A 125,252-nucleotide genomic window follows, 5' to 3' on the forward strand; every position below is an offset into this window, starting at 1 on the left:
ATTGGAGGCTCTGGGTGACAGAGAGTGCGTGTGTGCATCAGCCCAGCTGTACAACTGGGAGTTTGGGGGGCCCCACGGGATCGGGAGTAGGGCGCCCCGGTTCCGTAGCTCTCCCATGAAGTGCCACGGGACCATGGGAGGGTAACACCTGAGCCCGGCGCTCGGCCTCCGTAACCAGGGCCTCAGGAGCTCCGGGCTCTGCTCCTGCTTAGGATCCGCCCGTGTGTGCCCCCGGCCTCTGCCCGGGAAGTGCCCCCACCCCCGCAGAGACATCGTGCACCCTCACACCTTGTGTGCCCTCACGCAACAGACTCCATATAGAAAACAAGTCAGACTGTGACGAATGCAGAAATAGATGTGTGAAATTGTTCCGGGAGCAAAGAAGAGAGAGAGCTGACGACTCTGGGGGGAGAGTGGGTGGAGGGTTGGGGGGAGGCTCCACCGTGGAAGGGATGCAGGGCCTCCGGGATGAGTAATACTTCAGCTGGTGGAGAAGAAGCTAAAGAAGCTCTCGGGCAGATGGAGTGACGCGGGAAGGCTGGGAGGCGCGTCTGAGCGACACGGGCTCTCGGGGCGGGAGCGGAGTTGGGGCTACGGGGCCGCAGAGGGGCCGTGGTGACAGGGTCGGCCGTGCTGGGTCGGGCGGTGTCCTGGGGCAGCGGGGAGGGCGGCGCCACGGAGCACCTGGGGCAGCAGAGCCCCCAGCGGGGAACAGAAGGGGTCCTGGGGGGCTCTCCCGGCTTCCCCGCCCACGGGGGGCAGACAAGGCTGTATTCAGGGCCCCGGCAGGCTCAGCGGGTTGGGGAGGATGGGCAGCCCGGGAATCCGCCCCTTAAACAGGAGCCTCTGAGATAAACGGGAACCACCAGAGGAAGCAAGAGGGCGGCAGGTCAGCTCATCGGGGTCACGGCGTCGGAGGCTGACCGAGCCTCAAGGCCCCGTCTCCTCTTCCCTCCCAGACGTGGGGCTGCAGCGAAACCCGGAAGGCTGGGAATCATCCAGAGCTGAGTTCAAATCCCGCTCTGCCGCTGACTAGTTATACGACCTCGGGCCAGGGACTGAACCTCTGCCGGTTGCTCCTTTTGTAAAACGAGGACAGTAACGTCTACCTTCCGAGGTTGCTGTGGACGTGACATATTCACGGTGAGCACCCATCGAGGCTCAGCCCGACCACGGCGCTTCCTGCACGCCCCTAACTCCTCGTCTCTTACAGATGAGGACGGTGAAGCGCAGGGGGGTCAGCTGAGTCCCCCCGGGGCACACAGCCAGCAAGTGCCAGAGCCGGGGTGTGAACACAGGCTCCAGGACGCCCGCTCAGAACCCACACGTTCCATACAAGATGACGCGAGCGACTCACACGTCACACGCGACACGCAGAGAAACGCCAGCTGTGACCGTCCTGCCTGAATCTTACCAACTAGATACTTGGGAGAACGATTCTGGGGGATGAGCACCGGGGGGGCCGCCCCGGACGAGAGGGAGCGTGTCCTCTGATTCTCCTGACCCATCGTGAGAGGGAGAAGGCCCCGGTCCGCGGGCTGCGTGGCGCACAGCTACGTGCACTGCCTTGTTGTTGCTCTCGGCCGCGCCTCCAGCTGAGCCCCGTCTCCGGTGTGCGGGGAGGAGGCCGAGACTCCGAGAACTCGGGCAGCGTGCCCCCCTCACCTGGCACGGCTGTGAGCGGACTCAGGACTCTGCCCGCAGCCCCCACGCTCCGCAGGCCCTAGGTGTCCGCGGATCGAAATGGCCGGGGTCACGGGCACCTGGGCGGCTCAGCAGGGGAAGCGTCTGACTTTCGATCTCAGCTCAGGTCATGACCTCGAGGTGGTGGGATCGAGCTCCACGCTGGGCTCACACGCTGGGCGTGGGGGCTGCTTGGGGTTCTCTCTCTCTCTCTCTCTCAAAAAAAAAAAAAAAAAAAAAGCTTTGGAATGACCGTGATCACAGACCCAGCAGAACGAAGGACGGGAGAGGGTGAGCCTTGCGTCCTGACGTCCCTGAGCCACGTTGTCCTTATCTGTAGCAGAGAGAGGGTTATTCTCCAAGGGCCTGTGGCGAAGATTGAAGAGGAGGGTGCAGAAGAAATGGCTGGTACGGGGCTTGTCACACAGCGAGTGCTCAGCAAACATCGACTGTGCTCATTATCAGGGGACGAGTAAGTGTAAAGGAGGGATGATGAGGAGGTGGAGTGGTGGGCGGGGGGTGGGGGAGAGACGGGAGGGAAGAAACGTGGGGGAGGAGGAGCAGTGGGGGGCCGGCAGGGCGGAGGGGGACAGGCGCAGCCCAGCTCCCCAGGCTCAGCCCGCCAGGCTACCCGTCCAGGCTGCGCCCCCAGGGCGGTCGGGCGGTTCACTCCGTCCTGCTGCAGCCTGAGGCACCCCCGCCCCACGGGGCCCTGGGTGCCGGCGAGAACTGCTGTCCCCGACGCGCCCAGCTGCAGAACGAGGACTCAGGGGGACCGGGAAGGACACGGAAGCCTCAGAGCCACGGCCCCAGCGACTGTGCTGTCGGGAGGCAGCCACCGCTGTGGTCGCCGGCCCCGTGCCTTAACCTCCTCCCTGGTGAGAGCGCGGAGTCGGTCGCGTCGGGTGTCGGGGGATGGCAGTCGTGCAGCGAGCGGCCCCTGTGTCCAGGCCTGGGGGCCAGGGGTGACCCCGCCCCCCGGGGCCCGGGGACTGTCCTGCCATGTCGCAGGATGGCCCTGCTCGTCTCGCGGGGGAATGGCATCAGACACGGCCACTCTCAGATTGGAACGGGGACCGCCTTGGCCTGCGCCCTTGGAGGGTGGGGGGCTCCGAGGGAGGCGGTGACTCCCCCAGGGGAGAGCACGGAGCTTCGCTTGGTTGTGTTTGCGACCCGGGAAGAGACCCAGGCGGCACCGTGGAGGGCTCTGGGTGGGCGCCCCACGGGGACCTAGCTCGTGCCGGGCAGCAGAGTGCGACACATTAATGTGCCACCTCTGACGCCAGGCACATCTCCGTCACGGACTCTTCTGTGACCTCAACCATGTCCCTCACCTCTCCGACCCTCAGTTTCTCCGTCTGAAAAATGGGAACGATTAACGTGGTAACGAATCCCACTGCCGGGAGCCGAGCCTCAATCTCCCCACCTGGGAATGAGGGTGGTACAGGCCCGTCCCCCGGGCGGGTGTGAGTTTAGAGGAAGTAACGCGTCCGCGGGGCCTGGCACCCTACACACGGCAGCCATACATTATTACTGACGCTAATGCCGCCGGTAGCCTCCCTCGCTGCCTGCAAGGTGCCCTAACGCCCGAGCGCTGCTGGTCTCTCCGCAGCCCCTCGTTCCAGCCCAAGGCCCCGACCACAGAGCCCTCTGGACGGGCCTCGCCCCCGCCCACGCCGGGTGCCCGGAGCAGGGGCTGGCGCTGGGGCCGCCCCGCAGGGCCGTGCACTTCTCCAGCTGGGGGGAAGCCAGAGGAGCTCCTTCCTGCCGTCACGGCTGCGGCCCACATGGGGGCTGGCGGGCAGGGTTAACGCTGGCTCGGCTCCCGGCGCCAGTGGGCCAGCCAGGCCGACCGAGGCAAAGGAGGCGCCGGCCAACTCGTGCCAGGAAGCTGAGGCCAGAGGGACATGGGGTCAGCGTGGGGCAGCGGGTGGGGGACCTGGCGCTGGAATGCCACGCCGCGTCATGAACGCTGTCGCGGGGACAGGTGCAGCGGGAGCCGTACGTGCTCCCAGGAGAGGCTCGAGGCAGGCCCTCGGCGTGACTTCTCTCCGACTCTCCCGCGGGCCCGCTGCGCAGAGCCCCCCGCCTCCACCCCCGGGGGTGACGGAGCTTCTCTTGAAGGTCAGCATCGTCGCACCGTCTCTGAGGACCCAGAGGCCACGTCCGTGTCCCCCCTCCCTCTGCCCTCACCTCCGCCACGGCCCAGGAGCTCGGAGGCTGGCATCTGCCGCCGTTCGTGGTCCTGAGACGCCCCACAGGGGAGGGCCGAGCTGGGGCCTTCCGTCTGCCCCAGGGGACGACCTTCATGCCCCGTCCTGATAAAAGCGAACTGCTTTCTTTTACTGATGCGGAACCAACAGATGTGCACGTCCAGGCTTAACTATTTATGTAACCGGCTTCCCGTTCTCCTGGCAGTTCCAGTACATTCACCGCGGCTGCCGTGCGCCCCTGAGTAATCGCGGAGTCTCCCCACGACCCCTACCCATCCTGCACCCAGGCCCTCTGCTCACACTCTCCTAAAAGATGGGTTAGAGGGGCCCTCGGGCTCAGCAGCCCCGTGCCCCTAGGGTCAGAGCAAGAGGCCGGAGCTCCAGGGGCACCGGGACCGCGGTGTGAGGCACAGCAAGGCTCGCTCAGCACCCAGGTCCCCCGAGTCCCCGTGTGCCTCATTCCCGTTGCCTCCCACTTCTCGCCTGCCGGGAGACGGGCGCCTGCGGGCAGCACGGAACCTGCGGCCAGGCTCTGTCCATATAGAACAAAACAGCTGCCGTTTACTTGCAGCTCACCCCGTGCCAGTCCCCCCTCCCCCCGCACGGGTCGCCTCGTGCCCCTGCACGGCCTTTCCCTGAACCTCCCTCCACGGACGCGTGCGACCACCGCACCCCGTCTGCAGATAAGGACATGAGCTCAGAGTCATGAAAGGGTTTTCCCAGAGCCACGGAGCTAGTCTGTGACTGAACAGATTCAAACCGGGACTTGGGGGACGGTCCCCAGTTCCCCATCTCTCCCTTGCGGGTACTGACAGCAGGACCCTCGGGGAGCCTATTTAAAACCTTCAGCCTGGCGGGTGAGCGCTCTCCTGCGTGGGGGGGCGGGGGGCTAGTCTTTGGCCAAGGCCACCCCATCCAGACCTTGGGGAGGTCTTGCTCTTCCCTGGCAGGGTCCAGCCCTTGAGTGATTTCCGCTCTTGAAGACCCCAGGAAAACCTGGTCCCCTCCAGACACTGGAGCCAGAGCAAAGGCCCCCGGAAACACGAACGGGGAGCAGGGTGGCCTGTGCTGCTGGGGGAGGATCACGCAGCAAAGCGAATATTGATAAAACTGTAATTGGCTTTTTTTTTTTCTTTTTTTCTTCCGAGCCTGGGTGTCTGCAGGCCAGGCACTGGGGCTAACTGTTGCAGGCAATTAATAACTTGGATTGTATTCACTCTGGCGCAGGCTGCTTGCTTCCTTGGAGGAGGCAGGCAAGGCTGGGCGAGGACGCTAGGTCTGGCTGCTTGCAGAATTCTGGAGGCAAGAGGAAGGTTTGCCATCTGCCCAGCCTCCCCCGGGCCCTGTCTTGCAGCGCCCTTTCCCCAGTCTGGCCCTATCGCCCTTCTCCAGACCTTTTTCTCTTCTCTTGAATTACTGGCCCTTCCACCCTGTGCCCCCCACCTCCTGAGCGGAGCTCCAGGGAGAACAAGGCAAGATGGTGCCTTGGGAGAAGTTCAGGGCTGGGTCCAACCCAACTCTTCCACGGACTTCCTACGTGACCTTCAGCCGGAAATCCATTCGCCATGAACCCGGGCAAGTTTCCTGAGCTCAAATGAAGCGCAGTCAACCCTGAGAGTCACGGAAAGAGGGATTGATCATTCGACCTATCTCTATGATCATCCGATTGTTGCCTATAAATCTGTGCTCCGCCTCAGCCGGAAAGATCACCGCAGGCATCTTACAGGCACAGTTCATTATACTCTCATTTTGCAGATGAGGAAACGGAGTCTCGGAGAAATTGCGACTTACCCCAGGTCACGCAGTTGGTAAAAGACGCCTGCATCTAGAGCACCAGGGGTTTCCTGGAGACGTGGGGGCCAAGAGTCCCGAAGCCAGTGTGCTAGCAGATTGAAGACACGGTCACCTTTAAATGTAATTATTCTGTTCCCCGAGGCTGGAACAATGGAGCAACTGTCTTAATCTACCGTGTTTTTCAGGAAAAACACCTCCAAGCCTCCCCACGTGCCCTTCGCCTGAGCTGCTCAACCATCTGGCGGGAGGACTTGGTTTGCACACAGTTCATCTCAGCAGGGGTGGGGCAAAGAAGTGAGAGGTGTCACGGTGGCCTCCAGCAACACACCTCCAGGCCACCTCTTGCTCAGCAGCTCGTCCTCATCCTCATCACCATCACCATCATCTTCACTACCACCTGGTGTTTATTTAGAGCTTCGTTTATGCCGTCCGCTGTGCTGAATGCTGTTTGTGCACCGAGATTTGCTCACTTGACAAACTCATTTATAGCCGCCCCTCTGAGAGACGCACTTCTTCCATCCCCATTTTATAGACCAAATAACCGAGCTCAGCAAGGTGAAGTGACTTCCCCAAGGTCACACAGTCAGTAAGGGGTGGAACAGAAATACGGCCTTACAGCGAGTGATGGGCTCAGAGGCCCTGCCTCAGACACGGTTGAAGGGAAATCAAAACAGAAATAAAGGGATGGGAATGAAGGACAAAGCGGCCTTTATAGCTCAAACCCCTTACAAGAGAAGCTTTTCAATTAGTCGTGAAGACAGAGTATAAGGGAAGCCGCGTATCGTCGCCAAGAGGCATTTAAATCAGACCCAGGAAGAACTTCCAGCAGACAGCGCTGGAGCAGGGGCTGCGGGGGGGGGGGGGGGGCAGCATCCGTTCGCCGCCGCCTTCCTGTTGGGCAGATCTGGGGGCTAAGGAGGCTTCGGGAGGTGCCCCGAGGTTGGGCAGGGATCTCTGAGCCCAGCATCCCCGGGCCCGTAAACGCACATCCTGCAGGCGGAGTGGGGGCTGGAGGGAAGGAAGCCTGAGGATGAGGCCCTGCCAGGAGGCTGCCCGTGACTTTCCGCACCCGCACCCGCGCCGGCTGGCTCCGCCGCCATCACCAGCCCCACTTGATGGCAGGCATATTTCAAAGGCCCAGTTCCATTTGCATTTTTAAAACTCTGCTGATGGCCTGGGAAGATTGCATCCTTTCAGTGCTCTTGGGCACCACGCTGCCTACCTCCTCCCCCACTCTGCGGGCCTCTGCCTCTGCGTCCCCGGTACCCAGAGGTACCCAGAAGTCCCCCGACAGGGGCACGGCAAGCCCATCCCCCACTAGGGATCATCTGGAGACCCCACGGCAGGGAGGCCTTGGAGAGCTGTGGCTAGCTACGCGACATGGGGCTAGGACCCCAATCCGCTAATAATAGTTCCCGGGGGAGTGGGGGCCGCGTCCTCAGGATGGCCCAGCACCATGGCAGGTGCCAACGGCATCCCCTGCGGATCGGTCAGACTGAAAGGAACAGTGCGGGAAGCTTGTGGGACTTTGAGGAGGCTTCTGGAAGCAGCCATCGCACCAGCTGAGAAGAGGAAGCCGTTCACCCAGCAAAGGAAACCCTTTGCTCTCAGCTGGGCCTGGGAACGCATTTTGTATCTTCTCCCCTATTGCTCCCTTAAAAGCAATCTTTTCCCTGTTCCCTAACCCTACCCCCCCCACACCCTCCTCTGCCCCGCCGTGGCTCCACGTTTTCTGGCTTCCCTCTGGGATGTGGCAGGAGAGACCGGATGCGTGCAGGGTGGTGCTAGGTCTGTCCCTTTGCACTCCTCTGTCAGATTCAGCCACTGCTGTTGGGGACAGCAATGCACATACCCCCCTGCCAAGTCTCAGGAGAGGCCTCTGGTCTCTGTCTGTCTCCCCTTGCAGCTCAGGGTGGCGTCCTTCTAGTTAGGAGCTGCCTCCAGCCCTAAAGGTTGTCAAGGCCCCATGAAGCCACTAGGAGTCTCCTAACAGGCTTGACCGGCCTGCCAACGGCTCTGCTGAGGGTCCTGAGCACACGGGGCGCAGGTGCCTGGGCAGGGACACTGGTTCTTCTGCATAGATGAGCCCTCAAGGCATCCTGGGTGACACACACGGATGTGTCCGGTGGGCAGCGGGTGGGCGGCTACAGCTTCCAGGGACCGCCGGCCGCAGAGCAGGAACAGTAGGTGGACCACTGAGCGGGAGCTCCACTTAGAGGTGCCCTTGCCTCAGTTTCCCTGTGTTAAAGGGAAGGACTGGGAAGCTGGCCTGGCTGTGTAGCCCCTGGCGCTTCATCCGAGCCCTCTGGGGCTGGGTCCCTGCGTAGGCCGGGAACCTGCTGCAGGCCACCTGTGGGCCCCTTCCCCCTTCCCTGCTCTCCCCTGCATGCGCTCCAGGTGCCGGAAGCTCTTGCCACCCAGCAGCGGCCTGGGCTCCACCTTGTGCCTGGCCTGGTCCCTGGGGCGACTCCCGGGCCCTCCCCCCGCTGCGGCTGTGGAGGCCAGTGTGCCCCAGCCCCGGTGGGGAGGAGTGGCCTGGGCCTGGGCTCCACGTCCTTGTGGCCTTGGGGGCCGGGATCCGGCAGGCGGCCTGTGTGGATGGAGGGATGGAGGGCTGGAGGGCTGGAGGGTGGAGGGATGGAGGGATGGAGGGGTGGAGGGGTGGAGGGATGGAGGGCTGGGGGGTGGAGGGCGAGGGTGGAGGGATGGAGGGCTGGGGGGGTGGAGGGGTGGAGGGATGGAGGGATGGAGGGGTGGAGGGGTGGAGGGATGGAGGGCTGGGGGGTGGAGGGCGAGGGTGGAGGGATGGAGGGCTGGAGGGCTGGAGGGCTGGGGGGTGGAGGGATGGAGGGATGGAGGGGTGGAGGGGTGGAGGGTTGGAGGGCTGGGGGGTGGAGGGCGAGGGTGGAGGGATGGAGGGCTGGGGGGGTGGAGGGGTGGAGGGATGGAGGGCTGGAGGGTGGAGGGGTGGAGGGCTGGAGGGCTGGGGGGTGGAGGGCTGGAGGGTGGAGAGATGGAGGGATGGAAGGCTGGGGGGCTGGAGGGATGGGGGGATGGGGGGATGGGGAGATGGAGGGGTGGAGGGCTGGGGGGTGGAGGGATGGAGGGTGGAGGGATGGAGGGCTGGAGGGGTGGAGGGCTGGGGGGTCTGGGGGGATGGAGGGGTGGAGGGCTGGAGGGTGGAGGGATGGAGGGATGGAGGGTGGAGGGGTGGAGGGGTGGAGGGATGGAGGGCTGGAGGGTGGAGGGATGGAGGGCTGGGGGGTGGAGGGCTGGAGGGTGGAGGGATGGAGGGATGGAAGGCTGGGGGGCTGGAGGGATGGGGGGATGGGGGGATGGGGGTGGAGGGCTGGGGCGAGGACGCGGCGGGGCAGGAGCGCGGGCGGCGGACCCGGGCTCGGGGCTCCGGGCTCCCGGGCGCGGCGGGGCCGGCGGGTGCAGGGCGCGCGTCCGCTCGCAGGGGGGCGCTGGTTCCCGCCGGCTCCGGGCCGGGCTGTACCACTGCGGCTCCGCGGGGGGGGCGGCGGCGGCGGCGGCGGCGGGCGGGGCGGCGGGCCCCGGGGGCGGCGGGGCGCGGGCGGGGCGCGGGCGTCGTCGGCCTGGGGCGGGCGTCGCGGCGGCGCGGGGGCGGGGGCGGCCGGCGCGGGGGGCGGCGGCGCGGCTCGGAGGCCTGCCCGGGCCCCCCCGCCCCCGTGGTAGCGCCGGGACCCAAACAAAGGCGGCGGCGGATAAAAGGCGGCGGCGGCGGCGCTCGGGCTGCGCTGGGACCCGGACCGCTCGGGCCGCGCCGTGCTCGTGCTCGGGGTCGGCGGCCCCGCCTCCTGCCGCCGCGGGTGCCAGGGCGCGGGGTGCGCGGGGTCCGCGGGGCGCTGTGCTCCGGGCGCCGCCCCCGCCGGCCGAGGTGAGTGCGCGGGGCCCCGGGGCTGGGAGCGGGGCTGCGGGGCTCGGGGCTCGGGGCTCGGGGCTCGGGCTCGGGGCTGCGGCTGCGGGCGAGCCCCCGGGGCCTGCGGGCGAGCCCACCCCGCGCCCCTGCTCGGCGCCGACTGCCCGGGCGGCCCCGGGGTCTCGGGTCAGCGCGGTCCACGCCGGGCGGCGCTCGGGGCCCGGGGAGGCTCGACCTGCGGCGCCCGCCCGAGCTCGCGGGGCACAGCGGGTCCCGCGGAACTGGAGCGTCGGTCCCGGAGGCGCGGGGCACTCGGCGGGCACAGGCCGGCGGCCTCCTCCCCTCGGAGCCCCGGAGGGCGGCCACGGGGCGGCGGCGGCGGGGCGGGTCCGGCGCACACGCGGGGACAGCCCGGGGCGAGGGGCGCGGGGCCCGGGAGAACTTTTCCCAACTCCCCGGGGAGACCCGCGGCGGCGGGACGGGCCTGGAGACTCCTCTCGGGCTCCCGCGGCCCCGCAGACCCCACCCCGCGCACACCCGCGCACCCGCGCACCCGTGCACCCCGCGCACCCCGTGCACACCCGCGCACACCCCGTGCACACCCCGTGCACACCCGCACACCCCGTGCACACCCGCGCACACCCCGTGCACACCCCGTGCACACCCGCGCACACCCGCGCACCCCGTGCACACCCCGTGCACACCCGCGCACACCCGCGCACCCCGTGCACACCCCGTGCACACCCGCGCACACCCCGTGCACACCCCGTGCACACCCGCGCACCCCGTGCACACCCCGTGCACACCCGCGCACACCCCGTGCACCCCACGCACACCCCGTGCACACACCCGCGCACCGTGCACACCCCGTGCACACCCGCACACCCCGTGCACACCCCGTGCACACCCGCGCACACCCGCGCACCCCGTGCACACCCGCGCACCCTGCGCACCCCGTGCACACCCGCGGCACAGCCCCCAGGCCCCGCACCGTCCGCCGGTGCACGTGGGCCGGCCCGGGGCTCCCGGGCGCACCAGCGTCTGCGGGCAGCTCCCTCCAGGTCCTGGCGCCTCCGGGCATCTCACCCGGCCAGAGGCCCGAGCCCCTCCCTGGGCGCCCACGGGGCTGCCCCTGGACCCAGAGCCGCTCAGCTCCCCGCACCGCGCGCTCCCCCTTGGGGACCGGGACACGGAGACGCAGGTCTCCCCCCCCCCATGCAGACCTGAGCTGGCATCTGCCCAATGGAGGAGGAGGCTGTGGCCCCTGGAAGCCGCGGGCAGAAGCCCGGCCCTGGGGACCCTGGATTCCAGGCGCAGAGTCCATTCGGCTCAGCTCACCACCGAGCGGCTCCCGTCCTCAGTCCTCACTCCAGACAGATCTCCCGCAACCAGGCCACAGGCTACCCGCCCCTCCCTCTGCACCATTCTGTGCTTGCTCTCTCTCTCTTTGTTCCCCGCTTGTTCTTCTCCCCCATGTGTATCTCCCTCCCTCCCCCCTTTTTTGGTCTTTCCCAGTTCGTCCTTCCCAGCTACCTTCAGTCTCTCTCACCAACTTTCCTTCAGCCTGGATGTGACCCAGCGGGTCTTTGCTCCAACATGGACACAGTGGCCCTTAGGGGGAGCGACCCCATCCTCCAGGCGGCTTCCTTGCCCCTCCTCCCCTCTCTCTGAGAGTCTGACCCCACCCCTCCCTGCCCAGGGCTGCAGCAGCTTCCAGCCCCTCCCAGGGCACCTGTCTAAGGCCAGGTGCCCTAGAGCCCAGCAGCCCCTCCAAGGGGCCCAGATTCCTGTGTTCTGGGATCACAGCGAGCCCCCCACCCCATGGGGATTTTGAACGACCTGGTACCTAGGTTCTTGCATCCCCTTTGAAACCTCTTCTGCTTTTGCCCTTAAAAATCCAAAACTGTGATGGAAGCAGAGGCGTCCCAGTGTGATGTGGTGCAAGGAGCCCTGGAGCAGAAGTAGGGACACCTGCGTTCCAGTCTCGACTTGGCCACAGCCTCCCAGTGTGTCCTCGGTCAAGTTACCTCCCTTCCCTGAGCTTCAGGCTCCCCATCTGTGCAAGGACAGGGCTGGCTGACTGACCTTCAAGGGTGTCTGTTTGGCCCTAATAATGTGGAACATTAACCCATTCTAGAGTGTGGATAGGATTGAAAAATCAGGGTTGCAACCTCAGAGGTTATAGCACCTTCCCCGCCTGCTCAAAGCACCCCCCACCGGTGAATTCACCCCGTCCCCCAAACAAGGGATGTTCAGGCCATTTCCTTCATAGGACCAGAGATGTCGAGTAGTTTTCTTGAGGTCACGTTGCTGAAGCGCATTCCCCAGTGAGGCAGACGCTGATCCTACTGTGGGTACATCTGCGTGAACCACTGATTCCGCCGGTGGGTGCTCGGTGGATGAATGAATGAGTGAGTGGATCCAGTGAACCTGGATCTCCTGACCCTCAGAGCCTTGGAATGATGGGTTAAGCACATTCCTCTGGTCTCCCCAGCTCCCCGTCACTCGTCCGGTCACGTGAAGGCAGCTGGAGTTGTCTGAGGGAAGGTCCCTCCTCCTGAGTTGAGGTCACTCTGGGCGGCTTGTACATGGCCACAGAGACGGGACTAGCTGAGAGCAGCCTGAGAGGCCTGCCCGGTGGGTAGGGTCTTGGCAAGCAGCCCAAATCCCAAAGACTGGACCAAGTCAGCTGTCCGTGGGCAGCTGGCCAAGATCCGAGGCCAGGAGGGAAGACAGTCGCCGCTGCCATCTGACTGAGTGGCCACTTCTTACAGCCCCACGAGCTGAGTTCTGCAGAATCGCCTTTACGGACGAGCACAGTGAGATGCCGAAAGAGGAGGGGGCCTTCCTAAGGGCAGCCTTCGGGCCACGGTCAGTCATAAAAATAGGCACCCCAGGACGGCGGTGGTGGTTGAGGCTGACATTATCGTGTTGCCAAGGATGCCAGCATTATTAGGGTTGGAAGCTCAGTGATTAGCCTCTTTGTTTTGTTTTTTCATTTTATTTTCCTCTTCTTTGAAATTATTGCCCCACCTGAACCTGTTGTGCTCCTCCCCCCACCCAGATATGGAGGGACCGAGGGCTGGACCGGGGAGGCAAGGGTGTCTGATTGTTAGTGGGTCCCAGCTGAGAGAGAGCTTGTCATTTTAAATCCTCCTCCCCCTGTCCACCCGCCCTCACCAGAGCCCGTCTTCTGCCAGAGGAGCCGGGAGCGGTGTCAAAGTCTGTCAAAACACCCTTCCAAGCTGGGTTCCAATTGCAAAGCCCAGGGAAAATAAATAAAGAGGGCAGTGTCGGCCCGAAATAGAAACATGCACCAACTCACAAATATGCATGTTTTCTCAAAGTCGCGTTTCACGGGCAGACGGCGCAGCTCACACTCCAGCTGCTCGACAAAGGCCAGAGGCGTGGATGCTGCGGGACGGCCCGGGAAGGTGGCCCTGCCTGGCCACGGGGACGCCGGCGCCCACTGCTGCTCCGCAGCAGCCGGAAGGCAGGCCCAGGGCGGGAGGGCTGCCGCTGGCCGGCGTCCGTGTGGTCGCCGAAGCTCCTTGGAAACGGGCACCGTCCAAGGCTCCGGGCCTCAGGTCCCCTGCCTCCCGACGGGAGCAGCTGGCACCAGCGGTGCTGACCCTGAGGCCGCCAGGGCTTGAGTCCCCACCGGGTATTTACAGACGCGATTTCGCTCAGCCCTGCGACCACCTCACGGAGCAGGGATCGTTATTCCCGTTTAATATACGGGAAACCAAGGTTCAGAGAAGCGACGAGGCTTGACCAAGGCCACACACCCAGAGGAGACCAAGTTGGGGACAGACTGTGATCAAATAAACCGGAAGCCCCTGTTCCGCCCGGTACTGTTTCGAGTGTCCACTCCCTCATCCGTCCATTCGTGGAGTGAATAGTCTTAGTCAAGAAACCGTTTACACCACCGTTTGCAAAAGCGTGTGGACTCGTCTGCTGGCCCCACCCAGGGTGACGGGTGACGGGTGACGGGCGCTGCTGTGGCCTGGGTTCAACCCTCGCCGTCCCTCAGGGCCCGGAGCTGGGCACCTGAGGTCGCTGGGCTGGGCTGCGGCTGGGGGTTTGGCCTCCGCGTCTTGCACTGTGTCCCCGACCACGGGAGCCCACAGCTGTCGCCTGTGCACGAGCTCGGGTGGGAGCCCCTGCAGAAGCATGGATAGGAGAGGTCGGGGCTTCAGGGGGCGGATGGGGAGTTACTTGGAGGGGCCGAGCTGCCCAGCGTCGCCGGGAGCCAGGCCACTGAGTGTGCAGGCGGCGTCCGGGGGCCCCGTGGGGGAGCTGAGCCCCCTGCGAGGGGGTGCAATGCCACTGGCTCTCGGGGCGCCGCATCCCGTGCCCCCACCGCGAGCCTGGCCCTGCTGACCTGCCCACGGCCCTGCCTACGCATCATCACACAAACCACAAGTCGAGCAAATACAGAACATGGGTCATGTGCCGGGCACCGCTAGATGCTTTACGCCCATTAATTGACGTGAACCCCACAACAACCCAGAGGCGGGTGTTCTTATTCCACCCCGCGGCTGAAGGGACCGAGGCGGGAGAGGTTGGCTCACCTCCCCAGGGTCGCACAGCTGGCTAGGAGGTGGGTGGAGCCCACACAGCCCCGTTGGCAGCTTTGTTCTGGGGGCAAGGAAGGAGAAAATCTGGAACCAAAGCCAGAGGGAGGAGGAGCTGCTGGGCAGCAGCAGGCTGCTTCTGGTAAACCTCCGGGCCTTGTCACGCTCGCGGGCATCGGCGCCAGCAGGAGCTGCCACTCTGCCAAAGCCTGGAAGGAAGAAGCCGGGTGCGGGATCCCGGGACTGTCCCCCGGGGCCTTGGCCACAGCGTCAGGTCTCCCTGGACTCGGGGGAGAACCCACTGGGCATGTGGAACCCTGGAGCACGCCTTTGATCCTGGCATCCTGCTTCCCTCCTTTGTTCCTCCCCCTGAGGGAACCGGACCCGGAACCTGGGAAAATCAGAAAAAGCCGTTGTCGCATGGCGGATCTAGGGTCTTGCCGTGTGCTTCGAACTTGACCCCTGGGAATGAGGAAGGGGTGGGGGCCGAGGGGGAAGGAGGGGCTTGGGTTCAGATGCCAGTGGCTGGATCTAGGTCTCTTATAGGGGATGCTCCTTGGAACCAGGGATGGGGTCCTGGGAGACAGTGTCCAGAGGCCTAAGCCTCCTCTGCCGGAAGAAGTCTTCTCCTCAATCCCCCACCCCACAGTCGGCCTAGGCAGCCCCATTGCGTGCCAGGCACCGGCTGCAGAAGCAGAGAAGCCTGTGTGTGTCCCTGTATTGCTCACCAGAGTCTCCCATCCCCTCCCGGCATCTCCTGCCTGGAGCAGAGGTGACAGACAAAGTGACGGACAAAAGTGACGGCTTCTCTAGGTCCCCTGACAGTAGAAGGGAGACCCAGGTGTCCTCTGGGGCTCAGAGCACATGGTCAGGCAAGCAGGCCTTCTAAGGGTCAGGGGAGCACACTTGGGTGCTCTTCCCAGTTTGAGGTCTCGGCAGGGGGTGGGGGGTGGTAGGGAAGGCTCATCCCCGCCCGACCATCTGCCCAAGGCACCCCACACACGTGCTGGCACCTGGACAACGCGTCCTTTGCCAAACCTTGCTGATGGAGGAGACGTGAATGCCAGCTGGAAGCCGCTCCTACCTTGGAGGAGAGCGTGGTGATCTTGTCTCTGGGGGAGGCTGCTTCAGTGGGGCTGAGATGGGCAAAGCGTTTGGCAGACGGGTGCTCCTGGGATGTTTTGGGGGGGGGGCTGCGTCCCTGTCTTGCCTCCTTCTGGCCTTGGCACCGTCCCGAAGGATCTCTCGTGTTCTCAGTTGGAGAGCTCTGCAGGGCGACCACCCCGATGGCGACGATTCTACTAACAGCCGACGTATTCGGAATGTTTACTCCCTGCCAGGCACTAGGCTTGGAGCCTTACGGGGCATTACGAGGGCGTCGCTATCATTATTCCATTTTAAGGATCAGCTGTGTGAAAGGCAGAGAGGAGAAGCAGCTTGCTGGTGAGCCGTGGAACGTGGGCCAGCTGGCCTCAGGGGCCGTAATCACGGCCCCCATATGACGACCGGGTTGATTCGAGTCTCTGAGGATTGCAGCCGGAGTCCCTTTGGATCCTTCGGTAATCTGAGTAACGTGTCGTATGGGGCTGTGTCCCGGTTGGCAGGCAACACGGCTTGACCACTTGCTTCTTGACTGCCAGGCAGCCAAGTGGATCGTGTTGGGGTGTCCAGATGTGAGCAACATCTGGCAGGCTGGCAGGACTTGTCTGGCTTTCCTCCAGATGTTTCCCCTTTTCATCCCGTGTAGACACAGCTGGGACTTGGGTCCCCCTGGACATGCCTGCGTGCGTGAAATCCCTGGTTGAAAGGCGTTTGCTGGTTTTAGAGCATCATCCTGTGACTTCCCAAAGGCAGGGTGGTGGTTTCAGTCCCCGTCCGCCCTCCGGGCCCGAGACACATTAGGCTAACCTGGAAAGAAGCCAGGCTTTGGGACAGCAGCCGGAGAAGAGCCCCCTGGCCCGTCTTCAACCGGGGGAGCAGGCAGGAAGCTGCCTGGTGAGGGTTCCAGAGCCTCCTGGAGGAGAGGAGTTCAGGGTGCCGGCCACGTCACAGCACGTCTTTATGGCATCTAGCAAGCGCCGAGGAGCGAGTGCGCTAAGACGATGACTGAATGGATTCGCGGGCGAGTGAGTGAATGGCGAATGCAGCGCTGCTAAGTGGACGTCGATGGCCAGGGCCTTGATTGGACAGAGCCTGGCCCCAAGTACTGGCAAAGGGAAGGGACCTGACCGTGCCCCCTGGGCGCCCTTGACCCTTGCCCTCCCGCTGCACACCCCACCCTCTGGTCACTGAGCTCCTCTGGCCCCTGGCCATCGGGACCGGGGGCTGCAAAGCTGCTGGAGGTGGCCGCCCCAGCACCTGGGACGTGCAGAGCTCCCCACCTTCCCAGTTGCTCCCCGAGCCCTAGGCCGCCCTGCTTTCTTGCTTCTGTGTCCTGGCCCTTTGGGGATTCTCCCAAACGACAGCTGAGAGGTGTGTCTGAAAGCTCCCCGAGTCCAGCCCTCCCATTTGACAAAGTGCAAACTGAGACCCAGGAAGGAGGGCTTAGCCCGAGATCACAGGCAAATAGGAGCCAGAGCCCCGTTATCATGGAAGGATTTGCGGGGCGCTGCCCCACTGAGCAGGGCAGGGGTGCGCAGAAAGGGGCTGAGGTTCTTGAGCCCCGGAAACTTCACTGGGGTCTCTCCTGGCCTCCGGGGCTGGGAGCAGCGGTGAGTTCCTGGGGCGCCGACTCTCCCAAGCCTCCTAGGGGAAAGGCAGCAGAGCGGAGGGGTGAGATCCGCTCCTCGCTGGGCCCTGGCTCCCACCCTCAAGTCCTGTGTCTCTGGGCAGGTGCGTCGTTGTGGAGCGTGGGCTGAGCCCGTGTGCCCGCCTGTGTGTGCAGGGGTGCAGCCCCCCCCACAGGCCGGTGCCCCCCTGGACGCCCCAGCTGATGTGCGCTCGTCCAGCCGTAGCGCCCCCATCCCCCTTCCCTGCACGGCAGCCGCAAGCCCCGAGGGAGATGGGGAGGCCTCGGGTCAGGAAGGCGGAGCTTGCAGCTCGCAGCGTTTCAGACACGGGGGACTCAGGAAATGTGCGGTGACGAGGGTGGCAAGCTGATCAGAACTCTGGTTCAAATAATCCCTTCGCTTCTTTTAGCCTCCGTTTTCTTGTTTGCAAATTAGAAATAATCCCTAAGACTTGAAAACCCCCATGGAAATGACGGACAGGCTGTAAGTTGCTGCAGAGACGCGAGATTGTTCGGTCTCCCTGGAGGGCAGGGGCAGGGGGTGGCTCTGGCCTGGGACGCGGGGGCCTGGGGACGCGAGGGCATCTCCTTGCTGGGTGCTCTCATCCATCTGTCACCCTTGGCCCCTGGCGAGCCCCGCAGCAGGGGCTGCGGCAGCCCCAAGGGCTCAGAGGGGACAGTGGCCCTGAGCTTTCTCCCTTTTTTCCAGGCAGTCAGGCTGGGGCACAACCTTCCCAGTCACGGTGGCCTCTCTGGCCTTGAGCCCTTTGCATTATGTGCTTTGTGTCGTTCGGCTTCCAGTTTACCTCCAAGCTTATCTGCTGTGCCGTCCGTGAGGTCAAGAAGCAGCCTTATCTGCTTTTACTATGTCCCTGCACCCACAGATGTGGTCTGGGTGTGCTGCGGGGAGGGTTAGGGCCTCCAAAGCCACCCCCAGACCTAAGGACCCTTGGCCACCTGCTATGTCCCAGCGAAGCTGCTGGCACCCAGCACATTGCTTAGCTGGTGTCATTGCAGGCCCCTCCCTGCATGTCCCCGAGCCCCCAGTTACACAACAGCTCCCAAATGGGGTGAAAGGGAGCCCTATCCCCGTCCTTTGTCTCCTTGTGTCGGGCAGAGGCTGAGAATCCGAAGGGAGAGGGTTTGAGGGCGTCTCGCCCCAGAGAGGGGAGCACCGTTCAGGGGTATTAAGTGACTTGCTCTGAGTCACACAGCAGGTTGGCGGTGGCCGTGGGGGGGGGCATCCCTACGCCCAGCCCCTGGGGCCGCTGTTTCTGCCCCAGATGAGGACCCCCTGCTTCCGCCTCCTTCCTCGTCCCTGAGCTCTGAGCCGCGGGGACAGCCGGCTGCAGCCAGGGATGGCAGGGGAATTGTTTTACATTTTTGTTAATCAGGCCTCAGAGGAAGAGAAGGACCCCAAGCTCATCATCCACGAAGGAATCCAATTTGGCTTTTATGGCCTTGGTTATTGGTCGTATTTTGTGGGGATCTTTTTATTTTTCATTAACCCAGTGGTCTGGGGGCTGAGGAGCCGACTGGCTGCGGGGCCCAGGGGGTCCTCCGGGCTCACGCTGAAGTCCAGACAGCGGCCAGGACTTGGGAGACGGTGGGAGGGGGACAGGTTGGCCAAGGCATGTAGTGAGGGATTTCAGGAACCTTCCGGCCCTTCAGGCAAGGGGCGCCTGGGGCCTGGCTGTATTTTATGGGCTTTGTGTTACCGGTTTTATTAAGCTTTCGTTGCCTTTTCTTTAGAGATGCCGAGGCTGCTTGGGGGGCTCGGGGAGCAGGACTCGTAGGTCTGGGCCAGGGGGCCTGAGCTCCAAGGTGGTGAGGGGGGTGGGGGGAGGGCAAGAGGGGGCCACCCAGGGGGGCTTTCCTCCGGCCAGTGGAGCACAGAGGCTCTGGGCTCTGACATCGGCTGCAGGGGCCCAACCCCAGCCCCTCCCTCCCAGAGCTGAGGCTGGATCCGCGGTGGCCTAGTGCCCGGTGCCTGGTGCCACAAAGCACCCCCCCCCCCCCCGCAGCTTCTCCCGCACGGCAGGCCCTAGGCCTTCAGGCCTCTTTCGCTGCTCGTTGAAGAGCAGATTGGCCGATGTGGGCAGCCCGCGTCCCTCTCTTTGACTGACGTCCCTTGCCGGGCCCGGATGCCATCACACCTTCCCTCCCGGCGGCTGGAGGAGTGAGCCCTGGCCAGAGATCCGGGAGGCCGAGTCCATCCCGGGACCGGGGAGGGGTGCGGCAAGCCTGCAGGGGGGCAGATGTGCGCCCCAGGGTGGGGGAGGCCGCAGCCTAGAGCCCCCGCTGGGAGAAGTCACTGGGGACTGGGGAGGGTGACCGGGTGGCAGGGTCTTTCAGAGAGTGATCCTGGGCCGCTTGCAACAGAATCAGCTGCGGAGCAAGTGTGACCGCAGATTCCTGGGCCTCCCCCTTGCCCCCCGCCCCCCGCCACCCCCCCAGAGTCTGATTGACCGGATCTGGTGGTTTTAACGAGTGCAACTGCCGACGGACCCATCGTGGAGGTGAAGGCCAAGGTGGTAGAGAATACGAGTGGGCTGTGGCCAGCCTGGGGCCCTGCCCGTGTCAGGGGCAGGTTTGGGGGTCTCCGGGCCTCTGAAGTTCATCGTGATCGTACCTGCAGCCGTGACTCAGCAAGCATGGTGTCACCATTGCCATTTTACAGAGGAAGACACCGCAACTCCAGGCCCCCCCGCCGGTGGCAGAGCCGCGGTTTGAAGCCAGGTTTCTCCGACTGCAAAGTCCGTGCTTAGCCCCCCAGCCCCCGGGCCCGGCCCTGTGTCTCGGTACCCCACATCCTTCAGCGCGGGGCACGAGAACACACGGGGTGGGGGGGAGCCGGCCGGGCCCTGGCGCGCGCCGGTACTGGAGTCCCCGGGTGATACATTGACCAGAGCAAAGCTTGTTTGCCGGATATATATTGCGCCGCTGGGCTGCCGAGCCGGGGCCTAGTTTCCCCACCAGCTGTCAGCCCGGGGAGGCCAGCTGTCCTTCACGCGCTCCGTGCCCGCAGCCCGCCCCGCTCTGCAAAGCCAGGACTCCCCGGGGCTGGGGCAGGGAGGATGGGAGAGTTGGGGTCTCGGGGCCAAGGGAGGGGCTCGGACGAGCCCCAGGAGCCACCTAACCACACCCCTCCCTCCGCGGATTTGGAGGGCATTCCTCATCTCATTTGAGATGCTGGGTAAGACTCCGGGGTTTTGGAGAGAAGACTGTAGGAAGCCCCTGCGTCCCTAATACGGCTCTTGGGCTGAGAGGGGGTGACTGGTGTCAGAGGGGCCTGGGCGCCGGCGGGGCAGGCACCTAGCCGGGGCACCTGAGCGGGGGCGGTCTCTCAGATGATGGGACATTGGGGAGGGCCCTCCCCTCCCTTCCCCACCGCGGATGAGCTGCCTTCGCCAATGACCAGACCCAGGGTCAGGGAGCAGACGACACGGTCCCCTCCTCGGCGCCGGGGGAAGCGGGACTGGATCTCGTTTCCAACTTGCACCCAAATCTCCCAGCCGAAGGGTAGGAGAACCCGAGCCCCCGAGACGCCCCCAAGGACCGGCTGCCCCGGGGAGGCAAGACGCCCCGAGCCGGGAAGAAAAAGCTGATTAGCTCCTAATTGCCATTAAGTTATATATACATATACGTATTTTAAGTTGAATCTGCATGTCTAATGTGATCTTTTTTATTACATTTTAATAGTCTGGCTGGGATAAGGGGATGAAGAAGGAAGGCTTCTGTCGCCCGCGATGGGGAGGAGGGACACGGTCACCGGGGCTGCAGGCTGAGCCGTCGGCCGGAGGGCAGCGGGGGGGCTTGGGGGGGAGATCTTGGCGGCGCCGTCGCCTCCCATCGAAGCCCCACTCCGTCCGCCTGGCCTGGACTTGAAGAACGCTTCTTTCCCTAGACCTTAAAAATTGCTTCCCTGTTTGGCTTTTTTGGGGGCACGTGTGTAGTTGGTCCTGGGGACTGCCACCCGCCCCCCGAATTGGGCAATGGAGTGGATGGAGCCGCAGTCCTGGCTCTGCCCCTGAAATAAGAGCTGCGGAACGTCCCCTCCCTTGGCCGGGCCTCGGTTTCCCTAGCTGGAGGATGAAATAGTGGGGCTGGCTGTGCCCTGGGGTCCCCCCTCTGTTCGTCTCGGGGGACCCGGGGGTTTCCACAGCCAGTCACTCACTGGGCGTTTGCCGGTCCTTCTGCTGTCTCGCCAGGGTCTGTCCTGCTGTGGCTCGGCCTCCCCCTCCTCGTGTTCTGTCCTTAGTGGACGCAGCCCTCCTCCCAGGCCCGCGATAGGAACTCCTCCTCAAAGAGTTGAAGGCTGTTGGCAAAATCCCGTCCACACGCATACGTACACATTCTATTTTTAAACAACAATTCTCGTTCTAAAAGTAAGGCTGCACCTAGGTGATCGCGGAAAAATTGGAAATCACGAAGTATAAAAAAGAAAATAGAAATCACCCGTAATCCTCCCAGATGGAGATAAACCAGTGTAAACGGTTGTTTGTTTTTTAATACATATACATGTGGATTTGTTGTTGTTGTTGTTGTTATAGGATTTGAGATCATGCTTCAAATGTGGCTTTGGGTTGCCCGCGCGCCGTCCTTCAAGCTGAGTCAGGCTCCTCCTTCCCAGGCCCCGAGGGGCTGCTGTTCCGCGGCAGGCGGCTGCCCGCTGGCTTTTCCCAGGAGAAGGGAGAGCTTGTTTCGTGGACGGGTGTCCAGCTTGGCTCCTGGGCTCCCGGAGGCCCAGAGTGGAATTGAACTCTGGCCACGTCTGCGAGTGTGAGTGCGTGTGCGTGTGCGTGTGACAGGCAGAGCGGGGCAGGCGGACGGCGTAGTCGTGAGAAGCACCCCCGGGCCCACCCTAACGGGAGGCCGGGGACCCCGATGGAAGTCGGCTCATGACGGGCGCCGTGGACGTGTCCGTAGCGCCTTTCCACGGAGCAGCTGGAGCTCCTCGCGAAGATAATCAATTCCTGTGGCTTGAGAAAGGAGAATCCATGTGCAGTTTGCTGCCCCCGCTGGGGAGGGCCCGGGGAGGTGGGTGGTCGCCCACTGAGGCATCGCTGTCAGCCCCCACCCCGGGGGCCGGCCTCCCTGGGCGCCGGAGGGCCTCAGACCTCGCCCACCCTCGTCGGCCCGTGGACCAGGGCTCCTGTCTGCTCTCTGGGGGGGATGGCCCCACCGGGAGGACCCGGGTCTTCACCACCTCAATCCTGGAGGGCGGAGACAGGGCCCGGGACGGGAGGGACATGCCCAGGGCCACACAGGACGTTGGGGGGCTGAGCCAGGCCAAGCCCTTTGCCCACCGGTCTGGTGTCACTTCTCACGTGGCAGCTTCTCTTTTCAGGGGGGACTGAGAAGGTGGGGTGGGGCCGGGAGGGGGCATGATAGACACGGAATGCACCCCATCCACTTCCTGCATGTCCATTTCGTGCCCTTTAAGGTCCTCCCCGTCCCCACCCTGGGCACAAATAGCCCGACTCCCGGCCATGTGGTCGTATTGTTTGGCGACTCTCCTCCGTCCAGGAGGAAGTTCTCTCCAACATCTAGCTCAGATTCTCCCGAGATTCCTTTGCCTTCCTCCATGCGACAACATGTGCTAAGCACCCGTCACCCTGCCCCCACCAGGTACTTTAGGCCACAGGAACCCAGCAGCGAACCTAACAGCGAAGTCCCTGCTCTCGCGGAGCCCAGGCCCACCTAGCTGGGGGGCTCTCACCGGGAGGCAGAATGGCTGTGCCCAATTTTCTGGTCGCTTAAATCCAGCAAATGTCGTCTGCGGGGCCTGGGGTCACAGGTAGGGGACAGGGCTCCATTGCAAGTGTTTCAGGGACCGTTCCTGTGTAAGCAGTCACCCCCAAACTTCGTGAGGAATGGCAACCAGTGTGTTATGCTCATGGAGCTGTGGGCCAGGACGGGGTCCAGGAGGGGGTGGCTTGGCTCTCCTGGCACCTGGGTCTCAGCTGGGAAGGCCTGAGGGCTCGGGTGACTCCTCGACCGGAGGGGTCTTTGCTCACACGTCCGGTGGTTGCCATTGTCGGCAGGAGCTCCTGCCGTGGTCTCTCGGCTTCCTCCCAGCACAGCAGCTGGGTTCCAAGGACAAAGTGTCGGGGGGGGGGGGGGGAAGCTGCCTTCTGTCCCTTGGCCTCGTCTCGGAGCGCCCTTGCTGCTGCGGTCACGACGCCCCACCCCGGCCCCCAGACACAAGGGGACGGAGTGCAGACGTCACCGCTGGATGGGGAAGCCCAGTCATCCCGTGAGAAGAGCACACGAGATGAGGGATGCTGCTGTGATCACGGCAGCAAGTGCAATGGGCCACGTGGGTCTCGCAGGAGGTGGCCGGGGGCTGGGGTCACCCCCTGTGGACGTCATCCAGCCCCCTCTGTGAGGGGTACCGTGAGCCCCATTCTGCAGGTGGGACAGCTGAGGCTCATAAGCCTGCTGTAAGCCACACAGCTGGGGTCGGCAGCCAGCTCTGCCTCCATGGCCACAGACCACAGACCCGGACGCCTGGGGAAGAGTGGCTGAGAGGATCCCACACCACTCCGAGAGTGCGGCTGTGACCCAGAATCCTGGCCTCATACCCCCCCCACTCATACATCAACACATTGTAAACTGTACACCCCGAAAAGCTGGAGACAGGGCACATGGACCCCAGAAAAAAGGCGAAAGTGGCGTCCGCATCCTCCTCCCCAGGCTGGGAGTGGGGCCGCGGTTCCCACCTGCCCCACCTGCACAGGACCCCCTCGTGCCGCCCTCTGGATGTGGGATGAGGCCGAGCTCAGGAGTTTCTGCGGGTGCAGACTGGGCCCCGCGGCAGGTAGCATCCCCGTGGCAGGTGTGCTTGGGGCAGGCAAGTGCACTTCGGCTGTCCCAGCTGTCCCATCACAGGCATCTTCCATATTTGGGGAGCAGTCCCCGCCCCCTCGCCCCCTCGGGGCCTCTCTCCCTTTCACGTCTTCTGCTTTGCTCTCCTTGTTCCCCCACCCACCCACCCACCCGCCTGCCCCACTCTGTCTCTGTCCCTTTGGTGTCTGCCCACCGCCACCCAATTCCACGGTCCCCGCTGGCTCCTCTTTCCAACGGTCTCTGTCTCTCCTCTCTCCCCTTTCCTGTGTCTCTGTCTCTGCTTCCCTCCTTCCCCTCACCCTCTCTTCCTCACTTTCTTTGGGCTGTCGGCAGCCCCCTCTCTTCCTGGACAGACCGTCTAATTGAAATGGAGCACTCTAGAGAATGTTAATAGGAAAGGCAGCATTAATTAGCCAGCTCTGGCATAATTAGCTTCCTCTTCTCAATGCCTGGCGTCTAACTGGATAATGAGTCTCTCTCCGTCCAAACAGAGGACAGGAGGGACAAGGGGGACAGGCCATGCCCGGGGATGCTGGAAGGCCTCCTGCCTTCGGGCCACCCTGCTGGAGTCCTCAGGCTGCCCAGCCTGCCCTCTCCTGCCAGGCCCTCCTGCTGCTTGTGCCCAAGTCTTGGGGAGACAGATGCCCGGCCCCTGCTCATGCCCAAAGGTCTGACGTTGCTGGAGCTGCATGTTAAGTGGCCTGAGCCTGACAAACAGTGGCTGCAGCTGCGGCGTCCCAAAGAGGGGGTGGGGAGCCATCGAGAGTTCTTGAGGAGAGCTGTGACAGGCAGCCAGCGCGGGCACAGCCCCGTGGGCCCTGGCTGAGCACGTTACAGCTCCCAGAGGGGAGCAAAGAAATCTGCGTAAGTGACAGATAATAACATGCTACACAGACTGCAGAGCGCTTCCCCTCTGACCCCCGCCGTCGTGGGAGGCGGGAAGGGCCCCCTCTATTTTATTCACAAAGACTCTGAGGTTCGGAGAACATGCCGGCGTCCACACTACCGAGACCCAAACTCGGGTCCATCTGACTCCAAAGATCCCGTTCTTTCCCCCTCTACCCTGGTAACTTCCGCAAGGTACTTCGGCGTTGATTAAATAAGAGAGGTCATGGTGGAGAGACAGACGCCTCACGTTGGCCCGGAGTTCTAAAATCCGAGCGTGAAGCCAGAGTTGGGACGTCCTGCGTGGTCCACGATTTCCGTCATACATGACGTCCCCTTCCGTGGGGAGGACGTGTGTCCTCCGTTTGCACCTGGGCTGTGATTGCTCCCTTTTCTGTGACCTGGAAAGCCAAGACCTAGCTGCGGGAGGTGATGGGCAAATAAACATTTTTTTTTCTTTGTCTCGTGCCCGAGAGATTAAGTGCAGTGGAGGTGAATGTGTGCTGGATGCAATTCCGTGGTAGTGTTTGTGGACGGTGGGTACCGGGGCGGGCACCGTCCGCTCCCTCCCTGCAGCCTGCTGACCCTCTCCCTCTCCTGTAGGCTATGGACTCGGAGGATGACCCCTTGCTGCAAGACGTGTGGCTAGAAGAGGAGCAGGAGGAGGAGGAGGCGGCGGGCGAGGCCTCCGGGAGGGCCCCGCGGGCAGGGCCGCGCGCCGAGCCCGCGGGGCAGTGTTGCTGGCGGCGCTGGGCCTGGCCTTCTGGGCCGCGGGCCTCGGGCTTCTGGAGCACCCTGGGCTGGGCCTTCACCAACCCGTGCTGCGCGGGGCTGGTGCTCTTCCTGGGCTGCAGCATCCCCATGGCGCTGTCGGCCTTCATGTTCCTCTACTACCCGCCGCTGGACATCGACATCTCCTACAACGCCTTCGAGATCCGCAACCACGAGGCCTCCCAGCGCTTCGACGCCCTGGCGCTGGCGCTCAAGTCCCAGTTCGGGTCCTGGGGGCGCAACCGGCGCGACCTGGCCGACTTCACCTCCGAGACGCTGCAGCGCCTCATCTCGGAGCAGCTGCAGCTGCTGCACCTGGGCAACCGCTCTCGGCCGGTGGCCCGGTCCCCGCGCGCTGCCCCCGGGGGCGACCCCGGCCACGAGCCACCTGCCAGGCGCGGGGGGCGTGTTCGGCGCGAGGCCCCGCCCCCGCGGGACCAGGCAGCCAACCAGGGCCAAGGCCCGCTGAATGGGCGGCCCGAGGGGGGGCGGTGCCGACGCAGCGCCCCGCCCCCCGCCGCGGCCGCGGCCAATCAGAGCCGGGCCCGCCGAGGGGCCTCGCGCTGGGACTACTCGCGCTCGTACGTGAGCGCCAACACGCAGACGCATGCGCACTGGCGCATCGAGCTCATCTTCCTGGCGCGCGGCGACGCGGAGCGCAACATCTTCACGAGCGAGCGGCTGGTCACGATCCACGAGATTGAGCGCAAGATCATGGACCACCCGGGCTTCCGCGAGTTCTGCTGGAAGCCCCACGAGGTGCTCAAGGACCTGCCGCTGGGCTCCTACTCCTACTGCTCCCCGCCCAGCTCGCTCATGACCTACTTCTTCCCCACCGAGAGAGGCGGCAAGATCTACTACGACGGCATGGGCCAGGACCTGGCGGACATCCGCGGTGAGCGGGGGCGGGGCCTGCGGGGGGCGGGGCCTGCGGGGGCGGGGCCTGGGTGGAGCCTCCTGGAGGCTGGGAGGAGGGCCAGGACCTGGCGGACATCCGCGGTGAGCGGGGGCGGAGCCTGCGGGGGGCGGGGCCTGGGTGGAGCCTCCTGGAGGCTGGGAGGAGGGCCAGGACCTGGCGGACATCCGCGGTGAGCGGGGGCGGGGCCTGCGGGGGGCGGGGCCTGCGGGGGGCGGGGCCTGGGTGGAGCCTCCTGGAGGCTGGGAGGAGGGCCAGGACCTGGCGGACATGAGCGGGGGCGGGGCCTGCGGGGGGCGGGGCCTGGGTGGAGCCTCCTGGAGGCTGGGAGGAGGGCCAGGACCTGGCGGACATCCGCGGTGAGCGGGGGCGGGGCCTGCGGGGGGCGGGGCCTGCGGGGGGCGGGGCCTGGGTGGAGCCTCCTGGAGGCTGGGAGGAGGGCCAGGACCTGGCGGACATGAGCGGGGGCGGGGCCTGCGGGGGGCGGGGCCTGGGTGGAGCCTCCTGGAGGCTGGGAGGAGGGCCAGGACCTGGCGGACATCCGCGGTGAGCGGGGGCGGGGCCTGCGGGGGGCGGGGCCTGGGTGGAGCCTCCTGGAGGCTGGGAGGAGGGCCAGGACCTGGCGGACATGAGCGGGGGCGGGGCCTGCGGGGGGCGGGGCCTGGGTGGAGCCTCCTGGAGGCTGGGAGGAGGGCCAGGACCTGGCGGACATCCGCGGTGAGCGGGGGCGGGGCCTGCGGGGGGCGGGGCCTGCGGGGGGCGGGGCCTGGGTGGAGCCTCCTGGAGGCTGGGAGGAGGGCCAGGACCTGGCGGACATCCGCGGTGAGCGGGGGCGGGGCCTGGGTGGGCGGGGCCTGGGTGGGCGGGACCTCCTGGAGGCTGGGAGGAAGGCCAGGACCTGGCGGACATCCGCGGTGAGCGGGGGCGGAGTCTGGGGGGCGGGGCCTAGGTGGGCGGGGCCTGGGTGGGGCTTCCTGGAGGCTGGGAGGAGGGTCAGGACCTGGCGGACATCCGCGGTGAGCGGGGCCTGCGGGGGCGGGGCCTGCGGGGGCGGGGCCTGGGTGGGGCCTTCTGGAGGTTGGGAGGGCCAGGACCTGGTGAGCAGGGGGCGGGGCCTGCGGGGGGCGGGCCCTCCTGGAGGCTGGTAAGAGGTGAAACCTGGCCTGGATCTCGCCCCTGGAGGATGCGGTGGGACTGGGCTGTGCGGGCCGAGCCAGGAGGTGACCTGACCTGGAGGTGGTAGGTCCAAGGGCTGGGGCGCGAGGGGCTCCGGGGGGACAGGAGGGAGGTCTGGGCGCACACCCGGGTTGGGGGCGGTGGGGGTTAGAGAAAGCATGGGGTGGGGCTCGGGCGTGAGGCTGGTTAGCGGGAAGCCCGGGTGCGGTGAGGGATGGGGCATCGCTCAGAGGAAGATGGGGCCGACTGGGGTGGAGGGGGACCAGCATGGGGTTGGTTCGAGGCAGTTTGGAAGATGAGACTTGAAGGAGGCTAGAGAATGGGTGCAGGGCGGGGTGCGGGTGCTTGGGTGTGATTCCTAAGGGACCCGTGGACAGGGTTCTAGGCAGAGGGGGACCGGAACGGGAAGGTGGAGCTTTAGGACTGCAAAGACTGAGCCTTGGAATTAGGTGAAGCTCACATGCAAACAAAACGTGAATTTATCAGGAGCTGCCCGAGCAGGTCTGGGGGCTGCTGCTCCTGGGCAGTGAGTTCTTTAAACCCTCACCCTGTCCCATTAGGGACAGCCTGAGGAGGAGTTTCCTCCATCGTGAGAAAGGAGTCGGGCAGGGTGACGTTGATGGAAGGCTGGGGGGAGCTGCCCCTCTGAGCTCCTGGGGCCCCCACCCCTGCAGGCTCCCTGGAGCTGGCCATGACTCACCCCGAGTTCTACTGGTATGTGGACGAGGGCCTCTCCGCAGAAAACCTCAAGAGCTCCCTCCTGCGCAGCGAGATCCTGTTTGGAGCACCCCTGCCCAACTACTACTCGGTGGACGATCGCTGGGAGGAGCAGCGGGCCAAGTTTCAGAGCTTTGTGGTCACCTATGTGGCCATGCTGGCCAAGCAGTCTACTAGGTAGGAGGTCCAGCTGCACCCCGTGTGTGTTTGCCCCTGTGCATACCAGGAGGGGGCTGTGCTACGGTAAGAGATTGTCTTCCAGGTGCTGCTTTCTCCTAAACCCCAGATCATCTGCCCTCAAACTTCTCCCTAGGAAATCTTTCTGCCTGAATCAGGGGCGGAGCCAGATGCGTCCTCACCGTCACAGTGACAGCTGAAAGGCCCCATTTCTTGATCAGTGCTAGTGGATAGTGAACATGGCCATTTTGGTGGAGGCAGGAAATCCCATAGCTCTTGCCCCTGCAGGTGTGGGGGTGTTGATGACTTTTCTCCTGAGACAGTGCTACAGGGTTTTCTGGAAAGAGTATTGCCCAGGGAGTACTGGCCTCTCTGCCTCTACTACCCAGGGAGATAGTTGGCAAGTCAGTCTACTTCTCTGGGCCACTTGTAAAATGGGGATGGTGAGTCCTGTTACCCTTCTGGAGGCACCAGGAGGAGCTGAGCCAAGAGACGTGAAGGTGCTCCCAGGCCATGGGCACCTCGGTTGTCCTCCAAACCTTGGGATGTGTGTCTAACCATACAACTAGCCCCTTCCTCACCCAGAAAGGGCACTAGATCGTTTGTCCGTCCTGATGGACAGTAACTGGAGTGACTCTCAGTCCCCTGCCCTGAGGAGGCCAGTCCCAGACCCAGGAGGAATCATTCTGCTTGGAATGCCCTTGCCCCTTCCATCACTCATCCATTACACTGAGCAATTACCGTGAAATCAGAGCCAACGTTGATGCAGGTACAAGCCCCTCGTACGCAGCGCCTCACACCGACCCAGTGAGGTAGATGCTACTATGGTTACCTCCGTTTTACAGCTGAGGAAATTGAGGCACAGCACAATTCAGCAGTCAGTTGTCCGAAATGATAAAGCTCGTAAATGGTGGAACGGCATTAAAATCCCGACAATTAAAATCCAGCATTAAAAGCGGTGGCTCAGTGAGTTAAGCATCCAGCTCTTGATTTCAGCTCAGGTTATGATCTCAGGGCTGTGAGATGGAGCCCCACGTTGGGCTCCGGGCTGGATGTGGAGCCTGCTGAAGATTCTCTCCCTCTCCCCACTTACATGCCGCCATGCATGTGCTCTCTCTCTCTAGCTCTCTCTCAAAGAAAGAAAGAAAGAAAGAAAGAAAGAAAGAAAAGAAAAGAAAAAATAAACAATCCAAGCTTTCTAATCTGAAGCCCTTTACCCTTTGGGTTTTTATGCCAGTCACGGTGCTAGGAGCCTCCTCCCAGCCACATCTCTTTGCCAAAGAAACCCGTGTTCATCCGCTAAGATGCAGCCTGGGCAGTTTTTCCCTGAAGCTGGATCAAAGGGCTGCTGTACCCCCTCCCACTGTGCCCTTCCTTCTCCCTCAGGAGGCAGGAGAGAGCATATGTGGAGTTAGATGTGTCTGGGGTCACATCCCAGCGACTCCACTTAGGTGTGGGAGTTTCAGCGAGCTCTCGCCTCTGAGCTGCAGTTCGCCATAGCCCTTGGCTGTCTGTTTTTGAGTCGTTTAATTCCTTGTCGCTCAAAGGGCAGTCCTCAGATCAGCAGCATCAGCGTCTCCTGGGGGCGTGTTATCGATGCAGAATCTCACGGCCTTTCCTTGACCTGCAGGATTCCCCGGTGACTTGTTTGCACGTGAACGTTTGAGGAAGGTCTAGTTGCATTATGTTTCAGTAGAGTGTGAGTTTGTGGGGGCCTGGGATTGTTCCTGGCTCACTTCTGTAGGCCTAGCCCCTAGTACAGTGCCAGGAAGCCCTTAGTAGGGATTTGTCTTGGGAATGAGTGAGTGGATGGATGGATGAATAAATGGAGGTGTTCCTGAGAGAGGTACTTGGCTGGGTGGGGAAGCTGGGAGGGGCTGGCTACAGGAGGATCTTTAGGGTTTCAGGTACCGACAATTCCCTCTGCATGATATGTTCAGCTGCTGAGTCAAAAATCTTTGCCTGGGGACACCTGGGTGGCTCAGTGGTTGAGTGTCTGCCTTTGGCTCAAGGTGTGATCCCGGGGTCCCAGGATCGAGTCCCACCTCGGGCTCCCCGCAGGGAGCCTGCTTCTCCCTCTGTCTGTGTCTCTGCCTCTTTCTGTGTCTCTCATGAGCAAATAAATAAAATCTTTTTAAAAAACCCTCTTCCTGGGATCCCTGGGTGGCGCAGCGGTTTGGCGCCTGCCTTTGGCCCAGGGCGCGATCCTGGAGACCCGGGATCGAATCCCACGTCGGGCTCCCGGTGCATGGAGCCTGCTTGTGTCTCTGCCTCTCTCTCTCTCTCTCTCTCTCTCTCTCTCTGTGTGACTGTCATAAATAAATTTTAAAAAATTTTAAAAAAAACCCTCTTCCTGGGTAGAAAAGCCTCTCTTCCCCTTCCCATCCCCCTAGAGCTTCATAGGTGTGGTGACAAGCCGAGTCCCTATAGAGTTGACTTTAGTATCTTCGCGTGGAATAATCAGATCTTTTTATTACTCTATTATTGGTTACCCAAGAGACGGCAACATCACCTTGACTTATTACAGAATAATACAAATGATCACTTTTACTACTTCCCTGACAATACTAGAATCTTAGAACATGTTCACTGCATTTATATCCCTTCAGCCATTTGCATTTTGTTGCATGCATTTAATTCTATATACATTTAAACCCCGTAAGACATTACATTATTATTTTACTGAGTCAGTACTCATTTATATTTACTCACATATTTACTTTTCCGGTTGCTCTTCATTAGTTTCTACAACTTCATGTTTCCCTCTGGAATCATTTTGCTTGTATCTGAAGAACTCTCTTTAGTATTTTTTTTTTAGCATAGGTTTGCTGGTGATAAATTGTGTTGCTTTGCTTACAAAACATCTTTATTTTACTTTCATTTCTGAAGCATATTTCTGCTCTTATAAAATTATTAATGGGCAGTTCTTTTAATGCTTTAAAGCTGTTAATCCATTGTGTTCTACTTCCATCATTTTTGTGGAAAAGTCATCTGTAAATATTTTCATTGTCCCTTTGAAAATTTGTCTTTTTTTTCCCTCTGGCTGCATTTAAAATTTCTTTTTGACTTTGATTTCACCAAGACTGGTGAAACGATGATTTATGTTGGTGGTGTTTTCTTTGTGTTTGTTGTGCTTTGGGTGCATCGAACTTTGTGAATCTGTAGATTGATAACTTTCATCGGTTTTAGGAGTTTCCTGGCTATTCCCTATTCAAATATTGCTTCTACCTTTTAGGATTCTTTTTTAGGATTCTAATTACACAAATGTTAGATCTTTTCACTGAGTCCCATGTGTCTTCAGTGTTCTTTCCAATATTTTTTAAAGTTTATTTTTATTGGAGTTCAGTTTGCCAACATATAGCATAACACCCAGTGCTCATCCCGTCAAGTGTCCCCCTCAGTGCCTGTCACCCAGCCACCCCATCCCCCCACCTACCTCCCCTTCCACTACCCCTTGTTCATTTCCCAGAGTGAGGAGTCTCTCATGTTCTGTCTCCCTCTCTGATATTTCCCACTCATTTTCTCTCCTTCCCCTTTATTCCTTTTCACTATTTTTTATATTCCCCAAATGAATGAGACCATATAATGTTTGTTCTTCTCTGATTGACTTATTTCACTCAGCATCATACCCTCCAGTTCCATCCACGTCTAAGCAAATGGTGGGTATTTGTCATTTCTTTTTTTTTTTTTTAATTTTTTTAAATTTTTTTAATTTTTTTTATTTTATTTTTATTTTATTTATTTATTTTTTTTTAATTTTTTTTAAAATTTATGATAGTCACAGAAAGAGAGAGAGAGAGAGAGGCAGAGACACAGGTAGAGGGAGAAGCAGGCTCCATGCACCGGGAGCCCGACGTGGGATTCGATCCCGGGTCTCCAGGATCGCGCCCTGGGCCAAAGGCAGGCGCCAAACCGCTGTGCCACCCAGGGATCCCTATTTGTCATTTCTAATGGCTGAGGAATATTCCATCGTATACATAGACCACAGCTTCTTTATCCATTCATCTTTCAATGGACACTGAGTCTCTTTCTACAGTTTGGCTATTAAAATTTTTTTCTCTATGTTCTGGTATATGTTACTTTCCATACTTCATTGCTTTCTGTTTTAGATATTCCAGTTCACTGTTCTAGTTCAGTCTTCTATTATATCTAAGCTACCAATTAATATCTATTGAGACTTTAATGTTGATGTTATGCTTTTCTGTGGAAAATTTCCATTTGATTCTTTGTTACTGATCTAAATTCATCATTTTATTTTATCCATATTATCCTTTCTGTCTTTAAACATATTATCATTATTTTAAAGTTCTTATCAGCTGACTTTCAATATAGGGATAACCTGTGGATTTGTTTCTGTAGTCTGTTCTTTCCCTTGGTTTTTGGTCATGGGGTCCTGCCTATGAGTATGCCTGGTAACTTTTATTGAGTGATGGACATTGTATATAAAAAACAAAGAGGTCCAGATGATGTTATTTCCTGCACAGAAAGTTTATCCTTCCCTCCACTAGGCAGACAGAGTCGTGACTGATCACCTTAGAGAGCCGACTGTTTCACTGAATCAGGGCTGTCTTGCAATCCTGCAAAGTGTCAATCTACCTTGTGTTTGCCCTTGGTTCTCTAGAATTTTCAACTGGGATCCCAGTGTATTCTGTAGAACTCTTTCTCCTGACAGGTTACAAACCCTAATATTTGTTTCTCAAAACTACAAAAACAAAAACTCCATGCCACTTTTTCAGAGGCTTTCTGCTTAGGATTTTAGCCTAATGCTTCATGTATTTCCAGTACTCAGTACAAGTGCTCAAGGGGAAACTGACTACACACTCTGCTGGTCTACAAGTTTCTGCCCAAAACTGCTAATTCCTCTGACTCCTAGTCTTGAGTTGCAGCCTTCTGTCTGTGTGCAGAATCAGCAGATGCCTCCAGGAGAAAAACAGCTATAGAAGGGCAACTTACCTTTCCTGGTTTCTCTTTCTGGAGTTCCTCTACTTCTCATTACTTTAGGAACTCTCTACTGTCATCAAATAGGTAATTTCTGGATTTTATCTTTTTATAGTTCTTGGCAGAAATACTTGTCTTCCATGAGCTATTCCTTTATATCAGAGAGTAAAAATGTGGGCCTGTGTGTTTTTATAGCCAGCAACTAAGACAGGACCTATAATTTTAAGGCACTCTATAAATACAGTACTAATTAATTAATTAATTAACAGTTGCTTGAACTTTCAGTGTTATATAATGAATGATCAATTAACGTGTTTAGTTAAACAAAGTAGATAATCCAAAGATCTTTTCTACTTTTAAATGTTCCATTTGGTTTTTAAAACAGCTTTATTGAGACATAATTGACATAAACCAACTGCACATATGTAAAGTTTACAGTGTCGTTAATTTTGATGCATGTATACAGCATGAATCCTTAACCATAATCAAGATAGTGAACATATCCATCACCCCCAAAAGTTTCCTGTGTACCCATCTTGCCTCTTTTTGTCTCTCCACCCCCACCCCAGGCACCACTTCCTGTTTTCTATCACCATGTCCTGATTTTTGTTTTCTAGAATTTTATATCCTTGGCATCATATGGTATGCACCCATTTGGTTGACCTCTTTCAGCCTAATTACTTTGAGTTATATCCACATTGTTTGATGTAGCAATAGCTTATTATTTTTAGATGTTGAGAGTAATCCAGTGTATGGAGATGCCACATATTTTTTTACAGCTATCTAATTGTTCCAGTATCACCTCTTGAAAAGATTATCCCTTCAACAAAGATTGCCTTTGCACCTAGGACAAAAATCTATTGTCTATTTATATGTGAGTTTATTTCTGGATTCTCTGTTCTGTTCCACCAATCTATTTGCACACTTAAAAAATATACACACACACAGAGCTATTTCAATTTTTAAAAAATCCAGTTAAAAACTATACATAGGGCTATTGAAATTATTTGCTCTCACATGAGCTTTGGTATTTTTGAGTCTTTCATGAAATTTGTCCATTTCATTTAAATTGTCAGATTTCTTAGCATAAGGTAGTTCATAATATTCCCTTACTATCTTTTTTTTTTAAGATTTTATTTATTTATTTGACACAGAGAGAGCACAAGCAGGGGGAGTGGCAGGCAGAGAGAGAGGGAGAAGCAGTCTCCCCTCTCCTGTCAAGGAGCCAGATGTGGACTTGATCCCAGAACTCTGGGATCATGACCTGAGCTGAAAGCAGATGTTTAAACAACTGAGCCACTCAGGAGCCCTCTTATTATCCTCTAAATATTTGTAGAAACTGTAGTGATGTCACCTCATTCATGTTTATTTTCTCTCCTTTTTCATGATCGGTCTGGCTAGACGTTTTGTCAGTTTTACTCAAAGAACTAGCTTTAGGTTTTCTTTGATTTTTTTTTCTATTGGTTTTGTTTTGTTTTTCAGTAACTTCTCTGTTCTTCATTATTTCCTTTTGTCTGCTTATTTTACATGTAATTTTCTCTCATTCTACTTTTTTGAAGTAGAAGCTGAGGTCATTAATTTGCATTCTTTCTTCTTTTCCAATATAGGCTTTTATTGCTATAAAAATCTCTTTCAGTTCTGTTTTAGCACATCCCACAAATTTTCATATATCATGTGCTCATGTTCATTCAATTCAAAATATTTTCTTTTTTAAAAAGATTTTATTTATTTATTTGACACCGAGACAGCACAAACAGGTGGAGTGGCAGGTAGAGGAAGAAGCAGTCTCCCCACGGAGCAAGGAGCCAGATGTGGACTTGATCCCAGAACTCTGGGATCATGACCTGAGCCAAAGGCAAACACCTAACCAACTGAGCCACCCAGCCACCCCTCAAAATACTTTCTATTTTCTCTTCTGATATCTTTTTTTGACCCATGTGTTATTGAAAAGTATGTTATTTAGTTTCCAAATTCTTAGTAATTTTCCAGATACCGTTTTGTGGCTGATTTTTAAGTTAATTCTTTTGTGGTCACAAAACATACTTTGTATGGCTTCAGTCATTTCAAATGTATTGAGTCTTCTTTTGTGGTCCAGATTTTGATCTGTCTTGCTAAATGTTCCCTTGTACCCTTTAGAAGAATACATATTCTGCTATTGTTGGGTGGGGTGTTCAATAAATATCAATTAGGTCAAATTGGTTGATTGTGTTGTCTGGATGACTTGAACGCTTTATCATTTTGAAATTGTCTTCTTTATCCCTAGGAATATTCTTTGCTCTGAAATTTACTTCATTTGTTATTAGCATAACCATTCCCACTTTCTTTTTTTTAATTTTTTTAAAAAATTTATTTATTTATGATAGAGAGAGAGAGAGAGAGAGAGAGAGAGAGAGAGAGAGGCAGAGACATAGGCAGAGGGAGAAGCAGGCTCCATGCACTGGGAACCCGATATGGGATTCGATCCCGGGTCTCCAGGATCGCGCCCTGAGCCAAAGGCAGGCGCCAAACCGCTGCGCCACCCAGGGATCCCTCCCACTTTCTTTTGATTTGAGTTAGCAGGGAACATCTTTTTCTATCCTTTTGGTTTTAACCTATTTATGTCTATATTTAAGGTGGGTTTCAGAGGAGCATGTGACTCTTGATCTCAAGGTTGTGAGTTTGAGCCCCACATTGGGTGTAGAGATTCCTTAAATAAATATTTTCAAAAATAATAAAATATGCTTATCATAGGCAGCTAGGTCTTGGGTGTTTTTTTTTTTTTTAAAGCTAGCCTGGTTGTCTCTGTTTTTTAATTGGGGTGTTTAAACCGTTTTAGGTAATGCAATTATTAATACGGTTAGACTTCATAAGTCTTATTTTATTCTACTTGTCATACATGCTTTGTTCCTCTTTTCCTCTCTTTTGCCTTCTTTTGGACTAATTCAGTATTTTTCATTATTATGTTTTATTTCCTTTCTTAGCCTTTTAGCCATGATTTTTTATTTATTTTAGTGCTTGCTTTAAGGCTCACAGTATGCAACCTTAGATTATCACAGCAAACCTTCAGATGATTTTATACCACTTCATATATATTGTGATACCCTTACAGTGGTATACTACCTTTTTTTCCTCCTGGCCTTTATGTTATTGTTGTCATGTGTTTTATTTTCATACATATTGTAAATACCAGACTATGTTGTTATTAATTTTTGCTTAAATGGTCAATTAGTCAATTATCTGATAAAAAAGACTTAAATAAGTCTTTTTATAAGACTTAATAAGAAAGTTTTATGTATTTGTTCATGCCTTACTATTTCTAGTCCTTTTTCTTCCTTTGTATAGATTTATGTTTCCATCTGTTATCCTTCTCTTTGTACCCGAAGGACTTCCTTTAACATCTCTCTCTTTTTTTAAGATTTTTAAAATTTATTCATGAGAGACACAGGGAGAGGCAGAGACACAGACAGAGAGAGAAGCAGACTCCATTTAGGGAGCCCAATGTGAGATTTGATTTCTGGATCTGGGATCACGCCCTGAGCCAAAGGCAGATAGATGCTCAACTGCTGAGCCACCCAGGCATCCCTTATTTTTTTTATGATTTTATTTATTTATTCATGAGAGAGAGATGGAGAGAATCCTTTAACATCTCTTGTAGTGGAGAGGTACGGGAGATGAGTTCCGTCTGTTTTCATGAAGTTGAAAAAGTCTTCATTTTGCCTTTGCTTTTAAAATATAGTTTTGCTGGGTATAGAATTCTGGGTCAACTGTTGTCCCAGTAGGTGAATATTGCTCCACTGTCTGCTCACTTACACTGTTGCTGATGAGAAGTCATCCTTATTTTGTTCTGTGTGTGATGCATCTTTTTCCTCAGGCTTCTTTTAAGACTTTCTTTTGGGGGCACCTGGGTGGCTCAGTCAGCTAAGCGTCTGCCTTTGGCTCAGGTCATGATCCTGGAGTCATTGGGCTCCCTGCTCAGGGGGGAGCCTGCTTCTCCCTCTGCCCCTCACCTTGTTTGTGTTCTGTCTCTCAAATAAATATTTTTTACCTTTCTTTTGGTCACTGGTTTTGAGCAATTTGATTATGTACATTATTATCCTTTCATTCATGGGTTATTTTTGTGCTTGGAGTTAGTTGCTCAGGCTTCTTGAATCAGCAGGTTTATAGTTTTCATCAACTTTGGGGAAGTTGGGGAGCCCAATAACCCATATATTAGGCTGCACTGGGGTCCAGCAACTCTCAAGGGGGTAAGTCAGGAAAACCATAGGACCCATTTTGCTTCTCATCTCTTGGGGATTATCATCCTATGTTGTCTCATGTCTTATTTTATGTATTTTCTCTTTTTTTTTTTGTTAGTTTCATGAGGAGGCTAAATCTAGATTTCACCCCATCACTTTATCTTGGCCAGAAGCAGGTGTCACTCCTGTTTGTATTTTAAAACTCAACGTGACCAGCCAGTAATGTTTTTGTTATTATTAAGAATAGTTGATGTGACCTGCATACTGAATATCCGTGTAAAACTGCATGTTTGGAAGCTGGCTTGAATTCAGGATTTTGTAGAGAATACTGAGAATTGAGAGATGATGTAGGATTTGACTATAATTGATTATTATCTGTGTCAAGCAGGGTCTCAACCTTGGCCATACATTTGACTCACCTGGGAGATTTTTAAACACTGATGACTCGGCCCCACCACAGAAATTCTGGTTTAATTTGTCTAGAGTACAGCCTGGACATCAGGATTTTTGGAAGCCCCCAGGTGACTCAATGTAGAACCAAGGTAAAGAGCCACTGTGGAGGTGGATTGTGGTCCTCCAGGTGTCAACAGCTGTCTGCAACACACTTACGTCTTTCCTCTCCACCCCCAGCAAAGTCCAGGTTCTGTACGGGGGGACGGACCTCTTTGATTACGAGGTACGCAGAACCTTCAACAATGACATGCTCCTGGCCTTCATCAGCAGCAGCTGCATCGCGGCCCTCGTCTACATCCTCACCTCCTGCTCAGGTAGGCCTCCTCAGAAGGCCCAGCAGGAGCCTGCCCCCTTTTTTCCTCCCCACGCTCTTCTGTCCCACCAAAGCCTGCCTTCTCCAGAATGCCAGAAATCGTCTCGAATCTGCTGTGTCAGCGCCGGTGGGTTGGGGTGCTCAGAAGTCACCTTCCAACCCCAGGCAGGTGGACTGAGGTCCAGACACAGCTTGGGCCATACCCAAAGGCCCCTGCTCCCGGGACCTCATGTAGTTAACCTTTTTCTCTTTGACCATCTTTTCCTTGCCAAAAATTTTTTTTGGGGAGTCTGGAGTATCAGAGCCTCTTTTATGGATTATTCTGTAGCCTGTTTCACAGTCCCAGGTCAGCTGCCCATTTGTCCCTCAGTTCACTTTAACATCTCACCTTCCCATGTACCCTGGTTACTTCTTACTGTGTATACAGTAGGCACTCTCTGTTGCCCAAGTGAATGACAGATTAGTAATACCTCCAAAAATGGAAAAGACATTCATTCATCCCTGTAACAAATTGGCCACCAACTGTGTGTCAGATGCTCCGAGGCACCAGAGATCCAGTGGTGCACATCACAGACACACTTACTACCCCCAGGGAGCCTCTAGTCTACGGGGTGACGGATGTTAAATATATAATAAGTCCCTATTGGCAACCAAGGCAAGTTGTTCTACGAAGCTGAGGGCCCGTGAACCACCCACTCAGATGGCTTCCTCTGGCACGCTGGCCTCCTGCCTGGCCCCTGGTCCCCGGGCATGAGAACTGTTCAGGGCACACCAGGGTGGTGAAAGGCACTCTGGGGACAGCGGGCATGAGGCAGGACCCCGCTCTGGATCCTCCCACTCTACCCCGTGTGCCTCTTGCCCTGCCCAGTGTTCTTGTCCTTCTTCGGGATTGCCAGCATTGGCCTCAGCTGTCTGGTGGCGCTCTTTCTGTACCATGTGGTCTTTGGTATCCAGTACCTGGGCATCCTCAATGGGGTGGCTGCCTTTGTGATAGTGGGCATCGGTGAGTTGCCTCTGTGGCAGGGTCCGAAGGGTGGGAAGGAGGCGAAGATTGGGAATAAGGGGCCTCGTCCTGGGGACGGGGTAGGGCCGGGGAGCATGGATGGTGGGGTGTGGACTCTTGGTGGGTGGAGCCCAGAGTTGGATGGGTCTTTCCAAACTCCAGCCTGACCTGTCGGGTGGCCGCTCAGGGTTGGTGTGGGCCCATCGTGGAGGCAGCAAAATGGTCCTGAGCCTGCCCCTGCTGGCCTGGGGCTCCCACCCTTAGGTGTGGACGACGTCTTTGTGTTCATCAACACCTACCGCCAGGCCACCCACCTGGAAGACCCACAGCTGCGGATGATCCACACCATCCAGACGGCGGGCAAGGCCACCTTCTTCACCTCCCTGACCACAGCTGCCGCCTATGCAGCTAATGTTTTCTCCCAGGTGAGAGACTGCCTTTGTCCGCGGCCCGGCCTCCCCCTCCTCCCGTGGGCCCCGGGCTCCGCTCCTCCCACGCACCCCTTCTCTTGCAGCCAGTACAGCCGTTGCCTCAAGGCACTTGCCATGTCCCGAGACTCCGTTCTTGCTACTGGTTGCCATTCCCAGAGCTTGACAAATGTGAAAATCACAAGGATACAAATAGTGTTTATTACTGAGGCTCATTAATAGCATCCAACCTCCGCCCGGAAGGGTGTGTGGCAGTTTCCAAAGCTCGTCCATGTTTAGTTTTCAAGACATAGGACAAAGGTACAACCACATCCCTGTTTTCCTAACACAGAAACTGAGGCCCAGAGAGGCAAAGTGACACAGCTGGTAAGTGGTGAGCCTGACCTAGGCCCCTGACCCCCGGCTGGGGCTTTTTCCACCCGCCAGTTTCTCCCCGCGTCGTCATCCCTGTCACCGGCCCCATGCTCCATCAGGCCCCTGAGTGGGCTCGGGAGAAGGATCTGAGTTGGGGCCAGGTCCTTGGTGCCAGGAGAACCCAAGAGGCAGTGACCCTGGCCCCGCATCCCTGAGTCTTTGAAACATTTAGTGACTTGTGTCAAGTATCCCGTCTAGAAACCCCTAGATGCTTTGGGATTATCCAGGCCTTGCTAGAGAACTGCGTGCAGAAAACAGGCCGGGCTGGGTGCTAGGTCCACTTTGTGACTGGCCGGGTGTGGCCCGGGACCTCAGCCTCACTCGCCTCGCGTGTGGATTATTCAGGGACTGAAATGAGCTGATTGTCAATGTTTTCCACCAATGGTGAAGGCCTGTGTGCCGGGGGTACAGCTTCCCTCTGGCCGCCACATCCCCACGCGGGTCCCTGGGACACCCTGGAGCACGCCTGCTCCCCGGCCCTAGGCCACGTGTGGGCCTTCTCTCCCTACCCTCCCTGACGCACGGCCTCACGGGCTGCCTCCCTCGGACACCCTCCCTGTGTGAGGGCTGTTAGCGTGCGTGCCCCGTGCCAGGCACTGCCGTGGGTACAGACCGGAGCCTCTGCTCCAGAGCTGGGGCTCCCCATGTCCTCCTGGGCCTCCTCACCCCCTCATCCTGCGAGCGGTCTGGGGTCCTGAGTGCCTGTGGCTGCAGAGTCCCAGGCTCCCGGCCCCGGGCCTGACCGCGCCACACCCCACCCACACCCCCTCCACCTATCCGTTGCCAGATCCCGGCCGTCCACGACTTTGGCCTGTTCATGTCCCTCATCGTGTCCTGCTGCTGGCTGGCCGTGCTCTTCACCATGCCGGCCGCCCTGGGCATCTGGAGCCTCTACGTGGCACCGCTGGAGACTGCCTGCCAGACCAGGTGCGCGGTGGCCGCGCCCTCTGCTCACGGAGCCTGCATAACGGGCCCTCCGGGGCCACCCAGGTCACCACCCGCACGTCAGAAAGCTCGGTGACCCTTTCCTGAGCATCTTCTGTGTGCCCAGCTCTGTGCGGGCCCTACTGCAGGGACGAGGGCGGGAAGAGCGCCCGGCCCAGTGGTCACCAGCCGGGAGTTCCTGCCCCGTGCCTGGCAGTGGGCAGCGCGGTCTGCGGCCTTAGTCCCCAGGGCCCTCGGAGCGGGGTTCCCTTGCTTTGCCCATTTCACCGATGACGACACAAGGGCCGGGGCGGGCGGCATTCTCAGGGTCACCCATTCAGTAGGCAGCAAAGAGGATATTTGAACCCCGCGCCGTGACCGGGCAGCCGCCACGTCAGGTGCGTCTCGTATTCTCGCCCTGGTGGAGAAATCCTCTTCAGACACAGCGAGCTGTGTGCGGAGCTGAATGGGTCGCCCACGGTTGCTGCCGGAGACCCCGGCGTTGGGGTCTTGGGGTCTTGGGGGCCGGGGAAGGAGGGTGGCCACACGGAGTCAGGCCTGGGCAGCTGGCTGGGGTTGGGTGCCGGGAGGACCGGGGCTCTGGCTGGGGGCAGGGTACACTACGCAGGGGACCCTCTTCCTGGGTCATGGCTGCCGTCACCCTTGTCTCCCGGAGGAGTGGCACCCACGGTCAGCGGGGAGATGGCACGTGCAGGAAACGAGGCAGCAGGCTCCTGGGGTCTGTGGCGAAGGCCCCCGGGAGGTGTCTCAGCCGGTGGTGCCCGGGCCTTGCCCTACCGTCCCTGCACACCCAGGCCCTCAGGGCTCACCCCTCTGCCCCACTCTCTCCACAGCTGCCACCACAAGTGTGGGCGCAAGAGCTCCCTGCACTTCCCCGGGGATGTGTTCGCCGCTGCTGAGCGGGTCGGGGGCAGCCCCGCCCAGGGCCCCCTGCCCTACCTGGACGATGACATCCCCTTGCTGAACGTCGAGGAGGATCCCGGTGAGTCCTGGTGCAGGCCTGCCCTGTGGGCCCTGGTGACACCTGGCCCGCGTCTGCTGGGGCGTCACTTTGGACGAGGTGGTGTGAGGACAGGTGGGTCCTGAGGGCCTCGGGGATCCCCGCCAAGTGCTTGGGCTGCCCTGGAGAGGGCGGGGCCTGGGGTGCACCTTGCCCTGGCTCTGGGCCAGCCTCTGATGGGCCGCGGCTCTGCCCTGGCAGTGTCGCTGGAGCTGGGGGATGTGTCCCTGGTGTCTGTGCCCCCCGAGAGCCTCCAGCCAGCCCCTGACCGGGGCAGCCGGGGCCAGCTCATCACCCAGCTGCAGGAGCTACTGCACCACTGGGCCCTGTGGTCTGCCGTCAAGAGCCGCTGGGTGATCGTGGGTAAGTGGGCTCTCCCCTCTCCTTCCTCTCTGACCTGGGCTTTTCCCCAGCGCCTGAGGCGGGGGGACAGATCCCCCAAGGGACACAGAGGCACTGGGAGCCCAGCCCCTTCCTGCAAATGACCCTTGGTTGGCGCCCGGCTCCCTGGGCCTCACCCCCACGCAGAATGGAGCTGGGCCCACAGAGCTGCTGTTTCTGGAGCCTCCTGTGCCCAGCCCCCCCCCCCCCCCGGGCGGTGGAGCAGAGCACTTAATGCCTGCGCCCTGAGTCAGAGCCGCCCGGCCGGGTTGGAATCCTGATTGTCCCATGTACCGGCCGGGCGACCGTGGCTGCGTCGGAGCCTCGCCTCCTTCCCGCTACTGGGGATAAGAGCAGCGTCTGCACTAAGGCAGTGGTAGGGCAGGCCCGTGCAGGCGCGGAGCTCGGTGCAGCGCGTAGCATGCAGCGGGGGCTCAGCAAACCCTGAGTGCTGTTCCCGTAATCGCCGGCGGTGTCTGAGGCCGTGGATCAGCTGCACGTGCCGGCTCCTGGTAAACTGCTCAGCGTCCAAGACTGTGAGCTCGTAGCTTATAGTCTGACCCCCACGTGACGCAGATAGCGGCCAGCCCTGACCCCCACCCGGATGGCCAGTCCCTGACAGGCTTCACCGTGGGCCGGCTCCCTGGGGACCCCGCCCCCCCATGAAGGGAGCATCTCTGACCCAGGGCTGTGAATGCCACTGGCCCCGGCCCCGCCTGGTGTGCATCCTCTCCTGGCAGGGCTCTTCGTCTCCGTCCTCATCCTGTCCCTGGTGTTTGCCAGCCGGCTCCGCCCCGCCAGCCGGGCCCCCTTGCTCTTCCGGCCTGATACCAACATCCAGGTGCTGCTGGATCTCAAGTACAACCTGAGTGCGGAGGGCATATCCTGCATCACCTGTTCAGGTGAGAATTCAGTCGGGGGGTCCCCTGGGGCTCCCGCTCCCTTTGGAGTTCAGGCCTCAAAAACCGTGGGCCTGTGAGAGATGCGAGGTCCAGGCTCCCCGTCACTGTGCAACCTCAGCACATCCCTGTGCCTCTGAGCCTCAGTGTTTTCCCATTTCCTGAAACGGGTATTTACCGGATGCTTGGGAAACCATAGTGGGCAGGACAGGCTTCCCGAGCTCGGGGAGTGCATTTACCTGCCAGGGGCGGGCCAGGGTTGTAATAGAAGAACCGGGAGCCTGGGGAGCTCAGCATCACCGAAGGCTTCCTGGAGGAGGCTGCATCTAAGCTGAGACTCAAGGAAAGGGAGGAGCTAGCCAGGCTGAGAGAGAAGAGAAGACGGCTAGGCAGAGGGAAGCACCCAGGAGGACAAGGCTGGGGCCAAGTTTGAGAGTTGGTCGCAGGCGCTGAGGCCAGCCGGATGGACCCGGCCGGAACGGAGCGCCGGAGTGAGCACTCTGCGTGTTACTCTGTTTGCCAGGGGGAGCCAGTGGGGGTGCTGAGCGGAGAAGGGCCGTGACCGAGTCTCCAGGCGCTGTGTGGGGGCGGGCGGGAGACCAGGTGGGAGGCAGTGGAGTCGGGAGGTGCTAGGAGGTGGAATCCGGAGGATCCGATGATGGAGTGAGCGTCAGGGATGAGCGAGGAGGTGAGTGGTCTGGTGCAGGCCCTCAGGACACGGGCACCCGAGGCCCGGGCTGGGGCCCGGGAGGTTGGCCCCAGGTCACTCCGCGTGGCCAGGTCAGTGAGAACCCGTAGGAGCTGCTGGGCCAGCGCTCAGGCTCTTAGGAGAAGGTCCGCTGGCGCTGTAATTGCCTCCACTTAATTGGGGCGGCGTTCACGTTATCCCGGCCTCCCCCCCGTAAGGGCCTTAGCCCACGCGTGATAATCGGCTGCAGCTCAGAGAGGAGCCTGAAGGCCCCTCCTGAACCGGAGCCAGCCCCGGCCGCGGCCCCGGCTCCCCTCCCGCCCCCTGGGCACATGCACCAAACTCCATCATCACCCCTGCTGTGAGGCCACCTGCCACCCCTCAGGGCCCCGACTCATAGCTGGGGCCGAAGCTCCTGGAGGCGTCTGGAGGAGAGCCAGGGCGCCCCCCAAGTTCGGCCCCCGGCCCCTCGGGGCTCTTGCCCTCGGGACCTGATGGTGTTGTAGTGAAAAGGGCTTTCAGGGCCAAGGCTGGGCCCAGATGAGGCTGTGCCTCTCGCTCCCTGGGTAGGGCACAGGACCTCCCCGACCTCTGCTTTCTCCTGTCACTGGGGTTATACCTCTAGGAGTATTGTGACGATTGCATCTTCGAAGGTGTAAAACTTCTCTCATTAAATGACAAGAAAACAGAAGATTCATCCCCAGTGATTGAGGCAAAAGAGGACGGTGTCCTGTGGTCTCCACTGGTTGCTGAGGTTCCGTCTCTGATCGTTCCACTCACCGAGCGTTTATCAGGAGCTCAGTGCATGAGATGCAGCCTCCCGTTCGGCCTTCCTGCCGCCCTGTTGGTTTGGTGTCACCCGGTTGCTGGAGGAGGTCTTGGGGCATGGCAGGGACGAGGAGGGAAGGCGTCAGAGTGTCCCTGGACGGAGCTGACAGGTGCCTTCCTTCTGCCTTAAGATTCCTGCAAATTCAGTATTTGGCATTGTTTTCCGTGGCATCGTGTCTCAGACCCCTGTCACCCTCCCCAAGCCGAGGGACCCATGTCCCGTGTCCCTAGGGCTGCCGTCTCTCTCAATCTCTGCCCTCCCCTGCCACTGTCCCTAACGGGATGTGGGGGCAGGTCTGTTCCAGGAGAAGCCCCACAGCCTGCAGAACAACATCCGCACGTCCCTGGAGAAGAAGAAGCGGGGTTCAGGGGTCCCCTGGGCCAGCCGGCCTGAGGCCACCCCACAGGGTTAGTGGGGAGTGTGGTCTGGCTGGGGTGGGGGCTTCGGGAGATCTCACCCCCTGCCGGGGTGTCGGGGCCCCGTGGGGAGAGCACGTTACGTTCGTGCTCTGGTTCCCCTGTGAGAACGAGAGTTTGTTCTTGGGGGTCACTGAGAAGGGGTTGGGTTGGGGGGTGAACTCGGGGCCCTGCCCACTATCCCCCAGCTCCGAACGCTGGCATCCCCTCCTGCCGCCGTCCCAGCCAGGCCTCCGGCACCCAGGATCCCACCGTTTGTGCCAGACCCATCCCAAGCCCCTGGGGCCGGCTCCTCCCTGCCCAGGGCCCCCTCAGAGGTGGGATGCTGGGGCACATGCAGGAATTAGCCCCCGTGGGGAGTCGTGCGTGTCCCGGTCACCCCACCAGCCCTCTGTGCCTGCCATCGTCCTTCGCAGCTCCAGCCCCCCCTTCACCTTGCTCCCCTCTCGGGCGGCGGCGCCACTGCCCTAGCCCTGTGGCAGCTCTTCACCTCCACGCGGCCCGTCCCTGCCAAGCCCCCCAGCTCGCTGCGTCCCCACGTCCACCCCACACCCCCGATCCGCGCTACAGGCTCTGTCTGCAAGAGGAACCGAGGGGGCCGCGCTGGGTCGGGGGAGGCCGGCACGGTGACCGTGCAGCCCCCCCCTCGCTTGTCTCCCAGACTCCCCAGGCACCGTGTATGTCTCCAAGATGAAGAGTAGAGGCCACCCGGCCGTGTACAGGTTCTCCCTCAACGCCAGCCTGCCCGCCCCGTGGCAGATCGTGTCCCCCGGGGACGGGGAGGTGCCCTCCTTCCAGGTGAGCGGGGCTGCCGTGCCGGGCACCGCCGGGTCGGGCAGGGGGCTGACCACGTGGAGGGGGGAGGCAGGGTCTGTGAGGACGGAGCGGAGCAGCTGGAGGCACGTGACCACCCCCCAGCCGGGTCTGTGGCCCCTGCAGAGGGGCCAGCAGGGGCTTCCAGGCAGCCAGACCTGGGTTCGAGTCCTGCTGCCATTTGTAATCTGTGTCTGGGCAGATCCTTCACCTCTCTGAGCCTCCCTGTCGTCCTCTGTGAAGTGGGGTGCGGCCGGTGGGGGGCCTGTGGGGGACGAAGCACACGGGACACGGGAAGTGCTCCAGCCCCCAGAGGACAGCCTCCCAGGGCCGGCCTCCCGTGTCGCCCTCAGGAATCATCCGTTTCTTTGACAAGTTGCGCCGTCCAGGGGCACAGTTAGCTTGTTGAGGGGTCACATTTCCCTTTGAGTGATGACACGGCTGAGGCCGCCCCACGGTTCCGGCCTAGAATGCTGCCCCTGCAACGTGCACAAAGCCGGCCCCTCACGAAGCCCCAGCAGACGTCTACGCCCCCCCCACTGATCCTCTCGCCCCAGCCCTTCATGGTGGCCCAGGCCGCGGCCCCCCGGCTGCTGCGGGCTCAGGGCCCCGCCCCGGCCCCGGACGTGCTCAGCGGAGGTCAGACAGGAGGAGCATCTGCCCGGTGTGCGGACTCGAACCCAGGCCTCCGGAGCCTCTGCCCCCGGCCGCTGGGAGGGGCGGGGCCTGCGGGGCGGCGAGCCCCGGAGTCACGTGTCTTGTCTCTGTTGATCCACTGCGTAGGTGTATAGAGCGCCTTTGGGTAACTTCACCAAGAAGCTGACCGCTTGTATGTCTACAGTAGGGCTGCTCCAGCCGGCGAGCCCCTCCCGCAGGTGGATGGTGACGACCCTGGCCTGCGACGCCAAGCGGGGCTGGAAGTTCGACTTCAGCTTCTACGCGGCCGCCAAGGAGCAGCAGCACACCAGGTAGCGGCCTCCGCCGGCCCGCGGGACCTGGGGCACCTCGGGCACCTCGGGCCGGGCACGTCCTCGCCCGCCCGCCTTCAGCCGGTTCTCGGCCGGGCCCCGCCTCCCGCGGCTCCGCTGCTCGTCCGTGCCCGGCAGCTCCCGTCCCAGGCCTGCGCCCCCCAGGCTCTTCCCTGGCTCCGGGGGCACGACGTCCCCCTGGGAGAGCCGGTCCCTGCCCGAGCCCCGTCCCGGGAGAAGCACGCGGCCCCCCCGCGGCGTTACCCCCCCTTCCCGGCCCCCACGGCCCTGGAATCGCTCTGCCGCAGGGTTATGAGGTGTCTCCTCAGGCGCAGCAGGGACCTGCCCGTCTCCCCCGCTGTGTCCCCAGCACCCGGTGCAGCGAGCACTCGCCGGACGAGGGGGTGCGGCCGCGCTGCGCCTGCTCTCCGGGCGCCGTCCTCACGCTCTGTACGTGGTTAATTCAGCACGTATTTGACTAACGTGCCCTCGCCCCTGACGCAGGACCGAGGACTCCGGAGCGGCCGCGTCTGTGTTTACCTGCGTGCGCAGCTCCTGGTGCTCCTCCCGGGAAGACGGGCTCCGAGCAGCCGGGCGCCCCGTGTTCTGGCCAGGGCCCCGCATTCGTGTGTCCCTTGAGGCCGATCCCGTGGTTCCTGGAACAAACCTGGGGCGCCGACGTGTGCGGGCGCCCTGCTGGTGCCGGGGATACGGGGGTGACCAGGACAGATGTGGCTCCGGCCCTCAGGCGGCTGGCGGGGGACAGCGGCTAGCCTGTCATCCACAGCATCCTTGCAAACGATGGCGCGGGCCCCGCTCCTCAAGGAGGGGCGCTGTGGCCACGGGCCCTGCGCTGCTGACACACGGGGCTCTGGTCCCCAACAGAGCGCGGCCTCCGGGTGCCGGGCACCCACACAGCCCCAAAGCCACGTGGGGAGAGGTGGCTGCGACGGCTCGCTGGGCCCTCCCGGCCCGGGTACCTCGGCTCAGGGGCTGGGGGTCCCCCTGCCTGTGCTCCCGGAGCCCAGGGCTCGGCTCACCCTGAGCACACACAGCAGCCGGGATCAGGCTGCCCGCATGAGCTTAGAACCTTCTAGAATGAACCTGGGGCCACATCAGGTCCGGGGCAAACAAGCCAACCACAGAGCCCCCACTTCCCACGGAACCTTGAGGCTCAGCCCCGGCTGAGGTTCAGGCGGGCGTGCTCCCGAGCGGGGACGGGAGGCGGCCGGGGGCCCTCTGGGGACGCTCGCACCCCCTGGGGGCGGCCTGGAGGCTCCTGGTCTCCACCCTTCATGCCACGGGGAGGCCATCGAGCAGGCCGCGTGGTGCATCCCGGCCGTGGTGAGACCACGGGGACCCGCCAACCCCCACCCGGTGCAGCCCCCCTCACCCTCCCGCCCTCGCACACGGGGGGCGTGCGTGCCTTCCCGCCTCAGCCGGGCCCCCTTGCCTCCGCAGGAAGGTGTACTTCGCTCAGTCCCACAAGCCTCCCTTCCACGGGCGCGTGTGCGCGGCCCCTCCCGGCTGCCTGCTCAGCTCCAGCCCCGACGGCCCCACCAAAGGCTTCTTCTACGTGCCCAGCGAGAAAGGTACGTGCAGGGAGGCTGCCGCAGGGCCTGGGAGGCCGGCCCCGGCCCCACACGGATGTGACTCCCCCCGCAGCGCCCAAGGCCCGCCTCTCGGCCACCTTCGGCTTCAACCCCTGCGTGAACACGGGCTGCGGGAAGCCAGCCGTGCGGCCGCTGGTGGACACGGGGGCCATGGTCTTCGTGGTCTTCGGCATCATCGGCATCAACCGCACGCGGCAGGTGGACAACCATGTCATCGGAGACCCGGTACGTGGGCCCACGTCGGGCAGCTCCAAGGGGCTGGGGCACAGCCGCCCGGGAGGCCACCAGCCCAGCGCCCCACATGCCCTCTGGCTCCTTGCACAGCTCACGAGGCCCAGACGCGGCCACCGCGGGTCCTGGGGACAGCCTTCGGGGTTGAGCTCAGGATCACCCAGGACTCTCGGTACATTTTGGGCCTGAGCCGGTTGCCCCTTGTTTGAGGGGCTGGAACAGAGCCGAGGGAGATGCAAGTGTGTAAACTGCCCCCCACCCCGCACCCTCCCTGCGGGAGGCTCCCCCCCGCGCCCACAGCCCCCGCTGCATTGGGTTGCTGCGTGGTGCCCTGGGCTGGCCTCTTGAGTGTCTGGAGGCGGAGAAACTGAGGAGCTGCTGGGTCTGTGGGGCTCGGGGTGGGGCCGAGCCCGTGCGGTCAGAGCTCCTGCCCCGAGCAGTCCGGCTGGGTGTACGGGGTGTACGGGGTTCACACCCAAGGTAACTCGGGAGCCGGGTGGTTGGAGATCCCTGTGCTCAGTCCTGACCGGGAGCCCCCAGGTGCTCAGAGGAGGGTGGGAAGGCGGGAGCGGATGCAGCAGGTGAGGGAGCTCGGGGGTTTGGCCGGGCAGAGTCGGGAGACGGCAGGAAGCCCTGGTGGGAGCATGAGTCAGTCTGTTGAGCCTCTGACTCTTGATTTCAGCTCAGGTCATGGTCCCAGGGTCCTGGGATCGAGCCCCGAGTCGGGCTCCGTGCTCAGCGGGGCCTGCTTGTCCCCCTCCCTCCCCCCTCCTCCCTGCTCACTCTCTCTCTCTCTCTCTCTCTCAAATAAATCTTTACAAATAAAAAAATGAGTGTGTGACTCAAAGCACGGGTGAGCCCAGGGGCCCCGTGGCGGGTGGGCGGCGATGGGAGCAGAAGGTGCTGGTGGAGCAGGACAGAGCAGGCCCGGGCAGGGACGTCAGGCCACCTGCCGGGGCTCCAGCCTGGCGTGTGTGTGTGTGTGTGTGTGTGTGTGTGTGTGTGTGTGGCTGCGGCGGGGAGCTCTGGGGTTCTTCCCGCGGGCGGGCCCAGGACCGCGTTCCCGACTCACTGAGCCGCCTGCGCCCGCTTGTGTCTCCTCGGGAAAGGGCAGCGTCGTCTATGACAGCGGCTTTGATCTCTTCAAAGAACTCGGGCACCTGTGTCGCCTGTGCAAGGCCATCGCGGGGAACTCGGAGCTGGTGAAGCCGGGCGGGGCCCAGTGCCTGCCCTCAGGTGCGTCCGACGGAGGACAGCCTGGGGAGGCCGTGCTGCTCCGAGGGCGCACAGCGCGAGGGCACGCGCACCTGGCCTGGGTCCTGCGGGCGCGTCTGCCGGTCTGTCCACACCGGGTGAGGGCGTGTGAGGCCTCTGGAGCCGTGTTGTGCATCAGCACGAATTGGTGCCGAGGGACGAGCGCCGGGTGTGTGGGCACAGCTGCAGGAGCCAGGGCAGGGGTTGGCACAGGTGACCTGGCGCCGTCACGCCCGGTGCCCTTGTCCACCCGATGGCGACCGACTGTGGAGGTTTCCTCGCAGCGCCGCCGCAGGCCACAGTCCAGGCTGGGAGGTCGGGCAGGGCCGTGCTCTGCGGGGTCCCCGGCCCGACCTGTCTGCCCCTCTCCCTGCAGGCTACAGCACCTCCTCCTTCCTGCAGATGCTGCACCCCGAGTGCAGGGAGCTGCCCGAGCCCAACCTGCTCCCGGGGCAGCTGTCCCACGGCGCGGTGGGCGTCAAGGAGGGCCGGGTGCAGTGGATCTCCATGGCCTTTGAGTCGGTGAGCTCGCGGTGGCCCCCGGGCCCAGTGCTCGCCTCGCGTGTGTCCCGAGGCCCAGCCCCTGGCCCAGATCACAGGGGTTGCTCTTGGGGGGCGGATACTGCAGCCAAGAGGTGAGGGGACTCCCTGCAGGTCACAGCTTGTGCGTGTCGGCGTCCAGCGTCACACCAGGCAGCTGACCACAGCGCTGCCCTTTCTTCCACGGAGGCTGTTCCCACCAGCCTGGGGTCTGTTCTGTGGCCTCCGGGCTGGGACGCCGCTGCGCTGCTGGGAGTCCCGGACGCTCCCCTCTGCCCCTTGGCGGGGCCGGGTGCTGGGCCTCTCCTGGGAGAGCTCGGGAGCCAGGACCAGCCGTGCACGCACCTCACTACTTCCTCTGTCGTGCCGAGGCTCCCTGGACCCTGCCCAAGGGGGGAGGCCCCCGTGCACACCCGCACACACACGAGGGCCAGCGCACCTGACCTGGGCGTCTGCGGGCCCCGTGGTCCCGAGCCTGCACCTGGCGCCGCGTGCGGAGACCCGGGCCCAGTCCGGCTCTGATCCTGGTGTGCTCCGCGTCTCCCTGGCAAATCCCTCTTCCCCGCCGGCCTCAGGCTCCTCCCTGAGGAAGGGGCTCTGCGATCCCCGGGAAGCAGCTGTGCCGTCCCGTAAAGACGCAGGAGTGACAACCGGCTCAGACTCTGGCCTCCAGCCCTGCTCTCCTTCCCACCACAGACGCACCAGGCCAGAGTCCGGAGGCCCCCAGAGCCCCTCCGGGTCCCCCTCCAGGGAGCCCCAGGCCAACGGAGACCCCACTTCAAAGCCCCGGGCGGGTTTTTTAATTGGGCGAAATCCGCGTGACAGAATTGACCGTCTTAACGTTTCTGAAGCGCAGCTCAGTGGTACTGAGTGTACTTAGGTCGCCCGCTGGCCCCGCGCCGCCCGCCCCAGGCCTGCACCACGCGGATACTGGGTGCTCCTGAACGGGGCCGCCCCGGGTCCCTGCCGGCTCGTTGCCCCCAGCGTGGCCGCCTCCCCTGTCACAATCCCCGTCCTCTCGAGGGCTGAAGCCCTGGGCGGTTCAGGGAGGACGGAGCCCTTCAGGCGCATCCACGCAGCGGGATGTCCCTTCCACGCCGACCCCACGGACACACACACACCCGTGCCCACGGACACCCTGGCGCCTGGGCCGCGCTCGGGGAGCCCAGAAGTGGGTGTGTGAGCGCCCGGAGCAGGCCCTAGAAGGGTGGGGGTCCCGGTCTCCCCTGCGCCCCCGAAGGCCCCCGCGGGGCTGGAGACCGGCAGGCCGCTGGGCGGAGGCCGCAGCTCCCAGGGAGGCCCCGAGCCCGGCGGAGCCCAGCACATCTGGGGCTTCAGGAAGCTTTCCTGGGCGAGCTGGAACCCGGGAGTGGCCGTGCGGGCGGGGCGCCGTGTGGGCCCGGGCGGGAGCCGAGCGCTTGGGGGCTCCGGGAGCGGCCGCTGGGCCTGTTGGAAAGGGACAGGCACTGTGGTTGCGCCAGGACCTGCTGCCCGTGTGTGGCTCACACGTGCTCCCGGGGGCTGCTGGGAGGTGGCCGGGGGCCCAGCCGTCACCAGGCAGGGAGAGTGGGCGCTGCCCCCATCTCACCGGCTCGTGTGCCCCCCAGACCACGTACAAGGGCAAGTCCTCCTTCCAGACGTACTCGGACTACCTGCGCTGGGAGAGCTTCCTCCAGCAGCAGCTGCAGACGTTCCCCGAGGGCTCGGCCCTGCGCCGAGGCTTCCAGACGTGTGAGCACTGGAAGCAGATCTTCATGGAGATCATAGGCAAGCGGCAGCCCAGCCCCCTCTCCCCCGCGTCCCCAGGCCTGGAGGAGCGGGTGCTGGCAGGGTGGGTGGAGAGGTGGCCCGCGTCGTGCCTGCCATCCTGGCGAGGGCCTGCCCTGGAGGCCCGCGGGTGGGTCCTCGTACGGCCCAGGGAGCGGGCCGGCTGGCTGTGACCGCCCACCCGTGGAAGCCCGGCTGAGGCCCCTCTGCCCTTGCCTTCCAGGGGTGCAGAGCGCCCTGTACGGCCTGGCCCTGTCCTTGCTCATCTGTGTGGCCGCGGTGGCCGTGTTCACCACCCACGTGCTGCTCCTGCTGCCCGTGCTCCTGAGTATCCTGGGTATGTGGGGGGGCGGGGGCAGGCATCAGGCCGTGGGGCCAGGAGGGGCGGGGGCCGCAGGCCAGCAGGCTCCTCTCCACCCCTGGCTGTCCATGTCCTCAGTGAAGGTTTCCCAGCCCCCCCCCCGCCAGGCAGAAGGACCCTCTGTAACATGCTCACAGGACCTGCCCCCCAGTCTGTGCTCCCGGAAGGGACCCGGGTGTCGCCGGGTGGTCGCTCCTGGCCCAGTGACCTGCTGCTGCACCTGCCCTCCCCCGGAGCCTGGCCCTCCTGGGCCCTCCTGTCACCAGAGGCATCGCCCGTTCCCCGGGGCCCTCTGGGCTCGCCCGCCGCCCTCCAGGACAGTGTGGGTGAGGCCGGGTGCAAGCCGCCTGCCCGTCCCTGCCCTGCCCCTGCAGGCATCGTCTGCCTCGTGGTGACCATCATGTACTGGAGCGGCTGGGAGATGGGCGCTGTCGAGGCCATCTCCCTGTCCATCCTCGTCGGCTCCTCCGTGGACTACTGCGTCCATCTGGTTGAGGGCTACCTGCTGGCCGGAGAGAACCTGCCCCCCCACCAGGCCGAGGTGAGCGCCCTGGCCCCGGTGCCGCGAAGGGGCCCCTGAGCCGGCGGGACGGCCCCGGGCTGAGGTCTTCACGCCTCATCTCCGTGCCCAGGGGACTCAGGTTCAAAGGCCGCTGGGCCAGGGCAGCGCAGTGGGCCCTGGGCGCCTCCCTCCCCGCCTGTGTCTCTAGTGAGCACGCGGGTGCGGCGGACGGCGGCCACGGCCTCCCTGCTTCCCTGCGTCCGAGTCTCCCCCGGCCCCGCCCGGGCCCCCCCGCCCCTCGGACCTCGTGCGCTCAGTGCCAGCACCAGCGCTGGGTCTCGTGTGTTTCTTTCCTAATTGGCGCGAAAACATTCACGAACATGCTTTAAACCAGCTACGATTTTAGCTGCTTTGGGTCAAGAGAAGGAAATCCGCGCCAGTCAGGACCGTTTACGAGGACCTGCTGCGCACGCCGGCCGCAGCCTGGGGGTCCCCGCAGCCTTCACGCGGTCCGTGCGCCCTCGTCAGGCAGTCGGCGCGGCTTCCCGCCAACCCGGGGCGGGCGGAGGTGCCGTCCCGGCCCCGTCTATGGCAGCAAACCTGGGGCGTCCGGGAGCGCGCCGGCCCTGGCAGGGAGGGGCCCCGCTGGCGCGTCAGGGCCCGGCCCCAGCCTGTCTTCCCCTCGCACGCAGGACGCCCACTCGCAGCGCCAGTGGCGGACGCTGGAGGCCGTGCGGCACGTGGGGGTGGCCATCGTGTCCAGCGCCCTCACCACGGTCATCGCCACGGTGCCGCTCTTCTTCTGCATCATCGCCCCGTTTGCCAAGTTCGGCAAGATCGTGGCGCTCAACACCGGCGTGTCCATCCTCTACACGCTCACGGTCAGCACGGCCCTGCTCGGCATCATGGCACCCGGCTCCTTCACCCGGACCAGGACTTCCTTCCTCAAGGCCCTGGGCGCCGTGCTCCTGGCGGGGGCCCTGGGGCTGGCCGCCTGCCTCGCGCTGCTCCGGAGCGGCTACAAGATCCCGCTGCCCGCCGGGGCCTCCCTATAGCCCCGGCGCCGGGCCCCGACTGGCGCTCCTTGGGTCCGGCGGGTGTGGGACGAGGCAGCTGTCCCCGCCCGGCTCCAACCGTCCTGGCCCGGGCCCGGGCTGGACAGGCCGCGCCGCTCGGTGCAGGGCCCGTGGAAGCCAGCCACCACCCCATCCGACGGCGGGAGAGCCGGCGCCCTCCGTGCCGGGTGCCCCGGGGGGGACCCTCTCGTAGTGCCTCAGCGCTGCCCGCAGCTCTCCCGTGGGGGCGTCACGGGGCCCCGTCCTACAGACGTGAACACTGAGGCACCGGGCGGCGGCGGACTGACGCGGGGCTGGGCTGCCTCCGTGCCTCCCTCGGGGAATTTGCAGGAAGAGCACAGCGGTCCGAGGGCGGGGGTCTCGCAGCCCCCCCGCCTCCCTGACCCCCGCCCCCTGGCGCCAGCGCTGGCTGGTCCTGTGTCCCTCCCAGGCCTCCCGGTCCTGGGTGCGAGTGCAGGGCCCGGCCTGGGGCTCTGCATGTCCTGCCCCAGCCCCAGCCGCCAGGGGCTGCTCCTCCCGGGGGCTGCGGGGCCCGGCGCAGCTTCCTACTGACCCGAGCCCCCGTCTCCCCCCTCGACTCCGGGGGTGGACTTGGGGGAGGCGGCCCCGGGGGTTGCTGGCTGCGCCGCAGGGGTTCCTGTGGCAGTGACACTGCCGGCCGCCGCCACTAACACGAGCACTGCAAGCACCGCTGGCTTCACCGCGTTCTTCACGTTGTAGTAGCTACGGGGTCGCCGGTGCTCGGCCAGGACCTGGCACGAGGGGTGGGGCTGGGCCTGGACGGAGATGGAGGTGGGTACAGGGTGCCCCCAGGGACCCCGGTCCCGGAGCCCCCGCCTGCCCCAGGCAAGGTTGGGGGCCTCGGGCAGGGGGTGGCCGTGCGGCTCAGTAGATGCACCTTCTTAAGGGGCTCGTCTGGCTCATTACCTCGGGCATTTTTTAAAAAAGATTGTATTTATTAGAGAGGGGCGGGGGGAGGGGGATGCAGGCTCCCTGGGGGCAGGGACTCGACCCCAGGACCCTGGGATCATGGCCTGAGCGAAAGGCGGACACCTGTGAGCACCTCTGGTGTGCCAGGTACTGTGCCCCCCATGGGGTGGACGTTGCCCCCTGGGCACGAGGAGGCCGGACACAGGCTGGGCTGGAACCTCGGAGCCCTGAGGGTGGGACGGACGTCACGGGTGGCCTCCAGGCCAGCTCGCCTGGTCGTCTGTAAATACTAACTGGGGGGCTGGGTCTGCAAGGGGAGGGGCCGCCTGGGACGGGTGGGATCTCCGTACGTGTAGGGGGAGCAGCACACCTTGGACTCGGCGGCTCCGAAGCCAGACCCCGAGCAATTCATGGCACCGGTTACCGTACCCCACGTCCTCCTCGGGATCTGGAGCCGCCTGGCGGGGCTTAAACAACAGCCCGACGCCCAGTTGCGGAGGCTGGAGGCCCAGAATCAGGGTGGACAGGGTGGCTCCTCCTGGAGCTTCTGCGGGAGTCGGTTCCAGGCCTTTCTCCCAGCTGCCCGGGTCGGGGAGGCCTTGGTGTTTCCTGGCTCTCAGACACGACAGTCCCGTCTCTGCCTCCGTCGTCACGCGCCCACCGTCCCCTCCCGAGGACACAGTGGTGTCGCATCAGGGCCCACCCCAGAGACGCCACGTGGTCACCTGCAGAGACGCTATCTCCAAGTAGGCGGCCGGTCCCAGGCACCAGGGTTAGGACTTTGGTGCATCTTGGGGGGACACGTTTCACCCCAGGACAGGCAGGGCCCGGCACGCGTCTGCTCCCCCGTCCGCCATCCGGAGTGCGTGCTGGCGCTCCCGTCGTACGGATGGGGAAGCCGAGGCCCTGAGACGGGCGGGCTGGGTCACACAGCCGGTCGTGGTGGGGCCAGACGGGGCCGCACCCAGTCTGCCCCAGGGCTGCGCTCAAGCACTAAGGGTCACAGCCTCCGGGAGGACAGGAGCAAGGCCTGGTGGCGGGGACGCTCAGGTTGGTGGTCAAGTCCAGAGGCCCCGGGATGGACGCTCGTCACCCTGAACGCTTGCCTGGTGGCCTTCAGTGAAGCCCGAGCCCCCGGAGGCCCAGCAGGGAGCACGGAGGCCTGGGGGCAGGTCACATGTGGGGTGCACAGCCCCCAGGGGGCTGCTCGGGGGCACGGGCCGGCGTCCCTTCTGGTGGTTGCCGCCGTGGGAGGAACAGGCCGGCTTCTGGGGGGGTTCAGGTGGGAGCGGGGCCGGGAGGCGGCTGGCAAGGTGACCAGACCCCCCAGGACGTGCTCGAGCAACCCCGTCATCACCTGGCCACTCACCTGGCCTAGCGCGGAGGCGGAGTCGGTGCAGATGGTTTGCCTGCAGCCCGGTGATGCCCGTCTGTAGAGAGACCCTCACGTAGATGTTGCCTCTGAAAAAACCATCCTCTTCCTCCCTCTTGGCCTCTGCTTTTTTCAGAGTGTTGTGGGGGCCTCGGTGTCCCCTTTGCCCTGGGCACGGGCTGCCCACTAGGTAACCCTGGTGACCCTCGGGCTGCCCTGGGAGCCGGTCTGCAGCCTACAGATGAGCACCTGGGCCCTGGGTGGGGGGGGGAGGGTAGGGGAAGGCAGATGTGGGCAGCACCCTGCCCCCCCCCCATGCTCACCCTCTGCGGGGAGGTCTCAACTCCAGGCCTTAATTTCCTCACGGGAACTGACCTGTCCCGGTCCCTCGGGCCCTGCACCTGTCCGGCCCCAGCCAGTCACGCTCTGCCCCCTCCGTCCTGGGGCGGGGGGAGGGTGCGGGCAACTCCCCGGGGCCACACGCCGGGCCATCCAGTTGCCAATAAACAAGTGCCCCTTTCTCGTGTCCGGGAGTGGCTCGCAGGGCCCCAGGGGCGCCAGCCCCTTGCGAAGAACCTTGACCTCCCTTTGCTGCTGACGCACAGCTCGGGGGTCCGTGCACTTTGGCTGAGCGTCCACGAGACGCCCTTGCTCAGCTCGGGGTGCCAGGGAGCACCCGTCACCTGCAGAATTTCCCTGAGCCGCTGCTTCTCCCCCTCCTCCCCTGGAGGCCGCTTGTTTGGGGGCGCCTGCGCGTCCCGGTCCTTTCCCTGTGTTCCTGGGCACTCCCGCAGCATTCCTGGGCAGGCCCCGCGTCTGACTCCAGGGCCCCCGACCCACTGCCCTCAGTGGCCGTCCCCCACCTGCGTGCTGCCCCGAGGGAAGGGAGCTCCGGGCCCAGAGCTGACAGTCCAGCGCCCGAGGGCGAGCCCCAGCCCTGCCCGGGCGGCCGTGAGCAAGCCCTGGACGGCGATTCAGCCTGGGGACGGGGCAGGGCTCAGAGTGACGCCCAGAGCCCTGACCCCCCACTGCTACGCTGGTGGGACGGGAGTCTCCTGAAGTCAAGGAGGCCCGCGGCGGCCGTGCCCTGCCAGTCTTGTTCTCATCACTGTTCACGCAGCAGGATGCCCGCTGGAGCTCCACGGTGCGGGGACTTCCTGCGCACCTGCCGTGGGCTGGGCACGGGGATGCAGGAGGGCAGACACCCGACCCCAACCTCGTGGACCTTACCTCGTGCCGGGAAAGGAGCTTTGGTAAAAGAACCAGAGGGCGGTGAGGGATACGGGCCCGAAGCTATGGGGCGGGGCTGGCGGAGGGTCCCTGCGGAGCCTGAGGACCACTGTCCTCGCCCCTGGGGAGCTGGTCCACCAGACACAGGCCGCCTGGGGCCGAAGGACTGCCTCCCAGGCCCTGTTAGGGCTAAAACAAGGGGTTTGTTGGACTTTAGAGGGGATGAAGCCAGAGCCTCCCTGGGGCAGCAGACTCGGAAAGGGGCAACCTGCTGGCCCAGGACAGGGCACCCGGCTCAGAGTGACACGCAACCCGCCAGGTGAACCAAAGGAGCAGCACCCGTGGGGCGGCCCCGGCCACTGCCGAGAAAGACGCGCCGAAGAACAGTGTCCTCTGCCTCCTGGGGCGCCCAGCGGAGTTCAGGTGCTGGTCACACCCGCTCAGCGGGCTAAACGCCATTGTCGTTGGCATTCAAGGCCCCACGGAGGCCTGTGAAATGCTAGCCGCTCCGAACGGATGTGCAATATGAGGCCAGCCTCTGGGGGCCGAGGGTCCACCCTCCACCGCGTCTTGGGGGGCTCAGGCCTAGCCTTTGCACCGCCCCGCCCTTCAAGGCTCCGCAGACGGGTGCCCGGGGAGCCTCTCCCCATCCTCTGTGCAGACTTGACCGTCTCCTCCGTGGCTCGCCCACCTTTGATCTGTCCTTCATACACGCCCATCCTTCCCTCTTCTGGTCGCCGTGCCTCGATTTTTATTTCGAGGATCTTGCCCCATCCCGGACCTGTGGGCAGAAGCTGGCCACCGTCCCCCGCGCACACTGCCCCGATTACCCCCTTACGTTACCCCCCCCCCGGTAACCCAGGGTCGCCCAATCAGCACATTCCGCCCGCGGGCCACAGTGCTCTGTTGAGGGCTGGACACCCCGCCTAAGTCAGTCCAATGAGTGTCTTCCTGGGGACTTGCTGGGATTCTGGCAAAGACAGACTCTCTTTTGACCATTATTTCCACATCGTGGGAGGAAAGCCGAGAGCCTACCTAGGAGTGAGGCCAAAACAGAGGAGAGCAGACCTCAGGATAGAAGTCGAATTTCTGATAACATCGCTTAAGCCCCTGGATCCAGCCGTGCCTGAAGCTGAACACACCTAGATCTCTTCTTATGCCAGTCAGTCTCCTTTCCCTTAAGCCACTTTGAGGGAGGCTCTTTCACTTTGAATCAAGAGTCCTAACTAAACAGTCTCCCCCGGAGGCTTCAGGCGTTTATCATTTACGAGTTTAAGCCCAGCTCTTACGGGTGACATTCAAGGCCTGCCCGGGCCGGCCTCAAGGCCCCTCAGGTCACCTCCCGGGTCCTCCAGCCTCCCAGACTGCTCACCTGCCCCAGGCTTTGTCCACTAGACGGGCGCTCGGGGCCCCCGCTCTTCTCCCCACTAATACCCGTCAAATACGACCTGTGGCCCAAGGTTCAGCTCAGACGCTACCTTCTCCGTGAAGCCTCCCTCTTCTCTCGCGGCTGTGGGAGCACCGAGTCCGTGCGACCCTGACTTGCGCCTGCATCTGCCTTCCTGGCGGCCAGGAGGCCCCTGAGGCAGGACGACACCGTGCCCGCCCCCCCGACCCCCGACGGCCCAAGGAAGCTGGACTCTATCCCAGCCCAATGGGAATGTGATGAAGGGTTTTCTCTTTTAAAGCAAGAGAACATTTTAAGTTTATCCAATTGGTAAAAATCGAAGCATCTGATGACACCCTCCGTCGGCAGAGCTACGGGGGAACCCGACTAACCGTCAAAATCACGCCGCGTGGTCCTTTGGACTCAGCAGGCCCACTTCTGAGAATTTATCCCGCAGATAATCTTGCGCTGGTCAAGTGTAGACGTTACGGAAGCTGAGCCGGTGTCGCCAAGGCCTGGGACCCCTAACTGTCCCTCAGCACGGGGACCGGTGGGATGCGCCGGCCCCTCCCGACACCAGGACACGCCCGTGAAACCTTCGCACAGGGCACCCACCGCTGCAAAGTGTGTGTAAGACCTGCTAGCTCGTGTGTCTGAAAAAAAAAAAAAGTGGGGGTGAGAGGACAGAATCTCACTTCTGCTTGTTCAGCATTAGGAAACCCTGAGGGAAGCCTGGGACGAGCCCGAACACCGGCTACCTGCGGGTATGGGCCGACCCCGCAGACGGCCGGCAACAGCTGAAGGAAGACTTTTTTTTTAATAAATCTTTTCACATTCTTGGAGTTTTTGACCGCAGGAATGCAGTACCTGGATCTTTCTTTCTTTCTTTCTTTCTTTCTTTCTTTCTTTCTTTCTTTCTTTCTTTCTTTCTTCTTTCTTTCTTTTTTTTTAAGTAGAGGAGAGCTGTAGGTTTCATTTGCTCCTTAGCTCACTCGGGCTGCAGGGCAGAGGGGGCCCTGGAGGAGGGGAAGCGAGCCAGGGAGAGCAGTGAGCAAGAAGGGGAGGGAGCCCCCCCTCCCAGAAGAGGCGCCGCTGAATCCGGGCACCGCTGGGAGCTGGCTGGGTGGCAGCTGCTCCCTGCCCCGTCGCTGAGCAGAAACAAGGGACAATCACCCGCTCTGGAGCCAGTTCCATCAGAGCCTTTGGAGTGATGGGGAGAGTGGCGCTGCCTGGCGCCCGTCCCTCCCCCTCCCCCGGAGTCGGGCAGGCAGGGGCTGCTTGGGACAGGCAGCCCGGGGTGATGGAACCCGGGGTTTTGTGTCCTCCTTCCGCCTCCATTAACTGTGTGGATTTGAGCAAGTCATTTGCTCTATCTCCGCCTGTTTGCTCATCCATTAAATAGAATAACCCACGTGCATGGTTGTCGCATTTTGAACGAGGTAAGATAATGCCGAGGGCTTGGCCGCAGCGAGACCCGCTGAACCATCCTCACGACCACCGTCATTGTTACAAAGCAGGTTTCACCCAACTCAGGGCAGCATTTATGTGCTTAGAGTTGCAAAGCACCTCAATAAACAGGAGCCATTTACTCCCCAATTAGCTTTTCTTCAACTGTGGGGGGGAGTATGTTTTCTTGGGCCACCGAGGCTGGGTCTAGCTTTGTGACTCTAAATTGTCTGTTGGGATGCTGGCAGGAGTAGAGCAAGCCAAGACCTGAAATATGGGAGCCTGCGGGGACTTGACAGCTCCTCCGAGGGAAAGCCATGCCCAGGGAGCCCGCTGGGTCCCAAAGGCCGAGAGCTGCGGCACAGACTTGACCCCAGCTGGAGCCCGGAGCCAAGAGAAGCTGGTCCTTGCACAGATCTCATGACGCCCAGCGGACCCTAGTGATCGAAGCCACCAAGTTTAGGTAGTTTTTGGTTGGCTGGTTGGATTTTTTTTTTTTTTTTTTTTGCAGCTTTATTGCGACAATAGCTGATGGAAGCACCAACCATGACTTGCACAATAAAGTTGAAGGTCCTTCAAGGTCTTTTAGCATCTCATTGACAATTTCCCCATTTTTATCTCACGCCACTGCCTCCATTTTGTACCTCAGGTGGTGCCGTGGCTCACCCCCACCTCCGCAGACGGTCCCCCCTGCCTCGAGCGCTCCTCCCCTACTGCACCTTCACCGCAACTCTCTACCCTTCAGGACTCAGCTCCCACCAGGACGCCTTCAGGGGTGCCCCAAGTCTGGGCTGGTTGTCCTGCGATGTGACCCCATAGCCCTTTGGATTGCTTCTGCCCTGTATTTTCAGTGACCTTCTACTTGTCTCTCTCTCCCCACGAGGTCATAGTCCATGAAGGCAAAGACTGAACATCCCCAGCTCCTGGCATAGATACACTCACGGTAAATATGTTTGACCGAATGAATTCCCTGCGCCTTGAAGCCTCCGTCTGCCCACCTGGAGAATGGGGACTGTCTCGTCAGAACTGGGCCAGAGCGCTGCCCTTGCGTTGCTTCGCTGCAGGAGGAGGAATGAACAGGTGCCTGTTGCTCTCCAGCCACGCCATCCCTCGTTGCCGTCACCTCCTCCCCGACTCTTGTCAGAAGGACCCGAGGTGAAGGACGTGGCTTCTCAGCAGACCGGGGAGCCTTTGTTCTGCACAGGCCACCTGACGGAGGTGCTGCTTGTACCTACCTGGCTTGCGTGGGGAGGGAAGGGCCTCTGCCCAGGCTGCCCCCGGGCGCCCTGCTCTGCCCGCCACAGTGCCCTCCGGGTGCATCTGCTTTGGCTTGACAAAAACAACTCTGCAGGGCGGGCGGAGAGGGAGGACTGGGGGCAGCTGACGTGTAACTGGGTCCCTCCCACATGCCTTGAAGTCGCTTCATCCCTACCACCCTCCCCGAAAGGAGGATTGTATCCCCCATTTTTCAAAGAAGAAAGTGAATCACCCACCTTCTCCAGTGGTGGGATTCTAACCCAGGCTGGCTGACCCCAAGGTCAGTTCCTCCTGCATGCAATGGCCTCCGCACCCGGCGACGATCTGCTGTGCCTCGGTGGTGCCGGCAGCGTCGACGGGGACAGAGAGCATCGATGACACTATTACGATAAAAAGAGAGATGCGCTAAATAAAGTGTGTACAGCGCCCTGCGGTTCCAGAGCTGCCGTCTCATCAGTTTCTCACGACTTTGCCAAGCAGGCCGACCAGCGCCCCCTCTTTACGGAGGAGAAGCATGAGGCTCAGGAGGTGAAGTGATTTCTTCCAAGATCCCACAGTAAATGGCGAAGCTGAGGCGAGACTCCCCCCGCCTTGTCCCCTGGATCCCTGAATTCCAAGGGTCCCACTCGGAGACTCTGGGCCGCAGGGGGGCTTTGAGGCATCTGATACCTTGGGACACATCCTTTCCCCGTGGTCAGACCATCAGGCTGCCTGGGTTCCAACCCGTGGAAGCCACATGAGCTGAGTCCCGACACACCAGTCTCCACTGCTGCCTACCAAACCACTTCAAACACCAGTGGCTTAAACAACGGCCATTTATTTAGCTCATGAGTCTGTAAGCTAATTAAATTAAGCTGGGCTCATCTGGGTGGTTGTTCTGATCCTAGATGCGCCCTCCTGCGTCTGCAGTCAGCTGTGGGTTAGCTGAGTGGTTTTGCTTTGGGGGCTCGGCTGACCGTCAGGCCGGAGGAACAGGGGTCACGGGGCGATGTGTCACTCACCGGGCTTATTCACAAGGCGGTGTCGTGGTTCCCGGGGAACGAGTGGGAGTGCACGAGGCCTCCTACTATGGCTCGAATTGTGTTCAACCCTCCTGTTACAGGTTGAATCCCAGAAGATGGATTATCAAGGTTTGTTTTAGGAAAAGAGAGGAAGCACGGGTGGAGGGGAGAGAAAGGACACATACATTTGCCAACACCAAAATGCAATTTATAAAATGAAAATCTGGTGTGACATTCAACTAAATTAACAATTCATAGATAATTCACTAGGCTTATACCATTAAGCAAATGCATTTTAAATTGATTTCAAATTAGTGGGCTAATGATTTCCCCCAGGTCCAGTCTCTGCCAGCCCCCCAGTGTAGTGTTTTTAATAAGAGGTAGGTGTGCAATAACAGCCTCTTTATTCCATAATTGAAGCCATAATTGAACTTGAGGTCATATCCAAGGGCCCTATTGATCTACATAGAGAGGGAAAGTGCTGACAGTGACCATCTTCAGGCCAGGGGGGCAGGGTGGGCCAGGAGAGAATCCTGCAGCTGTGAGATCACTTTTTGTATGACCTGCAGGTAGCCCTGACGGCTGATGAAGAAGTTAAATGACCTTGAGACAGGCAGAGCTCTTAATCCCAGTCCTGCCGGGACTCCCTAAAGACATATCGAGGACCTATGCGACCCTCCAAGATTCCCAGGGCCCCACGGTAAACACCGCACCCTCTTTTGTCCCACCATTGCCTGCCTGACCCCCAACTCCCTAGGCCAGAGGGATCCAAGTCAAGGTACACCACAAATGTGTTCTACTATCCTTCCTCATCCTAAGTTTCAAGTCCTTTAACTCTCAGGCCAAGAGCTTCTCCAACCCCAACGCAGAAAGGCAGGGTGGAAGGTCTTTGGTTTTTGTTGGCATAGCCCTGATTGCTTCCATTTCATAAAGTACAAACCATTATCCATCTCTATTGTTACCTCTAAAGGGGCTATGAGAACCCTTAGCTCCATCTCAGGAGAACACTGGAGCCTCGTTTTATTTTTTACCAGCCATTTGGGCTGTTCAGAACCCAAACATCTTTTCTCCAAAGGGAATGCCAAACAAAAGGAAGTGAGAGGGGAAGCAGAGAGGGAAAACAAGAGGTCCAGAGGAAAGGAGTGAGGGAGAAGGACAGAGAACCAGTGTTTTTAAAAGGGGAGCATAGAACAACGGAGAGAGATTTTACAAGGAAGTAGACGTGTAATGGAAAATCTCATGACCCCAAGGCCAGGGAGTATAGCTAGGGAGGTGAGGCAGACTGTGAGCACTGGGTCTTCTAATGAATGGATCAATGTTTAAGACGATCTGTAAAATACTCCACGTGTGCCCCTGAGATTGTTGAGCTGTCAATAATACAGTCCAAATTTGAATCCTAAAATTATTTAAACATTGTAAACTAGCAGTAGACACAATGCTCCCAAATCTCATAAAATCTGGAGAAAAGACAAGAATGGGAAAGAACAAAGGAGAAGGAGCTTGATATTTTCCCTGCTACCTAACCCCATCTCATTCTTGGAGCATAAGATTCCTTGCAGATTTTTAACTGAGCTCCCAAGAGTCCTCCATTGCCCTGGGAGATAAATGCCACGTTCTCAGCTCCTCTTGAACAGATTCTTCTCTCAGACATGTAACTGGGGCGTGGAGGAAGAAGGAGAAGGTTATTCAATCGAGGCTCTGCATCATCTCGTTCACATTCCATCACAGGAGTCAGTCATGGCGATAACCAAAGACAGGAAAGGTTCTGAGAGAAGAATGTCTCTGGTTTCTAGGAAGAGACTAGTGGGGGAATAGTCATTGAATCAATATTGATCAATAAAATGTCCCAGGAAAATCTAAAGCCACATTGTTGAAACAGAGTTTTTCCCTAGAACGTCTCTGTTGCTCAAAAGAATGAAGAAAGGCAAAATCAGAAAGGAGAAATTCATTTTTAAAAAATGACTGTGAAAAAAAAATTAAAAAAAATAAAAGATGACTGTGAATTGATGCAACCCCCTTTAGAAACATATTTGTAGGGATCCCTGGGTGGCGCAGCGGTTTAGCGCCTGCCTTCGGCCCAGGGCGCGATCCTGGAGACCCGGGATCGAATCCCACGTCGGGCTCCCGGTGCATGGAGCCTGCTTCTCCCTCTGCCTGTGTCTCTGCCTCTCCCTCTCTCTCTCTCTGTGACTATCATAAATAAATAATAAAAAATTAAAAAAAAGAAACATATTTGTATACTATGATCCGCAATTTCACTCCTGGGTATAAACCCAACATAAATGAGTGCTTTGTCCATCAAAAGGCACGCACAGGAATGTTCACAGCTTTATTCATAACAGCCTCAAACTGGGAACAACTCAAACGTCCATCAACAGTAGAATGGATCAATAGACTGTGGTTTATTTACACAAAAGAGTATTATACAGAAATAAAAAAAAAAGAATGAACTGCTTCTATGCAACGACATAGATGAATCTCAAGACACAACGTTGAATGGAAGAAGCCAGACACAGAAGAGCAAATACATTTATGTGAGGTTCAAGAACAAGAACGACTCATCTATGATGATGTGTCAGAAAAGGGGTGGGAAGCAACACAAAGAGGTGGCGCTAAAAGTGTTTTGTATTTTTATCTGGATGGCGGTTACACACACACACACTTGTCAGCTGTATACTTAAGATGTGTGTATTTTATACAAGTCACTCCTCAAAATGACTAGCCGATATTTTTAAATGGTCACTCCACTCCATCAGTCCAAAATTTGAACCATCATCTGTCAATCACTTCTTGAGGGCCATGAAATTCACAGAGCTTGTGCTTTATCTTCCATCCTGAGGGAAACGGGAAACACACCTGCCCATTGCCCAAACGAGGATAATGAGGCGTGGGGGTCTTCAGGCAGAGGCACCACTGCAGGCCATGCAGTGTAAGGCTCGACTGACAGGTGTCATGGTGAACGCAGACTGTGAACCACGACCTGTGGCACCTCTGTCCTTCCTCGTGGCATTATTGATGTGGCTCACAACGCCTGAGTCTGGACATGCCCCGTGGAGCTGCCAAAAGTTCTCATCATCCCATAGCCCTGCCACTCTCCCTAGAGCAGAATAGGATGGCTGTCGCAGCAGCTCCTGGATTAACTTCAAGAGATGCCAAATTAGAATTGAATTATAGACCAGCCAGGTGGTCTCCAACAGCTGTCATTACGGTGACCCAACCCTGGCGGGGCTTGGTGACCACGTGCCCCGGGGGGGCTCGCAGAGGCTGTTTCAGCACCTCCGACAGAGGTGGCCCGCCCGGGAGGCCCGGGTGCCAGCGGAGCCTATTATTTCAGCACCAGGGACAGCGACCCATGCATCAAATGGCTTCGGACGTCCTCGACTGGTCTGCGGAAACGTTTGCAGCCTTCCCACAGCTGCCTATTTACACACACCGCGACTGCTTCCAGCTTCCTATAACAAATTAAATTCTGACAGCGTTAAAAATGTATGTGTGATGGGAAGATTGGTTTGGAAAACACTCAACACTTACTTACCTCCCTTCCACCTCCACCTCCTTCCTCCAATCCAGGTGCTTCCCGAGGGACCCGCACTACAGGGAATGTCCAGGTAAATAGGGTTTCTCATATATAGAATTGTCAGTGGAGCACACGGGTAGAAGAACAGAACCCCTGGGACCCAACTTATTTTCCCTTTGAAACCTAGATGCAAAAGAACACCTTCCTCTCTGAGAGAGTGAAAAGCAAGGTCATTTAGAAATCTTTCCTTTAGGGACACCTGGGTGGCTCAGTGGTTGAGCATCTGCCTTCAGCCCAAGTCGTGATCCTGGAGTCCCAGGATTGAGTCCTGCATCAGGCTCCCTGCATGGAGCCTCCTCCCTCTGCCTGTGTCTCTGCCTCTCTCTCTCTCTCTCTCTGTCTGTCTCTCATGAATAAATAAATAAAATCTTTCCTAAAAAAAGACATCTTTCCTTTAACATATGTGCACTATCAATTAATTAATCCATTCATTTAATATTTATTGAGAGCCTAGTGTGTGCCAGGCCTTGTGCTAAGCACTGGAGATAGAGTGGTGAGCCAAATAAATTATCTGCTCTCATGAGCGTACAGTCTAGTGGGAGGAGAAGACAGTAAACACATAAATATATCAATAACGAGGATAATTTCAGTTCTACTGTAAGTTCTGTAAAGAAAATAAGTAGAGGGATCCCTGGGTGGCGCAGCGGTTTGGCGCCTGCCTTTGGCCCGGGGCGCGATCCTGGAGACCCGGGATCGAATCCCACGTCGGCCTCCCGGTGCATGGAGCCTGCTTCTCCCTCTGCCTGTGTCTCTGCCTCTCTCTCTCTCTCTCTGTGTGTGTGTGACTGTCATAAATAAATAAAAATTTAAAAAAAAAGAAAATAAGTAGAGAAATGGGCTGTGTGGTGACAGGGCGAGGACTACTCTCACTAGGAGAGTCAAGGAAGGCTGCTCTCAAGAGATGATGTATGACTTGCGTTTTGAACGATGAGAAGGAGCCAGACTTGGGAAGAGCTGTCAGAAGTGGGTTCCAGGAAAAGGGCTGAGCTGGAAACAAACGTGACATGTTCAAAGGGTGGCAAGGAGTCCAGTGCCGATGGCGTATAGTGCATGAGGGGAAGACACGGAGGAAATAAGGTTGGGGAAGTGGAAGGAACCCGACCACGTGGGCCTTGTGGGTCATACGAGACGTTCGGATCCTAAGCATGGGAGGGATCTGATTCATGTTCCAAGCAGCCTGCCTTTTTGGCTGCTTTGTGGAGAATGGACTGGGGGAGTGGGAGAGGAAGCTAGCAGACCAAGTTAGGCTGCTGCAATGGCCCACTGAGAGACGGTGGTGATGATGATCCCTTCTCACCTCCCACCACTCGGAATTTTATCTCCAAAATTAAGAATGCACTTCTCTGAGCCATCCACGCTCCCTTTCTCCAGTCCCTCTTGTAACCAGTGCCACACACGGGTTATTGTGAGATATTAGGAGAGAACATGCACAGGGTCACATATTATGGTTTATTTACCATTGAAAGAATGAATAAATGGTGGCTTTAGAGACACCCGTCTCATCCAGAAATAGGATCTGTTGCCTCTTTGATGCCAGTTTTTCTCACTCTTTCAATTCCTGGGCTATCACTTGGGGAGGAAGGACATGCAGAGCACTTAACCCGCTCCTCATGGTCCATCATCTGAGAAACAGCCCCATCCAGCCGGCGGGAATTGTAGGCTCATGCTGATGGGATGTCAAGGGGGGAGACTATACACTCTCAGTTATGCAGTGAACAACAGCATCAACATATATGATATTTAGAGCATTAATGTAACAGGGATATTACTTCCCAAACCAACCAGAAGACCCAGGAAGACCACCATGCATAGTGCACAAGCCCATGCTCTACCCAGCTAGGCTTGCCAGCCATGGGTACCTTGGGAATTTGCGTCTAATACGACCACCAGGAGGGGAGCAAACTGAGCAACGAGGGGACACACAAAGATCACTTGACTTAGCATCAGGGCCTCTGGCATTTGATCTCATCTCATTCACTAACTCACTTGAGGATGTCAGGCGGATCCTTTCCTTTCCCTGGGCCTCATTTTTCTCAACTGTGAAATGAGGGGTTTGAATTTCATTACTTTCCAGCTCAAGAAGTCTTTAGAGCTGCAATGGCCCTAGGACCGTGATTTCCCACATTCTTTGGTATCTCTTCTTGTACTCCCCAAATCCCAAAAAAGTATGGGAAGCATGTAGCATCATGTCTATCGTTCAGGATGGAAAACTGAGGCCTCGAGGTCACACGTACTATTCACAAATGTTACCAAGTGAATGAGAGAGGACTTAGATGCAATTACAACTCACTCGGGTAAATCCTAACTCTTCCAGGAGCAGCTGACAGCAGTGCATTCTGCGAGGCTTCCTCACCTCACCCCGGATAGCCCCTTCCCCTTTCCCAGCCCCTTCGAGCCCCTGCGGGCCCCTGGCTGTCCTGCAGCATCTCTGGTCATCCCCAGGACACTTCAGGCTTGAGGCCATGGGCAAATTCCATCATGACCAGGCCCTTCCACTGGGCTCATAATTGGAATGTGTCAGCTCATTAGCATGGGGAGAGAGGACAGCGCCGGGGGCTTTATTCGCCCATCCTGATCTAGGAGGTGTTCCCTTTGCAGCGCCTGGGCCTTGGAGGAATCTGCGCCCCGCCTGCTTGTGCCCGTGTTTGTTGTGGAAATTACCACTCACCCGTACATATAAATCTGCAAGAGAGCCTCTTGTCATTTCTAATAGTTCCACAGGCTGCAGTGAGAGGAGGCTGGGCAGAGCCGAGGGAGGCTAAGTGGGAGGCGAGGGATCTCCATCTTTGTGCTCACATCACAGGAATCTCGACCACCCAGAGCTCATGTAACAGGTTCCAGTCGTCAAGAGCTCGCAGTGTGCCCAGGACTGTGCTCAGGGATTCCCATGTGTGTCATCCCGTTTGAACTTCCCATAACCCTACGATCTCCACATTTTAGATGAGAACAGCGAGCCTAGGGGAGATTTAAGTGTCTTGCTCAATATCACAGGAATGGAAAGCAGCTGCTTGTAATTGCCCAACTTCTAGGTTATCTCCACGGTTCCCGGATCCTTTCGGGGATAAAATCACGGTGAGAGGAGAGGAAGGAATGGGGGTGAGATACTCCACGGGAGGTGGACACCCCCCAAAGCAGTCTCCCACTATTTCTCCCCTGGAAGATGTTCTTCCTCCCTCTGGGGGAAGTTTCTCCCCCACAGAATGAGACTTGGGCTCCAAATCTTGGCCCTTTCACTAGTTTTGCGGCACAACCATCCCTTTCTCCCTTGCTTTATTGTTAAGAATTCTTTCAGTTGTGCCAGAAACATGAAAATCCTGGACGAGACCCGGATGGGGCCATGACTCTATCCAGAGGCTCAGCAATGTCGTTAGAACTCTGTCTCTGTCTCAGCTCTGCATCTGTCTGCTTGGAATTACTCTGCAGATGGAGCTGCCCCAGCCAGTAGCCCAGAGGGTCACCATAGGCCCAAAATTTCATGCTCCCAGACAAGAAGAACACCATTGTTGACAACCACGCCAAGATTAAGTATATGTGTGTTGTATTTTTCCATTCGTGGCCCCCACAATAGGTCCCATCCCCCGTGCTCCTTTACAGTGTAACATTGACACTCCTTCCATCTCATGGTCGAGTTTATGGGCCTTCTCCCTGAATCCGGACAGATTTCGCGGCTCCTCTGACCACCATAATATGGCAAAAGTAACGCTTTCCCTATTTCCAGGTCCAGCCCTTAGAAACTGGCTGCTTCCATCGTTTTTGCCTCTTGAGACACTCACCTCTAAAGCTCTGGGCCCCCACTTAAGAAATTCAAGGCTACCATGTTTTTGAGGAAGCCCAGGGCACGTAGAGAGGCCAAGGGCAGGTGTTCGGACTGATGGCCCCGGGGAGGTTAGACAACCAACACCAGTACCAGACATGTGCGACATTGCCTCAAGATGATTCCTGCCCCTGGAGTGAGTCATCTTTGGAAAGCTCCCACACGTCATGTGAACAACGACAAGCCACCCCTGCTGTGTCCTTCCCCAATTCCCGACCCACAGAATCCGGGATCATAATAAAACGGCTGTTTTAAGCGACTAAGTCTAGGTGTAGTGGGTTACGCAGCAAAAGATAACTAGAACTGCTTGTGTACACGTGTGCGTGCGCGTGCGGGTATGTGTGCGGGGAGGGTGTTAGAGAGATTGTTTCCCATGGGACTTAGAAGGTGGCTGGATAAGCACATCAAACAAACAAGCACTACATCTAACACCTGAAGAACCGCCCATGGGGCCCACCATTTCCAAAGGTACCAACTTTCACCACTGGCAGGAGTGATTATGTGAAAAAGATTACGTGACCCGTTCCAGGTGTTAGGCCTCATATTGCCCTGTTATCTTGGCAGAGCGTTAGAGCACTTAGTAAGCTCTTCTGTATACTCCCTCTTCTTCTATCCAGTGAACTGGCTGCTTCTCTAAACCATGTCCCCGGACGGGGTCTCTAAGCTGCCCAAGTCCAGGGTTTACCACTCACCTATTTTTTCCTTATAAACGGTGCCCCCCCCCCCCGTTATACTATGTCAGTGGCATCGACCTTGAGGTCCATGTCCTTTTAACCCACCAAACCCAGGCCAGTCCTTCTCACAACCCATCCAGCCCCTTCCTGGGCTCCCCTCACTCCCCTGCTCCCCCTACAGCCTCCTGGTTCCAGACTCAGGAACACTCTTTAAATGCAGCTCCTCTGTTTTTTGGTTTGTTGTTGTTGTTTGTTGTTTTCGTTTCTGTGCTTATTCCTTCCTTTCGGGCTTTGCAAAACTGGCCTGTCTCTGAGGTTTCTCTCTCTGTTTTCCTGAATGCTCAGATGCTCACGAGGTCCCCAGTTTTTCATCCTCTACCTCCCAGAATCATCAATCCACAAGACAAAAATCGAACTGCCTTCCCCCAGGTACACAGCACTAAGGCTAAGAGTGTGGTCTGTAAGCCAGCCTGGCTCTAACTCCTGGCTCTGTCCCCTGCCAGCTGTGTGTTCCCTGGCACCTTAGTCTCACTGTGTCTCATTGTCCTGTCTGTGAAAGAGAAATGACAACGGCTCCCACCTTGTGCCGTTGCTATGAGGCTTACAGTGAGATAACCCAGGTAAAGGACTCTGCACCTTGCTCCCATTAATTGAAATGAGGCAGGGGCTCTCAAACTCCCTGTTTAAATATGAATTCCAACAATGCTGGGTTTGTTCGTGCTCATTCATGCAGGAGAAGAGAGGCAGTGCCCATCACCCTCCTCTGGTTTCACAAAAACAACTCACAGATATTTACGCCTTCCAGAAAAACAGACATATCCACTTACATATTATCACCAGGGTAATAAATTATTAAGTAAGACAATCAATCAAAATTACGAGGGGGTTTCTTTAAGAGTGAAAACTGTTTACTAAGGAGTATTGCAACCATCTCCGAAGTCAGGCTGCCATGCAAAACTCTTTTGTTCAAAATAACATTTGCAAGGATGGATTTTGCATGCAGACTAGAATCTGCTTTCCCATAACTGCAGGGAAAGTGGGGACTTTTTTTTTCTTTTTCTTTTCTTTCTTTTTTTTTTTTTACCTCTTATCTTGCTGAGATTTCTTTCACCAGCAGTTATAAGGACCTACAGTTTCAAGACCCAATATTGGAATTCTATTAGTCAGCACAGAAGGGGGAAGAAAGCAGTCTTGAGGAGGTCAAAACTTGTAATATAAAAGAGGAAAAAGGCGGAACAGTGTTGTTAAATGAAATGTGGGGTATTTGATCATTTTTATTCATATATTGCACATAATAACCTTTACTACATGGTAGGAGTTATCTCGGTCTTTGTGCTTATGACACGTAACCCTCCTAAAACCTCCATCCAAACGGTCAGTGGCACCATGATGAAGGAATCCAGGAACCAAAAAAGTCACTTAAAATTATTTCCATTCTGCAACTGCATATTTCAGGCCTTTTGAAGGGGACACATAGGCAGAGGAACATCCCAGTCTCCTTGTCTTTCTCACCTATATCCGTACAGTATTCAGTTCCCCTGGTGTCTCCTTCCTGCCAAATCCCCGAGCCCTCACTCCAACTCCTGAGCTACAGATTTTCCGGCCTATTTTCCCTGATTCTATATCTCAAAAGCCAAAGAGCTGGACTGATGACATGGATTGGGGAGAGGGACAAATAGGGGTGGAAGGAACCCAGGGGAAGAGAACCCCCTTCATCGGGTGGGCAGGGACACATGGGGACACCCCAGCTTAACCCTTTCTGCCCTGTCAAACCCCCGTGAGCGTGACAAGGACCCTCCGTGGCTAGTGTCTCTCTTCTTCCCAGGACATCAACGTTCTCGGCTTGACGTTTATGAGGCATCGCCCCAACTCTGACTCACGGGGGACCGCAGCACATCACAGAGCTGGGGCGCTGCCACGGGGAGAAGGTTTTCCTTCTCTCGGCCCCAGCTGTTCATAGCAACCGGCCTAGAACATTGGGAAACAGCCTGGTGATGCTCTTAGTCTCACTCCAGAGCCAGGATGCTGGCCCCGCTACCAAATCCCAGTGCAAATTGGAATGAGCCCATGAGGTCTCACCCGCCTGCCCAGCCTAGCCCAGACCGACGTGACACTCAAACAAGGCAGCACCTTGGCAGTCCGCCTTCCCCTGTCCTCAACAGGAGATCTCCCGCCACCCACCGACCGCAGCTTCCAACACCCCACCATTCAGCTTAATTCTTTGGTTTGGGAAATTGCCTCCTAAACATTCCCTGAGAGCAGGGACCCCTGGCACTGGGATGTGAGCGTCTTGACCACAGGCTCTTTGGCACCTAGTAGGTGCTCCGTGAATATGGACTGAATGACTAAATGGGCACCCACTGATGGAAGCGCCTAGATTAAAGTAGATCATGTTACTCTGACACCCGGCAGAGAGCAAGTTCTTTTTTTTTTTAAGATTTTATTTATTTATTCATGAGAGACACAGAGAGGCAGAGACACAGGCAGAGGGAGAAGCAGGCTCCCTGCAGGGAGCCCGACGCGGGACTCGATCCCGGGACCCCGGGGTCACACCCTGAGCGGAAGGCAGATGCTCACCCGCTGAGCCCCCCGCCCCGGGCGCCCCAAGAGAACAGGTTCTTAAAGGGCTGCGTACAGAGGTCCTTCATTCACACGCGTGTCAAATGCCAGTCGAGCCTACACGCGGGCTCTGTGCTAGGCTTGAAATGCGGGGGATCAGGGCAGGAACGGTCCCAGTCCCCGTGGGATGGAAGGAGCTGCCCTGGTGGACGCGAGGACGCCTCTGCCCCGGCTCAGAGCAGAGCTTAGCCCCCCGCCGTCCCCCCAGAGGAGCAGCTCCCTCCAGCCCCCGTCCCTCCCCGCCCGCCGCCCCCCAGGAAACTCACAGAATGAGAGACCAGAGGTGAGGGAGGGAGCGCTGCCGAAAATGGCCATTATCAGATTAGACAACCCCGCGGCCTCCAGCCAGCACTGCCCACAGCCCCAGCTACCAATTTACTGGGATGAAAAAGGCTCATCCATATTTCATCTCAGGCACTCGGCGTCCTCAGCTGCTGTCCCTTCCTTCAGCGGGCCCGTTCCACGCCTCCCTGGCTCAGAGACGGCCCCGGACCGAGGGGGACACGCCGGCCCGGAGCCCACAGCCATCTGCCCGAAGGCTGCCCCCACCCCCTGCGACACGCACACGCTTCGGGGGACTGGAGCCCAGGCCCCGCTGCTGCGCTGCGCCCCCACCCGGTGTCCCCCCTCCCCCAGGGGACCTGGTGCTGGCCACAAACCTGATGGTGTCGGCAAATCAGCCCGGGGGATAGGGGGGTGGGGGAGCCTGTCTTGAGTCCCCACAGGCCGATCTAGGACAAGATCAGGGATTTTGAAGCATGAAAACGACCTCGGAGATCCGGGAACGGCTCTTCATTTTCTCCCTCCACCAGCAGAGTGATGGGCATTTGCCTTCTTTCTCCCTCCTTGCAGAACCAACTAGAAACTACAGCAACCAGAGGGCTTGGCAGGACCCAACAACCTATGGAAACTGCGGGATCTTAGTAGCTTGGCCGAGGAGCCAGCTGGACAGTACGGGGGGCAGGAGGTGCGGGCCACTCGGTCGGTCCTCGTCCGTGCGCGGCCAAGGGAGGGCTGGAGAACCGGGGGCGGGGGGTGGAGGGGACCCTGAGCCTCCGGGGCCACAGGGCCATGATTTAGGGGATGGGAGGTGGGTGCTATCGAGACGCTGGATGAGCCCTTCCTCGCCCTGGAATTAGTTCGCTCGGTTATAAAATGAGGAAGTTGAGTCAAGTCAGCGATTTTCCAGCGGAGCGTCCCAGAGGGCGGGGATGTAGGGACTCGCCCGGCTGGCACGTGGCACCAAGCTCAGACCGAGGGGGGCTTCTGAGCTGAGCTGCGGGGGTGTCCTCGGCCCACCCCGGGGGTTCCCACAGGGACTTGCTGGTCTAGCTGAGCGGAGGCCCCACGGGACCCACGGAGTCCCCATCTTTAGGGTGGAGAGCCTGGCAGTCGGCATCTTCCAGAAGGCGTCCCAGGGAGACCGGGAGGGGCTGAGCTGGAGGGAGGGAGAGAGCAGGTGGGGCAGGGACGCCCTCCGCTGTCCGCCCGCAGGGAGGGCACGCGCCCGACACCCGCTGCCCCGCACCCCTGCGCCTGCGACCGGCGCCCGGAGCTCCCTGGAGGCCCGGAGCCCGCGGGGTCCGCTTAGGGTTCACTGGCTCTGGGCAGGGAGGCCCCGGGGGCGGGAGACACCGAGAGGCAGCGCCAGGCCCGGCGGGCGTCCCGCCGCCAGAAACGGAGAAGAAGCTGCTCGCGGTGAGGAAGCCCGACGGCAGCTGCGCAGCCCGGGCCAGGCGCGGGGCGACCCCGGCCACCACAGCCCAGGACGTCTGGCCGATGCTGCACGGCCCTCACGCGACCGGCCGGCCACTGGGCATCATATGTACACGGAACTCGCCACACACGGGAAACCCCTCAGCTGCCGAGACGGCGGGTGCAGGAAAAGCAAGACGGGGGGGGGGGGGGGGGACGGCAACCTGGAAGGAAACACTCTGCAAAGTGGCGGCGGCGGCCCCCGGGGGCTGAGCGACCGCGACCTGCACCCCCTCTGTTCCGCGTTCCCTGCATTTCCCCACGCGGAGCGTGACTGCTCCTGTACTGGCGGCAACAAACGTCACTCTTTTTTTTTTTTGAAAGATTTTATTTATTTGAGAGACAGAGAGAGAATGAGTGGGGGAGGGTAGAGGGAGAAGGAGAAGCAGGCTCCTCGCTGAGCGGGGGGCCCGACCTGGGGCTCGATCCCAGGACCCCGGGGTCACGACCTGAGCTGAAGGCAGACGCTTCACTGACGGAGCCCCCCAGGGGCCCCCAAACTTTACTTTTAAAATAAAAAGACTTTGAGTCTCTTCAGCACGTGAGCTTGCTCCTTCCTGCCGTCACGGGGTGAGGACAGGCCGAGGCCCAACCCGCCTGAGGCCCAGACCCGCGTCTCCTGCCGTGAGCTGCGTCCCTGAGCCCATTACTCTCCCCGGAAGCCCAAGGCCGACGCCCCGGTAACGGTTCCCACGGCCAGTGCTCCATCCACGTTTTGGGGTCAAGGTGGGGAGGCTCCCTGGCAGTTGGGCAGCCCCTCCCAGCCCGCCCCTCGCGCCCCTACCCCCCCCACCCCCCCGCTCACCAGCGGGTAACTGAAGGTCGCAGAGCATCTGGGCGTCTTCAGCCCGTGAGACCCAGAGGTGGAAAGACAAACGGAACCGGAACCAGGGTGTGAGTTTTCAGGAAGGGAGGCGGGGCGGTGGGTGGGGCTGCCTGCAGAGGCTGCTGTGGGGACTCAGCAAGCGCCTGGGCGTGAGGGTACACGCGACAGCCCCGAGCCCTTTCCGTGGGCTCACAGGTGGAAGAAACGGCCCCCGAGAGTGGATGCAGGTGGACTGATTGGGACACGGCGTCTTTGGGGATGTGATGAAACCGAGAATCTGGAGAGGAGGTCGTCCCGGGTCCGCCCAGTGACACGTTTCCTACGACAGACAGAAGAGAGACACGGGGACACACAGAGGTGACGGTGCCGTGCAGGGCAGGGCGGAGGTCCAGGCGACGGGGCGCAGGGGACGGCGGGCGGCCACCAGGAGCTGAGCCTCCCGAAGGAGCCAGGCTGCGGCCTCCGGAGCTGTGAGACCCGGGGAGCCCCTGGTACCCGCCATTTGTCTGCTGAGACGGGCTCCTCTGTCCCCCGCATCTGACAGGGAAACTGAGGTCCAGCCGGTTACGTGCCTGTCCCGAGGTCGCACGGCGGAGAGGGGAAGGGCTGGGGCGGGCCGGGAGCCTCCCGAGGGTCTGGGCCCGGGCCCTACCCGAGGCCCGCAGCTCTGGGCTCAGCCTCGAGCTCCGTCCCTAACTGGCTGTGCCACCTGCACAGGGCACCTGGCGCCTCCGAGCTCAGCTCCCCCAGCAAACCGGGGAGCCCGCGAGAGCCGTCAGCAGGGCTGTCCTGAGGGTTTGAAGACGAGTGTGCACTGGAGTGTGAAGCGAGTGTGCGCTATAGCCTCTCCCTGTCGGGGATACCCCGCACCCCGTGTGCTCCCGGGGACCCCCACGGCCCCCCGGGCCCCAGCAGCCCGGCAGCGCCAGCTCACGGCCACACAAATCATGCTCGGACATTAGGGTCCGGCCAACTGTGACTTTACAGGCCAGGAGTAGACGCTCCTTTCACAGCCCCCCAGCCGGGGCCGGGCCGGATAAAACCTCTTTAGCAGAATATGTGGGCTGCAGCCCCCACTCCACGTCTCCCTCTGCTCCCCGCTCCGCGAAGCTGAGGCGCCAACACAGCGCCCTCCCACGTCACCCCGTAATCCTCGGCTTACAGTTGTCCCCAGGCGCATCCACCTGCCCACGGCACCCGGACGGCACCGCCACACGGCGAGGGGGCCTGCCTCCCTGAACGGGTCACCGGGTCCATGGGGGTCAAGGCTGGCACGGGAGCGAGACCCCAGTGGCCAGGGGCTCGGGCATCTGCCTTGGGCTCAGGTTACGACCTCGGGGTCCCGGGGTCGAGCCCCACGTCGGGCTCCCTGCTCAGCGGGGAGCCTGCTTCTCCCTCGGCTGCCGCTCTCCCTGCTGTGCTCTTGCTCACTCTCTCGCTCTCCCGCTCTCTGTCAAATAAACAAATAAAATCTTAAAAAGAAAAAAAAAACCGCAGATACTTCTTAGCACCCACCGGCCTCCAGTCCCAGGTGCCACCCACCCGCGGAGCAGGTCCCTCACCTGAGCCAGGCTCCCGCAGCAGGCGGACGGTTTGGACGAACCGCAGGGGGTCGGGGCGGAGAGTGGCTGAGGGCAGAGCCTCCCACCGCGTCCCCTCCTCCCTCGTCACCAGGGAGCCAGTGAACGGCGGCCCCCCAAGGCCAGCCAGGAGCTCGGGCCGCTGCCCCCCAGGAGATGCTCGGCTCTGTGGTCTGAGCCCCGGGCACCCGTCGCCCTCGAGCATCGGCTGCCCGCCGGCACTTTGCTTGCCTGGCCCACTCCCGCCCCCCACCCCGTCCTGTGCCAGGCAGATACCATTCCCATCCTGCAGATGAGGAAACCGAGGCGCGGGGGTGGGGGCGGTGGCGAGATTTGCCAGGCTCAGCAGATAAACGGAGGGGCCAGGATTGAGAGCCAAGCGCCGCCCCCGTGTTCTCACCTCACTAAGTCCCCTGGGGGGCAGGGGCCCCTCTATCTTTGCAGGCCTCTACCGGCCGCGGTCACGCGGGTTGCCCACCCCTGGGCGGCTCTCCGGCCAAGGGCAGGTTGCGAGCAGCCTCGGTGCCCCCAAAGCCTAAACTATGCACCGTATGGGCCTTTAGCGGGACAGGTTTGCAGCCCTGAGCCTCGGTTTTGTGGCCTCTTGGGTGGCGGTGGCCGTGAGGGCGCTCTGGGGCCCGAACACAGGTCACGGCCGCTCCCCACCACACGCCCCCCACCCCCGGCACCAGAGCTCCGCCCCTTCCCCCCCAGAGACTCGAGTCCTAAGCAAATCGAGGCCAATTCCCTCCCTGCCCCCTGTCGCCCACACACCCCAGGGCGCCCGTTGTGCTGAGCCCCAAGCCCCCGCTCGCGGAAAATGTTTCACTTTAAGAATGAAACATGTTTTTTTTTTAATTTTTTTTTTATTTATTTATGATAGTCACACAGGGAGAGAGAGAGAGAGGCAGAGACACAGGCAGAGGGAGAAGCAGGCTCCATGCACCGGGAGCCCGACGTGGGATTCGATCCCGGGTCTCCAGGATCGCGCCCTGGGTCAAAGGCAGGCGCCAAACCGCTGCGCCACCCAGGTATCCCTGAAACCTGTTTTTTAAAAGGATTTTTGTTACTCTGTTGACACTAAATCCCCCAATAAATCTCCAGCCCTGCAGCCGCACTCAGTTGGAGAAACGTCGCTAAGTAAACAGTCGCTAATTTGCACAGGATCCGGCTCTGACCCACTTCTGGGGCTTGCCTTTCGGAACACAGCCTCTCCGGGGCGGCGTCCATTCATCCCCGACCCAGTTTCCTTCCCTGTGTTCCAAGGGTTGAATTCTCTTCAGCCCTGAGCAGACACTCCGTTTGTTATTTAAATTATTCAGTTTACATATTTGAGCATCTGAATTATGCTTTATTTACAGGCCGAGGGTCAGTTAACAGATACAAGGCCCGCTGAGGTGGGCACGTCCCGCTGCGCAGGCTGTGCACTGTGCAAATCTGGGAGCCACTGCTCACACTGGCGTCTAGGACTTGTGTGTGGGTGAGGATTATGGTCTAAAACGTTGGAAAAAAAATAATTAATTTAAAAATAAATAAATAAATAAAACGTCAGTCGGCCGTCTTCAGGAAGGGGCACGCTTGTGAATTTGCAGGAGGCGCCCTGGGCCGTGTTCGGAATAAGCGGCTCGCTCGCCGTCTCAGTCCTGGTGGAGCTCACGGTCTAGGAGGAGAATCAGACGTCGAGGGCGACGGTGAGAGGGATATGGGACTTGGGGTGTGCTGGGGGGGGCTGCAGGGGGCAGGGAGGAGAGGGCGCCCGTGTGGAAGGCCTGAGGCAGCAGGACGTCCCTGCGAAGGGAGGGCCCCACGGACTCATGGTCTGGGCCCAGCACAACGGGGTTCTGCGACCTCGGAGGAGCACCCAGGGCCTGTGGCTGACCATCCCCAAGAGGGGACACTGCCGGCAGGACAGGGGTCGGGCAGGAGGCCGAGGCCGGCCACCTCCCCGCACGGCGCCTTCCCGCCTGCGTCAGCTCTCATCAGTGTGGCCTCGAGCAAGTTGCAGACCCTCTCTGAGCCTGTTTCCTCATCTGTCGAGGCACAAGCGGAGGACCTCACGGGGCTCTGCTGTCCCCCCGCGCCTCCCTGCGTGCAGGACAGCGGACCCCCGACCCCGAGCTGTCCTCCACGCGTCTGCAGGAAACCCGGGACACAAGCCCTCACTTGGGGCCGAGAACCAGAGCGTCCACGGGGAGGGCTGGCGGCTGTCAGTCCCGCCGGCGGTGCAGGCAATTACTGGCTGCCATCGGGGTGGCAGGGTCCTGTGCGGGGTGCAGAGGCATGTGACACCCCCCAGTAGGTGGACTGAGCTTCCCCTTGGGCTTGCCGATGAGAAAACCGAAGCGCTCACGCCTTGGGGAGAGCGTCGGGCCTCGGTGAGACGATGCCCAGGCTTGGGGCCCAAGGAGGGGGGGGGATGACCCCCCAGGGGCCGGGCGGCCCGGACTGCGCCCTCCCCCCTGAACGCCCGCGCAGGCGCCCTGAGCCACAGGAGGGGCGCCGAAGCCCCGTAACGCATGACCCCGGTGGGCCCTGTGACCGGTGACACTGCCTCAGCCACCAGGGGCCTTGGGAGGGGCTGTGGCAGCCACGATGCCACCGCGATGGGAGCCCGTTGGCCGGTGGTGGGCGGGAGGGTCTCTCCGGGGCCTGGGACCCACTGGCTTCTTGGTGCTGGAAGCTGCTGGAAACTGCTGGAGTGTCCCTGTCCTGAGCGTGGCATCAGGCGGGTGAGGACTGTCCAGACGGGACACACACGTCCCTGGGAGCGAGGGGAGCACGTGGGTCACCCTGGGCCGTCGGCAGAGCCTGAGGTCGGGGCCTGGGGGCCGCCTCCGGGGCTTAGGGCCCTGGGGCTGCTGGTCAGCAGCTGTGAAACCCCAGGGAGCTCACTGCCTCTCACCATGCCTCAGTTTACCCAGATACAGGATGGGCTGGAAGAGAAGCACCAGCCTTTGGGTTTTAGGGAGGACCCCACAGGGTGTCTGCAGTAAGATTCATGGGTCAGTGTGAGTTGGGTATTTCAGGATATAAAAGCCTACGTTGGGGCGCCCGGGGAGCTCAGCGGGTGAGCGTCCGCCTCCGGCTCAGGGCGTGACCCCAGGGTCCTGGGATCGAGTCCCACGTCGGGCTCCCTGCATGGAGCCTGCTTCTCCCTCTGCCTGTGTCTCTGCCTGTGTGTCTCTCATGAATAAATCAATAAAATCTTTTAAATAAGTAAATAAATAAAAGCCTACTTTCCCTCCCATGTGCACCTGCGCTCTCTCCCTCACACGCCCCCACGTCCTCTCAGACTCATCGGAGAACCAGCTGCAGCATGGGGAGGGGGGGTGGGCAGGTGCGCCTCGAGCCACGACTGTGGGGCTGCTGGGCGCCAGGAGCCCTGGGCCCCCTGTAGCCGGTGCAGGGACACAGCAGGGCCCACGTTTGCCCGGGAGCTGAAGTCTGCGCCTACGGAACCCAAAAGATCCTCTAATAGAGCCCACGTGCGACGCGGGTTAATGGGGAGGAGAGGAACTCCCGGGCTGGAGGAGATTCAAGGTGCTCAGGGCAGCCGGGTCCCCGGGGAGCACCCGCCCCGCCTCCTCCGTCGGGGGCGCCGGGTGCCAGGTGCCGGGCACCGGGACTCTGAAGCCGCCGCGCCCAGCCACTCTGGTGTCCCCCAGCACAGCCCTGGCCGCGTGTCAGGCGCCGTGAAATCACAGGCTCACCCCACGGCCCATCTCTGCGGGAGCAGGACAGGGAAGGGAGCTGAGGCGCAGACGTCGAACAACTTGCTCGAGGCCACACGGCTGGGAAGTGGCCGAGACTGGCGGTGGGTGGGCCGCCTGCCCACTGCCCCCACCCGAGGACGCGGGGAGAAGAAGATACCGAGGCCTCGGGTGGAACAAGGTCCGCCGATACCTCGATCCCGGACTCCCAGCCTCCAAGCTGTGACACGATACATTTCTTTTTTTTTTTTTAAGATTTTATTTATTTATTCATGAGAGACACTGGGGGGGGGGGTCAGACACAGGCAGAGGGAGAAGCAGGCTCCATGCAGGGAGCCTGATGCGCAACTCGAACCCGGGACCCCGGGGTCACGCCCTGGGCCGGAGGCAGACGCTCCAGTGCTGAGCCCCCCAAGCTGCCCTGAGACAATAACCTCTGTCGTCCGGGCAGCCCAGCCTGTGTCCTCTGTTAGGGCAGCGCTGGGATGACGCCCGGCCACAGCCCCAGATGCATCCTTCCTGCCTTACGGCCCCGAAGGTGGGTTCGGGGTCAGAGTCAACACCAGTACCAGACCCCTGGGAGTTCCCCCGTCGCCGTCCCCACAGCCCTCCCGTCGGAAGGGAGTCCCCTCCCTCAGCCCCCGGAGGTAGAGCCCTAAAAAAAAAGAAAAAGGAAAAGGCGTCCCCAAGCGAGGCATGAATAGACACACAGACGGTCCCTACACCTTCTCTTAGAGAGAAGAGCCGACTTTGCAGGCCCGGCCACATCGGGAGTCCTCCCCCGGGGCGTCCGGGTCGCCATGCGGTGGGCTCTGACCCCGGCAGCCTGACCACCGCCAGCTGGGTCGGGGCCTCTGCTGTGTCCGCGGGCCCTGGGGTGGGGCCGGGTCCCAGGAATCAGAGCGCAGGACGGGGTGGGCCGAACTGGCTCCGATTCCTTCCTTCCTTCCTTCCTTCCCTCCCTCTTTCTTTCTTTCTTTCTTTCTTTCTTTCTTTCTTTCTTTCTTTCTTTCTTTCTTTCTTTCTTTCTTTCTATAAATTCTTCATGGAAATTTAGCATGCACATGGACCAGCGCGCATTCCAAGCGTTCAGCTCAGAGGGTTTCCTCAAGCCCAGGCCCAGACAAATAGATCCGCGATCGAAATACAGACCAGCGGTTCCCAGGGCCCCTCATGCCCCGTCTAGTCACAGCCCCGGAGGGAGACCCCGGCAGGTGGCCCCTCACACCCAGGCTAGGGCCCTGCGCCCCGTCGGAGGCCTCCCACGTTGGAAAACTTCTCTTGAAATTCCTCACTCCCCGCCTGGTGGCTGAGGCAGCCAGTGTTTTCTGGACAAAGCGCCGCACACCCAGACCGGGATCTGCGGGGGCCTGGGTCCCCGTGTCCCCGCTGGTGTGCTTTCTGGCCCCCTGCCCTGCACAGAGGAACAAGCAGGTCCCCCCACAGGGCTCTGGACTCACATCCGTGGATGGTCCTGGGGCCCGACAGCGAGCCCCGGGCTCTGGGGGGCGGCCTGGCTTCCAGAACAGTCCTGCTGGCCGACACGCTTCCTCCGGGAGACTGTGCAAGGTCAGGCCACGAGGATGGTGCTCACATGCTGACTCACAACCTCACTGACCCTGGGTATGGGGCAAGCTCGGGGCTCCAGGTCCCCTTGGGCCGTGGGCCCATCTGCCTTCTGGCTGCAGTGACACCTCTGGTCTACAGCACCGAGGACGGCAGGGCTCGAGGCAGGTGTCCCCGACCCTGTGTCCTCCAGCCCCTGCCACCCAGGCCAGTGACCCGGCCTCCTCCACCAGGCTCCACCTGTCACGCAGTCCAGGAGGCTGCTGTGCTCTATCGGCCTCGAGTCGTTCGGGACAAAGGACAAACACCCCTTGCTCGAGCCCACGCCCCCACTTTCTGCCCGTGGGAGCTGGCATGGAAGGCAGGAGTACAGCCGGCCCTGAGAGACCCCGCGTTCTGGGAATGCCGTGCCTGCGGCCCCCAAGACGAGCCGCTCCCCGTGTGTGCTGTAAACATCCCAGCCGTAGGCCTCACGCTCCCGAACACGCGTTCCCACCCACGCGCTGGGTGAGCCCCGCATCCGTGCTCATTGTCACCAGGGTGGGAGGCAGCGTCCAAGAGCCGTCAGAAGCCAGCCCTCGGGGGGCCCGGAGGCATCCTGGTAAGCGCGCCAGGGACCCGCGGGGCCCAGAAGGCCCACGCACCTCCGTAGCCACAGTCCTGAGACTCAGCCGCGTCCCTACCCTCTCCTCCTGGTGGAGAAATAAAATGAGCCGGGAACGGCCCGTCTGACGGAGAAGAGCCCGGAGCGGGGGCTTCTGGACGCCGACGGAAGACCTGGGGTCCGGTCACCAGAAAGAAGCTTCGCCAGAGCCGCGAGGAAAGTGACCGTGCAGGCAGCCAGCACTCGAGGAGCTCGCCGTCCTTCATCTGAGTCTCCATCAGGAAGCCCCCAGGCCCCCGCGGGCCTGCGCGCTGCAGAATATTTTAGTGAAATCGTCCATCTGACGAGGGTCCTGCCAAAAAGACAAAACCAGAACCTGCCCCGAGCCTCGCACAGCACGAGGGGGCGGCCGCCCGCTGCCCGGCCGTCGGGCTCCGCTGCAGGAGATCCCACCCACTTCCCCGGGGGGCCCTCGAGTCGCGCCCCACCAGCGGCGTGCCCGGGCCCTGTGGCTCCGCGTCCCCGCCAGCCCCGGTGCCTTGACCTGTTCATCTGTGCCGGCGAGAAGCGGGATCCTGTTGCGGTTCCCGGAGCTCCCCCTCCACAGCCAACCGACGGGGGCCCTTCGCCGCCGGTCGGGCCACCTCCTCGCCGGGGGTCCGCGGGGGCACCTGCTGGGACAAACGTGTCACAGGTCTCTCCCCTGCCCGCAGCTCTCAGCAAGGACCGGACGTTTCCCGGGGCCCCCACCCATCATGCTTGGGGCTGCTCAGGAATCTGCTCAGGAACGGGGGCTCTCGCCACGGCCGGGGGAGGCGTGCGGGCGTCCCCCACCCTAGGGCCTTGCCCCACTGGCCGTCCGGGGCCCCACGGAGACCCCACGGCCACCCAGCGGGCCCTTCCCTCGGCCAGATCCCGGCCTCTCCGTGACTCGGGGGCGCCCCGGGGCAAGTGGCTTCACTTCTCTACCCTCCCAGCCAGCAGAGCAGCCGTCGGGAGGCACCGTGAGGGGACACGGCTCCGAGGCACCCCGGGAGCCTCGGCCCTTTATTCTTCTATTTCTCCAGCGTCAGCTGGAGAGGAAAAGAAGGAAAATAGCAAAACAGTGGAATGACCGGGTGATCTTTCACTAGAGAACAGCAACGCCTGGGGGAATAGAGGGGACGACCCCACACCCAGAGCCCCCCCCCCGCCTCCACTGTGCACCTGTGCAGACATGCGGACGGACACCTACAGACACACGGACGCGCACCTGCGGGGGGCCTGCGCCCGGCGGCCGTCCTCCAGCTGTGGAGCCCACTTGCCCGCTGACAACCCCTCCTCGGCCCCAGCGCCCCCCCCCCGCTCCTGCCCCTGCCCGCCGCCCCCTCCGCCCGAGGGGCCTCGTGGCTCATCTGAGATGTCAGAGGGGCAAGAGCAGAGAGGAGGGGCTCCCACTGCCCCCCAGGGTTCGTCCATCCACCATCCACGTCACTCCCCCGCCTCTGGGACTCCCTGGCTCCGGCCTCGGGCAAGCTGCTGAGCCTGTGTCTCCGTCCTGCGGTTCCTGCTGTAGGGACAGGATGATAATCACACCTCCCCAAGGATTGCCGCGAAGAGTAGGGGCGCTGACGCTCACGGCGTGCTCAGCGTGTCAGGCACACAGGGGGGCCATGCAGGACCCCTGTGACCCTCGTGACAGCTCCTGTGGAAGAGCCTCCCTTCCTGGGAGGAGCCAGGCTCAGCGAGATCCCCTGCAGTGGGAGTAGTCGTGGGGTCAGGGCCTGTGGGGTCGGGGCCCATGGGGAGCAAGGCCCGTGGGGAGTGGGGCCATGGGGAGCGGGGTCCATGGGGTTGGGGCCTGTGGGGTCGGGGCCTGTGGAGGTTGGGCCCCGTGGGTTTGGGGACCATGGGGGTTGGGGCCTGTGGGGAGCAAGGCCCATGGGGAGCGGGGTCCATGGGGGACAGGGCCCAGCCCTCCAGGACCCCCGGAAGCTCTTCCCGCGTCACCAGGCGGCCCCCTCCCCATCCCAAACCCACAACTCCCCTAGCCCGTCCCATCTCAGGCAACCCCATCCTTCTGGGCGCCCAGGCCCAAACCCCGAGTGCCACCTCGCTTCGTGCCCTCCCGGCCTCAGCCAACTCGGCAGCAGAGCCCCAAGGGCGCCGCCTTCAGAGGCACCGACAGTCTGCTTCCCGCACCGTCTCGGGGTCCCCCTGTGACCCCCACAACTCCTCTCCAGCACCAGGCCCAGAGGGATCAGTTGATCTAAGTCAGATCACGCCCCTGCCACGCTTCAAACCCTCTGGTCGCTCACGTCGCTCAGGCTCACATTGCTCAGCCGGCGCCAGAGTCCTGGGGTCCCCGAGCTCCTGCGGGCTCTGGCCCCGTCACCCCCCTTGTCCGCCCGCACTGGCCCGCGCCAGCACCCCTGCAAGCCCATGGCCCTGGGCCCGGCCCCTCCCACTGGGGACGCTCGCCCCACAGGCCCACGTGGCTCAGGCCCACCCTAGCTGCAGGCCTCTCCTTAGGGAGACCCTCACTGGCCACTCTTGCTTTAAACCGTGCCCCCCCCACCCGCCAACCAGCCCCACCGCCTACTTTCTTTGTCACCGTCTCACAAACCATTTCCATTTCCATTTCCCATTTCCTCATTCATCTTTCCTCTCTTTCCTTTTTTTTCTCTCCGCTAGGACCCAGGCTCTGCAGCGGCCGGAGTGCTGGGCTGCCGCGCCCGGTGCTCGGAACTGAGCCTGGAATACAGCAGGTGCTCAGAGAACGTTCGCTGAGCCAGTGGGTGACCCAACAGAGCTCGGAGGGAGAGGAGCCGCGCTCGGCTCTGTGCCCCCTCCCTTCTCAGCCCTGGACGGCTCCCTCCAGGCCCACGCGGGAGCTCAGCGAGGCGCACAGGGCGGGGGGCTCCCTGCCTCGATTTCGTGGCGGGTTAGGGGTTTAGAACATCTCCTAGAGCATCTAGGAGATCTAGGTTTTCGCAGAGCAACTGTCGCCTGTAGAGTGGGAACCACGGTCCCCAAGCCAGGCAGCGGTCAGGGGGTCGGGGCTGCTCTGGGCCAGCGCTGCGGGTCCGCGTCCAGCACGAGCCGCAGGTGGAAGGGAGACAGCAGGAGAGACAACGGGAAGGGGAGATGAACGCTTGGTTACGTGTTTCTCAGCGCACCTGCGGGAGAGCAACAAGGGGAATCGAGAGGCCCCGGGCGGGGGTCCACGGGCGAGGGGCTGCCTAGGGCTCGGGTCATGATCCACCCCGCCCCTCCCTCGCCCTCTGCCTCTCTCCACCGTGCTCACTTGCTCTCTCTCTAATTAAAAAAAAAAAGAAAAGAAAAGAAAAAAATAAAAAATAAAAGAATAATGGAAGTCAGAGGAAAAGGGGAAAGAAAATACCCACGGTCCTGACACCCTTCACAAATCACACCGTGACGTATTTATGTGTGATGAGGGGCTCTGGGCAGAGGCCGAGGACACAGAGCAGGGAGCCGGGTTCCGGGGCGGCTCCTGGAGTGCCCGGCCTCGCTGCCGGTGTGCCAGGTGAGCTGCAGCAGAAGCCAGGCTTCCACCGAGGTCCCGTCTGGGAAATGGGGCAGAGCAATCAGAGCCCGAAGGACGCAGGGGCCGCACATTCAGGACGAGAGGGGTGCTGGGGTGGGCGAGAGGGAGGCCAGGCGGGCAGGGGTGCGAGCCCCGGGCTTTGGCGCCGGACCGTCGGGCATCGATCTCAGCTCCAGGCTCCAGGCTCCGCGCCCCAAGCTCCGCGATCTTGGACAAATTCACTTCCCTGAGCCTCGGTTTCAGCTTCCGGAAACCGGGACGTGTGTCTCCCGAGGCTATGGAGGAGGTGCAGTCGTAGGACACTCGTGTAGCGAGAGATCGGAGTCAGCGGACACGTTGCTACGCAATCCGGGGCCCGGGGGTCAGCGGCCACACACCGCCCGCGGCGCAGGAGGGCCCCCGGCAGCGCCAGCTGCTGCCACTGCCCCTGCTCTGCTACCAAAGGGAATGGCAGCGCGAAGCCGAAGAAATCAGAATAAAAATGCCCCCTCCTCCTGCGCCTCACCAAGGTTTTGAACCCGTGAGATGAAGGAGGAGCCTCCCTTACAACAGACCACTCAGGCACAGGAGAACGACTGTGTTTCAGCCAAGGGGGGAACAAAAGCAGCAGCATGAAAACGTGTCACGCGCACACGTATCTTCTTTCATCAGAATCAAGCTGAGGCGATTACCAGGTCCCAGAGCGCCGCCCGGGCCACGTCCCCTCCGCCGGCCTTCGCAAGCGCGACTCCCACCTCGGGGGCTAGGACCTCGCCAAGTGGGAAGCTGACAGCTCGGAAAATTGCAAGAGCCCCGTGATGTCAGGAAACACACGGCGCGGGGGGTAAACCGGCTCCCGAGTTCCGTCTGCTTCCTGCTTCCCCACCAGGCGCGCGTGCCGGGCGCAGGGGTGTGCGCCGGGCCGCACGGGCTCCGCAGGCCAAAGCCTGCCGCCGTGTCGGCAGGCGAGAGCCCGAGCCGGTCCTTTGGCATTCATTTCCAAGCCTCAGTTTCTCCATCCCGTCGATGAGGTTCCTGAGTCTCTACTTCCTGGGGGATGGCGTGAGCCGTCCAATAGCACGAGGCCTGGGGTGCAAGATGCTGCGGGCGCCCCTCGGGGTCCCGGGCACGCGCCCTTCGTGCCGAAGCCAACGCTCCCCACAACCGACCCTCTGTGGGTCCTTCCCCAGACCCTGCGCCCTCTGCCTAGACCCTTGCAACGCTCACGGGGATGATGGTCAAGAGCTGCCGACAGCATCAGTCGGTTACGCATCCGACTCGATTCCAGCTCGGCTCATGGAGCAAGGGTTGTGCTCTCAGCACAGAGTCTGCTGGAAGATTCTCTCCCTGCCCCTCTCCCTGCTCCTGCGCTCGTTCTCTCTCTCTCTCTCAAATAAATAAATAAATCTTAAAAAAAAAAAGAATTGGCAGAGAAATCCGTGGCTTCTTCACCCCTCGCCGGGCAACTCTGCTCTGAGAAGGCTCCAGCGGTCCCCAGAAGCGAGCCCGGCTGCCCACAGTGCTCACCTCCTCCTCAACACCCCTTGCGGCGCCTTCCTTCCCCTTCCTTTTCCAAGTCGCTCCTCCCGGCCCGTGTTCCCTGGGCCTGCCTCTGGGGAAACTCAGCCCAGGCAGGCTCAGTGAAGTCAGCTATTCAGATAGGAAGAAGGGGGCCCCTGGCTGGCTTGGTTGGTGGAGCATGTGGCTCTTAACCTCGGGGTTGTAAGCTTGAGCCCCACACTGCGTGTAGGGATGACTTAATAAAGTCTTAGGGACGCCTGGGGGGCCCCGTGGTTGAGCGTCTGTCTTCGGCTCAGATCGTGATCCTGGAGTCCTGGGATCGAGAACGACATCGGGCTCCCTACGAGGAGCCTGCCTCTCCCTCTGCCTGTGTCTCTCATGGATAAATAAATAAAAATCTTTAAGATAAATAAAGTCTCAAAAATAAATAAATAAATAAATAAATAAATAAATAAATAAATAAATAAATAAATAAATAAATTCTCAAAACAATCGTCAGGAGGATCTGATGACATGACAGCATCTTGAACCTGGGGTCCCAGCAGAGCATCCAGCTAGCGTCCCATCTAAGGCTCAAGAGAAACGACCGGAGAAGACCGCTGGGGATCGCCCACAGAGAAGAGATGGGGATTTTGTTACTGTTTGGTTTTTATTTTCCAAAGATTTACAGAAACAGAAATAGGTTGGGCCGAGTCTGGCTGGAGGTGGAAACGAGACCTGCTTTACATTGAACCGAAGCACATCCCTGGAAGCACCGTGTTGCAGGAGCTCTCTCTAACAAGACGGGCAGGGAGCTCCCCCTCTTTGGGGGGATGTGTTTCCTAGGAACTACCCCCTGGTTCTGCTGCAAATCTGTCTTGTGCTCCCGGGAAGCTGCAGGAAGGCCCTTGAAAGCTGATTCTCTAAAATAAGACTTTCTGCTTTGTTCTCAGTGATGTAGCCTTGACTGTGGTGAGCGTGAACACTTTCCCCTTAAGGCCACTAGGATCTCAACAAGGCCTAAGGACGGCGCCTCCGCTTCTGGTTGCAAGTTCTCACTAAAAGGGTTATTTCTTTCTTTCTTTTTTTTTTTAAGATTTTATTTATTTATTCATGAGAGACACAGAGAGAGGCAGAGACACAGGCGGAGGGAGAAGCAGGTTCCACGCAGGGAGCCCGACTTGAGACTGGATCCCGGGACCCCGGGGTCACACCCTGAGCCGAACGTGGCGCTAAACCGCTGAGCCACCCGGGCTGGCTGCCCCATCACTTCTCTTCTTGAAGTGAACCAACCCCCTGCCACTACCATCACTTCAACGAAGCCGGTGGCACGTGGAGCCCCTTCGCCGTGATGTCCAGGCACCTGGGGAACTCGTCTTCTACCTTCTTGAGCCGAAGATACTGGGAGATGTAGCTTCAAGGATCACAGTAACCTATTTGGGCGTAAGTGGGGACCGCAGCCTGGGCAGTGGCACGCACGGGGGACCCCCCCCCCCGCCCCGTGGTGCGGATGGGTGAGCGCTAGTGCTGGGCGTCCTTACCTCGCTCAGCCCTTGGCACGGATCCCTGGGCACCAGGGATCAGGGCTTAGACCTGCGGGAAGAGCAGAATGTCGTCTCTCTCGCCATTACCCGTCACAAAGGTGGAGAGTGTCCAGCCTGGCCTCCTGAGGGGGTGGCTTTCAGGGAAGGGACCGCTGGGACGGGCCCAGAAGGTTCTGTGTGCAGTACGGCATCATTCTCAACTTGTCAGAACTTGCCAAATGAATTACAACGTAAAGCCCCAAACGATGAGCAATGAGCAATTCATTTGAAATGTAAAATAAATAGGTAAACCTCTGGTGAGAAGGCAGGATAAATGGCATTCGGATGACATTTGGTGATTGAATTAAATAGTAATGAACTTGTGAATAATGTGCCCCAAGACGGCTGGGGAGGCCGAGGTATTTCCCGAAGCCGAGGACTTAAAGCCCCAGCTGCTTGCAGTTCTCACGGCTGGGAGCCTAGCTGGGGCTCGTGGGCTCCGGGAGTCGGAGGGGGGCAACTGGCCACCTACCCTACAGAGACCCAGCCTGGAGGGCACGGAGAGCCGAGCGCAGGTCTGTCAGCAGAGGGGCACCTTCCAGCCCGTCTAGGCCACAACTGCCATGGTAAATGCCTCGGGAAGCTGAGCCCCAGAAAGGTTAAGACACTTGTCCAAGGGCGGCCCGTAGAGCCAGGATCAAAGTCTCTGACCTGCCTACTTCACCACATCTCCTCCCCCATATTAGTCGGTCCCCAGAGATGACCCCCCAGGAACCACACCTCCTGACGTGCACACCCTTACCGGCGCCTCCCCTTGAATCGGAGCTGCCTTATGATTTGCTCGTAACCAGCAGAACATGATGGAAGTGATGCCGCGGGAATTTCCAGGCTGGGTCACCAGAAACCCTATAACTTCTACCTAAGACTCTTGGGACGCTCCGGGGAAAGCCGCCACCGTGGAAGAAGTCCAAGTATCCTCCACGCTGAGGAGGCCCAAGCTAGCCACACGGAGAAGCTGCATAAAGAGGAGAGATTGGGACGCCGGGGCGGCTCAGTGGGTTAGGCATCCGACTCCTGGTTTCAGCTCATCGTGATCTCATGAGTCGTGAGATCGAGCCCCATGTGGGAATCAGCGGGAAGATCCTCTCCCTCTGCCGCTCCCCCCACTCATTGGCTCGCTCTCTCAAATAAATAAATAAATCTTTAAAAAATTGCGAAAATTTTTTTAAAAAATCAAATAAATAAATGAATAAATAAATATAAATAAATAAATAAAAAATTAAAAATTGAAAAAAAAAAAGAGGGAGAGATTGCTGAGCAGCCTCCAGATATTCTGGGGCGTCTCAAATGAGGCACCAGACGTGTGCATGAAGAAGCCGTCTTGGAAGCCAGCCCCAGCCAGCTTTTGGAGGACTCCAACACCAGCCACCATCTGGCTCTAACCACATGAGAGACCCCAAGGGAGCGGAGTCTAGTCAACCCACAGAAGTGTGAGAGTTAATAATAAATTGTTTTCAGTTACTGTGATGGTTCATTTTATGTGTAAGGGATGCCCAGATGGCTGATGAAACATTATTTCTGCATGTCATGTGGCCGGCAAGCCATAAAGCTGGGTGTGCACACGACAGTCCGTCATCAAATGGAAGTGGTGTATGTGAGATCGGAGCCCTGAAGGCACAAGTTACGCGAAGAAACGGCCCAAACGCCCACGGTCCCCGTCCTTGCTACACTTCTTTCTCTCCCCGCCCACACCTACGGCCTCATGGGCGTTCCCCACGAGCGGTTGACAGAGGAAGAGAAGACTCAGACCTGGTGTGCACGAGGCTCTGCACAGGTGCAGGTGACGGCCACGCCTGCCAGCCCCGCCGCGGGACATCCCTGAGACACGGTGAAGCAAAAGCTCCCAAAGAGGGCAAAGTGGGCAAAACGTTGGGCTGTGCGCTTTCTTGTCCGCTTTCCTCGGAAGGGAAAATGGCCAGATGTGTGGCTCTATACCGATTCATGACTGCGGCCGATGGCTCAGCTGGATGGTTGGAAGAAATGTGATTTGAAAATCAGTGACAGGGATCCCTGGGTGGCGCAGCGGTTTGGCGCCTGCCTTTGGCCCAGGGCGTGATCCTGGAGACCCGGGATCGAATCCCACGTCGGGCTCCCGGTGCATGGAGCCTGCTTCTCCCTCTGCCTGTGTCTCTGCCTCTCTCTCTCTCTCTGTGACTATCATAAAAAAAAAAAAATTAAAAAAAAAAAAGAAAATCGGTGACAAAGAAATTTGAGGAAGGGGTAGGCGATGGTCCTCTCTGGATGGGCAAAACCGTGACGGCGTTTGTGTTCCACATGAACCCACCAAAAGGCAATGTCAGCCGAGGAGGATTTTAATGACCGAGGCGATAGGGTGACTCCTTCCACCATCCCGGTCAGCCTCTCTCCTCGGCCAGCCCTGCCGTTGCCCGGTGGGCCCACAAACCAAACGGCCATGGACGCAGGGATGAAAGACGTTCATGGGCTCAGCCACGTGACTTCCACTTGCCAAGGCCAACGTGGCTCTGGCCACGGCCGAGTGCCCCGTCTACCAGCAGCAGAGGCCAACACGGAGCCCCCCGGGGAGCACCATTCCCCAAGGGGTCAGCCAGCTACCGGCAGCAGGTTGGTTACCCCGGATCTCTTCCATCATGGAAGGCGTAGCTTTTTGTCCTTAGCGGAACAGACGCTTCTTCTGGATCTAGACTTCCCTCTCCTGCGGGTGATACTTCGGCCAAAACTGCCACCCGTGGATTTAGAGAATGCCTCATTCGCTGTCGCCGGATTCCTTGCAACACTGCACCTGAGCAAGGAACCAGCTTACGGCGAAGGAGGTGTAGCAACGAGCCCGCGATGATTCACTGGTCTTAGCGTGTTCCCCGCTATCCTGAAGCAGCCGTCTCAATGGAACAGCGGAATGGTCCTCCGAAGACCCAGTCCTGTGTCACCTAGGTGGCAAAACTCTGCAGGCCTGGGTCGAGGGGGTCCAGCAGGCTGGGTGTGCCCTGAGTCAGCATCCAGAATCTGGAGCTGTTTCTCCAGCAGGCAGGGTGCCCAGTCCAAAAATCGAGGGGCAGAAGCGAGAGCGGTAGCCCTCCCCATTCTACCTGGTGACTCACCAGCAGGAGTTTTGCTTCCTGTTGCAGAGATTTCATGCTCTGTTGGCCTAGAGGGGAGAAGGCATCCACCAGAAGCCACAACAACGATCCCGGCAAACCGGAAGCTGAGACTGCTGCCCAGTGACTCTGCGATCTCCGAGCCTCTAGGTCGATGGGCAGAGAAGGGGATCACAGTGCTGGCTGGGGTGATGGGTCCTGACCTCCAGGGGGAAACTGGACTATTGCTGCACACGGGATGAAGGGTGGGAGAGCATGCCCAGCACACGGGAGGTCCTTAGAGCATCTCTCAGTGCTGCCCTGTGGTTAAAGCCAATGGAAAACTCTATCAACCTAACTCAGGCGGGCCTATGAACGGCCCGGCCCTTCAGGAGTGAAGCTTTGGGTCGTCCCTCCAGGTGAAAGGCCGTGACGAGCTGAGACGCTTGCTGAAGGGGCAGGGGCCTCGTAAATACCAGCAAGGACCACGTGACCACTTACAGGAAGGAGGGCGGTCGCCACCGGCACCTCCTCTTTGTTTGTCGTGAATATGCCTGTGTGTCCGGGACGTGTGATAAGCAAACACCTTTGTTTTCTTTCCTCTCCTGTTCCCTCATCCCGTGACATAAGATGTACCGACTTGGTGTCAGGATTCACGTCTTGTTGATTTTACATCACAGCGTTTACATGATGGGGCATCCAGGGGAAGAGTAAGCATCACCCAAGACGTGGCCCCCCTCTGGGGAGGAGGTGGAAGGCGTTAGCCTGACTTTGCTCGGAGGCAGCATAGCGGTGTCACGTTAGGTGGAATTATGAGCTTGAGACTGTCTTTATTTGGAGACTAAATGTGGTTTACGGGGATAGGGGTGGGTGACAAGCTGACAAGGGGTGGACTTGCGATGGCCAATCTCGTGTGTCAGTTTGACTAGGCTAAGGGATGACGGGATCGCCAGTGAAAGTTAGTCCGGGAGGCTGTTTCTGCAAGAGATTAGCATTTGAATCAGTAGACTGAGTAAAAAGAAGGCCCCGCAGACGGAGTGGGCATCGTCCAATCCACCCAGGGCAGGAATCGAACAAAAAGGCGGAGGAAGGGCAAATTTCCTCTCTGTGCTTGAGCTAGGACGTCCATTGTCTCCTGCCTCAGACATTGGAGCTCCCAGTTCCTGGGCTTTCAAGTCAGATGGGACTTACACCATCCCCCATCCCCAATTATGGGGCTTTTGGACTCAGACTTACACCACCAGCTCCCCTGGTCCTCGGGCCTTTGGACTCCGCGGAATACCCCCCCCCCCACCTTTCCCGTTCCTCCGGCTTGCAGACAGCAGATGGTGGGATGTCTCAGTCTCCATAGTCACATGAGCCAAGTCCTATAAAAAAAATCATACATATATGTGAGCGTGTGTATATATATCTCCTATTGGTCCTGGCTTCCCGGAGAACACGGACTAAAACAGCCACTAGGTTTGGGGGCAGTTTGTTACACAGCAGTTTATAATCAGCACATCACTGACTTTCAAAAGAAAGAGAAGGTGGTATCAGAAAGCTGTAGCGGGAGGCCAGGGCTCGCGGCCGCTCCCTCTGTGTTTCCTGTGGTCCCACTTGGACTGAGATGTCCCAGGAGAACCGCCGCTCCCGGGCCTGGGGGGAGCCTGTCACAGGTCCCGGAGAAACAGACCCTGTGGCTTCTTTATCCGTTTATTCGGCAAATAGGAATGAAATCCTACCATGAGAACAGTAAAGAGACGCCTGGGAGAAAAGCAGGCTTCGTCCTGGGGCTTACAGACACCGGCCACCCCGGTAACCCCGAGGCCGAGTCACAGAGACAAGTGCTCTGGCCGGAGGAACCAGGTTCCGGGGGCCTGTGCCACCGCCCAATCCCCACCAGGGCCTCCTGGCCGCAAAGGGGACGACGCAGGACGAGCCCCCCGGGGAGGCCCCCAAGGGCCTTACCAGGGGCCCCTCTGGAGTGAGGGGATCAAGTAAGAAGGACGGTCATAAATCACCCACGACAAGCGGGTGGTGCCTCGGGCTCAAGGACGGTACCTGTGCTTTTCTTTTCTTCCTTTTTTTCTTTCTTTTTTTTAATATATTTTTTTAATTTTTATTTACTTATGATAGTCACACAGAGAGAGAGAGATTGGCAGAGACACAGGCAGAGGGAGAAGCAGGCTCCATGCACCGGGAGCCCGACGTGGGATTCGATCCCGGGTCTCCAGGATCGCGCCCTGGGCCAAAGGCAGGCGCCAAACTGCTGCGCCACCCAGGGATCCCTCTTCCTTTTTTTCTTTCCTTTTTTTTGGGGGGGGGGGAGAGAGCAGGTGCGTGAGTGGGGGAGGGGCAGAGGGCGAGGGAGAGAGAATCTCAAGCAGGCTCCACCTCCAGCTCAGAGCCGGATGGGGCTTGACCTCATGACCCCGAGATCCCGACCTGAGCCAGAATCAACAGTCAGATGCTTCACTGACCGAGCCACTCGGGGGCCCCAGGTTTTCATTATTACCTATTAGTCATTATTCATCACTAATAAAGGTGGTGATCCCCGGGTGGCTCAGCAGTTTGGCGCCTGCCTTTGGCCCAGGGCGTGATCCTGGAGACCCGGGATCGAGTCCCACGTCGGGCTCCCGGTGCATGGAGCCTGCTTCTCCCTCTGCCTGTGTCTCTGCCCCACCCCCCTCTCTGTCAATCGTAAATAAATTAATTAATTGGAAAAAAAAAAGGTGGAAACATTTTACAAAGCTCTTCCTTTTCCCTCCAAATTAATGGAGACTCTACTGAGCGTCCCCTTGTTGCCCACCTGGTAGTCTGTCTACGACGGGATGCGTTCCGAACGCCTGAAACCTAACGTCCCCAGATCTTCCTCCTCCGGGTTCTCCCCAGGCCGCCACACCAGGCTGCCCCGCTCTGTTGTGCTTTGGGGACACGGAAGACAGGAGATGGGCCGAGGTGGGCGGAGCTCTGGGGGCGTTGGGAGAGCAGGCCTCCTGCCCTAGGGCGGGGGCTCCGTCGGGGCCTCTGGCAGCACCCAGCGGCCAGACATCAGGAGTGGCTTCCTGACCCAGGAAGCCAATCTCTCACCTGGAAACCGAGCGAAGCCTCCCTTGTCATTTTGCCCAGAATGACACCAGGCGGGTGCGCTGGCCCTTGGTCACCCTGTGCTGTAGGCGTCAGGGGGCTTCACACTCAGTATTAACTGTGATCCCTTCCTTTTAGAGGATGACTCCCACCTGTCGGACCCTCTTGATTGTCCCCCTACTCTTTGACACGACCCCCCCCACGTGACAGATGCTGTGGTCCCACCCATGCCCCCTGGCACCTGGCACTCCCCTCGAGGTGCTGCCTGCCACAATCACCTGCAGCCCATTCCTCAAGCCCCTGGAAGCACAGAGGCCGTCTGCTCCACCGGCCACCCCAGCTGCACCCTGGGATGTTGGCGAGTCAACGAAGGTGGGGTTAACTCGAACTCCGGAGTGCGCCAAGAATCACCACTCCTTGAATCTCATCAATAGTAAGATTTAGGGGCACCCGGGGGGCCCTGCGGGTGAGCGTCTGCCTTCAGCTCAGGCTGTGACCCTGGGGTCCCGGGATCGAGTGCCGCATCGGGCTCCCTGCATGGAGCCTGCTTCTCCCACTGCCCGGGTCTCTGCCTCTCTCTGTCTCTCTCTGTGTCTCATGAATAAATAAATAAAATCTTTAAAAAAAAAAAAAAGAAAGAAAGAAAATTCGTGAGCTGAACAGTTTTTCTTCTTTCCTGTCATTTCTAGGTTTAAGAAAGAGCCTCTGAGTAAAAGAAGGTCAAAGCCTCTTTTGGGGGAAGAAAAGAGCAGAGTCCAGCATGGCCGGGGCAGGGCTGCAGGCCCTGAGCGCTTGCTCCGGGATCCCCATCTGGGGGCGGCTGGGACCTGGTTGCTGGGATCTGGGTCCATCCCAGGACCCCGGGATCATGACCTGAGCCGAAGGCAGATGCTCGACCGCTGAGCCCCCCAGAGGTCCCCCTTGCTGGTGAATCTTCATGAGCATAAGAAACAGGAAGATGCTCCCCCACTTTGGTTGGCCCCACAGTGTGTCCGTCCTGACCTGACGTGCCATTAGCCTCCGGCACAGGGACATCTGTGTTACGACCCCAGGGCCTTTGCACTCACTGTTGCTCCTGCGTCCATGCCCTTCTCCCAGGATAACCACACAGCTGGCCTCTCCTTCCCTCCGGCCTCTGTTCAGAGATGGGCTCCTCAGACACGTCCCCAAGTCCCCCTACGGAACATCCCCAGGGCTCTTCATCTCCTTATCTTGCTTAGTGTCCCTCTGTCTCCAAAACATGTCCCAAAATACGCCGCCTCAGACGCCCCTGTCCCTAAATTCCTTTCCCAAGTCAACTCCCTGAACGCTTCCAGCAGCCCGGCCCACTCAGCCGCGCAGGGAGCTTTTAAAAATATGAATCAGAGACCGCTCCCCGGCTTCCAGGCGTCCCGTGGCTCCGCACCCAGAGAACCCGAGCTGCTGCTGACTCCCCGAAACCCCTGCTCGGAAACTCGGTCCCCCCACTCGGCCCTCAACCAGATGTGTTTGCTTCAGGGGCCCCCCGTCCCTCCCACGGCTCGGCCCCTCTGGCTCCCCGCACCCGGGGGACATCTGAGGCACGCGTGGGTCCCCGTGCTGCTCGAGTGGGTGTCTCTGGCACTGGCTGCAAAGGAGAGACGTGGGGCCCAGAGGCAGGAGGCGGGGAGGTTACGGGGCACGGCCAGCGCTGCTCTGGCAGGGACCCGCGGGCCGGGACCTCAGGAGAGCCGTGGGAGCCAGAGACACGGGGCCGCATGAGCCCCCCAAGAGGGCGTGAAGAGCGGGAAGCGGCTCAGTCAGAACCGGGGGCAGTTGGAAGCCACAGCGGGTTCCGAGCAGGTGGCGGAGAAACCTGGGGACAAGCGCTGGCCAGACGGTCCGGCGGGGGTCGTGGCCCAGGGGCCAGAGGGGACCCATGAAGGTGGGACCCCCACCACGTGATCTCCTAGGTAGGCACCCCCTTCCCCTCTGCGGACAGGGCTCTGAGGGGTCATTGGGACCACAGCCGGGGCCCCAATTCAAGCCTCTCCCCTCGCTCTGCCCCACAGGGACAGCCCCCACCCCCCCACCCCTGCCCTCGACATCAATCCTCCTGCCCCTCGGCTTCTGTAGGATCCCGGCCAATCCCTGGGGCTGAATGGGGTCAGCAGCCCGCGCCAGAGGGCCCCAGGCGGAGACACCGTCCCAGTGGGGGCGTTTGCGGGGCCAGGTCCTCCGTAAACCCGACACCCCCTCCTGAGCACCCCACCCGCTCCTGACGGCTCCTGGTCCCTGGCTCCCTGCCGGCGAGCGCGGCCCCGCGGCCCCAGCCGCTGACCCTCTCCCCGAAGAGAGCCCACGGGAGGGCGGCTGGCGCCCCCATACCAGTCAGGCCCAATCCACGGGTGAGAGGCTCACAGGCGAGGCGCCATCCCAACGGTCCCCGGAGGGGCCTCGGGCCCCAGGAGCTGACGACAAAGTGCCGGCAAGGGCAGCGGGACCTAGAGGGGGGTGCAGGGCTCTCGTGTCCCAATCCACCCCCAAATCCCTGCCCTGCTACTTCCTGGCCGCGCGGCCGTGGGACAGTCACCCGAGCCTCAGCCTCTCCACCCAGAAGATGGGGACAACCCATGGCACCCACTCCACAGGGCTGTGGCCAGGATCAAGTCAGAGAATCCATGTAAAATGGCACAAAAGTGCTTGAGAAATAGCAACATTTGTTATGATTCCATCTTTGCATCCTTTTTAGAACAAAGTAGAGATGGAGGAAAGAGGACCACGGCTTCCCCAGGATGCCATCCCCCACTTTCTTTCCTCCCAGATTGTTCAGCTCAGGGGAGCCTTCGTTCAGTGCTATCCGGAACATTCTCCGGGTCAGCTGGCCAAAGGCTGGAAACACGTTCCTACTCACTGCGTGGCCCCCGCCCCCCGGAACGGTAATGCCCAGGCAAGGAGCCCACCTCCCGGCCACCCCACCCCGGGGAGCCAGGACCACGGTCCCGCAAAGAGCTAATCAGGGGGTTCCTGGCCACATCCAGAGACTCTGGGCCCTCGGGTTCTCTGATGGGGGTGAGGGGCGCTGGGGTGGGGGTGGGACAGGCGGGAGTCAGAGCAGGGCCGCTGCCCGGCTCCCCAGGGGTCCCTAGGGTGGCGTCTGTAGCTGCTGGCACCGGGGGCTCTGCAGGCACGGCTCTCGCTGCCTCTCCAGATGCACTGGGATCATAGATTTGAGGACCCCTCCCCCGGGTGGGCAGGGGGTGACTCCTGCAGGGGAGGCCTGGACCCGGGAACGGCCGCTGGTAGCTGTCGCCACCCCACGGGGTGAGCAGAGCCTGTCTCTGCTTCTTCTTATAGATGAAAAACTCAGAATCGGGTTGAGCGTCTCCTCCCGAGTCGCACGTCCGCTACACGGGGGGAGGCGGCCGAAGCCCAGATTTCCTGGGACCCCTGGGGGGCTCAGCAGGTGCAGCATCTGCCTCCGGCCCAGGGCGTGACCCCGGGGTCCCAGGATCGAGTCCTGCGTCAGGGTCCCCGCAGGGAGCCTGCTTCTCCCTCTGCCTGGGTCTCTGCCTCTCTCTGTGTCTCTCGTGAATAAATAAATAAAATCTTAAAAACAAAATATAAAAGAATCGGGGGCAGGCAGGGCTCTTCCCGTCTCCGCCGACAGCCCTCCCCCAGCCCTGGCGACGGATCCCTGGCAGCCAAGGCGTGAGGAAGGCGCAGGCCGGAGCCCCACGAATGCCGGGGGACCTCGGGCCTCGGCCAGGCCCCAGACAGGAGGACTTTCGAGGTCCTCGCCTCGATCAGAGCAAAGTGCACCAACAGCTCATATTAAATATAACACTTTTGCCAACGATTTTCTGTGGGATTTCTATCATCCTGTTCTCAGAATGGTTTGCCTACCAGGCGCTGACGGGACTGGCAGTCGGATTCGCCTTCCCTCTCCTCCGGGCTCTGCTTACCCGGGATTTCTCGGCTGCAAGTGAGAACACGCGGCTGACAAATTGCCTTCGCGGGAAATGACACTTTTATGAATACCTAATGTGGTAATTAATGCCGTTGACCTAACGTCACGTTTCGTAGACATTTAACGTTTATTCATTTCGATCTCACGGTTTTCTTTTCCCGTTTCGTAGCCAATGAATATTTTAAGTTCCCAGCTACTTTTGCAAGATCCTTAAAAGTTCATAGGCCCAAAGAGCTAGTGTGACCTTGAAAACGGAAAGGAGCCTCCGGAGGCCTCAGCGGCCGGCTCCCCCCTCACCCCCCACCCCTGTCCTGCTCCCCGGGGCCCCGCAGGGCTGAGCCACCCCAGGGGCAACATGTGAGAATCACAGCTGCTCAGGCCAAGCGCCAGCCCGTCGGTCCCACGATGAAGACGCCCAGAACCACAGACACAACGACCTCCCTCTCACCCATGAAGAGCAAAGCAATAAAAAATGTTATTTTGCCAGTCGGTTGGATTTCATTTGTGTGGTTTGGAGTGTATTTTCTAGTTAATGAAGCTGCCACGTTTATGACCACTCTTTTTCAATTCAATGGAGAGAAAGGGGGAAAAAAGAAAAAAGGGGGAAAGCCCGAACACTTGCCCAGACAGCGGGGGCCGCTGACAGCAGCAGGTCGGGGCGCAGCCCGGCGAAGGGCGGGTTCACGGGGGAGGCTTCATCGTGCACCTGGGTTAGACCTCGGCATGGGGCGCTAGCTGGAGGGGAGCCCCCAACCTCACCTCCAGGCGTCTTTTCTGCACCAAGGTGGCCGGGTCTGCTGTGCTCCTCGCCGGTAGGGCTGGGGGTGCCGGGTGGCCAGCGCCCTCTTCCCTGGTTAAGTAGGTTTGGGGCCAAAGGTAAGAGACTGGGCTGTGGCCCGGGCAAGAGGAGAGCAAGGGCAGGCTCGTGCAGCCACGCGGCACGCGGACATCAGCTCCCGAGCACGTCGTGGCCGGTGGCACCAGAGGCTCCGAGTCCACACACACGTACACGCACAGGCTCCCTCTCCTGCCCCCAGCCCGGCACCACGCCCCGGGCCACTTTCCCAGGAGCAACTGGAGGCCCCGACCTCTGCGGGGCGTCTCGGCCGCCCACCCCACCGTTGCTCAACACGGGGCAGCCCTGCCCACACTGGGCACGAGGTGCCGGGGCAGCAGACCGGGGATGAGTCTGCAGGGCCGCCGAGGGTGGGCTTGGGCGGCCAAGCCCCTATCCACGCTGCAGAGACCCCCTTTCCTCTCTCATTTCTCCCTCAGTCGGCCCCGCAGCCCTTTCGCCTTCACAGCAGCCCCTAAGCGTCCGACTCTTGATTTCAGCTCAGGTCACCATCTCAGGGTCGTGCGATCCAGTCCTGCATCGGGCTCCACGCTCAGCCGGGAGTCCGCTTGACGTCCTCCCACTGCCCCTGCCTCCCACGCTCTCTCTCCTTCAAATAAATTTAAAAATCTTAAAAAAAAAAAAAAGCCAGCTGAGTCTGGAGATAGGCAGGAACCCATGGTGTCCCAAGTCAAAACGCAATAAAAATAAATTAAAACGTCACCGAAAGGGAAAAAGAACGTGTGGGCCTGTAGGGGAGATTTACACACCCCCTAGATGTCAGATGATGTTAAGGAGAAAGTTTCTTTCTTGGGTGTGATAATAGTGCTGGGGTTAGGTTCTGGTAAAGAGCCTTTTTATCCTTTGGAGATAAAGCTAAAATATCCGCAGATTAAATGACAACGTGCCTGCGTTTGGCCTCAGAGAAACCCAGCGGGGGAAGCGGGTAGGGCTATAAATAAAACCAGGCTGATTGGTCATGAATTAATAATCACTGGATCTGGGTGACGGATGGAGGGAAGCGTCATTATTTTCTCTCTTATTGTATCTGTTTGAAAGGGTTGGGGGGGAGTAAAAGCAAACAAAACGGGATGTGAGGTGAGACCTTTGCAGGCAGAGGCTATCACGACGGCCCTGGGGCCGGGGCGCGGGCGGCCAGGGCAAGGGGAGGGAGGAGGCCGGCGGGCGTGGCGGGGGCTCGGGGGTGACCACGCGGCGCCCTGAGGCCGGCGGAGGACGGGGCTGCCCTCTGACCCCGAGCAGGAGCCCCCGCCTGCCTGTGGGTTCCAGGATTTCCTTCCGGGGACTGGAACGTTCTAGAACCACTTGTGACGGCTGCGCCGCATAATGACTACATGAAAACCACTGAATGATACGACTTTAAAATGGTGCTTTTTGTGTTATATGAATTAGATGTTTTCTGAAGACCCATAAAAGACAAGATCCTTTTGGCTGCTCTGGAGGGTGAGCAACAGGAAGGGAGGCGGGAGGCGGGAGGCGGGAAGAACAGTCCTGGGGCCGGAGCAGCAGTGGCTCGGAGGCTGGGGGTGGGGGGACACAAGGGGCAGAGGCGAGTGGGGACGTCCCCCACCCACGGAGATGAGGAAGCACGGGGTCCCTCGAGGAGCCGGCTCCTGCCTCATGTTCTGTAGGTGCTGGGTGATCCTTAGCACTGCCCGCATCGTCCCAGCTCGTCTCCTGAGCCCTCAGGTGTAGGATGGGGCTGTGCAGCCGTTTTGGGCCAACGGGGTGCCCACTGCATCGAAGTGCTCCGAACCCGGTGCCCGGGGGCTCACTGCACACCAGCTGGCGGCTGCTTCGGTGACCTGGGCTCCGGGTGCAAAGGCGCGCGTGGAGCAGCCCCGGCGAGCCCAGGACGGAGGTCCCTGCTCCACCGGTGCCGGGTAAACGGCCCTGGGGAGGTTGCTGTGACCCCTGGGCTTCCGTCCCCAACCTGTGAAGTGGGGATGGTGACAATAAGCACCTGTGGCCACACCTGGCCCAAGCAAGAGCTGAGTATGTGCTGATGAGGTGGGCCACGGCCGAAGGTGAGCGTGCCCGCCCCACGCCCCACACCCCACGTAAGCCGGCTCTTGCAGAACCGACGCTCGGTGGCTCCAGGACCCGAGATGTCCAAGGAAGGTGGCACTGGGCTCCCGGGATGACGGAGGCGGCAAGTCCCACGTGCGGGACGGTCAGCAGGCTGGAGCTCGGGTCCACGGGGGTCTGCTGACCCCGAGGTCGGTCTTGTGTTCTAGTCAAGCCTTCCGCTGGCTGGCTGAGACCCGCACCCTGCGGAGGGGAATCTGTTTTTACTCAAAGGCCCTTGCCCACTAATTTAAACGTTCATCTCACCCCCAAACACCCTCGCGGGGACCGCTTCTCTGGATGCCACAGCCCCATCCACTGACACGTAGAACAGAGCAACGTCAGAGGGTCCCCAGATGCCCCCTGCTCAGCTCCTCGGGTACAGATGAGGACACGGAGGTCCGGAGAGGCCCGCGGGCCCACCCACGATCACGGCACGGTAGCCGCGGAGCCCGGCTGCCTGCGTCCTGACTCGCAGGCCTGTGCTCTCTGCACGGCCCCCTCGCTCCCGTCGTGGCCCCTGGGAGCCCGGGGACCAGGAGGGAGCAGGGGCCAGGGAGGCTCGCCCCGCTGCCAGCCTGCACCCCGGAGCCGCAGCCCTTCCAGAAGTGCCGGCCCGGAATCAGCGTGTCGTTCACGTGCTGCTCCCCAAAGCTCAAAATACAACGACATCCCTGGGGTCAACCCTTACCCGGAGCCTCCAGCCTCAGCTGCGTTCCTCGGGAAGGGCCCAGAAGGCGCTGGTCCTTGCGGCTTGGTTCCCGTCCCCTGACCCCACCTCCCCACCCCCCGCTGCAGCGGCCACGCGGTCAGATTCCACTGACGGAGGCCTTTTCTCCCACGAGGCGAATGCACCGGGTCCCACGTGGGAGTTCCCTCAGGTGGCACCAAAATAGACGCTTTTTATTTTCATGGTCACGTATTCATTTTTATGTTGCTTTGAATTTATGACGAGGGACGCTGGCTTCCCATTTACGGAGGTGATAGAAGGTTTCCCTTCAAACCAAATTTAAGTTTTTAAAAAGTGAGTCGATGGAAATAAAAATAGTCCGTAAATAATGGGACAGGCAGTCTGTCGGTGCGGCCAGAACAGACATGAAATAAGCCAGATTTTAGGAACGCTGGGCTGACCGAAATATCTCCTGCGACCACGTCAACCCACGTCCACTTGGCCCGTCCCCAGGCGAGGCGAGGGCCAAGGGGACACAGTCCCACGTGTCGGGAAGAGGCGCTCACTCTCCCACCCGCGCCCGGCTTTGGCACACGTGGCCTCGGCATTCGTAGCCACCTCGCCCCAGACCCCCGCAGGCCCCAGGGAAGAGTCCCGCACCGGTGCTCGGGCGCACTATCTACCAAAACACCCCCCCAGGACCCACTTCCCTCATGCCTCCCGGAAGGGCAGGCGCGGGTTCCCACCAGGACCACCCGCCAGCACGGAACGAAGCGTTACTCCGCACAAAGAAGCCTGCAGGTATGAATATCCTCGCCATTGAACTCGGCTGTAATACCCTCACCGTTAATAAGCTAGCGGAGGGCGCCGCTTGAAATTAATAACTTGCAAATGACCCAAGAGCCCTGGTTTCCTACCTTCTTTTTTTAAACAACAAAAAATAATAATAATAACACCAGAATTTAAATAGAAAAGCAATTTTCATTTATGAGGCAGTATCATTATTCATAAGCGGGGAATTGTAAGGAGTAAAAGCCTTTTCCACTTAATTAGAATCTGGAGCATCACAGGGGAGGGGGCCCGTGTAGCACAGGGCACGAGGGAGGCCAGAGGCACACGTCAGCCGGAGGAAGGCCCCCGTGTAGCTGCAGGTCTGCGCCGCTGCCGGAGGAGCAGGAGCAGGACCCCGGCCTGTGCGGCGCGTGGGGGGCTGAGGCCGGGGGGGGGGGACCTGCAGACGCCCGCGTAGTGTCACGTCCTCAAGAAGCGAGCCCTGAAGTCTCATCTTAAACTCCAGGGGACGCGGAAATGGGAGAGGAGACCCAGCAAGCGGAGCCACTCAGACGGGGGGACAGCTGGCGGGAGGGGGGGTTGCAGTGGGGGGACAAGAGGGCCCCCGAGCTGTCCTGCCTCCCCTGACCGAGGGCCGGCCCGAGGCCCTCACCCCCACCGCGCGTTCCCACGCACCACACAGGCAGCCCCGCGGGCACCTGCCGGCCTCACAGGACATCTCGCATCTCTGTCCCCGGGGGGGAGATGATGCTCAGAGAGTGGGGGACCTGCCAGGGGTCACCCCGCTGCTGGGGGGCAGAGCTCAAGTCTTCAATTGCAGGCCCGCCTGGCCCGGCATCCAAAGCCACCAGCCAGCTCTGCTCTTTTATTTTTTTAAAGATTTTTTTTTTTTAAAAGAAAGCACTTTTTTTTAATTTTTTATTTATTTATGATAGTCACAGAGAGAGAGAGAGAGGCAGAGACATAGGCAGAGGGAGAAGCAGGCTCCATGCACCGGGAGCCTGATGTGGGTTTCGATCCCGGGTCTCCAGGATCGCGCCCTGGGCCAAAGGCAGGCGCTAAACCGCTGCGCCACCCAGGGATCCCCTTTTTTAAAGATTTTATTTATTTATTTATTTATTTGAGAGGGGGAGAGAAAGAGAGAGAAGGGGGGCAGACGGAGAGGGAGAGAGAGAATCCCAAGCAGGCCGCTGCTCAGCGCAGAGCCGCACGCAGGGCTCGATCTCCCGACCCTGAGATCACGACCTGAGCCAAAACCAAGAGTCGGATCCTTAACCGACGGAGCCGCCCCCGCGCCCCAGGGCGACCCTTTCCGTTAAACCTCCCAGCGTCCTGCCGCTGTCGTCGTCACCACGGAGGCTCCGGCTGGCGGAGGGCAAGTCCTGGCAGGGCTGAGACTCGAACCCAGGCCCTGGACTCCAAGCCCAGCGCGTGTGTGTCTCACGCCACGGCACGCACGTCAGGAAAGCCGATGGTTGAGCCAAAACCCAGAGTCCCCCCGAGCCCGCGGCGGTCGCACCCAGGCTCCGGATGTCCGAGCTCTGAGCACCCGGCGAGTCGCCTCTTCCACTGCCCTGCTCATCCTGCGGGTGGGGACACCGAGGCCGCAGAGAGATGCCCTGACGTGGCCAAGGTCACAGGTTCCTGCCCGCGTCCCATCCCGTCCCGTCCCCGGGCGGCTCCAGGAAGAGCCTCGGCTCCCAGGTGCTCCACCAGCCGGCCAGCCTGGGTCCCCCGTGGCCATGTCGCCGCCCAGAGGCTCAGCAGCCGCTGCCTCCCCCGGCACAGGCCGCACCCCGGATGTGCCCTGGGACAGGAGGCGGCCGTGCCCCCAACAGGAGTGCGCTCAGCGCCCCAGTTATGGAGCCAGGCCTCCCAGGTTCGCCCACTGTGTCCGAAGCGTCCTGCCAAATACACCCTCCTGGGCCTCCCCCCAAGACAGTGCGACCGTGCAGGTCTGGGGGCACAGGAACCCGTGTCTGGCCTGCAGGCTTGGGGACGCTGCTCAGAGCCCATCACTCGCAGAGGGTCACACTTGGTGCCATCTAAGGACCCTGTAGCTCAGTCCACCCTGGCACAGATGGGGAAACTGAGGCTCGGGGGACTTGGCCTGGTTCAGTGATGGTGCTGTTCCGCAGAGCCCGCGTTCCCTGCCTGGGCGCTGGCCCCTGCGTGGAGCTGCCTCGGGGCAGGGTCTAACCCGGGCCCCCCAGGCCCCGCTCGGCACAGAGGCAGTTGGATGGGAATGAAGAGCCTGGGGGGGGAATGAACCCCTGGGGGCCCTGGGGCCGGCTCCCAGCGCGCCCCGTCCCACGGGGCACTGAATGAGCTCGGCCACGGTGCTTTTGGGGCCTCCCTGCCCGTCCCTCCCTGTCTCCCACACACCTGCGGGGGACGTGGTGATGGGACCGGGCTGCCCCGAGCTCCTACCCGCTGACCGCTGTGCCCGTGCCTCTTGGGACCTGCGAGTCACAAACTGTGTCCTCAACAGCGGTTGCTCCCTGACCCGCTGCTCTCAGCACAGCTAAGACCCCACAATACCTTCTGCACCTCGCTTCCCCGTCTCGGGCCCGGGGCTGCATCCGCCCCACCTGCCGCGGGGTAAAAAGCCTTGAAGCCACTGGGGCCCACCGTCGAGGGCCTCCTCCGACACCTCCTGGGCGCCGTGGGCCCAGAATGGCCCTCTGTCCTTCCACACGGGTAAGATGAGGCACGAGGGGTAATGACTTGCCCGAGGACACACGCGATGTCCAAAGATCCGGGACGGGAAATCAAGAGGCGGCGAAGGAGGGATCCAGGCGGGCTGGGGTTAACCAAGGAGAGCGGCGGGGGAGGCGGGGGGGGGGGTAGCAGCCGGTTGCCAGACACGCGTGCACGTGCGCTCACACGCGTTCACACCCTCCTTCCACCGCCAGCCCCGGCAGGATCAGGGATGCAGGCGGTGTAGAGAGCCCGATAGACAATCACCGGCCGCTCCGCTCCCAGCTCTCGCTCCCCGTCCTTGGACACAACTGAGTCTTTTAGGTTCACAATTAGACGCTCTCTCCAGCTGGCGTTTCCGAGCCTCACCACGTGACGCCGCTCCCCAAGGCTTCAGCCGCACTGATCCGTCCTGCCCACGTGTCTCGGCTCGGCAGCCCCCCAGGTAAAGTACAGCCCCGATGAAGGGATCCAGGGAAGTCGGCATCGGCCAGCCCCGTCCCCAGCATCTGCGCCCCCGCCCCCGCCCCCGCACCTGGCTCACGTCCGGCCACTTAGGCCAAGGCGAGGCCGCGGGCGGCCACGGAGCCCGATGCTTGGACCCTTGGACCGAGAGGTGAGCGTCTCGCATGGCGAGGGCCTGCGGCAGAGAACGGCTGTGGCTTTGGGCAGCACAGGGCCGCTTCAGTCTGCCCGGGTCCCCGTTACCTCTATCACCCCGGCTGTGGGGCCCACGCAGGCCTTGCTTCACCCCTGCAAGTGTCTGAGTCTTTAGTCCTTGGGGCAGATGCCTCGTCCTGCACTGCCCCCGCCCCTGCCCCCCACCCATCAGGGCCTACAGGTCCGAAAGGAGGCGACGCCCTCCCCTTCTTTCCCTCCAGCTTCCCCGGGAAGGGTTCCCTGAGTAACCCTCCCCGTCTCCAGGTCGGAGCCATCCCGGCCTCACCCTTGGGTCACAGGGTCACAGACGACAGCCTGGGGCCCCAGGAGCCACCAACGCTGCTGCTGCCCCCCCATGAAGCCCTTCCCCGCCCACAAGGTCCCTGCTCCCCTTCCTAGGCCGCAGGGAGCCCAGGGCACCCGTCCACGCTCCACTGGGCAACAGGCAGGGTCTCCCCACCCCACTCGGGCTGCCCGCACTCCCGGGGTTTTGCTGACCCCGAGCCCAGGCTGCTTGTCCTCTCTGCCCTCCTGACCCTCATTACACTCAGAGCCCCGGAGCCCCGGGACCAGGCCTGGGCCCGCCCCACCCCGCCCCCTGCCCTGGCCCCATCACAGCCTCGGGGTGGGGGGCCGGGCCTAGGGCTCCCACGGACTCCCCTGGCCCCACGACATTGGGGCCCTTCGTTCACCCGCCCAGTGACGCTCTCCTCTTGGGCAGAAGCGAGGCTGGACTCTGCCCCAAATTTCCCAGCGGACGAAGGAGTATCTCAGAGAAGCTGAACAGGGCCGAGGTCACGGCTGCTTCCCCCAAAGCCCCGCCGGCCCGGACCCCCAACTCCTGTTTGACTCTACTCCCCCCTCCCCTACTGCACCTCGTTGAAGTCAGGAAGGGGCCCTGCGACATCACTGTGACCTGTCTTGGACTCCCCCTGGGGACTCCGACCGTTTGGAAGACACCCCGTTTTCTGGAGTGGGCAGCGGAGACTTGGACTCTGCCCCCCCCCAAAAAAAGTAATCTTCTCAGAGCCTTTGACATAGAGGCCCCAGCAGATCCCCAAGCTCCCACTCCCCGGTCTTCCCCAGGACTCTGGATCCCTGGGGGATACCCCAGGACTGTCCGTACAGCTGTGCAGGTTGTGCACTGCTCCCCCAGCACCGCCACATGCTGCAGTCCTAATTGTCACTCGCTAGGCATCGCAATGCGTCCTACAGGATGCAATGCGGCGGTGGCTGCCACTGCAGGAAGCGCTAGGGGAGCCTCCCCTGCCCTCCGCCGTCCCCCTCCCTCCCCATCCAGCAATTAAACTCCCTCAAGGAGCTGGGAAGGACCTCCAGGCCTGACAGGGAAGGTCCCCCAAGCAGGGAAGTCTTGCTTGGCCGTAATTAACTCCGCCACTGCACCGCGGCAGACAAAAGGGAGCCCATAATGGGATTAGAATTGTCATAAATTAAAATCATACGTTCAATAGACGCCTTATCGGGCTCCCCGTGGAGGCGGCTGGCCCCGCGCTGGCCCCGACAGCATAGGAGGGGCTGTGGGACCCTGGTGGGCTCTGGGAGCAGTGGGGGGGCCTCGGGCTCGGCTGCCGGCTGCCGGCCCAGCTGAGGGGCCAGGGCAGGAGGGAGCCCCTCCCTCAAGGATGAGGCTCCAGAACCAGCGGCTCCCTTGGCCCCAGGGTTTAGTCTGGCCTCGCTGCTCATCAGCTTCCTGCCTTAGGAGCGGTGGACGCAGGCCTCGGCCGCCCACGCCCTGGGCCTCCTCAAGTGGCCTCCGCCGCAGGACAGGGATGGGCATTTTGACAACGCAGAGTTCTGGCTTTTTTTTTTTTTAATTGTTTTTATTTATTTACGATAGTCATACAGAGAGAGAGAAAGGCAGAGACACAGGCAGAGGGAGAAGCAGGCTCCATGCACCGGGAGCCCTACGTGGGATTCGATCCCGGGTCTCCAGGATCACGCCCCGAGCCAAAGGCAGGCGCCAAACCGCTGCGCCACCCAGGGATCCCGAGTTCTGGCTTTGAACCCCAGCCTCAGCCCACGTGAGCTGCCTGGCTGTGGCCACGTGTCTGCCTTCAGGAACATCCACCTTCCCTCCCACCCTAAAAGCACCGTCCACCCGTCCTTCATTCATTCCCACACTGGGCACATAGTTATGGGGTTTGGACTGAGTGCCAGACCCTGCCAACCACGGCGGGGACTGGCAGCGAGCAAGACACCTAAGATGGTGGGGTTGAAGCAGACACAGCTGGCAATGTCACCAAAAAGAATTGGTTACATGGTGGAGGGGCCACAAAGGGGAAGCCCAGAAGACCCAACCCAGATGGAAAGATTTTCGTAAAGAACTAAAGCGCCAGCTGAAGTCCAAAGGAAAAAAACAGGACAAGAGGCTGGGAGAAGCCTAAAGATCTCTCAGCATCGGAAAGGGTGTGTGTGCAAAGGCCCTGGGGTGAGAGAGATCCTAGTTTTGTGGGATCTGAAGTTTATACAACCTGGGTAGGAGACGAGGCTTAAAAAAAAAAAAAGAATGTAAGGGATCCCTGGGGGCTCAGCGGTGGAGCGTCTGCCTTCAGCTCAGGCGTGACCCCGGGGTCCCGGGATCAAGTCCCGCATGGGGCTCCCTGCATGGAGCCTGCTTCTCCCTCTGCCTGTGTCTCTGCCTCTCTCCTCTCTCTCTGTCTCTCATGAATAAATAAAATCGTTATAAAAAAAAGAGGGATGCACCCACAAACACAGGAATTCTAATGAATTCCAGTTCACATGATCACATTAAGGAAACCCCCCACACACACACACACACACGCACGCAGAGTGTTTAACTGGTATCTCATGTTCTCAAGATGGTCCTGACTGGAGAGAACTGGTTTGGACGAGGCCTCTGTGAGAACCAAACCCTCCACTTAAGAATGTCCATGTCTGGGATCCCTGGGTGGCGCAGCGGTTTGGCGCCTGCCTTTGGCCCAGGGCGCGATCCTGGAGACCCGGGATCGAATCCCACGTCGGGCTCCCGGTGCATGGAGCCTGCTTCTCCCTCTGCCTGTGTCTCTGCCTCTCTCTCTCTCTCTGTGTGTGACTATCATAAAATAAATAAAAATTTAAAAAAATTTTTTAAAAAAAGAACATCCACGTCTGGGGCACCTGTGTGGCTCAGTCAGTTAAGCGTCTGGCTCGTGATCTCAGCTCAGGTCTTGATCTCGGGGTCGTGAGTTCAAGCCCCCCACTGGGCTCCGTGCTGAGTGTGGAGGCTCCTTAAAGAAAACCATTTCCACACCCACATCCAACGACCGGCTTCCCACTCCACACGTGCCAAACCACACGCCAAGCCTGCTGAGACAGAGACCTCAGGACACACACACCTCCCAAGTCAGGCCAACCCCGGCCCGTGTCTTCATGGCACGACCTTGGGCGAGTCATGAATGGGTGAGAACAAACTTCCTAACTGGACTCAGAGACTCTGGGGTACGTAGATCCCGCTGAACCCGCACTAAACAAGTGTCCCCTCAGCTTTGCCTTAGATGGATTCTAACGCCGCCTTGGCCTAGGCCCCCGGCCCACAGGCTGCAGGAGGCAGAGCATCTGAGTGGACAGAGACGACCGTCGCAATGGGCATGTTTCCATGAGCCAAGTTTGCAAACACACCTGACCTTGTGGACACGATGTTAGGGGAAGGGCCCGTGTAACAGAAGCGCCCTGAGCCTTGAGCGCCGAGCTGGGGCAAATCCACACTTGCCCCGTTCAAGTAACTCAAAGCAGGCGCAGTGCCTGGGGCACAGCGGGCCTGGAAGGGTGATGGGGCCGGCGGCGGGCTGGACGGCTGGGCCTGGGACCCATCGACTCACCAGTGGTGAATGGGAGAGTGACAAGGTGAGGTCGCAGCAGGTGTCGGGCAGCCGACAGTAGAGGAAGGGCTGGATGTGGGAAGGTTTTTGCGGGGGTCCCGGGAAGAGCTGATGGAGGCTGGAGAGCTGAGAGGAAGCGCGAGCGCCAGGCGGGAGAACCACAAGACGTGGGACAGATTGGAGGTGGGATTGAGAAAGGCGCAATGTCAGGGGTGACTCTGAGGTTCTGGCTGAGAGGTGGGAGGGCTGGGGGGGCAGGGCTCCAGGAGCAGGGGCCGAGAGGGAGAAGAGGAGACCCTGGGTGCCCACCTCCCCTTCCACCCAGAGGACAGACAAAGGAAGGTTTTCCCTCGATTCCCCTGCAGCCACCAAGCGAGCCGAGGCGTTGGGATCAGCCTAGGAGGTCCCGCCATGCTAGGGCACCAAGCGCCTCAGCCCAGGAGGCAGAGAAAACCTCCAGAAACAGAAATGGGTTCTCTTCTTGGGGATGACGCTCTTGCCGCTGCTCAGGCTCCCTCAGCACCCCACGATCCCAAGGCCAGTGCTTACCCCCACCTCTCGAGGCCCCGCCCCTCGCCCTCTGGGGGCCTCCATTGCCCCCCACCCCAACTCCCAAGCCAAGCCCAGAGTCTTTGCTAGTGCTTATTAAGCTACTAATTAATTGAATTTTTCCCCCTCATTGCATGCTGTTAATTAGTTTCTTGTAGTAACAGAGACTATTATTCTTGGAAGTAATAACTTGGTCCAGGAGGCAGTTTTAATGTTACTTATAATTGCTGGAGGAGGTGGGTCCTTGGGCTCAGGTGGGTGGGGCTAATTCAGGAAAGGAAGTAAAGGCGGCGCGACCGTATCGAAAAGATGACTTTTATGTTTATCTTAATGGTATCCCGTGTTTTCCGAATTTTCTCCGATGGAAAGCATTATCTTTATAAATATCAAAAATGTGCTAGAACTAATACATGAATTCAGCAAAGTCACAGGATATAAAAATCAACGTACAGAAATCTGTTGCGTTTCTATACACCAGTAATGAAGCCACAGAAAAAGGAATCAAAGAATCGATCCTATTTACTATTGCACCGAAACCCATAAGATGTCTAGGAGTAAACCTGACCAAAGAGGTAAAGGATCTGCACTCTGAAAACGGTAGAACACTGATGAGAGAAATTGAAGAGGACACAGAGAAATGAGAAAAAAAATTCCATGCTCATGGATTGGAAGAACAAACATCGTTAAAATGTCTACACTACCTAAAGCTGTCTACATATTTAACGCAACCCCATCAAAATACCACCAGCATTTTTCACAGAGTGAGAACAAATGATCCTAAAGTTCGTGGATGCAACCGCAAAAGACCCCAAATCGCCAAAGCAACCATGAAGAAGAAAGGCAAAGCTGGGGCCATCGCCGCTCTGGACGTCAGGCTCTACTACAAAGCTGTGATCCCCAACACAGTGTGGTCCTCGCACAAGAACAGGCACAGAGATCAATGAACAGAATAGAGGACCCAGGAATGGATCCACAACTCCATGGTCAACTAATCATTGACAAAGCGGGAAAGACTATCCAATGGGAAGAAGACGGTTTCTTCAACAGATGGTGTCGGACAGCAACGGCAAAAGAATGAAACTGGACCACGTTCTTACACCATACACGAAAATAAATTCAAAATAGCCAAAAAACCTAAATGTGAGACAGGACACCATCAAAATCCTAGAGCAGAACCCAGGCAGCCCCCTCTGCGACCTCGGCCGTAGCGACTTCTTACTAGACACGTCCCCGGAGGCAAGGGAAACAAAAGCAAGAATGAAGTGTTGGGCCCTCATCAAGGCAGAAGCTTCTGCACAGCGGAGGAAACAGTCAACAACGCTAACAGGCAGCCTGCGGAATGGGAGCAGGTGTTTGCAGAGGACACATCTGATGAAGGGCTAGTACCCAAAATCTATAAAGAACTCATCAAACTCAACACTCAAAAAATAAAGAATCCGGTTAAGAAATGGGCAGAAGGGATCCCTGGGTGGCACAGCAGTTTAGTGCCCACCTTCGGCCCAGGGCGTGATCCTGGAGACCCGGGATCAAATCCCACGTCGGGCTCCCTGCATGGAGCCTGCTTCTCCCTCTGCCTGGGTCTCTGCCTCTCTTTCTCTCTCTCTCTCTGTGTGTGTGTGTGTGACTATCATAAATAAATAAAAATTAAAAAAAAAAGAAATGGGCAAAAGAGGGGCACCTGGGGGGATCAGTCCGTTAAGCGTCTGACTTGATTTTGGCTCAGGTTGTGATCTCAGGGTCATGAGATCAAATCCCATGTCGGGCTCCATGCTGTGTGTAGAGTCTGCTTAAGATCCTCTCTCTCCGGGGATCCCTGGGGGGCTCAGTGGTTTAGCACCTGCCTTCGGCTCAGGGTGTGATCCTGGGGTCCTGGGATCGAATCCCACATCGGGCCCCGTGCATGGGGCCTGCGTCTCCCTCTGCCTGGGTCTCTGCCTCTCTCTGTGTGTCTCTCATGAATGAATAAATAAAATCTTTAAAAAAAAAAAAAAGATCCTTTCTCTCCCTCTCCTTCTGCCCTTCCACACCACTCACTTGCTCTCTCTCTTAAAAAAGGAAAAAAAAGAAATGGGCAGAAGACATGAACAGGCATGTCTCCAGAGAAGACATCCAGGTGGCCAACAGACACACGAAAAGATGCTCAACATCCCTCATCATCAGGGAAATGCAAATCAGCACCACAGTGAGCTATCACCTCACACCTGTCAGGATGGCTAAAATCAACAGCACAGGAAACAACAGGTGTTGGTGAGGATGTGGGGAGAGGGGCCCCCACCTGCGCTGTTGGGAATGCAAGCTGGTGCAGCCACTCTGGAAAGAGTAAGGAGGTTCCTCAAGAAGTTACAAATAGAGCTACCCCACGATCCAGGGACTGCCCTGCTGGGTATTTACCCAAAAGAGGCAAAAATACTAATTCAAAGGGATACGTGCACCCCTAGGTTTATAGCAGCAGCATCGACAATAGCCAAACTGTGGAAAGAGCCCAAATGTCCTTTGATAAACACATAAGGAAGACGTGGTGTGGCGTGTGTGTGTGTGTGTGTGTGTGAGTGTAATGTAATATTACTCAGCCACCAAATAGAATGAAATCTTACCATTTGCAATGATGTGGATGGAGCTAGAGTGGATCACGCTAAGTAAGTGAGTCCAAGACAAATACCAGGTGACCTCACTCCTATGTGGAATCGAAGAAAGAAAACAGATGAATATATGGGAAAGGGGCAGAAAAAGAAAGAGGGAAACAGACCAGAAGAGACTCTTAATGATAGAGAACCAACCGAGGGTGGCTGGAGGGAGGTGGGTGGGGGGTGGGGGGTGGGGGTGGGCACGAAGGACGAGCACCGGGGGCTGCAGTCAGTGATGAACCACTGACCTCTACTCCTGAAACCAATTTTGCGCTGTATGTTAATGAGAATTTTTTTTAAGATTTTATTTATTTCAGAGAGAATATGCCTGTACACATGAACCGAGGGGAGGGGCAGAGGGAGAAGGAGAGGGAGGGGGAGGGAGGAGCAGGGACCTCCCTCCATGCAGGGCTCCATCCCAGGACCCTGGGACCGTGACCCGAGCAGAAGGCAAACCATTTAACGAACTGAGCTACTCCAACGCCTCTTAACTAATTCAGATTTAAATAAATTTTCGGAAAAAAAAATTATATATGGATATATATCTAATATCGAATTTAAGAAAATGCAAGGCAGGAAAGGCCTCAGAGTGTCTAGGAAGCTTGTCCCGGAGCGTGTGGAGCCACAGGGTGCTGGGCCAGGGGCTGGAGGGGGCCCTCGCTTTGCTCCCACGGCTTCTGTCCCAAGCTACCCCTTCCGTTCCCTCCCCACAGCCCCACGGCCGGTGAGCACCACGACCAAGGGTGCAAAATCTGGGCTCTGACTGGGAGCCCAGGACCCAGCACGGAGCAAGCAGCCGGGAGGGGAGTCGTCAGGAAGCAGGGGACGCCAGGAAGCAGGGCCACAGCGAGGAGGTGACGAAGAAGATGCGTCTGAACCTGTGCCCCACGCTGCTACGCCCCTCTGCCATCTTCGCAGAGCTTGCATCCCAGTAAAAGAAACAAGAAATATGTAAGTGGAAAATAAAGTAGAAAGAGAAGTTGGTGGGAACAGGGAAGCACAGGCAGCTGGGAGGGTCTGCTGAGCTGAGATCAAAGGAGGGGGCAGGCCAGCCCCCCAGGGTGCTCTGGAGGACACGTCCTTGGGCGCTTACCTGCGCGGGTTCCTGGAGGGCCTCCGAGCACAGCACGAGCTCTCACGCCAATAAAGGCGCCAGTTAACCTTGGCGGGTGGTGCCGCAAGGTCCTCACTGCATCATCAGCCTGGGCCCGAGAGGGGGGGCAGCGGGAACGGCGGCGGGTCCCCAAGTGGCCCGTGAGGTCGAAACGTGGCCAAACGGAAGCTGAAAAGTCCTGACTCCCCCGTGGGAATCCCTTCTGCTCTTCCTCGGTTCTGGGGTGTAGCAGCCCCCCACGGGCCAAGGGCCATGTCGCCATTTCCACCCGCCCTGGCCTTCGCCGCTTCAGGGTCCGTCGGTGTCCGTCAGTGCGTCACGGCCAGAGGGCGGGGAAGCCCCACGAGCAGCACCTGCCAACGTCCGTGGTGTAAATACTCCCGCTGGGGCTAATACCGAACAACCAGCCCGACCCCACGGAAGACCAGGTGGGGACGAGACGCAGGCGGGTGGGAGGCTGCGGCCCGCACACACCTGCAAGCCCCCTCGCCCCAATGTGCCGATCCATCCCCAGGAAGAGCCTGACAAAGGTCAGTGCCGGTAAAGTCGCCCTTTTCTCGCTCCAGAAAAGCTTGGGAGCCCTGGCACGAAGCTGGGAAGTGTCAGCAGGGGGTCTGGGGATCTGAGATCTCATTCGACCATCCGGGCGGCGAGGGCGTGGGGCGGGGTTGAGGGGCGCAGGCAGGACAGGCCAAGCGTGAGTCATTGCCTCCCGGACCCACGGGCACGCGGCGCACACCCGCCTCCCGGGGTGGGGGCAGTGAGATGGGCCCCGGGACCCGGGCCGGGCTTGGCCTGTGCGGCCCCACGGGTGGTGCAGGCGGCGGCCCGTGTTCAATGACGTTGGCCAAGTGCATCACAGAGACCCCTTCCAGCAGAGGAAGGTACCTCCCCCCTCAGCCCTCGCACGCGCACCCCCGCGCCCCCACCCCGGGGACGCTGGGACAGTACCTCGGGACCCAAGGGTGGGCGTGCGGTGCCGCGAGAGGTTAGAGACAGCCCAGTGATTCACAGCGGCAAACGCCGGCCCCAGCCTTCCCATCCAGCCCCGCCTCCTCTCCGCGGGGAGAGGCCTTATTATGCAGGGCCCGTGGTGACAGCTAACGGGTAAATCAGTGGCCTGGAGATCGCTCCCTCGGGAAATTGGCTGTGGCTCCTGGTGACGCCCGTGCAGGCCTGTGTGGGAGGAGGAGGGGTCACACGGGGGCAGGAGGTCGGGCCTGGGAAGGGACTCCCTGCTTCTGGTGCAGCCTCCCCGTCCTCCCTCACCCCGCCTCCCTGCTGTCACCCGCCTTCCCGGAACAGAACCAGCTCACGGGGAAATGGAGGCACAATTCAAGGGAGGTATCCTATGGTCCCCCGGGCGCTAGCTCCCCCAGGCCCCGAGTCCCAGAGCCCGATCCCTCCTCCTGGGTGGGGTGGGTAGGAGCCAAGTTTCCCGGTAGCGACTCCTGGTTCTTGACTATCTGCCTGGCACGTAATGGCCCCGCGATGAACACCTGTGAACGGCGGAGGGATAAGCGAAGGCGCGAAGGAATGATGACAGGTCGGAGCGGGCATGGCCGGGCACTTTCGCTTGCTTCTCTGCCTCGTTATCTTGCTAATCTTTGCAAGGACGCGCTGCCACTTATCATCACGGCCGCGACATCATTCACTGGGTCACATTAATTTCTAGTCTCTTGCTTCGAGCACTGCTGGGATCTGCTTCCGTGTCCTCCCACCGTCAGGACGGCCCCACCCCGAGGGCCTCTCCCTCCCTCCGGGTGGTGGGCACGTAAGCACACGGGGGCACCTGTCCTCCTGGTCACTCCCCGCACGTCCCCGTGGGACGGCCCTGGGGTCAGAATTCCAGATCCCGGGGCCGGGCAGGGAAAGAGTTTGGGGGCACAAGGGCTCTCCTGCTGCCCTGACGCCTCACAGAAGAGGGAATTTCGGGGCTTTGCAGAGAATGGGAGGCTTGCCCCTGGTGAGGGTGAAAGGCCCAGCTCCGAGATTTCCCCAAGGTCAGCAGGATCCGGCAGCACCGGCCCCGCTGCCTGCCGCGCGGCAAATCTTTCTCCTAATTATATCTGAATTATGCAAATCAATACCAATGTCGATACACGATTTCCTCTAACAAGTCAAGAACATGCAAGAAGTGAAGACCTGGAGAGACGGAAACCCATCTAATTAGGAGTGGGCTTCTCCGTGTTCCCTTGGCCGAGGGAGCAGTCGGCTGCGTGACGACCCCACGGGGGAGAGCGCTGGGGCACGGAGCAGGGCAGAGGGGGGACGGGACCTGCCGCGGGGGTGCGGGTGGAAGGGGTCGGCGGAGGGAAGTGAGATGGGCGCCCGGCTGACACGGGACGCACGTGCGATCCCGGGGACCCTCCCTCCACTCAGCGGCTTGAGGTGTCTCAAGGGGGACGGTCGGGGGCCGGGGACACAGCAGGCGCGGCCGGCCACCCGGACGTGGGCTGGGAGGGAAGGAACGAGCGAACGAGCCATCGCCCACCGGCCCCCCGCCTGGTCCTCTGCTATACTCGGCGCCTCCGAGCGTCCATGTCACCCTCTTGCCGTGACCCCACTTTAAAGCTGACGGCGGCGAGGTCTGAAAGGGGCGCGTCCTGCCCTGGTCGTGGCTGTAAGCAGAAGCCTGGGGACAGCAGCCCGGTCCCCGCTGCCTCACTCGGGGGCATAGGCCGAGGGCGGACAGGCCGGGGGCTGCCTCTGCGGGGCTGCGACAGGACGCCCGGACTCCCCCTTAAAGCTGTGGGGCTTTTGGCACCGGGACCCCCTCCCGCCGCCCCCCACGGCGAAGGAAGAAGTCCCAAGGCCTGACTCCGCGAGCAGGAAGGTCATTGCAGGAAGCGGCTGCCTTAAGTCCCTTTGGAGGTCACGCCCGGGTGCTCTGCTCCTCCCCGGGCAGCGGCGGGAGCACGGTGGGCCAGCCCCCCATCTGGTGGCTGCAGCCTGGTGGCCGAGAGCCCGGCCTCTGGACGCGCACCGTGTCCAATCCCAGCTCTCCACGAGCGGCCGCCCGGCTTATAACAAGCTACCCTCCGGGCCTCAGTCTTCCCATCTCGAAAACGGGACTGATGGCAGCACTCGGCATCCAGCGGAAGGCCCTGCATAAACGTCAGCCGTCGCGCCTGGCAGGGTGTGGCCCCAGCCTCAAGACGAACAAGGCGCCGTCTGTGTCCTTGAGGGGCTCATGGTATGAGGGGAATGGGGGAAAGACAGCGCCGTGAGAGGTCAGTGAAGGGGGTGGGAAGGGGCCGTGGGAGGCCACGACGGAGGCCCTTCACCTTGCCGGGTTCAGGGCCCCGGGAGCCGTGCAGCAGTCGGGGAAGGCTTCCCGGTGGTGGCAACGCTAGGGCTGAGTCGTGCGTGATCAACGGTGCTCACCCCGTAGACGAGCGAGGCGATGGCTTTGCAGGCAGACGAGCCAGCCCCGCATGGGCCTCGGCCCCAGGAGGCCTCTGGCAGCCACGGCAGGAGCCCAGGACAGGTGGGCCGGGCCTGCCCTCCGGCGAGGCCTAGAATGCCAGGCCAAAACACCGGGATTTCGTCCTAGACGTGCCGGGAAACCCTGAGGAGCGACGATGAGACCTACACATGGGCAAGGGTGCCCCGCGGGCGCGGAGTCTGCAGCAGAGCCCCGAGCTGGGGAGGCAGGAGGCCGGGCCCTGGCGCCCCGGCCCCAGCCTCCCAGCCCCACCCTCCCAGCCCCCAGCCCCCAGCCCCCAGCCCCCAGCCCCCAGCCAGGCTCCCTCCCTGGGGCCGAGGTGGGAGCCACGGGAGCTCAGCAGGCCCGGGGGAGTTATTAATCGCTCCACGACGCCGTGGGCCATGGTCCATTTGCTGCTTTTCTTGGTCTGTTTTGAAACTGTGAAATGAGCTCCAGTCTTCGAGGCGGCTGCAATAACCATCCCGATTCTGACATTTAAATTACAGATGGCGTTTTCAATTAAACAGGCGCTCTCAGCAGGTTTAATTTAGCTATCAGTTCTGGTCTGTTCTTTAACTGCTTTAAGGGAAAAAGAAAAAAAAGGGCCAGCGGTGAATCCTAGGTCTCCTTCCAGGAAGAGGGAGGGTCCCCGGGATGCTACACCCACTCTCCCCCGGCTCCCCCGGGGCTGACATGGGCCCTGGAACAGTCGCACCGCCACCGCGCCTGCCCTCCGGCGCAGAGCCACAGGCGCCAACGCGGCCCCGGCCCGTCCCCCGTAAGCCCAACGGCCCTGGGGTCATTCTTGCCACACGTGTGCGGAGGCGGCGCCTCCCCCGCCCGATCAGAGCGACAGCGAGACTTCTGGAGCCAGACAAACCCAGACGGAGCCCCGAGCTCTGCGACTCCCCAGCTGCGTGACAGCTGGCTCTGCCTTGCCGGAGCGTGGCGGGAAGGCCGCGGAGCCCGGGGGTGCTGCTGGCTCACCTATGCCCCCCCCCCGTCCGCCCGGGCCTCAGGCCGCCACCCCGCCTGAGCAGCGGGGCTCCCGGGTGCGCCCACTGTGCGCGGCGCTGGGCTCTTCCTTCCAGATGACTTAGCCCCCACCCCACACCCCACCCCACCCCCGGCCCAGCCCAGCCCGGCGCTTTGCTCTGAACATCTCCACACCCAAGGCAGCGCTGCGGGTGAGCTGGCCGACGGGGCCCACGTGTCCTCCTAGGGGGCCGAGAGCACCCGGACCCCACGCAGATCCTCAGCCTCGGCCCCGCGACAGTCCAGCTGCTGGGCCCCGCACCTGCGCCCGGGGTCCGTGTTGTTCGGGTTGGTCCTGCTCTCCTCTCGGGTCTGCTTCCTCCGGACTCCCGTTAGCAGACTTTAGCGCGGGGACAGTAACCTTGGCCCTCTCCTCCCCCGGCCCCGGTTCCACTCGATTGGAAGTTGATGTGGGAGCGAGGGGGACAGGCTGTCCATGGACATGTCCCTAACTGGCCGCGCTCTCCCGGAGATTCTGGAACCAGCGTCCCGTTTACCCCGAGGCCAAGACACGGGCTGAACATCCTCCTGAAGACACTAGAAATTAGGGATCGGGGGGTCCCGGGGGCCACAGCCCAGGATCTCGCTAGAACCGTGTCTCCAAGGGAGGGTTCTATAAGAGAGACAGTGCCTCCCGCCGAACCTCGCCTGCGTCAACAGTCCGTGAGGCGCCTCCTCAACCACCCAGCTCGTCGGTTCCGGTAGCAGTTCCAGGCACTAAGTACTATTATCCTATTTTATAGGGAAGGAAGCGGAGGTTCCAAGGAGAGTCACAGCCGGAGACGAGCAGGCCTGGTGCCCTCGGGGCAAAACATGGGGCCAGAACCGAGGCCACAGGAACTACGTCCAGACACGAGGCCCCTGGGCGTGCGTGCCGCACCCCCGCCCCACACCCCACACACCTGGATCGTGCACCACCTCCCGGGCACCGCCTCCGCTTTCAGCCTCTCACTGTCCTTTCCAGAATTTCCCATCCAGGCCTCCGGGCTCTGTCCTCCGAGCATCAGCCTCGGTTGAGAGGCAGTTGTGACCAACGGGGCCCCGTGCAGAGGCCCTGGCTCTTCACTACGTGCTAGACCCCGTGGGGGACCTGAGCCCCCTCCCTGCGCACGTCAAAACCAGAACAGTACCAGCCCCTGGTGAGCACCCGGAGTGTGCCCCGCGCTTGACACAGAACACACGTGACTCTGTGCAGTAGACATTGCGATGTCCGTTAAAAAAAAAAAGTGATTGATGGGACCCCTGGTGGCTCAGCGGTTTGGCGCCGCCTTTGGCCCAGGGCGTGACCCCGGGGACCCGGGATCGAGTCCCACATCAGGCTCCCTGAATGGAGCCTGCTTCTCCCTCTGCCTGCGTCTCTGCCTCTCTCTCTCTGTCTCATGAATAAATAAATAAATCTTTTAAAAAAATGTTATTGAGATTCTGAGACTTAAATAACTTGCCCAAGGCCACCCACCCGGCTCACCAGGAGTAGAGACACGTTTTTTTTTTTTGTTGTTTTTTCTTTTATTTTTATTTATTTATGATAGTCATAGAGAGAGAGAGAGGCAGAGACACAGGCAGAGGGAGAAGCAGGCTCCATGCACCGGGAGCCCGATGTGGGATTGGATCCCGGGTCTCCAGGATCGCGCCCCGGGCCAAAGGCAGGCGCCAAACCGCTGCGCCACCCAGGGATCCCTAGAGACACGTTTAAACCCAGCTGCTGCCCATGCTCTTCCCAACCGCGCTCCCGGATTCCAGGCTGATGGCTGCGGAGACTGGAGGGATCCTGGGAGGCCTTCCTGGAGTCCCGCAGACGCGGCCCCCGCCCCCTCCTCAGCTCCATAGGCTTCCATCTCGCCCACCACCCCATTGCCTTTTGCACAAACCCCTGAGGACACAGGAACAGCCCTGGATGCACCCACCCCCCGCCTCCATCGGGCCCCTGCCCCGGCCCCTCTTCCACAGGCCCGCAGTAGTCTTCATGTCTTAGAGGTAAAGATGATACAAATGACGTCTACTATTTGTTTTGAGCCCTGACCGCGCCGGGGGCTGCGCTGTGCTTGACCCACAGCATCCAGTTCCATGCTCACGACCATCTCACACTAGGTCGGCCCAGTCTTTCTGTCTATTCGACGTAGAAAACTAGCTCAGAGAGGTCTGGAGCGACGCTCAGAGTCACACGGTCAGCAAAGGGATGGAGCCGGTCACTCCGCACCCAGGCCCGAGCCAGGGACCGAGGCGCTCTGCGGCCTCCCGGAACCCAGCTCCGGGTTCGCTGCTCTGTGTCATCACCGCCTCTTCCTCCGGTTCCTGAGGTCCCACGTCCCCAGTGGGCAGGGGCCAGGGGGTCAGGTCGGGCACCTGAAGACCTGCACCCCCCACCCCCAGGATCCGGGTCTCTGCCAGCCGTTCCCACTTCCTGCATCATTTCCCTTCTGGCTCCGGGATCCCCGCAGATGCCTTCACGCCCCTCCCCAGCCTGGGTCCTCCTCCACCCAGAGGAAAAGGAGGGATGCAACCTCCCTCTGCACACACACCGGATCCCAGAGCCCGGGGGGCTGACTCTCAAGAGAGGCGTGCTCATTCCCTCCTGCCACTCGGCCTCCGTTTCCTCATCTGCACCCAGAAAGGTACACGCCGGGGGGCACCTTCAGTGAGAACCCCTGAGACAGAACGTGTGGCGCTCAGGGGTGAGTAGGAAACAAGATGCTCTTCGTCTCCATCCGCTCCCCCGTCCTCCTCTCCCTCCTCCCCCTCCTCCTCCCCTGATCCCTGGGGCAGGCGTCTAATCGACACAGCAGAGTTCATCAGTCTCCCTGTGCGGGGTGGGAGGCAGGGCTTGCAACATAAAAAGGCAACTGCGATATTAAAACGTGACCTCCTATTTGGGGAAAATAAAAGCGACCCTCAGTGTTTTCACAATTCAGGCTATCGACGTACTCAAGCTGTTGCGGGTCGCTCCCGCATGAGGCGGACCAGAGCGGGGGGAGTGGCCGAGGACAGGGCTGTGGGGTGAGCAGCCCTCGGCTCGGGCACGGAGCCCCCGCGGCCCCCAAGCCTCTCTCCCTGGCCAGGCCTCCAGCCCCAGCGACTCCCTCGGCCCCAGCTCATTAGCCCTGAAAAACCTGCTCAAATCCAGGGGAGGGTTTTTCAGTTAAAATTGCTCCGTGTCAGGCTGGTTTTTCTGTCTTCCCCACATCATTAGTGGAAGTGCAGTCTCGGCAGCTCCGGGGCTGTGTGGGGCGAGGGACACCCCCTCCCTGGGGACCCCTGGCCAGGCAGAGGGCCATGGCTGGGATCTGGCCTGGGGGGTGGGCCGGGGGAGCAGACGGGGCAGGAGGCCGCGGGCGGGGCAGACGGGGTGCGGGCAGCGCCCCTCGGGTCCTACTCAGGCGCCCACTGCAGCCCCCTCGGTGCCCTGGAGGCCGTCCCCGGGCGCAGGGCGGCGGTGGGCCGAGTGGCTCGCGGAGCTGAGAGCCAGAGAGAAAACCCCAATCCTGAACGCGCCGTCGGAGCCTCTGGATCCGCCCGGGCCCAAGGGGAACCGACGCTGGGCTTTTCTGCTCCGCGAGCCCCGGATTCGCCTTTTCGTTTAAACCACCTGAACCGCCTGAACCGCGTGGCCATCGCTTGCCGCTGACCCGGGGCAAGCAGGGCGAGGACTTCAGGAAACCCCGTCGTTTGGATCAGGAGACGGTTCCCCGGGGAGACCAGCGGCCGGGCCTGGTCCCTCCGCTGTGAACGGGCAGCGCCAGTGGCCCCCGAGGAAAAAACCTCGAAATTCCAACCTGTCCTGCCTGAGGTCGGGGGCGGGGAGGGGCCCCCCCCCGGGACCGATCTGAGGCCTGGGCTAGGCCCAGGGAGGGACCAAAGGGTAACAAGTTGCCACGGTTACCAGCTCCTGTGCGCCCTGGACCAGCAACCTCACCTCTCTGAACCTCAGACCCCAAAGGAAACGTCTCCCTGCTGCGAATGCCCGTGGCCCCTCGGGCAGGGGGTCCGGGGGACGGCTGCCTCCCACCCGACCAGCCCCGGCCAGGCAGCAGAGGCCCCGCGGCCGCCCGGCCCTCCCCAACAGCACACACACTGCACCTGGTTCTAAATGTCGCTCGAAGCCCAAATTCAATTTGGTATCACCACCAGCTCCGCAGTGCAGAATTCATCGGATGAGGAGCCTGCTTTGGGGGAATAATTCATTTTTCCGGTGTCGGAGAGCAGAGTAATTGATCCAGGGGCCCGACGCCTCCTCCCCTCTCCCTCGTCCCCGGGACCATCTGATTCCAAATGCAGCCCGAGCCTGTTAGGTCAAAGTCACAGCAATAAATAGGAGGGGGGCTTCTGCTTTAATATATCGGATTATTCCACTCAGTGGTGACGAAAAACAAGATTTAATTCCCTGAGAAACGCCAGCTGAGAAAATCATTTCCCTGCCTGCTTCTCTTTTCCTTTTTTTTCCCCCTGCCTTTTTATTTTTTCCAGAGACATCTTTGTCTCCATGCAGGCCATGAG

The 125,252-nt window shown here is 60.0% G+C and overlaps 2 protein-coding genes across 3 annotated transcripts; both read left to right on the forward strand.

Moving 5' to 3' along the window:
• Positions 1–9,512: 9,512 nt before the first annotated feature.
• On the forward strand, positions 9,513–55,284 carry DISP3 (dispatched RND transporter family member 3). Its single transcript, XM_055331181.1, has 21 exons — positions 9,513–9,591; positions 25,219–26,281; positions 28,153–28,372; positions 38,155–38,291; positions 39,159–39,293; positions 39,558–39,718; positions 40,923–41,062; positions 41,914–42,062; positions 42,282–42,443; positions 43,202–43,363; positions 45,171–45,284; positions 45,955–46,091; positions 46,890–47,074; positions 48,536–48,666; positions 48,740–48,912; positions 50,028–50,154; positions 50,549–50,694; positions 52,320–52,479; positions 52,703–52,816; positions 53,215–53,381; positions 54,035–55,284. The coding sequence occupies exons 2-21, from the start codon at positions 25,222–25,224 to the stop codon at positions 54,395–54,397; spliced, it is 4,143 nt and encodes a 1,380-aa protein (XP_055187156.1). The 5' UTR covers positions 9,513–9,591; positions 25,219–25,221; the 3' UTR covers positions 54,398–55,284.
• A 148-nt stretch (positions 55,285–55,432) lies between these two features.
• LOC129513376 (uncharacterized) lies at positions 55,433–62,984 on the forward strand. 2 transcript variants are annotated; one of them, XM_055331182.1, is made up of 2 exons: positions 55,433–61,246; positions 61,433–62,984. In XM_055331182.1, the coding sequence occupies exon 1, from the start codon at positions 55,759–55,761 to the stop codon at positions 56,782–56,784; it is 1,026 nt and encodes a 341-aa protein (XP_055187157.1). In that variant the 5' UTR covers positions 55,433–55,758; the 3' UTR covers positions 56,785–61,246; positions 61,433–62,984. The 2 variants fall into 2 exon arrangements, with proteins under 2 accessions (XP_055187157.1, XP_055187158.1); XM_055331183.1 differs by having other exon boundaries at positions 61,667–62,984.
• The last annotated feature ends 62,268 nt before the right edge of the window (positions 62,985–125,252 follow it).

Source organism: Nyctereutes procyonoides, unplaced genomic scaffold (genome assembly GCF_905146905.1).
Source record: "Nyctereutes procyonoides isolate TBG_1078 unplaced genomic scaffold, NYPRO_anot_genome, whole genome shotgun sequence".
Lineage (NCBI taxonomy): Eukaryota > Metazoa > Chordata > Mammalia > Carnivora > Canidae > Nyctereutes > Nyctereutes procyonoides.

What these genes read in the sequence shown, in the direction of transcription:
- DISP3 (XM_055331181.1), top strand. Translation starts at nt 25,222, where the DNA reads ATGGACTCGGAGGATGACCCCTTGCTGCAAGACGTGTGGCTAGAAGAG. An exon ending in GAGCCGCTGGGTGATCGTGG is followed by an intron (nt 42,444 to 43,201) that starts GTAAGTGGGCTC and finishes CTCTCCTGGCAG; the next exon opens with GGCTCTTCGTCTCCGTCCTC. An exon ending in GATCTTCATGGAGATCATAG is followed by an intron (nt 52,480 to 52,702) that starts GCAAGCGGCAGC and finishes CTTGCCTTCCAG; the next exon opens with GGGTGCAGAGCGCCCTGTAC.
- LOC129513376 (XM_055331182.1), top strand. Translation starts at nt 55,759, where the DNA reads ATGGCACCGGTTACCGTACCCCACGTCCTCCTCGGGATCTGGAGCCGC.